At 33.9% G+C, this 144,179-nt stretch overlaps 3 protein-coding genes across 5 annotated transcripts; 1 reads left to right on the top strand and 2 right to left on the bottom strand.

The window, feature by feature from the left end:
• Window positions 1-7,815: 7,815 nt before the first annotated feature.
• LOC143230397 (coiled-coil-helix-coiled-coil-helix domain-containing protein 7) lies at window positions 7,816-24,028 on the top strand. 2 transcript variants are annotated; one of them, XM_076463899.1, is made up of 3 exons: window positions 7,816-8,077; window positions 17,004-17,102; window positions 18,131-24,028. In XM_076463899.1, exons 1-3 carry the CDS (start codon window positions 7,964-7,966, stop codon window positions 18,233-18,235), a joined length of 318 nt encoding a protein of 105 aa, XP_076320014.1. In that variant the 5' UTR covers window positions 7,816-7,963; the 3' UTR covers window positions 18,236-24,028. The 2 variants fall into 2 exon arrangements, with proteins under 2 accessions (XP_076320014.1, XP_076320013.1); XM_076463898.1 differs by having other exon boundaries at window positions 7,843-8,077; window positions 18,125-24,028.
• On the bottom strand, window positions 23,415-92,185 carry LOC143230395 (ethanolaminephosphotransferase 1-like). Of its 2 annotated transcripts, XM_076463897.1 has the most exons (11): window positions 92,060-92,112; window positions 76,790-76,849; window positions 70,887-70,955; window positions 60,513-60,705; window positions 59,332-59,594; window positions 58,746-58,857; window positions 49,415-49,463; window positions 48,648-48,828; window positions 38,648-38,833; window positions 35,825-35,952; window positions 23,415-28,474 (listed from the first exon to the last, which is right to left on the bottom strand). In XM_076463897.1, the coding sequence occupies exons 3-10, from the start codon at window positions 70,914-70,916 to the stop codon at window positions 35,887-35,889; spliced, it is 1,080 nt and encodes a 359-aa protein (XP_076320012.1). In that variant the 5' UTR covers window positions 70,917-70,955; window positions 76,790-76,849; window positions 92,060-92,112; the 3' UTR covers window positions 23,415-28,474; window positions 35,825-35,886. The 2 variants fall into 2 exon arrangements, with proteins under 2 accessions (XP_076320012.1, XP_076320011.1); XM_076463896.1 differs by lacking the exon at window positions 76,790-76,849 and having other exon boundaries at window positions 92,060-92,185.
• Window positions 92,186-116,653: 24,468 nt separating this feature from the next.
• Window positions 116,654-133,240, bottom strand: Pex13 (peroxisomal biogenesis factor 13). The gene is made up of 5 exons (XM_076463900.1): window positions 133,096-133,240; window positions 129,390-129,946; window positions 125,829-126,020; window positions 125,301-125,426; window positions 116,654-120,220 (listed from the first exon to the last, which is right to left on the bottom strand). Exons 1-5 carry the CDS (start codon window positions 133,230-133,232, stop codon window positions 119,829-119,831), a joined length of 1,404 nt encoding a protein of 467 aa, XP_076320015.1. The 5' UTR covers window positions 133,233-133,240; the 3' UTR covers window positions 116,654-119,828.
• Window positions 133,241-144,179: the final 10,939 nt, after the last annotated feature.

Consider the following 144,179-nt stretch of genomic DNA (forward strand, 5'->3'; position numbering starts at 1 on the left):
GTAGTAGTAAATCATTATTTAATATGGCTCCGTAAAACATCAATCGGCCAAAAATGTTAAAATTAGGCACACATCCGATTATATTATTGTGTTTTTGAACACGCAAATAATACAAAGAACTCTAAAATATGCTACCCTATAGGAGTTCTTCAGAGACATAAGTAAGTTAAAGAAGAAACAGAAAACAGAAACCCTGTTAAACAAACTATTACCTTTTGGTATAAACAAACACTCAGGTTCATCCATTTATCTTTTTTTCTCGATTTTTTAGTCCCTAAAGATCTTGCTGTACTAATTTGCTATAATCTATAACTGTAAACGTCATTGCACAAAAGTGTGAATCATTATGTATGTTCCACTTTTTAATTCCTCATTTCAAAATGTTTTAATTCCTTACGATGTGTCTTTTTATACGTCACGAGTTGATTGGAAAGTGTTAGTTTGATCTTGGAAGATCGCCACAATTAGAATAAAACTTTTATGCCTGCTAGGAGATTGTTCGTTTACTTTTAATACATTTTTTATATACATAAATATATATACATTAATCAGAAGGGGAGTATTAGCCCACTTGATTAAACGAGTGGGATGTTTCCTTGTTTTTTTGGTGTGTTTTTTTTTACAAATTAGTTAGCAGGGGCGTATTAGTCCGATTGTGGTGATTTGGTTGTTAAGAGACTGTTAGTTTAATTTTTAAAGCTGATTTCTTTGTTAAATGAGTTTATAGAAGAGTATTTTTCTAATAACTTAGAAAAAAAGTCCTTCTACTACACTTACCTCCTAGAAAGCCATATATTGTTAGCTCTAGATTAGTGTACAGGACAGCATCTCAGTCCTTGCCTGTAAGTTATATCTGGAGCAAGACGACCTTTGTGGACAATAGATACGTTAGCCAAACCTGTTTGTTCTTCAGATGCCATTTTCTACAGAAAAAACGAAACGAATATTCTTTTACATATATCCTTTGAATTTATGTAAATGGTTCCAAGAAACTGAATTATATTCGAATGTCTAAACGAGTCTGCTTTTGACATTTTAATATAACATTTTATAAAAAATATTATGTTTTTTTTTTAAAAGCCACGATTGCAGTTTCGGCTACTATGGCGTCGGAGGCTTACATATCATAGAAGGTATGAGGCGAGGACCACCTTTACCTACAACGTATGAAAATCAAAGTGCATAAAAACCGAAATGTGAATACATAAAAAAACGTATACTAGTAAAGAATGGTTTGTTAGTAGTAAATGGAAAATAAACTGTGAAGACCCATTCTACTTTCTTTTTAATGGAAACCTGCACTGAAAAATAATTAAAGTGATGTAATTCACAGTATTATCATTTTTTCAGATGAGAACCACATTTCTTATAAACTGGCCGTGATTCTACTCATTATTATTTAGAACTTTCTATTGGACAGGCGATTTTGAGTCGATGTGGATTCGACATTTTCTTGTCCTTTTCCCCAGGAGAAAAAAAAAAGTTCTTCGTTGCTGTTTCTTGAGCGTCACACTTTTCAGTATCAAGAGTAATGCTGTCACAACATAATTTTCTTCTAGTATTGCAAACAGGCTCTATGGCGATTACTTCCAAATCTCTTGTCAGTCGTTGAACATGAGATTTTTTGAGCAGCAGTTTCAGTCTACCATCACTTGCTTGTTAAAGTGTAATACAACAAATGGTTTTACTTTTTCTTTCTCCAAGATTGTTTACATGTATCTTTGCCGTCGACGGAGTATACACCCTAATCTCGAGCTCCATCTCAGTAATGTTGTTCTTCTTGTGATCTCTGAAGCATAGTTCTAACCTTTGACTAAAAGATGAATTTTATTCGTCACATGAAGTATCTACGTGTCAAGTATACGAGGGAAATGAACACACTTGGTGTCCTCTCTTCCACCTCTTGGAATGTGGATCGATGTTCTATACTATGAATTTACTGTATCTTCATTTGCTCCTAACTAGACTATGGGTCTCTGGTGTATATAACCCATTTACCATCTGGGACTTTGGCTCTGCATAGGAGCGTTTTGCACTTCTCCAGTCCATAGTTTGTACGCTAAATCCCATGAACCTCCTCTTCACCTCTGCCATTTGCAACTTTCTTTGCAGTATGGCATTAATCTTCGATTTTTTCCCATACACCCTTGTGCAAATTAATTGAAACAAATGGTCATTTTACAATATTTTCAGCATGGCGGCCGGTGTAGGCTCGCTGGACCCGCTGATTTCCTTTAATAATCATTTTTTCACACAGACAGCATCATTAGCTGTGATTTTCAGTACGATCGATCAATTTTTGGGATATATGACCAAAATTTGAGGAATATTACGTCATTCGAAACTGCGTTAGAAGGGCAAGGAGACCAGTCAAAAAACAACTTCTCACCAACTCAATGCAGTAAAAATGGTATCAATGGCGTCTGAAATACAAGACCTGGACGCAAGAACAATGGAGAAAGGTGTTATTCAGTGACGAGACTCATTTCTTCGTTCACGGTCAAAGAAGTTTGCATGTTTACAGATCTCCAGGTGAGAAACTTCGAGAACCTCACATCAATCAGTTCGTAACACATCCCTTGAAGAAGATGTTTTGGGGCTTTTTCAGCTACTATGGCGTCAGAGGCTTACATATCATAGAAGGTAGGAGGCGAGGACCACAGTACATCGAAGTGTTGTAGAGAAGAGTCGTTTCAGAATTGAAAAAGAGATTTCCAGATGGATATGGCATTTTAAAACAAGATCTGGCTCCGTGCCGCACATCGAAACTTGTAAAGAATTTTATGACTACAACGCAAATAAAGGTGCTGGACTGGTCTGGAAACTCTCTGGACTTAAATCTTATTGAAAATCTTTGGGCGATTTGTAAAAAAAGACTTCGGGGAAAAGACTGTACTACGAAAGATAAGCTAATTGACGCCATAATTGAGGTGTGGTACCGCGATCCAAAAATTAGTAAAGATTGCAGTCAACTCGTGGACTCGATGCCAAAGCAGATTAACGATCTTCTGAAAAATAAAGGCGGTCGTATCATGTATTAATTTGTGAGTAATTTTTTGATTCTCAGAAATAAAACGCAAAAATTGAAAAAAAAATCGTAATTTTCCGTTTTGTTTCAATTAATTTGCACAAGGGTGTACATTCCACCTGTGATTGTATTTTACTTTCTTAATAGGCTATGCTCTTTTGCAAAAATGGTCTGTAATTCTTCTCTTTAGCCTTTATATCCAGGCATAACAGGTCATCCCACCAAGGTTTATTACCATCCCGTTTGTGATCTTTCTTTGAGTCACCTCAGGAAGACCGATACTCTTGATTGGAGGTACCGTTTTCTCTTTGCCGAATGTCTTTCAAACCAACCTTCCATTCTCGTTTAGATGGATGGTTTGAAATTATGTAGCTCTGTTAGATTTGCCATGGTTTGTCGTGAGTTGGTGGTTGCTCACAATGTCCCCTCAACAGTTTCTGTGTTCACTACCATGCTATTTCTCTTTTCCTGGATCTTGTCAAAAATATGAAGTACACATATTGTACTATTTACACAGACCTTCTTAGCTCTATACTGACCTTGGAATCGCTTAGCCTTAGTTCTAATCTAATTTTTCTTTATCTTTTATCCATATCCAATTTTTCTGAATACCTGGCTACGTCGGTATTCGTTGGAACAAGCTCACTGAGATCATGGCTAAGTGTGGCTGTTCTGGTGTCGTCACAGGTATGCCTACCCCTTATGTGAGCTACGGTCCCGTGTTGAAGGCTCGTCATCGCGCCAGTTGGCAGTTAACTTAGAGTAAGCATCATCGTAACAAACTTTTTCGGATCAAACCTTTTGTTGTTCTTTGGCTGTCTCGTTTCTGTAACAATCGGAAGGAGTAAGTTGTTCTAAATGGGGTACGAATTGGTCACAGTTTTTGACTCATTATTATCTTTTGTCTGGGATTGATCAATCTTTGTGGCACTCAACTCACATTAGCCCACGTTTCACTGTCTAGCCATCATTACGACAGAGAGCAACTGCATTATTTTCGACATCTCTTTTTTCTGGGTTTACCTTGACGTTGAATAGTGCCAGTGGCGATAATGACACTGTTCAACTTCTTTGTGTTTTAACTTTTTTACTGAACATTGGTCTTTTAAATTCCACTTAAATCTCTTATCCGAATTCTGCACTGATAGCTAGCTGCCTTATCCAACAGGACTGAATGTTACATCAGAAAAAGTATTCAAAACAGAAGAAGCCTCGGTCAAACCGGGAGATTGGTTTGGTTTGAATTTTGCGCAAAGCTATAAAGACTATCTGCGCTAGCCGTTCCTAATTTAGCAATGTAAGACTACAGGAAAAGCAGCTAGTCATCACCACCATCTGCCATCTCTTGGGCTACTCTTTTACCAACGAATAGTGGGAATGACCGTCTCATTATAACGCCCCCACGGCTGTTAGGGCAAGCATGTTTGGTATGACGGGGATTCGAACCTACGACGATTACAAGTCGAATGCCTTAACCACCTGGCCATGCCAAGTCTCAAGTTGGAAGAAAATTTAGAAAGGCCTTCCCAGTTATTTTACCTAGATGTTTATTGTGAAATGTTAGATTCGTTGGCACATGACCAATATATAGACGTCATAACTGATGATGATGTTTGAATCAGTGTACATTCTTAAAAGAAGCTCTGCAGTTAGTAATGGCACTAGAATATATTTAGATTGCAGATAAGCTACTAACGGCTTGTGAGGCAAAGCTCATGAATGAAATAAAAGGTTCGTTATTTAAGGAAAATCGCTCATTGTTCCGTGTGCATATTGATAGAGAGCCTTATAATATGCTGACTGATATCAGTTTCACAGCTACAAGAGTTTGAGCCGATTTGGTAATGAAAGGTGGAAAATTAACTCCAAATATGATGAAAGAAAAGGAATTAATGTGAAAAGCAAGTGGGCATGAAGTTTCATCAAAAGGGAAGTTGAGGTAATCAACTTTTCTGTGTCTCATGATGTGTGGGTAGTTGACATTAAGGATGACTGCATTTTGGAAACGAATTTTATGCAAATGTTGGTGCTTTAGCTTACAAGGTCCCACAAGATCATCATGTTATAATATATTTAATATGTGTTACATACAGATTTTAATTATGATATTTTATAGAATTTGTACAATAATTTCATTCACGAGTATTTATTTTAATGTATTAAAATATATATTTTTATTAGTTCCTCTTTCTTATTGAAATGCTTTCAATGTTGTTTTAAGATTCTTATAAACAGAAATTTAAATATTTCCCTAAAGCTATGGCATAAGACAAAATAGTGAGAGAACTAAAAATAGTAATATATTTTTTCAATATTCCTAGAAATCACGCTAAACTAGCTTCTAAAGCATTTTTTTCTTTTCCTTATATTGCTAATATCTATCAAGTTGACCAACGCCGCCGCTTCCCGTCTCACCTATCACAATTCAGCCAACAGACGAGAAGTATCAGCATTAAATTCAGTCACACAACACTGATCCAGGAAGCAAACAATTACCACAACCCAGACCCAAACCTCACGCATCACTACAGCCGACACGTCGTCCTTTATTAACAACCAACCAACATTCAGACAGTAGACCTAAACACAGGTCGTCAAGAAAGACGAAAAACTCTAGCCCGTTAACGAAAAAGACGCTGACTACCGCGGATAACTGCGTTCAAAACCTGGCCAACAACAGACTCAATAACCATTCACCCGATCGCTTTATCTTTGAAGCACGCCCCAAAAACCTTCTGACTATGATATCGAGAACTTCGACGATGACCCCGACGTATTTTTTGCCAGCTAATACAACTGGACGTTTTTTTTAGTCCTATAAGATATATAAAAAATTTAACATGTTTTATTGTATTATTAACCTTTTTGTTTTCATTCAGCTACAGCCGGGCATTGTCAAGGCATTTTATTCGCTGCCCTGGCCGTGAAAATTGGTTTTCTTGGGATACTCCCGTTTCTAACTCACGATAAAATTATCGCCTCAAACAGTAGGATCCTGTGATCCGTGCCCTGAAAAGTTGCCTTCTCATTTAAAGTTAAAACAAAATTAGAATTATGTTAAAACCAATGTTTAAGCTAATCATAAATTTGAAATCCCGTTCTAATCAATCACAGCCTATCTTTTGAGCTGTAACTCCTTAATCCAGGAACTCGTTACTTCACCACAGCCTTGGTCTCCACCGCCTTTCGAGGACCATCTAGCCAGCCTATAAGGTACCACAACCAATCAGTCATGCGAGTTCTCCTTCTCTACTTTTCATCCATTTTCATAGCTTTCCTCCATCCTCTTTTAATGTTAATGTTAATATAGACTTGCCTTAAATAATTCGGTATCTCTCATACCTTCCAAGTAACACCATTATTGTTTCCCAGTAGAAATTAGCCTTAATTCCAAGTGCGAGTTGAAAAGAAACGAATGTCTTTGAGCACCCTTGCTTGTCTCACAAGATCCTGAAAGGCTTGTGAGATATAAAACCGAAACCACTGCTAAACTATACTGAGAGACTAGCTCGTTTTGCTTAAGTTTATTAGAGATAAGATACACTAAAACACTACCTGTTCATAATACTCCCTCATTTTGAACTGATATAGTGGATGGAGTACGTCTAGTCAAAAGCACTCTCTGTCAGCTCTTGGGCTAGTTTTGTCTGATCGAATAACGGGTGGTGACTCTCACGCTTATAATTATTCATACATCTTATAATTTAACGTTCAGAAGTTATAAAGATGCTGCAATAGGCATCTACACAATAGAAGAAAAGTGTTATATAAAATGTTAACGTAAAAACTATATCATTTCAAAATATTATACAGTGAGCAGCGAGTGGTTGATAATAGCGATTTGAAACGAGAAAAGGGGTGAAAATAACAACTCAAAAGGCAAAAAGATTGGATTTACACTCTTTGAATCAACCAAAATATGTCATTGGTTGAAATATATAGAAAGCAAATTTGATGGAAAATATACATTCATACACTAATTTCAGTTCAAAAATGTACATTCATATACTAATTTCAATTCAAGTATAGCCCGGCATGGCCAGGTGGTTAAGGCACTCGACTCGTAATCTAATGGCTGCGGGTTAGAATTCCCGTCACACCAAACATGCTTGCCCTTTCACACGTAGGGGCGGTATAATGTTACTGTCAATCCCCACTATTCGTTGGTAAAAGAGTATCCCAAGAGTTGGCGGTGGGTGGTGATGACTAGCTACCTTCCCTTTAGTCTTACGCAGCTAAGTTAAGGATGGCTAGCCCAGACAGCCATCGTGTAGCTTTGCGCTAAATTCCAAACAAATCAATTCAGCTGTGTTTTTTTAAGGGTTTAGCATCGTGTTGCATCTTATTAATTGCAACTGAAACGCCCAGCATGGCCAAGCGTGTTAAGGCGTGCGACTCGTAATCTGAGGGTCGCGGGTTCGCATCCCCGTCGCGCCATACTCGCCCTTTCAGCCGTGGAGGTGTTATAATGTTACGATCAATCCGTTGGTAAAAGAATAGCCCAAGAGTTGGCGATGGGTGGTGATGACTAGCTGCCTTCCCTCTAGTCTTACACTGTTAAATTAGGGACTGCTAGCACAGATAGCCCTCGAGTAGCTTTGTGCGAATTTCAAAAACAAACAAACAAATGCAACTGAAACATTTTCACCATCAGACACCGACAGGAGTTATCCACAAAAACAAGACAAACAAAATCCCAAATTTTAATTACGATAATTGATTGTAACTTGCTGCTGACGAATAGCTTTCACTAATACATTAAAATCACATATACTGTAGTGTGAGTTGTGATGGTGTTATGTTTAAATACTTACACTAAATATTTACACATGTTGAACTTTTTATCGTCTCGTAACGATAGGTCGATTAAGGGCGAGAGACGTTGGGTATTCGAAATATTGTGTTGTCGTAAATATTATTATATAAATTATAAATATGTTTTCTTCCAATACGGCTGATTTACCTCGTTCGAAAAGCGAAAAAGAAAGACAAGAAATAATAAGAATGGGCTCCCATCTTTCAAGTGAATACAATAATCCATGCTTGAAGGTAAGTTTAACTAGTTGGCTTGGTATTACTAATTACTATGTTATAAATAACATTTAGTGAAAATATTAAAAGTTTTAGTACTACTACTTAAAGCATTTGCTAATTATTATTTAATAATTAGTTACAGTGTTAGAACTAAATATTATTATTAGAAGTAGTGGTAGTCTATAGGATATTAGAACTCTTAAAGCATTTACTAATTATTATTTAAAATAGTAATTATTAAAACAGCTAGTGAATTACGCAGCAAAACTTTTGGTTTTGGATGTGACACTTATCTGGAGGGGTTTGTTTTGAAGCAGATATTCTCTTCTAAAGAGTTTTTGGTGGGGTAGACTCAATCATTTATAATGTTTTGAATTGTTTGCGTTAATAACTTGATATGTGTGGTAGGTTTTATTTCTCTTAAATACTATTGAATAAGAATATGGATTACCTTACAACTTATGCTACTGTTTATTAAACTTAGCGGCTACTAGTGGTTTTAATAATAAGTGTGAATTTGTATGGTAAAAACTTGGTTTTGATACCTGTTAGCATAGCACAGATAGTCGATATCTACTTCCCCAAATGCGTTTTCTTCTGATGAAACTAAATAGTGTATTCTGAAAGATTTAATTATCACAGTATGAAGAGAAGAAAGTTTAACTTATGAATGACAAAACAAAGAACATTGTGATACAGAGATCTATTACTTGGATACTGCAATGGTATGGAAGGAAAAAACCTTGTGATATTTTACTACAGCTACGAGCTCTGAATTTTTATTGCTGACATGTTATACCAAAACCAAAAGAGAGAAATTTTATTTCCTGACTTTCTTTGCTCCTGATGCAAAAGATTCAGTCTTAGTCCCATCTAACTAGATCTGTCTTAGAGCTGTATGATTAGAGTATACACCATTTTTGTAGCCATCTACTTTACACTAAACATGAAGTATGAAGCATTAATATTATGAGAGTACTTGTAGAGCATTACATCCTTTACTTGTGTGTCTATGGAGAAAGGAAATCCTCCATTCCCTTTATTTTATTTCTGTACACTTAACTTGCTTGTAAATCTTTCTAACTATATATTCTACCAGACAAAACTAGTTTTTATTTTAGAAATTTGTTTTTCCAAAAAATGCTATTTTAAATATCAAGCCTTGTTCTGCCTGTTGCCACATATTTAATATAACATAATGTTTAGGGACAACAACAGTCGACCAACTGATCCATCTAAGTGTCTCATTCTCAAAACTACATGTATTAAACAAAAAAAAGTAATTATCAAGCTTTCTCATAAATTCTCTCAAGTTTACTGCCTCCATAACATCTGCAGGACACTCATTCTAGAATCCAATTACCCTGTTAGAAAAATAAAACTGTATTAGCTGAAGATGACTCTTACCCTGCCAAAATGTATTTGACACAAATATTTGTCCCCTAGTTCTACTCTTCTTGCTGTTAAATATGAAAAAAAATGGTGCATCAACACTTAATTTCCTTCACAATCTTAAACACTTCAGTCAGATCCCCTTTAACTCTTCTTTTTAAAAGAGGAAACAATTTCAAATATCTTACTTATTCAACATATGACAGACCCTGCTTTCCAGGTACTACTCTATCAACCTTTCTTTGAACCCTTTCTAACAATTCAGTGTCCTTTTTAAGGTAAAGAGCCTAAGACTGAATACAGTATTCCAGATGTGCCCTAACCAATGATCTATAACAATGAAATTGTAACATTTTTTAGACTTTCATTTAATATTTTTGTAAATACAACCTAAAATACTATTTGTTCTACTGCTATCTTTAACCAAGTATAAGTTTATTTCAATATAAAAAAAAACTATTTAAAATTTTTATTTTAGAAATGATATTTATTAAAACATGTTATCAAGATGAATTAAATAATTCAAAAGATTAAAATTACATTTTGTGCTATGCTACATTGAGAAAAAAAGTTTTTCTTCTTGAACAAAAGTGTGGAATGCTTGTTTAAGTTGTTAGTGTGGTATGCTTGTGTAGGTTATTAGTCCCAAGATCTGCATGTTTCAGTCTTTGTCTAGTGTCAGCATGACTGATTGATATAAGAAACATTGGTCATAAAGGTTTTCTTATTAGCATATAAATATGAAGTACTGGATTTTAAGATGAATTATTATCAACATTACTATTAGTTAGAGCAAAACATGATCCCTTATGGCTAGTAGTAAGTGGCCTTCAGTCACTTTATTTTTTGTCTCTGTAGGAGACTGGATATGAAAATGTATAATTTTATGTTAATGATCAAGACCTTTGGTCAAACTAAAACTAATTATATAGAGTGGAACAAAAAAATATTGTAATGTATATTGAGATGATCAGTAAAGACAATTCTCTGTAACAAACTTCCTTGAGATACCCTGATGTTATTAATCAGTACAACAGAAAATTAAACCTAATAGTGATTAGGTTGTACTAAATCATTAGTTAAGTGTCCTGACTAATAATAACTTATGAGGTTCAAACAGCTTCTAAGGTTCTAGTTAGTCCTAAATACACAGAGGAAGTTGGCAGTGAAAATAATCTTCACAATGGTAATCATGATTGAACAATGATTTTAAACAATATAACTGAAAAAATGTAACTGTTAAGAAAATGAATTGGTTTGTTACTTACAAAGACAGTTATAAATACAGTAATCAGAACTATTACCAAGAAATGAAAACGTGTATATAGTTATAAGTTCGTACTAAAAAGGGCAAAAAGGATCAAAGGATCCATTTACAGAATTGCTGAGTTCATTACTAAAATTTAAAGGTTATCATTGTGTTGTACACAACTTTGGTAAAGTTTCTGTTAGTGTATTATATTGAGTTTCCTTTTTTATTATAGGAAATATTTGGATTTTTGGATTTACTGTTCAAATGACTCCTAGTCTAATGGAAGATTCAAATATTTAAACTTAGCTCTAAATTTAACAATTAGAATAATTAAGGGCTCACATAAATTGCTTATAGAGGTTTGTTGGTAGTAAATGAAGTTTACTATGAAATTGTGAACATTATAGAAAGTGATATAAACCAAGAAAACCCAGTCAAGGCTGCAGAAATATTGTGTACTTGTTGCAGTGTGTAGCAACAAATCTAATACATAATGGTTTTATTTTAAAATGAAAGTGAATCAAAGAGAGGTGCAAAGTTTTCTCTGAAGCCATAAAATAATCTTATATGACTTAATTTAGATCACTGAAATTGTTAGGAACTTTTCTATTTGTGGTAGGATCGACATACATTCCCAGTTTCTAAGGGCAGTCTTTTTTATCAATAAATTTATAAAGTAGATGCACTCATCAGAGATGCAAATGTCACTGTTACAGAAAACTTCTATAGTACTACCTAGATCTGGAATTATGGTGAGTTCAGTTAAAATATGGTCCACAAAATGCCATCTGTGAGATTGTGGATGGAAAGTTAGTTAGATAAATTTGAATATTAGCTAACATATTGAGACATTTGACAATCAGATGCTGACTTAACAGTCATCAGTAAAATTATTTCTAGTATGATTATTAACTTTTAAAATGGTTTAGCTGATGATACAGTATGTGAAATTAGTTTTCATTTTGTAATTGTTAGACAGGTGCAATATGTTACATTGTTTATGTATCGCTCTAATGAATACTGTCGGTTGTATTAGTTAATATATTAAATGGATTTGGTGGTTTGCTACATGAAAACTCACTATAACAAGTAGATATTAAAAATTCATATACTGGTTTTAAATTTGATGCATGTTGAAGGCTAACATTGTAAAAAACGTTTATCAGGAGTGTATAAAAAAGTGATTTGAGTAAGTTGATTGTTCCAACTGTAATAGTTCAAGAATAGGTATTATTTTATTTTCAGTTATAAAGTTGAAATTAGACTTGAAAATGAAATAATAATTAAAAAATAAAGTCTTATATTCTTGATGATGAGAAACCCACTTTAAGTAAAAATGTATTCTAAAGATGGCTGTTATGGGAATTAAAACTTTTATTAAAATAAAGTACAGAACACTGTTTCGACCTTCTTAGGACATCTTCAGTTTAACAAAGAGAGTTTGCAACTGACTGTTGCTGGGTGCATGTATTTAGGATTGCAAGAGCAGGTACAGCTAACAATGGTGTAATGTTGGTAAACTAGAGCATAATGGAGTTTAAACAGATAACACAGTACACAAAGAAACATTATAGACTTAAACTTTTTGTATAGTCACCATGGTGAAGTAATTCATGGTGGTGAGAAACCCACTTGAAGTAAAAATGTATTATAAAGCTTGTAACTGTTTGTGTGTAAAAGGTACATTAAAGGGAAGATTGGGATAAGTTAATATCTTGGAGACAGTCATTGCATATTTTAATTAGAGTGGCAGAGGAATAAGTGAGACAAGTGAGAAGATAAATGTAATTGTATTATAAGATCTTCCAATAACTGAGGAAATAACTTGATCAAGTTACCAATGAATGGCCAGTACTTGTTGCCCTTTACTTTTGAGAAGGCATGCAATAGGAGTTTCAATGGCAACTACTCCTCGAAGTGGATTCCTGTACATGGTGAGGGGACCTCCTAGAGAAGGTAAACTGTTTGCCATGAGTTGGGACTAGTGAAGGGGAGGAGAGGGTCCTGGTGGTTGAGGGGTCCAACTCCAACATACCACTTTGGCCTTGAATTTCTGTAGATGGGAGGCCTTGGGCTAGTCCACTTGGGCTAAGATCAACTGAGTACCAGTGTTGGATGTTCTCAACAGGTATTGTGATATTGTGTCTGATACTGGCATTTGGATAAAGTGCTCATGAAGCCCTGGTGTTGCTGCAGTGTCCTTGTTTGGCATTGTCGTGCATTCCATCATAGGGCTCCATGGTGGGTGTAGGGTCAGTGGGCACTGAAATGTAGCATCTTTATAATGGATACCTCCATTAATGAAAAAATAAATAAAAATGAAAACAAATTGATAAAAACAGATTATAGGAAAATGCCTGCACATGAACAACTCTGCTGTACGGTCAACATCACAGTCTGATTCGGTACTTTGATTTCTAAGTATCCATTCCTTATGTGAGAAATCCCTAGGGCAGATATACAAAAGGGATCAGAGTGGCTTGCTGGCTCCCCTCAGTCAGTCAAAAAGTTGTGCTGTGGAGACATTTTGGTGGAAGCATCTTCACCACAACATAAATTCCTCTTGAAATCTAAGGCATTGGGGATATAACCACCAAGGTTACTCTCCATGCAACTTTGAATTCTTCCAGAGGGTCATACCATCACTATTTGTTCTCGCTACCTGGTTCCTTAAGAGACCTATGATCAATCAGTACTTGATGTCCTCATTGAGCAGTTACCATTTCCATTTGTAACCTCAGGGAATTTTAATGAACATAATTCTCTTTGGGGTGGTGCTGATATTGCTGGGAGGGGTTGTTCTGTAGAGCATATGCTCTTGGATCACAACCTATCTCTATTCAGTACTGGTTCTGATACTTATTTTCATGCACCTAGTCAGTCTTTTACTGCTATTGATCTTTCTGTCTGTTCCCCTTACTTTTCTTGGAGGGTTGATAGTAACCCATGGAGCAGTGATCATTTTCCTGTCATTTTGAGAGAGACTGGCAGGGGCCGATGCCATCTAATCCATGTGCCTCGATGGAAGTTGGACCAGGTCAACTGGCCTTCTTTCACTGCTCTCTCAGAACTTGATCCTGACATCATCTGTAAGCCATTGATAGATGACTGCATGGCATCAGTAACTGATTGTATTGTCTAGGCAGCTGCTCAGTGTATTTTTAAATCTTGACATGTTTCCTACAGTATCCTCATTCATGGTGAAATCCTGTCTCCAACATGGAAAGGAAAGCTCAAAAAAATTACTTCTTTCCTTTTGGGCTGATTGTCTCTATGACTGTGATCACCCCTTTATGCTGGTGGAACTCGAGCTTGCTCTTTGTTTGTCTGGCAGTACATCACTTAGGCCTGATGATATTCAGTACAAGATGCTGCACCATCTCTCTCCTGCCTTTCTCTCTATTCTTCTGAGAGGAGAATGTTTTTCCTGATGCTTGGCATTTTCCTAAGTTTGGAAAGGATCTCAAGATTCCTTCAAACTACCATCCAACTGCTTTGATGAGCTGTCTCTCTGAGATTTTAGAGAAGATGGTTAATACTCATTTTGTTTGGTTTCTCAAATCAAACAACCTCCTCTCATCCATTCAGTATGAGTTTCAATGACAACACTCTGCCATGGACCACCTGATTTGAAAAGCCAATCAGGGAAGTTTTTCAAGTGACAGCATCTTGTTTCTGTATTTTTTTACATTGAGAAAGCTTTTGATACAATGTAGAGGTATGGCATCTTGCAAGACCTCCACTTTTATGGATTGCATAGCCATTTACCCATTTTTATTAAACATTTTTTAATGAACCAGTGATTTCATGTCTGTGTGGGTTCGACACTTTCCTCTTCTGTCACACAGGAACTTGGAGTCCCTCAGGGCTGTGTCTTGAGTGTTACACTTTTCATTACAAAGATTAATGCCATCAGTGAACAATTTCCCCCTACAGTTGCAAAAGGACTCTATGTCAATGATTTCCACATTTTTGTTAGTCATCGAGCATGAGGTTTATTCAACGGCAGCTACAGACTATCATCAATTGATTACTGAAGTGGACCACAGCAAACAGTTTTAATTTCTCTCTCTCTAAAACCTTTTCTTGCTCCAAAACCATTTGCATGCACTTCTGCTGCCAATGGGGCTTATCTTTGACTGTAAGCTGACCTTTATTCAACACATCAAGCAGCTACATGTTAAGTGTACAAGGGCCCTGAATATCCTCTGTGTCCTCTCTTCCACTTCTTGGGGAGCAAATCGATGTTCTATGGAAAAAACTATCATACCCTTATTTGATCAAAACTAGACGATGGGTCTTTGGCTCTGCAAGGACCTTGGCCTCAAAGATGTTGGATCCTGTTCACCATGAGGGTCTTTTGCACTTCTCTAATCCAAAGTTGTACACTAAGTCTCATGAACCTCCTCTTTAACTTTGCTGTTTGCAACTGTCTTTATTGTACACTTCTAAACTTTGATTCTTACCACAGCATCTCACCTGGGGTTATGTTTTTCTTCCTCATTTGATCATGCTTTTTCAGAATAGACAGTCTGCCATTGTTTTTTTTGGTCTTTGTATCCAGATGCAGTTGGATGAATTGGGCCTGTCCTTGGATAACAGTTGTATCCACTGATCAGCCCATTCTACCCTGGCTAATTACCATCTCCAAAGGTGAACTTTCTTCAAGTCATCTGAAAAAGGCAAATACTCCTGATTGGAAGTGTCACCTTCTATTTGCCAAACACCTTTGAATCATTCTTCCATTTCCATTTATATGGATGGTTCAAACTCAGGTGAGTGTGTGGACACTGCCATAGGTTGTTGCACACAGAATCTCCTCTACAGTTTCTGTGTTTACTGCCAAACTGTATGCCATTTCTCATGCCCTGGATCACATAGAAGCTATGCAGTACACAAACTGTACTATTTATACTGACTCGCTTAGCTCTCTGTTGGCCCTGGAATTGCTTCACATTAGTTCTCACACTGTTCTCCTTATATTCAAAACTGACTGGCTAATTTCTCTCTATAACTTAGTTCTATCCAGTTTTTTTTTGGATACGAGGCCACATTGGTATTTGCAGAAATGAGCTCACTGATATTACAGCTAAGTATGTCTGCTCTGATACTATCACTGTCATGCCTGTCCCATATATGGACTATGGTCCTGCATTTAAGGCTCACCTCTGTACCAGTTGGCAGTTGAATTGGAGTGAGCAATGTGATAACAAGCTTTTCCAGATCTGACCTTCTATTGCTCTCTGGCTGTCTTGCTTTCATAAGGATTGGAAGGAGGAAGTTGTTCTGGCTATGCTATGTGTTGTCCACAATTTTTTTTAACTCACCTCTTTCTTTTATCTGGTACTGATGCACGAATGAGTGGTCTGTGTGACACTCAGATCACAATAGCCCACATTTTACTGTCATGTTATTGTTGCGATGAAGGGTGACAGCACCATTTTAAACATGAGTTCTTCTTTGATGTTGGACAATGTCATTTGCAATGGTGATACTGTCTGCTTCAGTTGTGTTTTTAAATTTTTAAAGGCCATTGGTTTATTTAAGATTTTAATTTGAAAATTGGATTATGTTTTGTTTTAATATGATTCCTTTTTATGTATTTTAATGATTTTACCTTTTTACAAGTTGTTTGGTGCAGATAGTCCAGTTGCTTTGTGCCAATAAATGATAAATAACCAACCAACCAATGGCAACTGTAACTGTTATCGGATACTTCAAACTTTTGTATAATTTACTGTTTAAACATATTTTAACGTAAGACATTTAGGTGACAAATAAAAGGCCAAAGAATAAAGTAAAAAAAGCAAAATTAATTTACTTGTGTAAGTGTGGGAAAAGAGTTATTGAATAAAATGAAACACTGGGAATTCTTGCCTCAAGTCCTTTCAGGCCTTTGCTATAGTGCCCATCACCACTCTTGATGAAGGAGAACAATAAACAGTTTAAAACTTTGTATTCTAAAGATGGTTGTTATGGGTATTAAAAGTTTTATTAAAATAGTAAGAACAACATTTTGATCTTCTTAGGTCATCTTCAGGTTAAAAAAGTGTGTTTGCAACTGACTGTTAAAAGCTTCTATGTATAGTCAAGGAGTTATGAAGAAATAACCTGTAATATTTGACCTAATGTCACTTATTAATAAATTTAGTATTAATTTATAACATGTGAATTTAATTTCATTCGTATATTTAAGAAATTGTGTTAATCTACAAATACATTTATTGCAACTTGAAAGATGTAAACAAATATAATGTAATTGAATGTTCAATTTATTTTACACTCCTTTGTTTCTAGGAGCAGCAATTGTCATATAACTGTCTTAGTGATATGAACTATGATCGTAACAAGTGTGGAGATTTCTTCCAGAATTATCGTAATTGCAGAGATTTTTGGGTAAGTGCTTAACATGCAACAATACAAGTGAAATGTTTTTTATTGATAGTGAACTAACATTAAAATAAGCATGGTATTTAGTTAGGCACTTTAACTAAGAATGTAAACAAACTTATTTCCTTAAGGATTTTGGTAAATATTCAGTAAATAAGAATGCACATTGTAGCTTTTGGTAGATACTTAATAGACATAAGCTAGAAATTTTGATAGGTATTTAATAAACAACAAAGTCACGTCTGTACTTACTTACCTAGTAAACAAATATGTAAACAAAGGGGATTGGAAGTTACCTATTAGCATGGATGGTTCCAGTTCAAATAGACCAAAATGGGGAGAATGTTGGAGCTAGAAACTTGAACTTTTAATTTACAATTCTTTCTATGAGGGTAATTGTATTTTACTTTCTTTCATACTTTTGGAGAGGATTGAGATACCACTATAAACTAGAATACCTGCTAAGTATTTTAAGTATCTTTATAAACAAGAATAAGTTTAGCATTTAATAATTTTGGTAGGTGATTAATTTAAGATTTTGACTGATAGAAACTTAGTAAAAGATATAAGCTAGGAATGGTAGTAAGTACATAGTTTATTAGTTGTTAAGTTGTATAAGTTGATTTGAATTTGACATCTTTCACGTTTTTTCAACGTAGAATATGTTACAATTCCATTTAAATACTTGCATTTATGGTATAAAAAGTGTTTAATAAAATTGTTGTTTAAATATTCATTTTTATTTATCCAACAGAACTTCTGTAATTTAGGTATACATAAATCCAAGTGAACATATTTCATCTGTTAACTTACTTTGTGACAGGATTATGTTAACTAAAGTATATTAATAATGTAAAAGATAAAATATCTTTAGGGAAAAGGACTACAAACTAACAACCCTATCAGAAGTTTGAACATTTTTCATAGCCCAAATGAACTTATAAAGCAAAGAATAACTTAATAGAAACATTTCTAAATAAGTTACCACTTTTTGAAAATATGGTAATAAATTTTATAATATTTGTAAGTTAAAGGTGCGAGCAGACAGAAGAAGAAAAGGAATTAAACCTGAAATGCCATGGCCAGAAGATCGAGAAGAGATAAAAAAGGAATACATGGCAGGAAATAGAAAATCTTGATTTTCTAGAATCAATATTTTGGTGTTGGATGATTGACACTAATATACTGAAAGAGCATGATATTAAACTTGTATATGAGCAAGAATACTATGCATTCAAAGTTTGTATAGTATGGATTCCTGATTTAGGCTAGTTGTAAAAACTTATCACACATCAGCTTTATCACTAATGGTAATAGCCATATACAATTATTTCCAAATAACTAACAAGTATTTACTATGAGATTGTAACATGCAACTGTCAGATCAGATATTTTGTTGATGGGTTTAGAATGTAATTATTAATAAAAGAAGTTAAGAAAAAAAAGTATTATAATTTTAGAAATACTGAAATTGTAGTTTAAAATGAATTATTTTATTATTGAGATAATAGTTTTAAACATACAATTATTTGAGTCTACTGGCTTCATAATTCAACACAAAATGTTACTTTTTCCACATCTTAAATATATTATTTTAATTAACATTAGTTACATTAAGTTTTTGCATATGAAAAATAGAATAAATAAATGTGAATAGAATTGTAAAATGTTTTTTTTACTTTTAGAGATTTTTCTAAAACTTAACATTCATATAAAGTAATAATACCAAACTGAGAACACCTTCCCTCATTTTTTTTTTGAGAATTATAGGAGTTACAAGATTAGCTATTCGCATTCAGTCTTATTCTCTATATTCAAACTTTTTTTCTCCACTCATGCTTCAAGCCTTCAATCCCACTTGGCTGGGTATAGCCACATGGTTAAAGCACTCGACTCATAATCACAGGTTCAAACCTCTGCCACACCAAACATGCTTGCCTTTTCAGCTGTGGAGTCATTGTAATTTGATGGTCAATCACACTATTCATTGGTAAAAGAGTAGTCCAAGAGTTAGCAGTGGGTGGTAATAACTAGCTGCCTTCCCTCTAGTCTTACACTGCTAAATTAGGGATATTTAGCACATATAGCCCTCGTGTAGCTTTGCACGAAATTCAAACACAAACAAACAATCTCCCTCCCTCCATTGGAATTGCAAGGTTCCAACATATCTCTCATGCAAATTATCATGTATCACATCCTCACCAATAGGATTATGGCGTGCTCAAGTGATGAAAGTGACTTCCTTTATACTCCTGTATTGAACTATCACTTCATGGTTTGGCAGATCTCAGCACCAGAGAAAAGTGTGAGACAAGATAATTATCTGTCAAAAATACATTTTCAGTATAGAAAACATGTAACTTCTGATATATTTCCTTCCTCCTCTACCAAACTATCACCTCCAATTTTGCAGTGTTTGAGTTCAGACATGTTCTGTTTGTTTAATGCTTCATGTTCAATTTTATTTTTCTGATGTTGTTCTTTTCCAATTGAATCTACTTCCATTTAACCTGTTTGTTATATTTGTATTTATCAGTTAATTCAGGTTCCTTTACTTCTAAACTTACACACTTTTGGAGGTTGTACCATCCCTGTTTGTTCTCTCTACCTGTCTACTGAAGAGACCTTGATGCTCTCATTGAACAGTTGCCATCTCTTTTTTTTTTTTATTCCTGAGGTTTTAATGAACATAATCCCCTCTGGGGTAGTGCTGCTATTAATGGGAGGGGGGTCGCTCCATAGAGTGTATATAACCCATGAGGCGATAATTGTACTATCATTTTGAGAGAGACCAGCTGTGGTCAATGCCACCCAACCTGTGTGCCCTGGTAGAAGCTGGGTAAAGCCAACTGGCCCTTTTTCACTGCTTTTGCAGATTCTGATCCTGCCATCCTAAAACCTCACTCATGGTGGACTCTTGCTTGCCACATGGCACAAAAGGCTCCAAAACAGGCCTGTGATACCTTTTGGAGGTATACCACCCTCTCAAACCACATTGCTTTCCAGCAGGCCTGTGCATATGTTCAGCAAGTGAGACATCATAGCCGGAAAGAATCTTGGATTAAATTTACAACCAGCATCTCTTCTACCACCAGTTCCAAAATCATATGGGACAAGATTTGAAAGGTCAGTGGGCAGTAGAATTCTGTCCTACTTTTGATCTTGCTCTGTGATAGCCAGGAAGTAGCTGATGCCTGGAGCATTGCTGATACTCTCAGTGAAAGCTTTGGCTAGTTATCTAGCATTTTTGCTTCATCCTTCACTTTCTTAGCCATCAAGACTTGGGCTGAGCGATCACCTCTTTCCTTTAGGCTGATTGTCTGCATGACTGTAATTGCCCCTTTGCACTGGTGGAAACTGACCCTTCATCGGTCTGACAGTACATCAGTTGGACTTGATGATATACACTACAAGATGCTGTGCCATCTATCTCCTGTTTCTCTTGCTATTCTTCTGGTTGTTTCTAACTGGAACTGGCAGAAGAACCTTTTACCTGATCTATGGCACCAGGTTGTTGTCCTACCTTTTGCTAAGCCTGGGAAGGATACCAAGATTCCTTAAAACTACTGCCCAATTGTTTTGACGAGCTGTCTCTGTAAGACCTTGGAAAGGATGTTTAATGTTAATCTTGTTTGGTTCCTCAAATCAAATAACCTCCTCTTGCCCACCCAGTGTAGGTTCTGTCCACAATGGGCCACCTGATTTGACATGCAGCATCGATCAGAGAAACCTTTCTCAAATTACATTTTTGTCAATATTCTTTGACCTTGAGAAGGCTTATGATACCACAAGCAAGTATGGCATTTTGTAAAACCTCACTTGTGTGGGTTATGTGGCTATTTGCCCATTTTTACTGAACATTCTTAATGGGCAGGCAATTCCAAGTTCGTGTGAGTTCGATGCTTTTACATTATTTTCTGTAGGAACATGGAGTCCCTTAGGACTCTGTTTGAGTATCACATTTTTCATTATAAAGATTAATTCCACTACTGAACAACTCCCTATTACTGTTGCAAATGGACTCTATGTCGACAACTTCCACATCTCATGTCTGTCATTGAACATGAGATTTATTGAGCAGCAACTACAGACTGCCCTAAGTTGTTTACTGAAGTGGACTACAGCAAACTATTTTAAGTTCTCTCTCTCTAAAACCATTTGCATGCACTTTTGCCTCCAATGGGGTATTCAACCTAATCCTGAACTCTGTGTTGGTGAAGTTGTGGTTCCTGAGGCAAAGTTCTTGGGGCTTATCTTAGACCATAAACTGACCTTTATTTCACACATTGGGCAGCTATAAGTCAAATGTATGAGAGCACTAAACATCCTCTTTGTCCTTTCTTGGAAAGTGGATCGATATCCCATGCCAAAGTATATCATGCTCTAATTTGATCGAAACTAGACTATGGGGCTCTGCCATGACATCGGCCTTGAAGATGCTGGACTCCATTCATCATCAAGAACTTTGGCTCTGCACCAGGACCTTCTGCACTTCCCCAGTTCAGAGCTTGTACACAGAGTATTATGAACCTCCTCTACACCTCTGCCATTTACAACCATCTTTATTGTATGCTTTAAAACTTTGTTCCTTACCAAAGCATCCCACCTAGGGATGTGTTTTCCTTTCTCAGTGCGACATGCTTTTTCAGAACAGACAATCTGCCATTGTACCTTTTGGCCTTCGTATCCAGGTGCAGTTGGATGACATTACTGTATCCACTGGTTAGCCCATCCCACCATGGCTTATCACCATCCCCAAATGTGACCTTTAAGTCATGTGGAAAAAGCAAGTACTTCCGATTGAAGATACTGTCTTTAATTTGCTGAACATCTTTCAAACCAGCTTTCCATTCCCACTTATACGGATGGTTCAAAATGAGATGACTCTGTGGATTCTGCCATGGTTTGTTGTGGTTCAGTGGTTTTGCACAGAATCCCTCCTACAGTTTCTGTGTTCACTTCCAAACAGTATGCTATTTCTCTTGCCCTGGATCACATGGAAGCTAAGCCATATTTGAATTGTACTGTTTATGCTGACTCGCTCACTTCTCTACTAGCCCTGGAATCACTTCATATTAGTTCTCACTGATATTTAAAACTAACTGGCCTATTTATCTTTAACATCTACTTCTATCCAGTTCTTCTGGATACCAGGCCACGTTGGTATTTGCAAGAATGAGCTTACCGACACTGCAGCTAAGTCTGTCTGCTGTGTCTGTTCCATATATGGACTATGATCCTGTATTCAAGGCTCGGCTCCATACCAGTTAGCAGTCAACTTGGAGTAAGCAATGTGAAAAGCTTTTCCAGATAAAACTTTGGCTGTCTTCTTTAGAAGAGGATCAAAAAGAGGAAATTGTCCTAACTAGACTATGCATTGGTCACAGTTTTCCAACTCATGTTCTTTTATATGTTACTGATGCACTAATGTGTAGTCTGTATAGCTTACATTTTACTGTCATACTGTTGTTACGATTCTTGATGATAGCACCATTTCAGATGTTTTGTTCCTGATATCAGTGCCATTGTCAATGGTGACCCTGTTGATCCTTACAAATGTTTTTTTAAAAATAAACAACCAAAATATTGTGTAATACTTTTTTATTTTTTCTTAATTTAATTTATGCATCTAATGAATTAATGACAATCATTTTATAACTTTTGTTTCCTGCTATTATCTTATCAGTTAGTTTCTTTAATTCATTGATTAATTTTGCACTACTTATTACAAAGTAGTCTGAAGTTATAAAAATATCTTTTTATATAATTTAATGACTCACTGCTTCTTCACTTACATATTTAAATTCTTTTTGTTTCACTTTCTTAAGCTCTAGTATTTGCTCTACCTTTCCAACTGATCAAAGACTTGTTTGAATGGTAATATAAATTCTTGTTGTTCTCCATTTCTAATTAAGCATAAAGCTATATAACAGCCAACTGTACCAAACATAGGTATCAGCCTTTAGACTTAGCACTGGGGTATAATTTGAATTGTGGTGATGTTACAAATAGCATGTTTTAATTCTTTGAAATATCTTTTTGTTTTTCAACTTCTAAGAAATAGAATAGCTTAATCCTTTATTTTTTCTCCTTGAACTACTAGTTTATGAAACTGTTGATTCTTCACATCCTACTTTACCTAAAGCTTGTCTTTCATTCTAATTTCTTTAAGTTTTGATAGTCATTTTAATGAACTTGTATATTTACTGTCTTCTTCACTGATCATTTATTTAGTACTTTAAACATTTAGTGAAACATAGTCTAACTTGTACTTAAATAAATGTTAGAGACTAAAGATTACACAGTACCAGAAGAGTTTGAAGATGTCTAATCAAAATCCTTTATTACACAGACATCATGTAAACATTTAATTGTTGGCCCATCTGGTTATGGAAAAACATTTTTGCTAAACCTGATCTATGATTAAGTAAACTGTAATCATTTACACTTATGTGGAAATGATTTAGAAGTCTTAATATTAAAATTTTCAAGAGAAGTTTACAATCTTTCAGTTAGCAAAGTGATAGAAATTAATAAAGAAGCAATAATCTCTAATAAATTGGAAAATACAATACACTTCAATAGCTTAAATGCATGAAATAAAAATCTGTTTCTCAATGATTGCATAAAAGAAAAAAAAAGATAAATTATTCACTCTTCCTGTGGTAAAAACTGTTTTTATCTATTTCTAGTCTTACTATTTATTTACCTTCCACAAATCTCAAGAGAAAATAAAATAGATTAGAAAAATTGATGGGATTACAAGTTAGTTTATTTTTGATATTTGTTTATTAAAATCACTATCAAAGATGTGATGTTTTTATTATTACATCTCAAATCTCCTGAAATGAGTTAAAGAAAAAGATTAATATATAATGGAGGACAAAATAATTATGTATCAGAAAAGTTAATAAAATTTATTCTGATATTAATATAGATATGATACATATAAAATATTTATTCAGTCTTTCTTGGTTAAGAGTGATTAGTACTGATCTATCAACAGTATTTAATTCAAAAGCCAATGTCACGTCAGTAACTATCAAAACAAATCAGCTGGTTAACTTTAAAATTAAAAACAAAGTCTATTTAAATGTCAAATAATTACTGAAGAATGAAGTAATTTAAAAGAGAAATTTGTCATACACACGTCAAAATACTTTAGAAACTAGAAGTACATTCAACAAATAAATGAGGAAAAACACAAAGGAGATGGCTTAGTGGGCTGGATGCATTAATATTTTACTGAAAATTTTAATAGAAACTGAATAATTTAATTTGTACAAAAAATGAGTTTAGAAATAACATTATTTGTCATTTGTGATAAGGTAATTAAAATCAAATGAGATAAATTAATAGGTTTTGAAAATAAGGTTCACAACCATAATCATTTAACTGAGAAATACAGAAGAACTACATACAGTAATCCTTTCCTAACACTGAATGAACATAAGTGATATATTTATCAAAGAATTAGGTTGGGAAGATAAAGAAATAGATCTAATTCTAAACACCAAAGAAAAATATAAAATGCATCAATAACATGAAATTAAGATTCATAGATTGAGTTCAAGCCATAACTGTAAAAAAAACCTTCAAAATTACAATGCAATATTTCTGAGAACACAAGCTCCATCTCATAATAAGAAAAGCTTATCCCCATGATTATATGTATTTGTTTGGTAAGTGAAATGAAACAATTTATAGTATACTAAATGAATATGATTATTGGATGAAAACTGCTTAAAAGATTTGGAAAACTTAAACAAAAATTCTGATCTTTATGTAAAGACTGATGTTATAATATTATTATATTAGCTTCTCAAAAAATATCAGGTACATTTGTCTGAAAACATAAAACTTTGATCCTGCTTGGTACTACACCACACATGATCCATTGTGGGATTAGAATTATTGAATTATTATATGATATGATCTTAATACTTGAGAAAAGTATTCACAGATGTATACATATACCAGTGTTCTAATAGATATAGCAAAGCAACTAAATACATAAAAGATTTTAATTGTACTAAAGAATTTGTTTACTTAGCTTATCTACATTCTAATAACTTTTATGAATGAACAACAAGTCAATTATTACCTTGTGGGAGATTTAAATGGAGTAATACAAGTGTGGAGTTACTTGTGTAATAAAAGCACCTGATGATTCTGACATAGGTTACATTTTACAACTAAGTTTGGACTATCCAAATGAACTATGCGACTTCTATTCTCTTGTGCAAGAGTATCTGAATGATACAGTGACTAAAGAAATAAAATTATTTACAACTTTATATGATAAAAAAATTACATGTTATAGAAATCTTAAACAATATTTATCATGAGGAATGAAACTGAAGAAAATTAATAGTGTTTGAGTGTAAATAACCTGACTGGCTTTGGAAATGCACTAACCTGAACAAACGAGAACTACAGCCATTACTGACATCAAAAAAGAATTTTTACATTTTTAAAACTAATTTTGAATTTGAAAAGTAACTGAAAATATTAAAAATAAAAAAATTCACATAAATGTTTGTTAAGCAATGGAAAATATGAAAAACAAGTTCACATAAAATTGTTTGATGCAAAGAAAATTGAAAAATTAATAGCTAAACCCAACTTCAAGAGGATAGTAATATTTACAGAAATGCTATCAACTATTCATATGAGTAAAAGAAAAACAATATTCAATAAACAAATTTATTTTAGTATGAGAAATCTAGATATTTTGAAAACATGAATGTATACTTCCAGAACAGATTCATTAAAGTATGTTGATGACTTAAGATTATTATACCAAGAGACTGATTCTTATATTTAAGGTAAAAACAGATAGCCTGTATTGTAAAGATATATAAGAAAACATTTATTTGATACTTCAGACTACTTAAAAGACAATCATTATGGGGTCCTGTTTGTAAACAAAAATGTCTGGGATAAAATGAAAGAAACGAACAATGGGAAAATAATGAGTGAATTCGTAAAGCTTAGGTCTAAAATGTATGCCTTAAAATTTTAAGATAAAATGTACAAGAAAGGTGTTAAAAAGTATCATTAAAAATAAAATTACATTTTGTGATTACAAAGATTGTTTATTTAATAAAAAAACAAAACAAAATTATGATTCTAATAAGAAGTAAATAGCATGAAATATGTTCTGTTCAAGTTAACAAAATAGCATTAAGTTTGAATGACAATAAAAGATATATATTGTCTAATGGTATTAATATTTTTTTAGCAAGGAGTAATTTTTTCTCTTTCATAAATAAAATAATAATAATAAAAGAAAACAACTAATGCTATTGAAATATTGCACCGTACCAAAAGTAAAACTGAATGAACTAAACCTAGGAGATTAATTCCCTGCCACTGAAATAAAAATAATTAAAACTCAGTTTACTGATAGAATGGTAGATGTGGTAATGGATTAGAAACTGAAATGAATTCCAAATGGTTTTTACCTGACTGATTTAACAAAATGTCAATTGAGAAAGATATTAAGGTACTGAATGAAATAAAGATCTTACCCTTGTTTATAGCAGGTCAAAATAGATTTAATATTAACCTGCATGAATACTTTATAATAAATTTTTGATATTTTTAGTTATCTTTTAAAGGGACCCTTTTTTACATTTTTAAGTCTAATTGTACTGGTTTAATTCTAGGATGATCTTAACTATAAGGTGGCTACCATTTTCAGAAATTGTGGGAAAGAAATAATTGAGTGTCATAGCATCCTTTTTTTAATTCTGTAAAATCAATGCTGTAACTAATCAGCTGGCAGCTGGATTAGTTGCAAGAATTAGCAGTGACCTTGTGTAAACATCTGGTGCACACAGGAGCCCCATACTCTTAGTGGGGAGATAAGATTTGGGAACTGGAGAGCAAAGTAATAATCATTTTGATGACTTTTTTTTCCAAGCATCTTTGGTTATTTTATGATGATTTTTTTTAAACACTTGGCTACTTTTGGATTATCTTTAGATATTTATTAACATTTTACACTTTTTAATTCATTGATTTTTAAAAGTATCAAAAACCCCATTACACATTCTAATGGTGATGGTCACTGTAACAAATTTTTCCTGTGAAAAACATTTCATTCCACTGTTAACTTGCATTATGAACTTAAAATTAATTTTCTGTTATGTGCCAACATTAGTTTTTTATTAAAAATACAAAACAAAAACAAAAGTCCATGTTCACAATTTTATAGGACTAAAAGAAGGTGCTGTCATTAAACTGCATTCATACTAAATTTCAGACAATTTGGTCTTTTACCAAGGTCTTATCAAAGTGGAATTTGTTTTTGACTTGTAAAACAAAAGAACTCTTAACACATTTGTGGATTCTCTTTTACTTAACATACTATTTTGTGAACCTGGTAGTTAAAAAAAAACTCAATGTTACTATCTTTTTGCTCTACTGACATTAAATTGATGTAAAATTATCAAAGTAATTTTCTTAGAAGAGCACTGCATCAGTGAATTTTCTATAATGCACATTTATTTTATAGAAAACCTTCAAATTTATTTTTAGGCTGCAAAATTAATACATAATGTATTTTCTTATAGAACACAAACCTGAAATAACACTGTTCTGTGAAGAATACAAAACTTGATTGTTTAACACTTGTTTATATTGTCACTTAATGTTATGTAATATTGCAGTATTAAGTTATAGCAATGATTTAACCTTATTAATCAGTAAACATTGTGAAAAAGTTCATTTATGGCAAAAAATAATCAGTTACAAAATAGTAAGTTTTTCTCTTAAAATATTGGAAAATTCCTTTGTTGGATACTTCTAAAACACAACACACACTATTACTGGCCCATTAAAACATAAAACATTACAAAACTTAGGTGCAAGTCTTACATTTGTTGTGACAAATTTTAAATTCTTTTCCATAGGAGATACTTACTGATCATATTTTTCTCTAACATTCTTTGTAAATAACAGATCTAAATCAATTTCCTGCTACATGCAGCAATCTCTTTCCAGCTATATCTTCATTTCTGAAATTCCAGTTCATATTACACATACAATTTTGCCTATCATGTAATGCTATTCCAGTGCTACCTGAACATTTTAAAAACCTCACAATTAACTACGTGTTCTATTGTTTTCCATGGATGCACAAGCTTCCTTCAGCAACATGACTAATGTCATCTACTTCCTAGACAATGTGTGAAAGTCAAGAACAATATCACAAGTCTTCAGATTTCAATCAGTATGAACAGATCATATTGCCAGGACTGGTTTGATCATTCTATTTTTGTAGGTCTTCTTGGTTTAAGACAAACTACAATTTTTTCTTAAGATAAATACAACTGAGTTCCACAGTTTGCAAACAAGTTTCTTAAATGGTGCTGAAACAGAAATACAGAAATATTATTATAACTAAAAGTATGCCTACTCAATTATGTTATCACACAGCTTATCCTGCATGAAAAATAAAATATTAAAATGCAACAATATAAAGGAAGTTTGTTTTTTTATAGGTATGTAACTAACATTAAGATAGAGGCTTGATATTTATTTTAAGAATAAGTACTTAATAAACTACAATGTAACCTGAAGATAAAACAAAGGATAGAATGGAACCTTGTTCACCATTAGTTTCATTCAGTTTTTTATTTGAAGAAATACAAGAAAGTTTAATTTTCAAGCCAAACTAAACTTGAGAGTAGAAAACAATGTGGATGGTCTAAAAAATGGACTGGATAACTACCAATGAAATTTCCCTGAGGTATAAACTTGCAGAGGAATTTTTCACATTTTAAAACTGTTAGAGGTTCTGGGATGAAGTACTTATCCTGTAATTTTTCTTTCACTTGTTCGTTTTTTCGTGTAAAAAATTTGTTAAAAATCATTGTTTCAGCATTTCTTAACTGTAATGCTAATAAGTAATTTTAACAGGATATTTGTAATTTTATCTTACATTTACTTACCTTGTTTGTTGACAGTTTGAAATATTAGTTATTTTACAGAATAAAATTAAATAACCTTACATTTATTATAAATTATACCATTTAGATACTGAATGTTATTTTTTATTTGGGTTTACTCTTTTTAATTATAAAGAATATTTTACAATATTAGTGTATGTACTTAAAACTAACCTCCTGAACTTGCCAAACATTATGAGATATTACTAGAATTACAGCCAAAATATCATTAATAGGGATGATACTCAAAGAAACAATGCATTATAATCTTTTTAAGTATACTTAATTAGCAATACTGATTGCTGGGTATATTTTTATTTTAACTTTAAGTGCATAGCTTGTTCTAATCACAGAATTAATATTAATCACCAGAAGTTTTTATAAAATGTAGATAAATTTCTAAAAACAACAGAGAAAAGTTCTATTTATTACTGTTTGCAATATTTTCATCATGCATCTTAAAGCTCTCTGTGTAGTTTGAGTTTTTCAAAGGAAATTTGTTTTGAAATGTTTTATTTAAAGTTTGCTTTCCCTTTGTATTTTAACTTGACATTATAATTTGCACTTGTCCAAAGTTATGTTCTTTTATGTGAATATATCCTCTTGCATCATTATCACTTCACAAAGTTGAAACATAAGGGATCTATTTTCTACTTAGCTGCATAATGAGAATGCTAAAAAGGTTGGGACACACAAATAGGTCACTCTTAATCATTTCATTTTCTTAATATAATTAAAAAAGATTAACTAAAAAAAAACAATAACACTATAAAAATTAGTGACAGGAATGCTTTTGACAACCTTAAGTTTGACATGTAGATACTCAAGTTAGAATTAAAGGTTTGGTATTATATTAGTAGAACTCTGGAGAAGAATGTATTGAAGATAATTATATAATACAAAACCAAATTTATTGATTTACTAAATCACTTTTTGTTAAATGCAACTTTCTACTTGGTAGATTTGTAATTGTAGGTAATTTTAAGTTTACTGTTAAATTTAATTACCTGCCAAAATTTTGTATTACTAATAGTAAAAAACTAAGAATTGTGGGATTGAAGTGACATTGTTTACGTCTAGCAAGTTTGTTATATAAAATTGACTTCATTATCTTGTATGTTACTTTCTAACTTTGACTTGTATAGTTAACGTCCATTTGTTGATAGATAATTAATAATCATATAAATAATTGTCTTTACTTGGCATTTTTATTAAGATGTGTCATGTCAGTGAGCTGTAAAATTGGTAGATATTAAAAATAGTAATAATGATAATATTTAATTCCAAGCTGTCACTGGTAGATAACTGTTTGTGTGTGCCAAATTTAAATTATAAGCCTGAGTATTAACTTGATTATTCATTTTTTCCCCATGATAATAATTTTTTTAGAAATTTTTACATTATATAAATTCAAAGATATTCCTATTAACATAAAGTAACATATGTTTCAAATGCCATGAAAACTTACATAGTTTTAAGATACTGTATTTCAGTTGTCAAAAAACGTAGTACCTTAACAGCACTTAATATTACAGTATTGTTCACAGTCAAGAGTTGTTGTTAGTTCACATCCACAATGTGTATAAAGGGAGAAAATAGTACAAATTTAAAGAAAACTTAGTTTGCAGTCAAAAGACAGAAAGAAACAGACGTTAGCCAAAGAATGAAAAATGTTCAACTTTTATTGGAATTTCTTACAAATACATGTAATAACAGAGAATGTTAGTAGGTTAAAGATATAAGGATAAAATGACAGTTGTTCAAGTTTACAGAAAACCACCTTAACAAGAAGATATATAGTGATTACAGACAGGTATTTTTGAAATAAAATTAGCAAGCACATACTTCTTAAAATAGTTTAACAAACTTTATCAAACTTTGTAAAATATGTCAAGAGTTTGTATAACATTTACACAAAGTCGATCATAAATATAGAAAACAAATTATTGTGGTTTATTAATCACTTGAAAAATACCATCATGTTATACAGTTATAAAATATCTAGTTGATAATAGTTAGTACATCGTAAAATAATTCATAACTAGTATTATGAGTTATTTTGTTCTTCTAACAAAGGAGTGATACACCTTTGAAATTGTTCTCCTCTAATACAACTTCCTTCAACATTTTGCAGTTTAGTGAATTTTCTTGTTTTGTGTGAAAAATATATTGGCATCAATTATGAAAATCAGATATCTTTTTTCACAGTACATTTTTATCTGTAGTAGTTTCTTAATTTTGTTTGAACTGAAAATGATGAAAGGCAAGTTTCAAACAAAATAATTAATGCTCATGCACAAAACAATGAAAGAATAATCATTGTTGTATTATGAAAATAATTAGTCATTCAGCTTACACTTTATTTATATTAAATCTCATACAATTTTGTCATAGTTATAAATGTGTAACTGCTTCCAACAAATGGTAGTTGTTTTATACACCTATAAAAAGTTATCAAAACCAGAGCAAACTGATAAACTACAATCTTCGGTTATGAGACTGAATCAGATGTTTAAAACTGGATCCCATCTGAGTGTTCAAACAGTTAAAAACATCTTAAACCTTTTGTATATGCCAGACACAAAACAGCATTCATTACACTCAAAGACATACAGCAGAACACCTGTAATTATGCTAAGGTCATATGCAATGGATAAATATAAGGAATTACTAATTTATATATATATATACACACATACACACACATAGACGAACCATACAGATAGGGATGTACAGTCAAAGTGCTCATGTCACAACTTTTTATACAGTAACATTCAAAATTTAACCATTTTATTATAAATTTTTGTCATTAAAATTGGAATCAAAGCATAGTTTGTACTTCAAATTCTTATATCTTTTAATGTCAAAAAGAAATATTTAAATAAATTCTCAAACTTCATATTTTTGTGTCTTGTGATGCACCTGTGCTCTGATTCACCACTTTAGGTTTTCTTTCTCCCATGGTTAAGCAATTCTATGCACTTACTAATACATACTCTAGATAGTCCCACACTTAAATGTATTCATACAGCTTATAATATTCCTGCTTTTACTGCTTATATCCATAATTCATTGCTTCTAATTCTTCACACAACATAAATTGAGTGATGTTCAGTACCAAAAGTGGACCCCAAAAGAGTAAAACAAAGACATTGCTTGTAAAACATTGAAAATCAACTCATTCTTTTTGTTAAAGAAAGTGACACTGTTATATAGGACTTGAGATTCAAATCATGATAAGACAATTGAACATTGTAAAAGTTTTCATGTTAATAATTTTACCACTTAGACATTTCAATTTGTACATTTTTGGCATCATGCTCGTATATTATCTTTCTGTTATGAAATATGTACACTTTTCTAAAATGTACACTTTTCTAAAAAGTATACTCAGAACCTCAAACTAGGACAGTTATCAAAACCTACACATTACATACACAGATGGATAGTAACAGAACCACTCTGTCCAAATAATAAAAACAGATTTTGACAGAATATTGAAATTCTGTAACTATGAAAATACCTGGTTAAATCTCTTGATAATAACATCATAATACTGAATTTTAAAGTATAAAAACATTAACTTGCTATATTCAAATGTGAAATAAACATACATATATTTGACTTTTACAGTGAAATTACAAACATTTTATTTAACTATTTCCAGAACTTTCTACATTATGCTATTTGAAAATGAGCATTTTTTTGTTTTTTTATGCACTGAAGACAATAATATATAACTTTTACCAGATTCATTATTTCTGCAAATAAAAAATTAATTTTTCACTTGATTTGTTTATAATAATAATAATCATCTGACCTCAGAAAATACTGAACTTCAGCAATGATAAAACCAGCATAAAAATCATACCTATTTAGCAAACACCAACATATAGTTGTATTTAAACATATGGATTCTACAAGTGTTCATTATCTTTAATCATGTTTATATTTTAGTCACTCGTTTGGTTATTTAAAACGAGAACTTTCATATTACAGAATATAATGTTAAAAGTGAAATTTGATAAGCTGATAAAAATATGATTTATTAAGTTAACTTTGGACAATCACGATTTATTTTGCTGAAAAGGTGTGCCTTTTACCTATATTTACTTTACTGCATATAATACGCTTTAAGCTTTTTACTGATTAAAGATAATATAAAAACAGTAAAAAGTCACAATATTTCCTCACTTTGTATCCTTGTTTTTCATTAGAACTTAGAAATCAAGACCATCTTCAAAACAATTTTACATTATTTTCTCACACACATGGTTTTTCAATCCCCCAATTCAAAACTGTTAGAAATAACTCTTGTTCTTGGGAAAAGCTTAGAATAATAATGAATTACCACACACTTATTAGTAAGGATATTTGCTGGATCTTCTCGTACTATTGATACTACATTAACGAAAGTTTAGTAAATGGTAGAAGTTCCATACAATTATCCTAACATTATTATGTGAATCACTAAACAAATATATAGGCAAATATAATATTTATTTACATACACGACATCTGTCATGTTACAATAATAAATCACAATGTTTTATGGTTATCACAACATTACACTTACACAGCATTTTGGCTAGCAAAACATGGCTTTATACACAAACTTTGTATCAACATGTTTTTCACTGCCACAAAATCGCTTTATTCTCACATATATTGTACCAACATATTTCATGGTTACCATAATAAGACTTTATACTCACATTGTATCAACATTTTTTTTTTCTGGCTACCACAGTATGACTTTATACTCACATACATTGTATCAATATGTTTCCTGGCTACCACAATGCTTTACACTCACATACATTGAACCAACATTCTTTGTCACTACTACATCATCACTTTAAACTTACATACATTGTATCAACATTGAGTTTTCTTACTGATTAAGGATACTTGATTATGATCACACTAATGATTTAATGATTATACCCATTCTGAAAATAATCTTCCTTACTGTAAGAGCTGTAAATAGTAACTAAATTGTATTAAACCAACATGACTTTATACATATATTGTATCAGCATTTTGTAGCTACCACATGACATCACACTCAGACACACTAGATCAATATTTTGCTGATATATTATGTTTCCTCACAACATTAGATTGATATCATATATCACGTTCAAAATAGCATAACATGCATACTCACACACTGTACCCAAATATTCTCTGGCTAGCACATGAATTAACACTTAAATATGATGTTCATTACAAGCTATGAGATATTTGACATTACAATAATCACAAAATTAATTTACGGTAATATATCACTAACCATCAGAAAAAAAAAATTTCAGTGTTGTAGCATTATAACTTCTGGCCACCTCAACACAACTGTTGACAATGACATAATAACAGGCAATCTCAGTTACTATACAGTCACCTAACAGCATAAAAGAAAAGAAATACTAAAAATAAAACTATAGGTGAAACAAAATGGCTTTCCACTACAACTAATATTACTGTTCTGTGTTTTACCAAGTTCTGTTTAATTATTAAAGTTGGACTTTTACCACCGATTTCTATAAACAAAAATACTGCATATATAAATTGGAAAATAAGCTGTATCTCATTAAGAGTGGTATCACTGAAACATGAGATTTAAAATTAAAAAAATAAAACAGCCCATCTACAATTCTAGAAATATATTTTGATGATTTATGCAATTCTTATCAAACTAAATGTATAAAGACACAAACTGTTAATAAGTGATGCAGTTGATACTCTCAAAATTACACTCAATCATTAGAGTATTAATTTTGAATCCTATTTTTACAAGAACTTTATAGTAATCGTATAACACTAAGTCTCTTCTATTTACTATATATACTATTTCAGTATTAACATTTTTGGCATTGATGTCTCAACAAAAACTGAAATCATTTTCAATTTTCTGATGGTAAAAATAATAACTAATGCATAATATAAATTTCAATATATATCAAAGTTAAAGTACCTGTTTTTAATGTTTTTTTTATTTATACAAAAATTTTAGAAAATGTAACTTACACTGAGTAGTTGCTTTTTTACATTACTTCAGTTTTGGAAATTTATTAAAACATTGTTGAACATACGTTATGCACATTTTTACCGTGTTCATTTTTATTTGTTTAACTCGCAGTCAACTACCATGGAAATTCACATAAATAATGTATGTATTAAGCAAGGTTTGAGTTTCTGTTATTCTTCAGAAGTCATAACATACACTGGAAAGTAGTGTACAATTTATAATAAACAGGACCAATCACCAGACAAATCTTGTTATTCCCAGTGTTTTAATGTCTCAGCCTTACTAAGGGATAGTTATACCAATGTATTCTAAAACTGGTCATTAATAATTTTTACCAAGTCAAAGTTTTCATTATTTTGCTTAAAAAATCAGCTGCCTCATGACCAGAGCACTTCTGACATAAATATGTTGAATCATCTTATTAAGCATTTAGGACGTGTTTGAAAATAAATGTTTGGTTAATGTTGCTTACAGTTGTTACTGTTTTAAAAGCTGCAGTTATAACAGCTCTTACACTTTTTAATATATTTTTTAATAATTTTGTGCTAGATCACATGCAGCCACTGTGATAGAGACAAATGAAGTTAACATAATAAAAGCATTAACCAGATATACCTCAGCTGGTTGATTAATAGTTTTCCTTTATAAAACACATAGAACCTGATGGGGTGAAATATGTGGCTAGTATTACATACACACAATCAGGGTTTATACTTAATTATAAAAAAGCTGACACTAACTTTGAACCTGAAGACTGGCCACATAATTTGCTTCTTAACTTTCACACATTGTCTGCTAATTGTCAATCTTGAGAGGCTTTTTTCACGGAAAAACAACTGAGACCAAAATGTTGGCACATTTCTTGTACCTGTGAAAATAATTTTGTATTAATGCTTTCAAGTTACAGTAATTAGAACAGAAGGTACAGAAATATATTCTAGACTAACACCAAAACAAGTAGTTCAATGTTGAATCTGTTATAAATCTACAGGTGAGCAAATTTAATTTACAAATAACTTGCAATTTGAGGTGTAAAAGATAAGCTAACCCTTTTAATTCAGTTATTTTATCCTGCTAATTTAATTATGTAACAAAATTCATTTACTATCTTATAAGCTAGATAAGCAAGATGTTTTACAGGCTTTTTTGTTAATATATAGTAAGGTACAAAGCTATTAAAATGCATAACAACATTAGAATGTTGGCATATGTTGTAAAGTCATACCAAAGCCATCTCACAACTTCTATAAACTAGACTATCCAAAAAAAAAAAAACTTTCAGTTACTTAATGCTCTACACTCAACCTGTTAATATTATGTTGAAAAAAAAAAAAAGGTAAGTTCCACTTCTTCCTATATTCAGAGATGCCAACTATTTCAAATGACTGAGCATAATGATTGTAGACAGAGCCCTTTTATCATTTGTGGCTACTAGGCCTGACCAATGTCTCTAAGCTGTTTATTATTATTATTATAACTATTATTATTTATTACTGCTACAGATTGCTCATTTATGACTGTGTTTTGTGTATTTAATAAATAAATTAAAAAAAATTATTTTGAAATTCTTTTTCATATTCTGAATTCTTACTCATAAATGTCGTTATCTGCATCGTTTTTGTCTCCGCCTCAGCCTTTTGTTGGCAAGATGCTGATTTTGTATGTCTGGAACAATTGTTTATCCCGCCATGCGTCACAGAAAAATCGATGTGATAAACTGTACAAAACGCATGACTGTCACTGACTTTTGATGCAATGACCTGATATTTTGCACTATACTTTTTCCTAAATTTTTGATTCACAGTTTTAGTCCTTTTAGATTTGCCAGAAACAAGACAATCTGGTGAACGAGACCTCTTTTTTTTCCATCTTGTGAACGATTGCATTGGCGTTTCTATGCTGCTTAGAAAAAACGAGAAATACCCATCTACACGAGCGTTGATTGGCTGACAAGCACTGCACTCAAACTATTGGTAGATGTCAGAGATACAAATATTTTTTATTATTTCAAGCACAAACATGATTATCACAAGTAGCCATTTGGACTGTGTCTTTTACTTATTATCAAAATTTACTTGTAAGTCACTAGACATTTTCTTTTCACCCCTTTCAAGCCCAGGGGGAACAATTTATCACTTTATTGTATAGGCCTATATAAAATATAATAATTTGGGAGTTGCAACAAGTCGTAATATTTGTCTGTATGAGCGTATAATCGTAACGTATACACCAAAATCGTAATGATTACGTTCAAACCGTAATGGTTGGCATCTCTGTATATATATAAATATCATGCTCATAAAATCTTTAGTGTAACAGTTTGATATTTGTTCAGTCATTCTGCTATTACATAAAAATATTAACACCAGCACTAGTCTAGAACTCGTATTAATTATCCAACTGTATTCACATTCATTAGACATTGGCTGAGATTCATTTACATTAGCCTAAAAATGCATTTTTAGTGTTCTCTTCTAAATAAACTGTATTAAAATAAAATATAATTTTCTTAAATAATTAACATTTATTTATTGACTAGGTGAGGCGAGCTAATTTAAGAGTCTATATAATTAAAAAAAACAAAACAATCTACACAATAAGCTTAATGAGTTTTCCAAGTAGTGACATGAAATGGTTACAATCATGAATTTTAATGTTAGAGGTAAGTAAACCTGTATACAAGCTTGCTCTTCAACAGTTTCTTTTTTATTAAGAGTTATAAAATTACAGAAAAGTTTACCTTTTAGTACAACATGTACTATTAGTTTGAAAATTTTTAAGATTGTGTGTGATTAAGAATATGGACATGAAGTGCTACATATAATCTGGTTGCTTGTTTTTGTCGGTGATGGGTGGCGACAAGTCGTGTCTTCCATCATTTTTTTTTCTTAAGTTCTTAATAGGGAATCCAAGTTTGTTTATCAGTGTCTTGATATCAGTAATTCAAATCACTTATACAATTTTAGTTTTTTTATGCATATTTCACTCTTAAGCCACACATCTGAAAATTACAAATCTCTTTCTACTTTTAGTCACTTTCAAATTAAGTCAGGTTTATTGTATGTTGATTTCATAAAAACATATTCATAAAACATATGATGTAATCTATAACAAACAATAATTATTTTATTGACATACTTTTAATTTATGAGATTTTAAAATTGGACTGGACACATTATTTTATTTACTACACCTATATTTTTATTTTCTTTGTTGCACATGATGAACATGGTTGAATCAATGGTCCAGGGAAAATTTAACTGAACATACAAAACAAACAACTGTAACTGAAATTAAACATACAAACTTGCCAACTAGTGTAACAAAACTGGGATTAAAATCTTACTTAATGAATTTTAGGTTTATAGTTTTCTGGTGAATTTCTTCTTAGAAATATTTATAATATTTAAGCATCACATTTTGCTTGGATTAGTGTTCTCAAGCAGTCAATACAGTAATAAGTACATAAAATGCAATTTCAATGTATATCTTATTACTTATAGTAAAAAACACAAGACAAATTGAGGCTTCTTTGTTTAATATATTCAAAACAGCATACTTACAACACAAACAGCATAGTATATATGGGCCAGGATACAGAAGATAGTTAGAATCCACACCATAAGATTTTCTCTCTGCGTAAACAATGGAACACCAAACACCAATCCCATTGTTAGTCCTACAGGGTACAACATCCAGTTAAATGCTTCACACTGAGTCATAGACATCTGGCTGATGATGAGACGGCACTATAAAATTATTAAACTCTGAACGAAATGATGGTAAATACAAAAACACACATATCCACTGTAATTCTGAAACAGTTATTTATAAACTTTGTATAATTAAAATTTATGAAACAAATAAGTGTTTGATGCCCAACATATTCCAAAATGTTCAAGCTGCTGTAAATATCACACATGAAAATTAACATCATTACTACCTGGAAATGTATTTCAGGTAGATACTCAATTATTTGCATCACCAGATCTATTGTCTTGTGTACACTGCCATGCAATTTTTTGAGTGTGCCATATGTCTTAAACTCCCACTCCTACAAACGTTACATTGCATACTGCACAAGTCTATGATATATTCACCATTACAAACAGGATGTAACACCATTGAATGAAGTAATCCCTGTAAGCACTGGCACATTCATAGGTCCATTCTTGGAAAAGCAAACTAAATGCACTGGAGTTTGGAAAGAAGGATGGGGCATAGGGGTGAGTCTGTTTAAAATACATTTTCAGGTAGTGAAACTGTTAACTTTAGAAATACTACTCACTTTTCTGCTCCATCAAGAGTCAGGATCATACAGTGAAGGAGTTTGTGAAGATAAATTACAAAGGTGATCTCTTTTCATAAAAAGACATTAAAAAGGGAAAAGCCATGGAGTGTGACATCAATGAGGCAAAGGGTAACCAACTCAAGTAGGAAATATCCCTTGCCAACAGAGGTGATAAAGTTATTGTCAGAACAATCTGTACTGAGTTCTAACATATCACCCAGTTTCATGGAATGAAAGACTGTTCAACTGTTCATTATTGCACAGACAGACAGCTGAGTACAAGTGTGTACTGTGCCTAGGGCTATATGTCAGATCATTTCATATGGAAGAAACACTCAAGTAGATAAGAAAATCAGGTGTAGAGAATAGCATTTCAAACTTGTGTTCCAAGCTAACTACAAGATTCATCTAGCTGAATCTAATAATAGGGAATGGTTTACTTCATAATGTAGTGGGATGTCCTGTACTACATTACAAGCTAATGTCCCAGCTGCACTTACAAAACAGTGTGTGCAACCATTCAGTCTTATACCAGTGGGATTGCAACACCTGATGAGAAATTCTCTATGTCAACTTCCACTGCAGCTTGGGACTGGGGAAGAATGGTTCTCTTTTATCCCAGTTGTAGAAATGAGGGAGTGGATAAAATCTAGAGAGGTGTGTGAACCATTTTAACCAGTAACAATTATATGAATTAGGTCTTACACTAAGAGACAGTGCAATTAGTTATCACAACTAAAGATAGCAGATGTAAACCAGGTGTGAGAACACGACACAGACCTGGTGCATTTTTCTGTCATGTGTAAAACTGCCAGGAAAAAATATTACATAAAGACTACACCAAAGCAGTCGTGTGTAAAACTTCTTTTCAACAGCTGAAATGAGTTTAACATTTTCTATACTCCCCTGCTAATTGTAAATTTTGGGTAAGCATTTCCAGTGAGGCAACAGACAACCATTCAGTGGGTTCCATCATCTCTGTAATTATATATAATTATGTAGGTTGAATAAGGTGGATTGGTTACAAAAATAGTGAAAAATTAATAACTTATCACAAGAGTCACTTATATGGAGTGTGCTGGCCTAAGTATTCTTCTACAGTAGACGTCTGTAACCTGTTGGTGATACATTTGGCAATAAACAGCACATACTCCACTTGTTTTTGAAATAATACATGTATTCAAAAACATATGTAAAAAAATTATTTACTCTACAGAGAACACAGTTTTATCTTAAAGACTACACAATTTTCTTCTTCTTGTCAAAAGTCCACTTAGACTAATTCAATTGCTTTAGAATTCAATTGATAAGCCAAACAATTTTTTATATATATATTGCAATAGTATCCATGTATAATTCACTTACATTGTCATCTGAATTACCAGACATATCCTGAACTTCCAACAATGTTGGCTCCTTTGTCAAAGTCCACAAAAGCAGGTTCAATTAGTTTAGAACACACTCTGACAAAACAAATTATTCTCCTATTTCTTTCAAACTGTTAATTTCACTCTAACTTATCAACTGTTAGGCCATTTTCTCCAACAACGGTAAACTTTACATTTTTTATGGCTGAACTTTTACACTGTTTCTGTTCGTCTGGTAGCAGCTATTTAGGGCCTTACAGAAATCGCAATAGCCTTAACATTAATAGATTATGTACAAAACAATGTTCAATAGCTTCAACATCAATGACATACAAACATAAAATAATTACTAATACTACATTAAATATATCTAACAAATTGACAGGCCAGAAATAACTGAAAAGGACATGTTTGAGTACATCTAAAAGGAACAAGAAACTTCAGAGAAGAAAGAGGCATCCCAAAACACTCGTGCAAGAAACAAAAGAAATATGAAAGCCCTGGTATCCAAAGCAAAATATCACAAAAATACAGAAGCAAGCCAAGTCTGCTCCATATACAAAGTGAGAGAGACCTTTAAGTGAAGAAAATACATGGTATGGGTTGATATTAAAATGGAGAGAAGAACTGGCTACCCCAATGAACATGACTCTTAAAAGAAGAGGGAAGTAACAAAAGGTTGGTTGGTTGTTTAGCAATTATTGGCATAAAGCAACTAGGTTACCTGCACAAACAACTAGTAAAAAATTTAAAATAAAGTGTAATTATTAACTTTGAAAAAGGTAATCATATTAAAATAAAACAAAGTTAATTTTTGAATTAAAAACTTAATAGGATTGAAAAGATTAACTGTCCTTAAAATTTAAAAACACAACTGACACTGTCCAATGTTAGGGGTGTATCCATAGTAAAAATAAGTCTAAAATGGTGCCATTCGCTTATGGTTATAATAACATAACTGCATAGCAGTAAAATATGTGCTGTTGTGACTTGAGTGTTACACAGACTGTACATTGGAACATCAGTCCCAGATAAAAGAAAACTGATGAGCTAAGAACCTGTGTACAATGTGCAGGCTAGCCAGGACAACTTCTCCTTTCCAATCCTTACTGAAGCAAGACAGCCAAAGAGCAACAGAATGTTTGATCTAGAAAAACTTATATTATTCACTCCAAGTTGACTGATAACTGGTGTGGAGCCAAGCACTAAATACAGGACTGTAGTCCATGTATGGGGCAGGCATGTTCAGGATAGCACTAGAACAAATGGACTTAGTTGCAGTGTCAGCAAGCTCATTTCCTTAAATATTGACATGGCCTGGTATCTAGAAGAAGTGGACAGAAATGAATGATAGAGACAAATGGGGAGGTCAGTTCTGAATATCAATGAGATTAAGATGTGAACTAATGTGAAGTGATTCCAAGGCCAGAAGAGAGCTAAGAGAATCAGTATAAATAGCTTCTATGTGATCTAGAGCGAGAGAAATGGAATACAATTTGACAGTGAACACAGAAGCTGTAGAGGGGACCCTGCATGCAACCACAACAAACCACAGCAGAGCCCACACAGTCACCTGATTTCAAACCATATGTATAAACTGGAATAGAAGGATAATTCAAAAGATGTTTAGCAAATAGAAAATGGCTAATCGGGAGCATCAGCATTCTTCAGATGACTCAAAGAAACATCACATTTGGAAAGACAGTAACATCATCCTAGAGAAGACCCAATTCAACCAAATGCACCTCAATATGAAGGTGAAAAGGAACAATGGCAGACTGTCTATTCGGAAAAAGCACAGCCCACTGATGAAAGAAAACACAACCCCAGGTGGAATGCTGTGGTAAGGACTGAAATTTTGAAGTGTACAGTAAAAACAGTTGCAAACAGTGAAGGTGTAGCAGAGGTTCATGAGACTTGGTTACAAACTCTGGACTGGAGAAGTGCAGAAAGCCCCTCTCAGGGTCCAACATCTTCAAGGCCAAGGTCTTGGCAGATCCATAGACCAGAAATCTATAGTCCAATTTTGATTGAATCAGGGCATAATAGATCTTTAGCACATAACATTGATCTGCTCTCCATGAGGTGGAAGAAAGGACAGAGAGGATGGTCAGTGTCCTTGTATACTTGGCACATAGCTCCTTTGTGCGTGGAATGAAAGTAAGCTTATGGTCAAATAAAAGCCCCAAGAACATTATCTCAGGGACCACAGGAAGCACAACTTCACCGAAATAGAGTTTGGGACTGAGGTGAATACCCCGTTGGTGGCAGAAGTGCACGCAAATAGTTTTAGAGAAAGAGAAAGTAAAACCATTTGATGTGGTCCACATCAGTAAATAGTCGATGGCAGTCTGTAGCTGCCACTCAATGAACCTCATGCTCAACGACTGATATTAGATGTGAAAGTCATTGACATAAAATCCATTTGCAACTGTACAAAGGAGTTGTCCAATAATTACATTAATTTTTATAGTGAATGGTGTGATATTCAAGACACAGCCCTGAGGTACTCAAGTACCTGTGGGAAAGAACGGGAAAGTGTCAAACCCACACGAACTTGGAATTGCCTGCCCATTAAAAATGTTTAATAAAAATGGGCAAATAGCCACACAACCCACATGAATAGAGGTCTCACAAAATGCCATACCTCTATGCAGTATCGTCAGCCTTCTCAAGGTCAAAGAATACTAACACAAGATGATGTTGCTGAAGAAAGGCTTCCCTGATTGATGTTTCAAGTTTAATCAGGTGGTCCACAGTGGAATACTGTTGTCAGAGCCCAAACTGGGTGAGAGAGAGGAGGTTGTTTGATTTGAGGAACCAAACATGATGAACATTAACGATCCAACAATCTTACAGAGACAGGTCATCAAAGCCACTGGACAGTAAATTTCAAGAAATATTCTGGACACTATTCTTGACAGTAAGTTTGAAGAAATATTCGGATACTTCAAACTTACTGTCCAGAATAGTGTCCAGGGAGGAAAGTAGTATGGTGCCAAGAATCATGACAAACATTCTCCTGCCAAATCCAGTTAAAAACAACCAGAAGAATAGCAAGAGAGGCAGGAGAGAGATGGCACAGTGTCTCATAGTGAATATCATCAGGTCTGACCGATGTACTGCCAGACTGATGAAGAGCAAGCTTGAGTTCCACCAGTGTATAGAGGTAATTACAGTCATAAAGATGATCAGCCCAAAAGGAAAGAGGTGATTGGTGTGCCTGAGTCTTGATGGCTAAGAGGGTAGAGGATGAAGCAGAAGTGCTAGATGCAAGAAAAATACCAAGAGTATTGGTGATGCTCTGAGCATCGGCAACTTCTTGGCAATTGAAGGGCAATATCAAAAATGATGCAGAAGTATACTGCATGAATTGGAACTGGTGGTAAAAGAGATGCTAGTTGTGAACTTAATTTAAGATTCAATCTGGCTTTGACATTTTACCTAACGAGCACGTGCACAGGCCCTCTGAAAATTGATGCAGTTTCAAAGCACATTATCAAAAGGTATTCCAGGCCTGTACTTGAGCCTTCTGTACCATGTGGTAGGCATAATTCCACCATGGATGAGGATACCATGGAAAATGTATCAAGATTTTAGGAATAGATTGAGCAACTGCTTGGACATTACAGTCAGTTACTATTGCCACACAGTTGTCTATTGTTGGCTTACAGACAACAACAGCAGGCTCAATTTCCAAAAAAGCAGTGAAAGAGGGCCAATTGGCCTCATCCAGCTCATCCATTCGACCGAGAAACACAGGTCAGGTGGTACTGACCACTGCCAGTCTTTCTCAAAATGGCAGGAAAATGACCACTGCCCCATAGGTTACTGTCGATCCTCCAAGAAAAGTAAGAGAAAAGTGAAGCAGACAGAGAGATCAATATCAGTAAAAGACTGACTAGATGCACAAAAATAACTATAGGGACCAGTACTGAAGTAAGAACATTTGTAATCTGAAAGCACATGCCACCCATCCATACACTCATCTATCACACAACCTGTCACTTATGTACAGAGGAAAATGTACAGGTTTCAGAAATGTTTTCTGTAAGGAGAAACATGCAGGATGGTAAGAATTAATCAGTTTTGATTGCATCCAAATTAGAATACAAACCTTGACAGTTTCACTGTATCAAAGTGCCCATTTTTACTTATGTGGAGAACCCTTCTGTTTTAAACCACATCATTTCTCTTTATTAAAATGTCTATTGACCTCCAAGGATCCTGCCCTGAGTCAATTGGACAGGTTTCTGTCATTAGATGAAGATTCCAGTGACTGAGAGCATGAATGAAAAATCGTTCTGCATCTTGAGGCCAAAGAAATGCCAGAATCTGGAGCCAAAGGAAGTAGATCTTGGGAGCTACTGGAAGAAATGGTGGAGTAGAAATAGGTGCTGATGTTGTCTCATCAACTGTCTTAACCACAGAAGGCAAAAGATTCTTCACATGATTCAAAAACAATTTTGATGGAAACACGGAGAGATCTGTCTGCACTCCCATTGTAGCAGTGAAACAGAGTGCAGCAGTGTACGTCTGAAATGGAGTGGTGACAGTAACTTTTAAGCCTTGAGATAAAAATTGTTGTGAACCATTTTCAAATGCTGTACCTCTTTTTCCTCCACACACACAGGGCAAGAACAAAAGTAAGAGTGGTGAGAGCCATTACAATTAATACATTGAGAGACCACTTTGCACTTGTAAGAATCACGGTCCTTGCCACCTCAATGAGCACACGTCATGAAACCATGATGTGATGTCTTTGAATGGCTGAATCGCTGACACTGAAAACATCCAAGGGGGTTTGGAATATATAGCCATACCTTGCAATTTAAATAACCTGTCTTGAAGGTGGGAGGTGGACATGTTGATGTAAATATCAAAATTAGAACATTAGTCAGCAGCATAATTCCATCTTTGTGAGTGGAGATATGCCTCACTACAGAAACTCCTTAGGTGGAGAAACCAGTGAGGACCCCTGACTCAGGGATGTTCTTCAAATTCCTTTCAAGAGAAATTCAAAGTAGCATGGGGAGTAACCTCAATGGGTATATCTCCCAATGGCCTTTAAATGCAAGAGGAGTTCACTGTGTTTTGGAGTGGATGTTTCCATCAAGATGTCCCCAGAACGTAGTTTTTGACTGACTTATAAGAGCCAGTAAGCCCCTTTAGTCCCTTCTGAATAAAAAAGGGCAAATCTGTCCTAATGATTTGTCTGATAAAGATTGTAATATCAGAAAATGAGGTACTGGTGTTGAAGTTAAAGGCTGCTTTTCATAATCTTCAAGATATGGTCATTTACCTATGATCTATTTTTTTTACTGTTTTATTTTTATTTTGAGTGGGGGGATCCATAATAAAGAAAGAATATTCCAGTTCCCACTGACCTCACCAAACATGGAGCCCTATGAGGGTGCACACTATGATAAAAACAATCATAGGACCAAGGCACCTTCAGTTCATAGACCCTACCAGCTGTACAAGTTAAACCAAAAGTTAGATAAATTAAAGAAATAAAAATATATATAAAAATGTAAATATTTATGTGTGTATAATGTATACTTGCTGTTTATGTGTGTTAATACACTGTAGTTAAATATCGACCTTTATATTTATGTGAATGTGAGTACACAAAATAATGCGTATATACAAAAATATATTGTACAACTTAAAGATGTAAAAGTGTTTATAATCAAATGTGTATTTCATATTTCTTATGCTTATTATTTGGCCCTCTGAGATTAACGTTTAAGAAAAATTTTTACAAACCCATAGTTTTCATAGGCCCTAGGCACTGTGCCTAATAAATAATCCAGCCTTGACTACAATGCCAAACAAGGGCACTGCAGCAATGCCAGGGTTTTTAAGCAGTATACCTATATACCAGCATCAGACTTAATGTCCACAACACCTGTTGAGATCTTCCAACACTGGAACTCAGTTAACCCTAACCCAAGTAGACTCACCAACTGACCCTGAGGAGGACCACCCAAAGGCTGCCTGTCTACAGGAATTCAAGGCCAAAATGGTATGTTAGGGTTGGTCCCCTCAACCACCAGGATCCTCTCCTTCACAGGTCGCCAAGCACGAAAAACATGTTGGTGGATGTTTAGATCCCAGGCTAGGTGAAATAAAAGTACAAAACAAAAAAAACATGCTAAAAGGGTGCAAGAACTTCATTACTGTTTGTATTGGGAAATGAGGCCTATGTTTATTTACCTGCACAGCAACAAGTGCATACTAACAATAAATTGATATCAACAACGTGATAGTATTGCCTGAAATAATTGCCTTTCCTCCTATCCGAGTCTAAATGTGTGTATTGATTAACTAAATTAAGAGAAAGAAGAAAAACAAAATGACACAAAATCAGTAACAGGCTGTGCAACTGCAGTGCTTCATACCCAAAAAAAATCATGAAGTGCTGAATCTCCCATTAAAATCCTAGAAACAAAGTTTGATTTCAATTTCGAAGAACAATAGAATAGTTCTGAACTTTCAGAGTTCAAAACTGTTCTAGATTTGAGATTTATTTAGCATATCCTTAAGCACAAATAAAATGTAAGAAAATACAAGGTGCCACAATGAAGTTTTTAGCCACCATGGCAACCTAACACTCAGGATTTGTTGAAGCCTTGCCTAAAAAGTAGTGGAATAATAGGCCTCAAAAATGTAATCCTTGAGGAAATAACGACTGAAACCAATAAATAAGATTGGGACCATAACCAACTCAAAGGGAACGACTGAGAACAAAATCTCTGACCAATGTGGATGAGCCAATGAAAACAAAAGGCAAGCAAATTAGGATGTTAAGAAAGTGCTGAGATCAAGAATCAGCTATCAACCACTGAAGAGTGAAAAACTGCCCATTGGAAACTGAAAAAAAAACAACCAAAGTTGGGTCAAGCAGGACAAACTGTTATTTGACCACCATGTTCCAATCTTTGTAGTAGGAACAATAAAAATATAGGACAAGAATAACAGAGTGGGACTGAGAAATTGTTCCGTGACATTTGAAACAGATGAAGTGAAGAGTTGATATATGGCACAATACCTAAGAAAGTGCCTGAAAAGCTCATAATGTTGTAGCAAAGGGAGTCCACCACCAAAGTGAGAAAGTTGAACTCCTACAGAACTGCAGCCTAAGAATGACTCCAGAAATAAATCACATTAAAGGCCTGTGATGGCCAGCCCACAAAGAGGGAGAACTGCAGACAGAAACAAAAGAATAAAGAACTGAAGATGGTGTGACACAACCAGATTATATATATAATATTAAAAACCCCTGAAAAACAGCAGTTCACATGGGAATTACTGCCCATGAAGAATGCATCATTTCCTATTGGTGGAGATCTAGTCTACTGATTACATCATAAACTGGCATAATACTGCCTTGTATGTAGATGTGAAAGATTTCTTTTCATTCATGTGTCATGCATAGAAAGTCATATGGTAGTGTTCTTTTGGTGATGCAAAGAAGTGATTATTGTTTCTGAAGCAGAATTATATTACTTATTCACAGAAGAATGGAGAAATATTTTATATAAACCACATACAACCAAAGCTAATTTGACAAAGTATATGGCTTGTTAAAAATGACACAGAAAAACACCTAATTTATCTGACACAAGCATCCAGCTAGTTAATGCAACTATGAAAAAACACATTTTATACAAGTCACTGTCAAGAAGGTAAAGAAATATAAAAATTGTGCCAGTTTACAATTTCTCCTACATAAATATCTAAGACACCATAAAATAATGGAATTGAGTAAATGATCAAGAATCACTTTAATATTACTATGTTAATAACAGCATACAAACTATTCATATGTGGAACATCCACAAAATGTATCTCATCTTAAACTAAAACTGAGTAAATAAATTATACTTGAACAGTACTTACACAAATGTTGGAAAATACCGTACCGACCATCCAGTAAAAGATTCGTGGATCTTTGTTAATGATGTCACTTGGAGAAAAAACTGCCCACAGAGTTGTCATAATTAAGAAAGTGACAACAGGAAAGAGGGGACGCATACCTTCATAAAATGTTTTCTGTTTAAGTGTGTTAGCTTTATAGCCTCTGAGAAAAAACAGAAACGTGGTATAAACATAAAACTGGAGTACATCTCATTGCCATAAGGCTAATTATAAGATCTAAAAGGAAATAAAAATTTAAATATTTTAAGTAGTTATTATTATTAAAGAGTAACTCAGATTTTTTTTTACTCTCTTTAAATAACATGTCTTATTCATTTTATTTTATTAAAAAATGTTAGTGCATTAAAACAATGAATGTTCAACAAAGTTGTATAAAGTTCAATAAAGGTGTTAGGATAATCTTGCACTTAAACAGTGGTTTGGACAATTTTAAATACAATTCACATTCTGTAGGCATTCTTACTTTGAAAAATTAAGCTCTTCTAAACATGATAGTTATTTGTTAAATATGATACTACTAGTAAATAAGTTGATTTAATTGTTAAATATTTTAATATTTGTAACAATGGTGATTAATATCATACACTGTATGATCTTTTAAAGGTGAAAAGTTACCAAATATGGTAACTGTAAAAATAATTCTAATAAATACAGGTCTTGAAAGTCAAACACTGCTTGTAAATATGATACTTGTAAAAATAATACTGCCTTGAAAATATGATACTTACTTGTAGATATTGTATAAACTCACTGGAAGAGACATTCCAAAGCTTCCAACTAGAAATAAAAAAAGTACAAATTTAGATAAAACCATACATTTCTTTCTACTAACAAGCAGCTTCACATCTTGTCCACTCTTTCAAACTTTTACAATGTAATTATAGTATGGTTTAAATTGACTCTCATAACTGCTTTGATAAAGAAACTTTTAATCTTTAAAGTCATAAAACAACTACTGGCTCATAGGTAGCAATTAACAAAAATATGAATGAAACTTCCAGTAAAATACCAAACAGATCACTGTGTCCATATATACCATACAGACATCTACACTTAACATCCATTATCATAACTCTACACTGTTTTTATACTGCCTATATTGATATCTGAATCAATTTTACTCTACACTTACCATAAAATATATCATTAATAATTGTACACCATATCAATACTTATCAAAAAGACATTTGCATCAAAAAATATACATATAAAAAACAAAAAATGAAATAAGGCACTATGACATGGATGCAAGTATAATAAATTTTCCTCCTCAGGTTGGTATTTCATACCCCATTACACTAGTAAAGTACTAATTTAACTTAATTATTAGTACAGCAGAAAAATTATCTAAACTAACAAGTATAGCTCCCAACCACCATCGAGTCCACTGTAATTACTAATTTTCACATTTTACACAAACTTTTAAATGTAATAAAGTGTTCACCCACATAAAAGTAGTGTCAAGATCCTTAAATAACCTTATTAAAAACTAAAAATACTTATCAGAAACTTTCAGCAAAATCTCCTTAATTTTTACTTCTTTATATTTATTTAACAGATTATGTTTATCACAGAATATTTTGATAATTTTATTTAGTTTCTTTACTAAATCCATTTAATATTAATTATTACATGAATATTTCAACATTAATAATTAAATATTTTACCAAATCTGAATGATTGTGATGCTATAATACTTGTAACAGAAGAGTTATGGCACATTACTGTTAAAAGAGGGTAAGCCGTGCATTGTAAAATAAAAAAATATTTTCTTTTATCAAAAAATACTTGGACAAGATCCAGACACCAATATCAAACTAGCCAGCAACTATGGAAAATCATTTAAGAGTTAAGAACTGAGTGCATAAACACACAATATCTAAACTTCTCCTGCCTTTTGCTGTCTATGGTCATTTCTGAGAAAGCAGATACCCTTAATATTTAAATATAACTTCAAAATAGAAATAAAATCACCCCAAAAAAAATTCTACAATTTAAAACTCCCAATCTCCACACTTTCTTTTCTTTTATGCTACGAGATGTACATAAAGGTAGAAATAGATTACCCTATATTTCTACATGACTGTTAACCTCCACTCATTTATTTACAAAATTATGTTAAACAGAAAAAAAACTCTTATTTAATAGTTCTTAAACTACCATTTTCTTTCCTTTCTCTTGAAAATTTGTTCAAGTATTAAATGAGACTAGTCAAGCCGTCTCAAAGTTGGTCTTTCAGACCCATTATACTGAACAAATACCTAAATATTTTAGTTATTTATAAGCCAAGGGTAATATTGAGTAACTAACAACCTTTAAGTTCTCCATAAGGTAATTTCTGTAATTGAGAATTTAGTTTTTAAAGTATTATCAAATTTATTATTAAAAAAATATAAACAATTTTAATATCCTAGTTCTTATAACCATTACTTTTCAATTTATGACTAACTAAATATTCATAAAATAATTACTACTACTACAAGGTTTTAAAAATCTTTTTAATTGAAAATTAACAACACAACACTATTAGAAGTAGGTAGAACAAGGACAGGAAAATAAAATTCATTTTCTTATCCATAATAGTTAACTGTACTCTGCCTTTCACAAAAAATAATGTCTAAGTAATGTGCATAAATATCACTACTATTACTTATTTGTTTTAAAAGTTCCTTTCATATATTATGCTCTGAATTAAAATTCAAGTTGTTGATGGACATTATTTCTACTTTAAGGTTGTATCTAAATATTAAGGATAATCTCTCTCCCATAACTAGCTACAGATGGTGAAAGGCAGCAGGAGTTGAGATTTTGGGGGTTTAAGCATTCAACTCCTAACCCTTAACTTATTCCCCATAGTTGTTGGCCAGTTTGACATCAGCATCTGGATCTTGTCCAATAAATGTGATACCCATATGCATTTGAGTGTCATGGCTACAGATATTATCCATTATGACTTAGTGATAAAAACAAAGACTCGTAATTGAAAAATAATTGTTGAATTTTTAGTTTTATTGTATTATTTAACTTTGTATGTGTACATACATATACTACTCAGAAATTTTCATTTCCCAAACAATTATTTGTAATTTATTTTTTAAATAATGAATTTCTTATTGAAGTTCCAGCAACTAACATCAAAATGAAATGGAGGAAGTAAATAATGCAACTGTTAGAAACCCATTTAGAAGTGGTATCATATTCACGAGTACTTTATACTTCAAACTACAAGACACAAGCATAATTATAACTGAGTGGTTTATACTATTTTTACTAGGGTGATCATTGTTTTTAGTTGCATTTTTTGACAACTGTAATAAAAATAACAGTTTCGTTAACAATCATTATGCACAAGTTACTGAATTACTACTCTCTCTCTCTCTCTCTGCTACTATTCTTAATCACCTTCTCAATTGGTTTCATTATTACTTGTTTCTTTCCAACTTTCATTGGCTTTAGCCCCACTATCACAACTGGCACATGTTGCTCTTCATTCCGAACCGACTTTGTTGTCCTTTCTTTGTTGCCATTGTCCAGGTCCTCATCTAAAGAATCATAGTGCACCACTACAATTTTAGTTATGTCTATTACAAAACACTTTCATTTATTCATTTCCAAATACTTGCATTCATAAGCAGCTGCAGAAAGTGCAAAGTCTAATCATTGCACATCAACATTAACTGCTGCACTCTATAAACTCTTTCTGTTATCATGAAGATGTAGTAATGCCATCCGACATTCATAAAGCTTTATGTTCCATTACTTATGTACAGCTATGTATTCAACCAAATCACATGAGACTATCACTGAATCCATATTGGGGATATGTTCACCTGCCTTCATAATCATTGTCGTATTCATGCTTCAATCTGGTCATCTTCCTCCAAATTGTGGCCTCTGTACTTTGGGTCCAATAAGTAGGCTACTAATTAGACAGGATAAAAACAAATGTCTGGGTGGCTAGCTATTGTCATCGTGAAGCAGAGTTCTTGAGCTTAGCAAAAAACGTAACTGCACGAGATGTCCTCATAATGCTGTCTCATCTTCTTCTAGATAAGCATCACTTCAACAATGCCTCCTTCACACTTTATATCAAATTGGTTCCAAAAGCCTTAACACTTTGCCTGCTAACACCAACAAACTGGATCATCATGTTTGTGAAAATGTTGACAGAAACAAGGATCTGACCATGAGCCTATTATAGATGCTTACAAATAACATTCCTTGGTTTTAAACTGTATTTTCAAAGCACTTAGGAACTAATCCCCAGTGAATGTCCACAGATAAAAAAGTAGTCTTGAATACGTTTAAGTACTTGTTTATTCCAGTAAAATTTTATAATCTGCTTGATTCTTTCTATAAGTCCACAAATGTCCTTAGAGTAGTTCCATGGCACAAGCTAAATAACAAACTGAGAATATTTCTCTTTAATTAGTTCCTATGGAGTCCTCATATTATTTGTACAATTTATGACAAAAGCATGGATCTTCTCTACTCCTTGATTTAAGCCACTTATTTGCCAGTGTAATATTTAGTTTTATACTCAGTAATGACCTTAAGTCAAATTATTTTGAAGACTGTAAACATCAAATTAACTTAAAAATTTCTCACCACCAACCACCCAACACCAGTGTCAATGAATCTCTTTCAGCTGTTTTCCTTGAAAAAAATTTCACACATATTTTCTACTCCTAAATCCAGCAGAGAATTTCAGAGGCCAAACTTTGAAGGAAATACAAAAGTAGATCTTATATGATAGAACTTTCTTCCAAAATTTATTTTCAGTTTAATAAAGTAGTTGCAACTTGAGTACACAGCTGTTGTAATATGTCTTTGAATTTTCTTCTATCCACACATCATGGAAGTTTGCATTACATTTGACAGTAAGGATAATCATGTGATTGGATGTCACAGTAAAGCCAAAACTGCATAAAATGATTGGATAGAAACACTACTTTTCCTCTAAAGTTCCTTCATCTTTTCTTGCTGCTAACAGAAAGAAAAAAAAGAGAAAGAATATAAACCGTGATTCAGTTGTCAACAGTTAATTAACTTAAAAGTTTCCAAAAATACAGGTATACATTACAAAAGAATATCATATTATCATGTTATTTTTATTTACTACATCAATAAGAAAACATCACTTTATACTAATGAAATGATCTAAATGCACACTCAAAAATAAATCTATCTTAACCCTCTTTTGGACCAGAGAAGTACTACCACATAATCTCTCTTGTTCTTGATGACGAGAAATCCACTTAATGTAAAAATGTATCTCAGAATGGATGGTATGGGTATTAACACTTTTACTAATAAAGAAGAGAACTACATTTTGACCTTCCTAGGTCATCTTCAGGTTAACAAAGAAAAAGTTGCAACTGACAATCCTGTACCCTTTTGTACTCTTGTCCCTAAGATGTTTCCAGCAATGGTCAGTTCCAAACTCTCTCTTTGTTAACCTGAAAACAACCTAGGAAAGTTGAAATGTTCTCTGCTTTATTAGTAAAAGTGTTAATACCAATACCAGCCATTCTGAGATACAGTATCTCTTATTGATTATTATCTTGTACTTTTGCCAATTTTTAAATTTACCATTGTATGTTTTAGTACAAGACATTGTTTTGAAAAAAACATTAAAAATGAGTCATTTTTTCTTAGAATTTTAATTAGTCTTAATCAGAAAGTTTCATTTTATATATTCACCCAGTTTAACTTAATATTTAATACTGTATTTTCTTGGAGACTATTTTTCTTTATTGCAGCTATAAATCATGAAAACACTGCAGACATTAACATTCACCATCAATAACATTGGATCTCACCTTTTAAATTGGTGTTGGTATTTTTTTGTATGATTATATAATTTTATTAATAATATGCTTGATCAAAACCAACTATTATCTAATGAATAATCTCTTTACAACAAACAAAAATTATTTTTGTTAGTCATCTGAGTAATTCTCTGTTTGCAAGCAAGATTCTTCAAAGATTCAAATTCTTCAAAATTTTGAACATTTTTATATTTTTCTGTCCAAATTTCACTAAATAAATATTGCAAAATGACAAATATTAATTCTCAAAATATTTTTGAAATAAAATCTGATGAAATATTTATTGTTATAATTATTATTTGTACTTAAATTTTGCAATCTGATATGCACTTGTATGTTCAACACTTAAAAGGTGCTTACCAGTCACATGAGAGGAATAACATCTACCCATTCATCTCCATTGTGAAAAAAATTCATATTAAACAAAAAAACTAAAGTCATGCTACCCATGAAAAGAATGTGTGCATCTAATATGACTCAAATTCTCAAAAAGGATTAGGAGATATACTGTTCTATGGCTGCCATACTAGCAATAATAAAAAATTACAAAATGTAAGCATTCAAGTTTCATTAAAATAGATGGAATATATTTTCTGTAAATTTGTTATTACACTCATGGGACTTAAAACATTTCAAAATATTCATTGATACAGTGATGTCCTCAAATTTACATAAACTTGACTTGGACTCTTCGAGAACATTTAAGGTTCTACATATCTGTGCTGATCATGCACACACTAAGACAATGAAATAAACAAACTAGACCTACTACTATTAAGGTTATATTTAATGCAAAATTACATAGGAAGGTACCTACCTGAATAATTATGGAAGGTTCCTGTTCTAATGAATTGATGCTTTGCATGTCCAAATGTCCAATACATTTAGTTGTGGGTATTTCTTACATTTTCCCAAATGCTTCCTCCTCTGACTGACACTGTTTGTATCATTGTCCCAAGTGTGGTTAAAAAATGTACACTTGCAAATTATTTTGCATTTGATTTATTTCTTCTTGAAACAATCCCAGATCCATTATTACTTTGGTTTTCAAAATCCTCCATAAAACATACAATAAGTGTCTAGGATTCTAAAGAGAAATTTTAACTGTACAAGTAATTAACAAATAAGTAGCTACACAAGCCAACTAAGTTGTAATGTAAATTGTCTATACTTTTCTAAACCACAAATTACTATCTTTCTCACTGGAATTTTTTAATCAATCCTTATCACATGAGGGGATTACTCATTTTCTAGATCTCTCTTGGCATGTCACTTTCTATGTAATCAGTCACAATTTAAAGTTGACATATTATCCCACTTTCCTACAATGTTTGAAGCACCCAAAATATGTGACAAACAAGAGGAATAACTTACAAATTTCTAAGAAAGAAATACATATAGCTTTGCAATGATTTAAGTTATAATGGAATTTAAACAAATTTCAGAAGCTCACAGTCAAAGTACAAAAAATTAGACCTAAATAAAAAGAAGGTCAAAATTAGACTAATATAAAACTTCTCCAGTCTTTTATACCCACTTATATGCCCTTAGCAATGTCTGTTTTGCAAATGTCTCCACCTTCATCAATGAACCCTCTAGCCTGGTACTGTATATAAGCATTTCAATTAGATAATGTAATCACTTTTTTTTTAGACTTTCACCAGCTCTTAGTGGGGAAATAGGGCAGGAGAGTATCAGTGGAGGTAAGTATTATTGGAATTACATTTTCAGTTTCAGAAAATGTTAACTTCCAAAACACTTATCATTAACTGACAATATAGTTAGAATTCTAAACTGAAAAGGTGGAGGGGCTGGTGCAGGTATGATCCAGAGAGAAAGTGTCTGCATAGAACAATGGTATCAAGATAAAAGTGGAACACAAGAGGAGAAACCACTCTACATCCAGAACATGATAAATTCCTGTATCAAGGGTGGGAAAGTAGATCATCATTATAGGTTAGCCCCTACCAGATAGCTGAGGTTCTACAACTGGGGATTAGAATTAAGGGGTCTTGGTCCTTATATCTCACATTGGTGGTTAGGGCTATTGGACCACAGTATCATAGATGCATATATACTTTTGATTTGATCCCAACATGCAGTCATGGAGTGATATGTTTTGCACCAATGGAATCATGATACGTAAGCAAGCAACACTGAAGTAGACAAATTTTTTCCTCCATCTGAAGAAGAACAAAAAGCAACATTCCAGGTTCAGAAGATGGGATCATTTATGCCATACTCAACCAAAGGAATGGAATTCCTCTGGACAGGAATTATGAACATTCATCCTCATTACCCAACCACATGAGCAAGGAGTATTCCACTTGCCCCTGGAATTAAGAAAATATGGAATTGAGAGGATATAGTAGACCTCCTTTCATGAACAATATACAAAACCAGCTGATCAAAGAAAAGGGCTATGCACACCCCAACCAGATAGTCTAGTGTCAAATTTGAACTGTAATTAACAGCAAACTTCCATGGATGCTGGTGCCAGTCCTACTGACATCTGTGTAAAACATCCAAAGACCTAAGTAGGAGGGTTTTCAATTTTCCCTCTCCTCCAAGAGTAAAAGAACCCCCTATAACACTTTGAAGGAAAAACTTCTGTCCACCACCTGGACACTGACTGGAAACTGGGTGTGGTAAGAACTTCCTAGTTCCACTAGTAGGACCTGGGATGTAGTGTGCACCGAGAAATCCTGAGAGACAATACTTTGTAAACAGTGCAACAAGTGAACAAAATCCCCTAATTTTTGAAGTCACCTTTAGGTTTAGTCATGACAGTCGATGATAATATGGTAATCCCACCTAGATGGTTTTATGAAACACCTAATTTCCACAAAGCATATTGCAACCAGAAGTAAGAATAATCAAATTTGTTGCTAGTGTAGTATTGGATTGTTTATTTGTTTTGCTTTTGAATTTTCATGGAAAACTACATGAAGACTATCATAATTTAGCAGTGCAAAACTAGAGGGAAGACAGTTAGTCATCCCCACCCACTGCCAACTCTTAAGGCTACTCTTTTACCAATGTATAGTGAGATTAGCCATCACATTATGATGCCCTAATGATGCTTGAAAAGGCAAGCAGATTTGGTATGACAAGAATTCAAACCTGCAACCCTCAAACTGTAGGTTCCCTAACCATCTGGTCATGCCTGGCCCAAGAATTGGATTGAGACAAGTACACTTGTCTGGGCAACACTCACCACGAAATGGGATCCACTGAAAGCAAGATGTAAGAGACCCTGGAAAATAGAGGCAAGACTGTGACAAAACTATATTTCCTCCTTATAATCCAGCAGATGTTAAAAATGGCCATGGGGCAGGGGGTAATTTCCAGAAGAAAGCTACTTGGGCAAATAAAGAATGTGAGAAAAAAGCAATGAGAGAAAACTGAATACTGGCCTGTAAATTGTCTCTCTACTGGTTAAATGGCAAGTGCAACAAAAGACAAATGTGCTAAATCTAATGAGATGTAACTCAGAAGATACCACACCTGTAAAGACCAAAATATGCAAATGGATATTTGGGAATCCACCATACACAGTTGGGATAAACACCGAAAGAGGAGTTAAAGTTGGTCATAACACTTCCAAACCTGACAGGCCCAAACAAATCATCAGATTATAATCGACTGCAATGGAGAGAAAAAGATGGAAAAAGAATTACAGAGATGGATGTATCCCCTTCCCTAGTTGCAAGAGACTTAGAAAAACTTATCAAGATACAGCAGGACCTACAGGGAGAGAGAGAGTCCTACAAACATGCCAACAACTCCAACTTATAACATAAACATGTCATCAATCAAAAAAATATACTTTTATCAGAAGATGGAAAACCAAGACAAGCAAACAGACAATGGAGGGTACAAGGTATATCAATCTCATCACATAAGAAAACAGTAAATCTTCCACTTCAACCAGAATGTGTGCTACCAGTTTTATTGGGGGTGGGTATTTTTTACCCCATCAACCCTACTGGGTCATTAGGCCACTTTCAATGTTATCAGTTAGTTATTTGGACCTTATTTACTGCCAAAATCTTTAAAGCTGTCAATGTGTTGAAACTCCTTGCCATTACTAATGATGTGATTAGCTGGAATAAAAAAATGTGCAGCACTTGACTAGTTATTGTGTGGCTACTCAGCTCAGAGGGAACACTGCTCTCAATATTACTATACAGATATATGCATTAAATAACACCAGATCTATACTTACCATACAGTGATATCTCAACAATTTCTCCACTACTGAGATTTATAGCAGGGACTAAAAACTTCCAAAATTTGTAGGACTTGAAGTAGGTGATAAGATAAGCCATCAGCAACACCTATAAAAAGAAATATTAGTTAGAAATACATCCAATATTCTAATATTTTTTGAAATAGCACATACTTTGGATACAAAGTTTGTATATTGCTGACAATTTTAAAGCATTTCAAAGAAATTGAAATTTTACTTTTTCAACAATTTTTATACAAGATTTTTTATTTGTCATTGGAAATGTGTAGCATGGCTCCAAAGACAATAAGCAAAAGAAATGAAAACTCTTACTTAAATCTCAGTCACCAATAAATTAGTTTACTTTTGTTTCCAGATCTTCTACCAGGGATGAAAAAACGTTTGTAGCATTCTACCACTTCCTACATTTACTCCTTAAATCTTTTGAACAAGAATTACTAAAACCTGATAACACAGACTATGCTTACAGAAAGTGATGAATGACCAAAGATTTTAGTTACATTTCAAACATGTCTACAAATCACTATAATACTATGCAAGATAATAAAATCATTAGACTTACAAATTGTGAGATGTCATAGCCCCAAGGTAAATAAAGGATTCCTGTATTGTACTTCTCCCAGTGTGAAAGCAAAAAACAGATGTGAACATTCCACAAGATAAAAAACACATGTAGAGGACTACAGCTGAAATCCCCACAGCCAAAGACAGAATACAAACATGTAGGCATAAAGAGAGAGGCCCAACTGTCCATACCATGATCCATGAGTTCCCCAAGAGGTCCACTGGAATTAGTTCTTCTAGCATGTTTCCCATCTATTCCATCTATTTTTCAAAAATATTTGGGGACTTTCACTTCAATTACACTTAGTATATTGAACATTTCATTCTAAAGCTATATTATTCCAACATTACTTAACATAGAAACTCACCGACTTCCTTCTGGATCAGAGGGGTATCATTCATATTTTTTGCTCTTTCCCTTCTTAAGTAAAACTAATTTACTAAATTGTATTCATTTTAATACATACTTACTAAACAGTTATATTTGGTTAAAAGCATGATATAATTTGATTTAGTTTTTATCTTTCTTTAGTTGTGAAATTTAATGTTGTGAGATACTGTCTTAAAAAGCATTAAAAATACTTAAATCCAATGTCAGAAATAAAAAAATGAAATGTAAGTTATATATATATATATATATATATATATATTTATTTGGTAATCAAAATTTAGAAAATCCTGTCCTAACTGTTCAGACCACATGCTCTGTCATCATGAAAAAGTGGTAAAGAAATGCTGTTGTAAAAAAGACCACTAAATGAAAGAGAGAATCGGATGGAAGGCACAACTTGAATAATTATACTTTCTATAAATATAGAAATATAAACCTACATTTTGGGATGAGCAGATAATTATACAGGAACAGATAAAAGTTTATAAACTAAACTCCTCAAAGCTACAAAGATATAAAAGTTGTAATTTGTTTTTTCTTTACAAATGACATTAAACAAATGTTACTTAATAACAAAATACCAATTCTAAAACATTCTTGAATTACAAATTGTTCAAATAAATGATTTATTATCTTTATTTAATTCTTTAAACTTGATAAACAGGTATGCACTCAACATCTCAAAATTTACTCTTCTGTCCAAGCTGGGTGAAAAAATGAGCTGGATAATTGGGCTACAGCATATACATCGCATACCCAAAGCAAAGCAGAAACATCTACATACTAACCTAAAGTATGGGCTAGGAAATGGTTTACAGCACACACAATCCACACCCAGGAGGGAATTGGGGGGTAACTTGGATAATCATCACTTGAGGCACAGAAACTGTAGTCATAGAATGCCAATAGCAGAGCATTTGTAACCGTCAATAAAAACCCAACTAATGTTAGTAGGTTTGGAGCTATCCATGGTGGAACAAGCTAAAAAAAAAGAAAAAAAGACAAATTAACTATAAATGTGTTCACCAGTCTTAACTACTCTACAACCTTGTTTCCTCTACACTTCAGCTATTAAGCTGTCAATTAAAAATCTCTATTTTAATGGCATTCCACCTTTTTATTAGCATTTTAAACAATATACTATGATAGCAAAATTATTTTTAACCTGTTAAGATATTTTAAAAAGGAACATTTCAATTTTTTATGTTGATGCAAAGTAAACAATAACCATCTTAAATAAAAAATTGTACACATTTTTTTTTTTATTTGCCTTATTCCAAACAGCATACATGGTTATCTAGCATAACATGCTTATATCAATGTATCAACAAATGAATGAATGGCAATAAAAAATTACAATACATAGAAAAGTGTTCATATGTGGTAAAAACTGCACTTTGTAACAAACAGACTGTGAAGAAAGTTTTTGAATCCTGGGTTATGGAATGTTATATAAATATAAACTAATGATGAGTAATGAAAAAATATAGCAGACGTCACTGGAAATATACAAGTAATGCCAACAAGACAAAACAGTAGCATCATAGAACAAAGGTGTGTCACTAGCTTACAATTAAGATATTGAATGATTTTACCAACAATTAATGATGCTTAATTTTCCCTGTATTAACTACTACTTTAAGAACAAAACAATAAAAGTTTGATATAGTTATCTTACTTGTTATGTTTCAAGTTACAAAAGTCTTATATAACAATTAGATCTTCATTACAAAATTCATGTGGCCAATAATTTGAAAATATGTACCATTAAAAGTGCTGTTTATAAAGTAAAAATTAAAATTATGCATTGATTATAGGACAAAATATTTTATTTAGCAACCCTTACCTAAATTTAAAACAGTTTGAAACAATAACATTTAGTGGTATAAGACATAATTTCATCATTAAAAGCAATTTAACGTGCATTTATTTTTAGAAAATAGTATGCAAACCATTGATTAGACTGTTTGATCAACAGGCACTACCTGTTAAGATAAAAAAAAGAAATTACATCAAAAGTTATAAATCTGATAACATGATCTGCACTTAAATTCTAGAAGTTCAGGCTTTGAGTCTGTAATCAACCATTGATTATATGGAGAAATGAAAAATATTATACAAAATGCCATGAGTTATAATCACATTAAACTCAGTGCACTGTAAATTAAATCTTATATATTAAAATCTGTATTTCTGTAGTCAAAACTTTACACTAAATATATCACTAATCAGTTGACCGTACATGTGAGAAAAAAAATGTTCTCATTGTGTGTAAAATTTCACACATAGTAAACTATATAATTTGATTAAAAAGTTTTTTGGAATGTTCCCTAGGTGTGTCATTTATACTGTTTATCACTAACTCAATACAAATTTCATTCCTTAATATAATTTTTGAGAAAGGAAAAGAAATTTTATCATAGTTTGAGCAACACCTGAATATTAAGGTTTGCTTTCACAAATAATTTTCAGTTCATTCTGTACTCAAGGCAACCATAATTACCTACATAAGAATTCATTTTCTCTATGAGACATAATATTTGCTTTCACAAATAATTTTCAGTTCATTCTGTACTCAAGGCAACCATAATTACCTACATAAGAATTCATTTTCTCTATGAGACATAATACTGGTGCAATGATTCAGAAAAGAGAAAACTGTTTGTATTTAGTAAAGTATTGTTTCAGCATTAACAAGCTTGTGAAAACCCAACTGAAGAAACAGATCTACTGCACGATGGAAAACCTGAAAATTTTTGGCTTATTTTTCAACTGACCAAAAAATAAGGGTGACTGGAAAAGTCCATAGAGGATGTAACAAAATTTTTAGTTTTTCTTGTTCCTGGGCAGAAAGTGTTATTTCCCAATTGCTTATGCCTAAAGTAAATGGAAAAGACCTATTTTTCTCTTCAAACTTTGCTTTTGTGACATGGGTAATGAAATTTTCAAATTTACCAATTTTCCAGAACATTCCAGGTAGATTCAGTGCTGAGTAGCTGAGAGAGAATTTTCTTAAACGTACAAGTATTTTCTAGAATTTTGTAGAGCTTACGAGCATTTTCAAAAACCTTTCAGAATTTTCTAGAATTTTCCATAATAATATATATACAGGGGTTCACCACTTCAGTTTAGTTCTAGCTGCCTATGTGAACACATAGACTTATCTGATTTTATCAGAGATGGCATCAAAAAGCTGCAAACATTCTCCAGATGCATTCTGCTCTGTATGTGGCCAATTTATCACAACGGACTGAGTTCTCTGTGGGGAAGCACAATGTCAAGTGTAAGCCACTACTGGACCTCCAGAAGGTGTTGTTTTCACCACTGCACATAAAATTGAGTCTTATGAAACATCTTGTCACAGCTCTTGATAAGGAGTCTGCAGCCTTCAAGTACCTTTGAGACTTATTCCCTAAGTTGTCTGAGGCAAAGGTCAAAGCTGGCATCTTCATAAGACCACATAAAAGGAAGACCTTGGAGTGCACAGAACTCCCCAAGAAGCTCAGTAGCAAGGAAAAAAAATGCTTGGCGCAACTTTGTTCAATGGTTCAGGGCTTCTTGGATAATCACAAGGCCAAAAATTGTGTGGAACTGGTTGAGGCTCTAGTGAAGAACAATGGCAAAATGGGCTACAGGATGTTTCTGAAAGTCCATATTCTTGATACTCATCTTGATAAATTCAAGGAGAACATGGGAGCACACTCGGAGAAGCAAGGCAAGCACTTCCACCAAGATATACTGGACTTTGAATGCCACTAACAAGGAGCGTATAACGAAAACATGATGGGAGACTATATTTGGGGGCTGATATGTGAAAGTGATTTATATTAAAGTAGCAAATCTCAAAAAACTACTCACTTCTAAACATTTTTATATAACTTTAGTATAAATACATGTAAATCTTGATTCATATGTTGTTTTATTCAAACCTTATGTAAATGAAAATAGGTTAATTAATAGGTTAATTTCTAAATTTCATTATCCAGGTCACTAAAACAAAGTTTGAAGGAAATAATGGTCATTTTCTGTACTTTTACAACATAAGCAATTAAGAAATAACACATACTATCCAAGAACAAAATATGTGTTACATAGTGTAATCAATGAGATGTGACACACAATGGATTTAATGTCACATAAAAAATCAATGATTACCACCACTTACATGAAACTGTCTCTGCTTTATACTTACAGCAAACTACAGGTATCAATGGAATGGAAACACTATTGCTGATGAACATGTTTCTTTTGAATATGATAGCATCATCAATCTACATTTCTAGGATTTGTTTTGAAACAATATCTCTGTCACTTTACAAAATCATAAGTTTGCTACTACATTTTGACTATAAATAAAGAGGTCAAACTTATCAAGAAAGAAATGCTGGAAAGGAGTATGAATATGGATTCGATGCATATTTAGGTATATACCAGATAGCATAATTGATTGATTTTACCATTCCTACATATGCAAGACAGGTAACAATCAATCATTAGAGAAAACTACTAGTGAAAAGTTATCAACCTTCCTTTCCTTATAGAACTTCTCAGACAGTTTGAAAGCAGGTTCAGTCTGTTAATAAGACAAGCTCTAAAGAGCTTGTACCTTTTTCTAAGACATAATTGTAAACTGTTTTTACAAAATGAAAATGAAAACCTGTGATTTTAGGTACAACATGGAGACATGATAAATCCTAGCAGTTTTAAGTACAAGCTTAGACCTTAGATTTTCTAATAGAGCATTCCTATCAGTCATGAACTTCAATAAGCATGCTAACCAACTTAGAATAATGTGTGATAATTTAATACATTCCTGCATTTACTCCTTCCTTAATAACTGAGTTCAAGGTATGGCCAAAGCATAGCATTAACTTTTGTTCATAGTACTAACAACTTTCACACAGTTGGAAACATTGCCTGACACAAGTACTTTGATATCATTTAAAATATTCCAAGTTTACAGACAATGAGTAACAGCATGAGTTACAACTTCAGCAGTGTGAGGTGATGGAAGTTCATGCTTTTAAAGAATATAGCTTTGCAAAATCTAGTTTTGATTTATGAAAGAGTCAAACCAAGAAACTGGTCATTTGTTCTAGTAAAAATGTAATGACTGCATCACTTGCCTTAGAGTGAATCTGTTAAAGTTTTCTCAATGCTGGTGAACAGTTTTGGAATGAGATTTCCACACAATTCTTTCATTGATGGCACTTGATATTTTAGATCAAGTGGTTCAAACAACATTACAAAGCCAGGTCCTTCCACAGTCTGTAGTGAATGCATACCCTTAATTATGTATCAGGTCACCTCTTAAGTAATAATGTATGGCTTTAGGTTCAGAAAAAGAGAAAGGATTTCAAATGTTTTTAATGTTCTTTAATCAATAATGTATGTTCCATTATTAATAATTACTTCCTTCCAATAATTCACAGCTTCTGAATGCCACTTCTGTAAAATTATTGGGGTTTGGAGGAAAGAAATGTAGAGAGGGTAGTTTTGACATCTTTATGTGCTCCAAGCTCTTTTTCCAGCAAGGTAGTTCTGCAAACTTTGGAATAGATAATGATCAGATTGGGCAAGGTCTGGAGAATAAGGAGGATGTGGAAGTTTTTCAGTCTAGCTCTTCAATTTCTGTAGATGTGATCCTTGCTGTATGGGGCCATACATTATCCTGGTGTAGCACACTTTTACGATTGCTCAAAGCAGGCCCCTTTTCTTTCAGTGCAATATTCAAGCACTCTAACTGTTGACAATAGAAGTCTGATTGTTACATTGAGTGGCAGCAGCTCAAAGTGGATCACACCAATAATATCCTGCCAAATGCTTAACAAGACTTTCCTAGGGTGGAGGTCCATTTTGGCCTGTGCTTTAGCCAGTTTACCTGTACTGAACCATTGTCTGCAGCACTTAACATTTTTATAATACATCCACTTTTCATCTTCAGTCACTAATCTGTCCAAAAAAGGTGAGTTACTTTCAGCAGAGTGCAGAGAAGTGCTCTAAGGTTAACTTCTGTCAAATCATGGGAGATCCATTTTCCAAGTTTTGACATCTTTCAAAGCTGTTGTAGATAATAATCAACTGTTAGATAGGTTGAATTAAGCTTTATGCTAGTTCTTCAACTGTTACAGCACAATCTTCATCAAGTGCAGCCAGCAGCAAGTCATCATTAAACTCAACAGGATGACCTGAACATGGCACATCATTTAATTTGTAGTTAACTTATCTAAACTTCTGAAACCACCCTCAACATTTTCTTTCATTGAGAGACTCCGCACCACAAACACCATGAATGTTTCATGTAATTTCTACTGCACTATTGCCTTTTTTAAAATCATAAAGCATTACATGCCTAATGTGACCCTTAGGCACATCCATCTCTATAAATACTTATTTGATTAATGATCTGAAATAGTGGAGTTGGGTTAGTTACTTTTATTTGTCTGAACATTTTATACATGTTCTATTACTGTATTTTTATTTTCAAAAAGTTAACATTCTCCTAAATTGAGAATGTATTTCAAAAAATACCTCTTACACGTATAGCTACTGCTTGACTTATAGGGTTGCTACCTTTGCCCCCCCAAGCACTGGTTTGATTTTTTTTCTTATTTGCTACAGGCAATTGCTCTTGGTAATATTTATCATGGTACTCTCCACCTACATGCATTCTCTATCTTTGTACTGTATATAAACAGCTCATTAAGATAGTGTTATCACTTTTTCAGGACTGACTCGATCCCAGTCTCTAACACTGGCTCTTAAAGGAAAGAGAGGAGAGTGTGAAAGGAAGTAGGTATTATTGGAAATACATTTTTGATTTAGAAAACTTTTAACTTCCAAAATACACATACCTCTTATTTAACTTATAGAGTCTCACATTGTTAAGGTGTAGGGGCCAATGAGATTATCCATACAAATAATTGGTACCCTAGTCAGGGAACATACTACATCCAGAACACGTATACCCTTCACCCAAAACTGAATTCTTGTATTATAGGTGGAATTTTAATCACTATAAGTCAGTCCTAACCACTTGGTTGATTGGTTGTTTAGTGTTTATTGGCACAAAGCAATTGGACTATATGCACCAAACAGGTGGTAAAAAGTAAAATTAGTAAAATATGTAAAAAGAAATCATGCTAAAACAGAACATAGTCCAATTTTCACATTAAAACCTTAAATAGAGTTAAAAAGACCAATAGCTCTTAAAAATTTAAAAACACAACTAAGGTGAATATTATCACCCTCATCAATAACACTGACCAATGTCAAGGGCGAACCCACCATAAAAATATATTTAAAATAGTGCCATCGCTCTCGATTGTAAGGATGACATGACAGTAAGGTGTGTGTTTTTGTGACTTAAGTGCCACACAGACCACACATTGATGCATCAGTACAGGAATAACAGAAAGTGGCAAGTTGAAAAACTGTGACCAATGCATAGCCTAGTCAGAACAACTTCCTCCTTACAGAAGCAAGGTGGCCAAAGAACAATAGAAGGTTTGATTTGGAAAAGTTTATTATCACATTGTTTATTCAGAGTTGACTGCCAACTGGCATAAAACCGAGCCTGGAATACAATATGGTAGTCCACGTATGGGACAGGTATGGTGATGATAGTACCACAGCAGACTGACTTAGCTACAATATCAATGAGCTCCTTCCCATGAATGCCAATGTGGCCTGGTATCCAGAAGTAGAAGATAGAGAGAAATGGGTCATTTGGTTTTGAAATGGGAGAGAACTGGTGTGAAGTGATTCCAGGGCTAACAGCGAGCTAAGCAAATCAGTATAAATAGTACAGTTCATGTGCTGCATAGCTTCTATGTGATCCAGGGCAAGAGAAATGGCATATAATTCAGCAGTGAACACAGAAACTGTAGAGGAGATTCTGTGTGCAACAACTGAATCACAGCAACCATGTCAGAGCCCACAGAGTCACCTGATTTCAAACCATCTGTATAAATGGGAATGGAAGGATGGTTCGAAAGATGTTTGGCAAATAGAAGGTGATACTTCCAAGCAGGAGTATCTGCCTTCTTCAAATGACTCGGAGAAAGTTCACATTTGGGGATAGTAATTAGCCATGGCGGAATGGGCTGATCTGTGGATACTGCTATGTCATCGAATGACAGACCCAATTCATCCAACTGCACCTGAATATGAAGGCTAAAAGGAACAATGGCAGACTGTTTATTATGAAAAAGTGTGGCCCACTAAGGAAGGAAAACACAACCTCATGTGGGATGCTGTGATAAAGGATGAAGTTTTGAAGCACACATTAAAGACAGTTGCAAATGACATAGGTATAAAGGGGGTTCAAGGGACTCTGTGTACAAACTATGGACTGGAGAAGTGCAGAAGGCCCCTGTGCAGAGCCAAAGCCCCTGATGGTGAACTGATGACATACTGAAGTGGAGCAAGTATAAATGATTCTACCCTAAAAAGGAAGCATGCCTCAGTTGTTTTCTGAAAGTATAATCACAATACAATACACAAGTAATGGGAAAAATGGTGACAGCAGTAACCACTTGTCCATGGATTGGTGTGGGCACAGTAAGAGGGAATGGAGGAGACAATAAAAATTAAACAAAAAACTTGTACTATATGAAGTCAATGCAAGTCCAAAGGGAGAAACCTGAAATTGCAGTACCTGACCCTTTTACACAACAAATGTTTATACTGGTAAATCACCACCACTATGGCATAATGCTGATAGGAGCTGACTACAATAAATTTGAACATCAACAAACCCAGTGAAGAAAATCAACTCTCCTTGTGGAATGAGTAACTTATAAATCTTGGAAAACCTAGAAATTGATAGAGATGAGAAAGATTGCTGATTGGACACCAATCTCCTGCAACATCAGGCCAAAAACAGACAGGTATGAAACTTCAAAAGAACTAATAAGACTCTTTTCCTACTCCCTGATCAATCAAATTGTGACAGCTCAAGAACTAAATTCCAATTCCTGATGATCTGAAGGAGACAGAAACCTGACAGATTGAATGGCTAATAATGGTAAAGATGTGAATTAAATGGTTAATCTTGACTCAAGGACTAGCAGATCTCCTGGATCAATGGTTAAGGATACCTTATGTCCAGAAAACATTGGAGCCCAGTCCCCATAAACCTTGAAGGTAAACAACAGTCATTAACACCACTGGTAATCTGACCAAGCAACAGAATCCTTGAATATAGACAGAATCTATTTTGAGTATTAATATGTTGAGGGGCTGATGTTGGAGATTAGGACACATGAATAGCGATGGAACTATGATTCTCTGGAGGAACTGATGAAATGAAAGACAACAGGGAGAAATATATAAGCTGAAAATTGAACCAATGTGCACACTTAACAATGGATTTAATTCACCATCAATGAAGCGAAAGGAAACAAAGAGACATGGAACTATTCATGGTAACTATAAATTCCACATTAGCTCTTCGAAATTCGAAGAGCAAAATGTATTTCTTAGTCGGAAAATACTTCTACCTGATGGTGGTAAGCCAAATCATAAGTTCCAACAATACGTTGGATAAGATATAACCATTCCTTCATGTAATTGAGAGGTAACCTTCCAGCATAAACCACAATATCTGTGCATGGAGAAAAAACAAAATTCACTCCCAGACTTTTCAGTCATCAAGTAAGATGCAGGATTGAAGCAATCACAAAAAAAATCAAAACATCCTACACTCAAAACACCAACAAAAGAAAACAAATCAAAGGCAGATTATCCCAAAGTAGCCTCCCTTTCCTTTTTCATAGGCCATTTAAAGACTGTGTTGATTCCCACTGATTGGAACAGCAAGTTGTAAGGAAAATTGTTTGGTATAAAATAACACTGGGCCATCTGCAATGTCCACTATGCATGTCTATAAACCCACCATTGTTCCATAGGGGGATAGAGTAAAATAAGGCACAAGAAAAAACAAATCTAAAGTCCTTCCAGAATGCTCAGAGCTCCCCAGTGAGCCTCCACAGAGATGTTAATACATGTCTCCATCTCTCTAGAAATAAGATCACTGATAGTCTAAGCCTAATGCTAAACACCACAAGCATGTGTAGTGATATATGGGATACTAAACATTTCTAAAGCCTAAACTGCCGAAAGCTCAAACATTCATTTAGAAACAATAAATGATTTAGTCACAATCTGTCACCTACTGCAACAATATTGTGTGTACAAAAACACTGTCCATGACTATACAGTATTATTTTACATGTTTGGAAGTTTATTCATGATAATTTGAGATGTTTCTGTTTTGTACCTATAACTACATAGTTATTTTAATGTTTTATGACCAAGAGTGTGTGTTTTCTTATACCAAAGTCACATCAGGTATCTGCTGAGCCCACCAAGGGGAATCAAACCCTTTTAGCATTGTAAATCTGTAGACTACTTACTGCTGTACTAGCAGGGGGCATGACCAAGAGAAACAAATAACTGTCAATCAACTTTATGAAGCAAATGCATGTTTAGGTAAAGTCAAAACTAATTATTTTAAATAATCTTTTAAAAAGTCAATTTTAAAATAAAACAACAAAATTAAAATAATTTATTTTTTAAAGTAAGACTTCTGATTGTCATAACTTTAAATTATATAGTATGAAAGCCTTTAGGGAATGAACAAGGATGCTTGAAATGCTTTTCATGTTGTCTTGCATAAAATAACTTAATTTAAACCAGTACCTTTTATTATAACTACATTTTAGGAACAAAGTTTTTTTTATTTTTTTGTTTTATTACAATTTTATTTATATATATATATATAATTGGAAATTGTGAAAACATTGGCATGTGAATTCAATACACATACCTCTTACAATATTGAGAGGAATAAATTGTCAAACACATGCTGAGAAATCAATAAGACAAAGAACTTGAATATATTAACACCATTGTTTATTTAGGCTTCTCTGAGCTGTATATGACTATAGCCAATAGCCCTATATTTGTTTTCATTATGCAGTGTACTTGTAGAGGTATTCATAAATATACAGATCAGTGACTTAACAAAAGTTGTCTACATGTATGTATATATACCAAGAAGAACTGAACTGGATGTTTTTGTATGGCTTCTGAATTATTTTTATTATTCTTATCAAATCAGAAAGAATAAAAGTTTGTAGTTACAAAATGTTACTCACCTTAACCACACTATTCCAAAATGGGTGCATAACATAGTTACTGATAGGACTGGTGTCCACTGAGCAGTACTAAAAGGGTAAAAAAGTAACAAATTCAGTTGATTCTTCTTTCAATCATTATAAATTAACCTGTATCATCATGATAAATCACAACTTATATCTTTTCATTTTTATGCAGAGCACAGCCCATGTTATATATCACTACACAATACAGAAGAAAGTTAGAAATTCAAGCTAGAGTTTATCACATATTCCACAAATGTTGACTTCAACATAAACTAAATCACAGCTTCATTGTCACTAAGAAAGCATACAGATCTTTCATTAAGTAAAACATTTTGTAGAAAGTTTTCTTAGCAAAGTTAATGAAAGCTAACATTTTCCAACATGAAAATGTGTTTCCAATAGAAATCTCCTCACACATCTAGCTTTCTCAATTCAGTGCTTCCCTCTTACAGTAATATTTTTTCTTGCCTCTAGCATTGTGATTCCCACCTAATATAATGTGATGTCACCACTGCATTGTTGTATACTCATTTACAATAGGAGTGCAATACTACCTCTATACTGATTGTTCAAGTATCACTTTGAGATTGTAGAAAAAAGTAAGATGCACTGGAAGTGGGAAAAAAAAGGATGAGAAGTGTGAGACAGGTGAGTATCTATCAAAAATACATTTTCATTGTTGGAAAATTTTAACTTTCAATATGATACATGACTATCACTCATATCTAGGTACAATCCCATGTTGAAGCAGTAGATAGACTGATGGAGAATATTTACCTAGATAAGCTCTTTTGGGAAATTCCAAAAGAGACCTCACAAATGGCAACACTCTATACCTTGAAACAGTATTAAGCACATATTCATGGGAGACTGTGCCTCATTTGTACCAGGGTATACTCTTCACCTGGAAAAGGAAAAAGAAATTGTTGCAAAAGTGGATGGAAGATACAAGAAAAGCCCAAAATCTGCATCAAGCTTTTGGAATGGAAATGTGATACATGTAGTGTGGCTACAGCACATCATACCATATATCTTGGATCAACTTCAGTCTGAAACCAAACAGCACTAAGAATTCAGCTTCCAGGCTACAGTACAAGGAGGGTCTCTACAATATTCATCACAAACCCAGTGAGAACTTATGTTGGTTGGTCCTGCAGCAACCCAATATTAAAAAGTCTGAGAATCTGACTTCTGGATAGGGTAGGATGGGGAAGAGACAGAGGGATGAACTGTACAACACATTCAATTATCTAAAATAAACATGTCCTTCAAATCAGGGTTCAACAACTATTTATTAAAGAACAACATTTATAAATAAATTCAACACTTACCAAAACACATTTAATAAACATGCTTGGATAGGACTTAACACTAACGTTAATAGACAATATTTTTTCAATTAATGAAATTAGGGGGGAAAAGAAAACAAAGAAAAAACCTGATTCCAAAAATACCTTTCAATATTAATAATAATATTTAGTGACAAACAGCAATAATTCACAAACTATACTGTTCACTCATTATCCTGTAACTCAGTCTGTTAGTGAAACTTCTGAAAAGGTCTTTATTCAAGTAGGTGACTAGAGTATACTTCATGTTATCATAAATTCACAATCTTCTACTATATTAACATCACCACTATAAAAGCTGGTGTCAGTTTCATCACACACATATATATACTCAAAACACAAATGATTGACTAGAAAGTGAGGTAGCATTTTAACGCAACTAAAAATTCCTGACAAAACTAAAAAATAGAAGGAAATAATAAATGAAAAGTACACACCACAATCATAAAAGAAATAGAATTTGCTACTTTACACATGGAAAAAACACTACTGTCCTACTCTTTATTGAGTGGAATTGGTCACACAAGGTGTCCTCCGTGGTCCACCATCACAGTGGTTAAGAAATGGTGAGTGTCAAGCACTCCTATACTAGACTACAAGAAAAAGAAAGGGGGATAAAATCTACATGGAGAGCCTCAAGATATATATCACCATAAGTGAGTACAACAGGTGATAATAAAAACTTATTTTTAAAAGTATATCAACACTAAGTTTTAAACTAGGTATGAAGGGTGGAAAGAAATCCCTGCCTGTTTTACTCATGCTAGTCCATAAATGGATACAGTATGGATCAGGCTTCAATTAGGAAAACTAGCACTGTGAAGATATCTCGAGTGGTTTTACAGAACACCCCATCTCATGGTTGAGCACTACATTATGCCAAAATGGGCATGAACTTTGTGAAGTTTGGTTAAATATACCCTGAAAGGCAACAATTTCTACTTAGGGGGTTTCTACAAGAAGCTAGAGGGCAGTGTAAAAACATGAGATAATAAAAAATAGATTTACCCAGTCTGAGATGGTATGATATGTGAAGAACAGTGACCAGAGGTAATTAATAGCTTAATGAAAAAAAAATGGCTAGATGATAGAGACAGTATGCAACAGAGGTGTGAGGGATCATCCACATTCCAGCCCAAATAATCTTCTTCAATGGATGATAAAAGTTAGCAGCCAATTTGTGATTCAGACATCATATTTAATCGGAAGACACCTGAAAATGCTGAGATGCTTCTCCATCCAACAAAGAATATGCTTAATGTAGAGTCACTAAAGAAAGGTGATGAGTGGATGAAGGATTCCACAAAAGGAGAAAACAACACTGGGAACCACAAATATGTGAACAAAATAGCAAACACAAGAACAGGAGAGAGGAGGCAATCAGTATCCAAGAGAGAATAAAAATGGTAATTGAAGGTAAAGATGCATTATCATCCTATGTGCCACAGACATTTTGAGGAGAAAAGATGATTCAGATAAAAAAGGATACAGGAGTGACAGAATGGGAGTAGAATCAATGTTATAAATATCAAAACACCAATGAACAAAGGTGCAAAAGAAGAGGAAATACATTTTAAGGTACACATGTTATAAAAAACATTAAAAGAAAGGCAAGGTGAAGGCATAGAAAATAATGTTAAGGACTCATTTGGGTAGGCTAGAAGAATAGGAAGTGCTGGGGAGGAAAACCTTGCCATAACTGAAAAATCGGAAAATAGTCTAAAGCATCTACAAGTAACCATCACGAGTCAAAACAGGCCTGTCCTGATCAAAAAGAAATGTGATGAATGCAGATAAATGTTCAGTGAAAGAACAAAAAGAATCAACACAGAGACCAGTAACAACAAGTGTCACTTCTGCTGATAAACTTTTAAGAGTAATTAGTAAACACAACTGGACAGGAAGAAGGTTACACATCGAGTTCCAACTGTTCTGCAAGAGACCATACACATCATGCACAAAGCCAGAGTTATAATATAGCTGGATGGAAAAGGGATATGAGGCTGAATAAGAAGGGAGCAGAAGAGAAAGAGGACAGGAGGAACTTAGAATACACATCAGAGAACACCATGGTTGGACCAGCCAGTATTGTGTCAAAAGAAGCCTCCAATAGAGAGTATCCTGAATAAGAGGGGGAAAAATAGAGGGGTGAGCAAAAAAGATCAGATCATTCCTCACTGAACACATATACAGTTACTGTCAATGTATACAGAACAAAAGACTTGAACAGAAGCTTAGCATTATCATAAGTGGCAAAGGCATTGAATGAGAGTACCTAGATAAAAGTTATACAAAAACAAGATGACTGAAGGACAATTCTGGAAGATGGATCCTAAGAAGTTCCATTGATCAAAAAAAGTTGAAAATAAAAGATACACGTTAGACCCCAGTAGATAAGGGGTTCCAATAAAAACCCAATATATAGAAAACCTCTTGTGCAGGAAAAGAAGGAGAGCATAAAGCTAAGGAAGCCAAATCCTTCATTGACTGTAAATGCATCAGAGAAGGTTTTGCTCTGCTGAGATGAGAAATGAAGAACACACTAAAATAAACCACAAAAACCTAAACAGGGTAAAAACATTCATCACACCAAACTGAGGAAGGTTGTGAAACTGACAAAGACAAGACAGAAAGGTGACTACATATCAATATCCAGTGTCCTGGGGAATAAAATCACATTGAATGGCAAAACCCCTTTTCACAGTATTCTTGACCAAAAAGCCTGAAACAGCCTCAGAAAGACAACAATGGGTAACAAGATCCCCTGGAGAGAAAAAATGAAGAGTAAAGCCAATAAACAGAACTTGTAGCCTCCAACAGGTGGCCACAAGAGGAACCTATATATTCACAAATTGAGCCAAATGGGCCCCATTGTTCATGATGCAGAAGACAATAACCAATAAGATTGTGGGTACTGAAATCCATGGACAGTGGAAGAATGGGAGAAAAGAAACAGGATGGAAGAACAGGGAGTGGAAAAGAGTCAGGAGGATAAGAGACAGTAACACAAGAATTGGATATTCCACCAGAGCCTCATTAGTGGAGAAAAGAAGCCAAATGTCCCAGCAATAAGATTAAGTCTCCACAATACAGTAACTAAGTTAAAAGGGACAAGGCTAAAAAACAAAAATAAAACCAAGGTAGGAAAAAAAACAGAATGAGTTTCCACAGAAAACCCTTCAGGAAAATGATGGATTAATTCCAAAAGGAGATGGATGGAGAATAGATAATACAAAAAAGTAGTTATGTTATCTAACTACTAAAAATAGGGCAAAATTGTCTCTATCAAGTTGTAAAGAAATGTCAAGGTAAGGGCTATTACAGCATGGCCAACATGAAGATGCATATCAAAGTGTGCAGTTATGAATACTGTGAAAACAACTCAGAACATTTTCCACTACATGTTGCTGTTACTGCTTTAATTTAGTCTTAAGATATTCATCAACAAGAACAGTAACATCTTTTGAAATTCAATAAATATCATTTTCAGCCTCTAAAGCCAGAATGAAAGTTATCATAGAAAATGCATCTATTCTGTCAACCAAACCACTAACAGATACAACATGAGCATATAAAATTGATAGGGTGAAAACAGTTTGTTATTAAATCTTTGATGTATGAAATGCATTCAACTAATAGCTAAAAAAAAAAAAAAATTCAAAGATTAGGAGAAACCCAGTTTTCTGTCAAGTCATGAACAGTTCTTTTAAAACTTTTTACTCAGCTTAGTCATTTGGTATGATCTCTTAGTGCAAGTAACTTGATGCAGAGTCCTAAAATGTACAAAAAACAAATGGACATCATGTCTCATTAATAGAAAGGCTGTGAAAAGAAAGTAACATACACCTAAATGCTAGCCAAAGAGGTGGCAGAAGAAATGGATACACAATTTTACTGTCAAACAGTTTGCATCATAAAAGACAATTTATTTATGAAGGAACAGGTCCCCAATAGCAGATATGCTGAAACTCTTAATTATTTCCTGTAAATGAAAAAAACATAACTAACAAACAGTTAAATTTTACCAGTCTCACAATGAAGTATTGCAAAAATTCAAAATTCTAAAGATTTGGAAAAAATTATCAACTTAAATATTGTCAAGATCTTGAACAAGTCCTTTAAGACACAAATTACTGTGATGCAGATGATCTTAAGTAAAGAACTTCAGATTTTCTCAAATTCTGTTCCAGAATTATTAAATGGTCTTGAATTTATGCACACAAAAAACTGCTATGAATTGTATCTAAGTATAAAATGTCTTTAATATTATTTCCTCTCTTGAAAAGGGAAGGGTCTAATTTAAGTATTGAAGATTATTAAAGGAAATTATAAGATTGACAAACAAGATGTTTTTCATGTTGATTTACAAAGACAGTAAGATAAGAGTTGTGAATTTAAAATATGCAAAATTCACTAACATTTCCACTTGAAGAAATTTCATTCCTGTAATAGAATGGTGGATAGAGCTGGGCAATTACCTCAATCAATTACTTATGTGCATTGATTTCATCAATTAATATAATAAAATAACAGATTAATAAAAATTACCTTTGTCTATTGAATTTAGTTCAAAACTACTTCAGGGTTATCTGCACTAGTTGTCTCTAACTAAGAAATGACAGATTAGAGAGAAAGAAGCTAGTCAATATCACTTATCACCAATTCTTGGGCTATTCTTTTACAAACAAATAGTAGATTTGACTGTAAATTATAAAATCTCCAAAGCTTAAAAGGGTAAGGATACTTGGTTACAAAATTGAAACCTGTGGCTTATAAATTGCAAGTCAAATACCCTAATCATCAGAATATACTAGGCCTTAAAACTTGAAGTTAATTAATATAATGAAAATAATTGGCTAATCAAAATCAGTTTTAATTATTCCAACTGTCTGAATAATCAAAATATTATTATGGTTTATTATTATTACTTTCAGTTAAATCAGCTTTCATCAACTTAATCAATTAATGTCACAACTCATAAATGACCACCTAATTAAAACTAGATTTTTCCAATTATTACTATTTTAGTTACTCCAGTTACCTATATCTCATATTAAAATAATCTATAAGTTTAATGCAATTAGTTTATGAACCCTATGACTAATTAGTTAGAAAATACCAGTAACTATTAATACACATGTAAAACAAATTGCCACCTAGAGTGGGAAAGGCCACAATATTACAGACATTTAAGGGTTAATTTAAAGGATACAGGCTGGATTTAGTAATTTTCTTTTTTAAGAGGGAAATTGGAAATCAAGACACCCTTGATAGACCAAAAAGCTCCTTCATGTTCACAATAAAGAGCAAATTTATCATCCAACATGCATAAAAAGCATTTTGACACATTTTCAATTTGTGTAGAAAATAACAACACTGAATGACAGAAACAGGATGCTTTCTGGCTCTTCTAGGTGCATTAAATTAAATTCAACCCTTAAAATATCTCAAAGCTAGCCTTTATCCTGTTAAGTATGGTAATATTTAATAGTAGGGGTTGACAAAGTTGCCAAATAATTAACACCCTGAAACATTACTCTAAAAAAAAAACAAAAAAAAACTAACCCTTCAAAGTATTAGGCATATATATACTAATAATAGATTAAAAAAATTGATAACATTTCTAGTATAACACTTTCAAAAAAATTTTAATCTACCACCTACCTACTTTATCACATCAGTGGGGATAGCCCCCTAGACAGTTCAAACCATCTCTACAAGATTTCTCCAGCTTATTTTACTGATATGTGGGTATGCACTTTTGATATTTCAATAAAAGTATACTGAATTTCTATAACTGATAAACATATCATGCATGTTAAGTGTCTTTTCAAATCAATTAAACCCAACAGAGAATGCTACATACTGATGGATAGACTTGCAACAGTTTCTGAAGGTAAAATATATATTTTATACATGTATAACAAAAAAGTAAAATTATAAATTTTAAAATGAAGCAGGGATCCTGTGAAGAAAAGTAATGAAATAAAAATTAAAACCATAATCACAAACTTATAAAATTTAATCCCTACTTTGACAGCTTTGTACACTTACTTGTACATCAGAGTAAGGATTACATTTTATAAACTTGTGATTGTCATTTTAATTCTTGTAAAAGTTATAGCTGTCAGGGATTTGGCCATACTGACAGATTATAGATGCTATGTCCATTCCACAGGCATATAAAAACTGAAAATATCAAACAGGGAAAAAAAACAAAAAAAAAAACTGCAATTTTAATGTAAAGCAGGGATCATTGGTCATTCACAGAATTGTTATAATTATCTACAACAAAATAAATGCAATAAAAAGTACACAAACAAATATAAGGTAATAAGTGATCCTAATCAGATAGATTTTAAAAATGATTTTTATTCCCTACTTTATCTGGCATTTTCATCTGTATAGCTAAATGATGCAGTCTAAATATGACAACTGGAGTAGGTATTGAAAATCATTTTAAATCTATGCCATTTGTATCACTTTGTGTACTTTTTACTGCAGTGCTTGTTTTGTTTTGGATACTTTTAATAGTAATTCTATGAATGTGCAACAATCCCTGCATTTCATTAATATTTTTTCCAGTTTATTTGAAATAAAAAAGAATATAAATACCAGTTTCAAATTTGTTAAAATATACCAAATGACTAGAAAAAATAAATAATAGAGGTATATCTTTCATAACTTAAGCTGAGAGAAACAAGCTTCAATATAAAAGAACCTCATGTTTTTATTTTTCTGAGATATGGCTTACGTATTGAATCAAACAGTGGCCCTGTTCAACTCTTTCCTTTTTTTGAAATGGTACCTTATATACTCTTACTATAGTATATGTGAATAACCAATTAACAGTATAGAATATCCCCAAAGTGGTTTTCTTAGTTATTTTATTCTTTGAAATGCCTATGGCATTCTTTCGATCCAAGTTTTCAAGGAGGCAGGTTGTCTTTATTCTTCTCAGTTTCATATTTTTTAACATCTAAACAAATCTTAGTTATAAGCTTAATAAATTATAGTGGAATTCTATGATATCAGAGTACTCATTTATGGTTCTTTTGGCTAAGTTACTGTATCTGATAGCATAAAACTGGCTTTTATAAAATGACCTGTCTTTGGTTTCTTGTTCTAGTGAACCAGTATTTTGTAAAATATAGCCTCATTTCAGTTATACCTTACATATGCATGTATTACCATTTACAAAAACATTTTTAAATTTCCTTTATTTTTCTTAAAGCACAGAAAATAAATAAAATATAGCAAATAATGATTTTTCTAGTTATAAACTTTGTACTTGATTGTCTGACATAATTTGTTAAGCCTTGTCAAATTTTAAATATGGAGAATGGAAAACAAAAATGTGGGAAAATAATGAAATAATGAAAATGTGTTCAAAACTGATAAAATGTCTATCGTAAAACTTTATATTTGTGAAGTTTAGGGCAAAAGCCGTCGTCAGGCAGTTTAAACCATGTTACATAGAAAGATTTAAAATCACTGAAGAATTAGATTATAGGGATTCTAAATTACATATGTATTGCATGAAGCACATTAACAAAAACATTGCTAGAAGGAACAATATTAAAACAATTCTATAAACAATTTTGAAAAGTGGATAACAAGTATAACAGTGATAAAAACTATTTTTGAAATTAAAAGGACAGAAAAAGTAACATACAAATTTTGAAAAAATGATAAAATGTTAATTTAGTAATAATAACAACAACAATCAGGGAAATTTGTGTAGATAGTGTAAAGTTAACAGGAATGTCAAAGAGATATAGAGAACATCTGTAATTACTTAAAAGAATAAATGTTCATATGGTGCAAAGAATTTAGTTTAAATATAAGTTTATGTTCTAGGCTTTCCAATCATATTTGCCTTTGGGAACATGTAATAAAACTAGTGTACAATGTCGTGAATTCTGTTGTGATCCGAGGAGTTTAAGTGCTCATGAACTAAGTGGAAAAGATGCTATTGCATACAAGTCGGAGAGATTTGTGGAATCCATCACCTAATCTGAATATAGCTTCCCCAATGTAATGAAAATACAATAAACAAAGCACATTGATGTACTGGTGAACTGGTCTTTTACATGAAAGGTAAATGACAGGACGAGACCTTGTTTGCATAAAGAAACCCATAATTAAATGAACAATGTCATGTCCATCATAAACACACAAATCCCATGGAGGTAACAGTATCATCAAAGGACAGTAAAAACTGTGATCACATTAGAATTTATAAAGAGCAATCAGGAAATTTTATTCTTGCTTTTTATTAAAAAGAAAAAGTTAAATTGAAATGAAATTCAAGTTCCATAAATGATAGCCAATCTCACGTGATTAATTAATAATTTCAAAACTCATTCATCCAAGATAATGTCAAAGAAAAAGCAAAGTTATTTTAAATGCAAATGCTTTGGGGAATTACTGTGCAAAGAGGTTGTGTCCTCCTTATTGGTAGAAGGCTATCATTACATGACAGTGTCATCATTGCATTAATGTGGTTCATGTGAAACATGATTTTTATGATGGATTTAGCTTAAAGAGCTGTAGTATTTGGCAAAAGGCCTCATCAACACTGGTTATAGCATATATGGTATAGTTGACATTTGACTAACATATTCTCCTTTGCTTTCACTTATGGGTGGGTTCTTACAATTATATTTTTTCTGTATGACAATGAAAAAAATGGTTTCAAAAACTGTTTGGGATTGAGCTCTAAAGTTGGTTTGCTTTTAAAAGTAACTATTAAATTTTCTACATAGTTATTCATTTAAGTCAGTAAGAGTAGAAAATACAAGATGAGAAGCAATCCAACAAATTAATTACTCCCGACAGGTAAACTTTACTTAAGAACAAGTTTCAATTCTGACACCTAAAGCCCACAATTACAGCTCTTAATATAAAGTTTTCTTTGTCAACTTTTTTTATCCCACAGAGCACAGCCACTTTGTAAAGACTAAAGGTCAGTTTCATATCACTGGATATAGTAACATGAATGCATGTATACCACATCAATGCAAGTTATGTAATATTAGCCAGGCACAAATAAAATAGCAAAATAATAAAAATATAACATTATGAGACAAGCTACTTAAACACTTATTCTATTTTTGTGTTATAATTTCTAGTCATTCTAGCACACAAAAAAGCATTATATTTATTTCTTTACTTTTTTTATGACGGTTACAAGATCAGTTATATTAAAAGACCACACATAGGGAAAACAGACAAAATACAGTTTTACTGGAAAAAACCAACAAAAAAACCATATGAAATGCATTTAGGAGGTTTCAGAGACTACACAAATATTTGAGATTTTTATGCAAAAGTGTACACAAACTTGTATATACCAAGCCCACTGCAAAATAGTTAATAGAAAATTGAAACAACAAACATGAAGCTAAGAGCTCTAAAGGTGCATGAGACAATGCACAGTTACAGTTTTGTAACTGAAAAAGTTATTTGAGCAAAGAATACAAAAAAATTTAGTTGACCTAATAGAGCTGGGGATTCAAAAACCTTTCAGTATGTAGAATACCTAAAAAAAGTGGATAAGGAAGCCTCATCTAATGCCACCATAGACAAAGCCAGCCCCTCCTTAAATACCCATTTCAAAAATGGAATATGATAGATCTTTTTACTACACCACAGACAATAAATAATCAATTTCCAATGATAAAGAATCATGGTTAGTCTAAAGAGAGATTTAGATAAGTACAGAGAAACATTAGAATTTAAACCCTTAGGTCAGAAAAAGGACTGCATAGCTTCCAAGCATGAAGAAAGAGTTTCTGAACATCTCAATGGAGAATGTCTGATCAAGGTTGTCTCAAAAGACTTCCAATGTTGATGAGGTAGGAGTGAACATTCCTGTAAACACAAAAGAAGAAGAAACCATAACTGAGTTGACCAACACGGTGCAACCAAAAGAACTCAACAGGAAGTAGAACAAACCATAGTCAGAACCTGGGGCAATAGCCAAATTTGGGTAAAGGCATACAGATGTAATCCTGTCCAGTCCTGACTGAACGTATCTACTTCCAATGCTCAAGGATGAGGTACTGGTAACCAAAACAACAGCAGATGAGAGTCCCAACGAGACCATTGGAGATCCAAACTGTGAGTAAATCCACTGAAAAACCTTGTGATATAGCATCCATTCCATCACAAGAATTCAGCTGGGTCAAGACATAGAATCTACAATTAAATTCATTAGCTGTAGAACATGACATGTGAAAAGACTGATACAATGGGAATGAGCTCACTAGAGAAGACCCAAGGCATAAAAACAAAGGTCTTGAGAATGTGTGCCTCCTTGATGAGAAATCTGAGATACAACTGTGAAATTGTCAAAATGTATCATTACAATTTTTCCCCTCTCAAGAGAGACAGACCTTGAACCATTGCCCATGATACTGCAAAGAACTTTCTGAATGATGATACATAAGGTAGACCCATCTTCTGGCCAAGTATCCAAGTACCCTGGAACTCTGACCTTGAAGATAAGCTCCCAATCCTGAAGAGATGCATCTGTGAACAGATGGATCTTGGGATAAGGTGATGGAATGGGTACTCCAATAGTAATGTTGCTTCAATCCAATTACAACTTTCACAATCAACAACATTACTCCCAAGTAAGGAGGCAGGATATCCAAAGGAATGGAGTACACTATTCACTGGTTGCACAGTGACCACTAAACACTTGTGTGCTCATCCCTAAGGAATGAGACTTGAAGTATGCCCAAATCTCTAAAGGAAAGAGAACCATCTGTGAAGTAGGAGGAGACATAAATAAAAGTTTGACAATTTTTTCATGGCTTGAAGCCTTATAGAGGCTGGTTTAACATGACTACTAACAAGGAAGGAAGAGAAATCCAAAACATCACAAACCTAAGTAACCAACTGAAGAAAAGGAGCTGATAAAAATTATTCCATGTGAAGTTGACTTAGTAAAAGAAGACTGAAAAATTTAGTTTAACTTCTTACTAGTTGTTTCCAGGTGATTTGCAAAAGTCATCTGAGAACCCAGTAAGGCATTTGAATGGAGTATAAAAGACTGGAGCAAGTGTTCTCAATGCTTAGAAGAGCAAAAAAGTAAAATCCTTGGAGATCAAGAAATAACTATGTTATTGGTAGATGGTATGTTTTGGAAATCCAGATGCACCAAATCTACACTTTTACCCTCATCTATCATACATAAGCAGCAACATTTTAAAAGAATGTCAAAAGATTTGTAAGGCAAGATTTTCCCTTAGTGAAAACATGTTAACTACCAATAAAATTCTAAACTTTATTAAATGGTTTTACAAAGCATCTTTTATTACTCTCCAAAACTTTTCCCACAACTGCCATAAGATTAATAGGTTTATAAATAGTGGGTCAAATTTTATCAACTCCCTTGAAAAAGAGGAGTTAAATTAGCTAACTTCCAATTCTCTGATTCCTGCCCACTATTAAAAGGCTGACAAAAAACAGTGGCAAGTGGTTCACATATCCAATCTTTAATCTCCTTTATAACCCTTGGGAAAAACATTATATAGCCAAGAAGCCTTACCATTCTTCTAATTTCCTCATTTTTTTCTTAATAAGTTCAGAATTAATGTTAGTCACCTTTTTCAATCTCATTTCCATCTAGTTACTATTCACAATGTGGAATACTGATTACATATTCATCAGTAAAATCCAAAGAAGCAAAATTTAATAAAAATCCAGCATTCTCATAATTATCAGATATGGGTCTTCATTTATCACCCCTCAAGTGTCCTACCCCCATTCAAACATTGTTTATCCTTAATGTATTTTAAAAAATCCTTAATGTTAATATCTACATATTCAGCCAACCTTTTCTCATACATCTTTGATATCCTAATTACTTGTTTCACCAAATTTCATATTTTATAATCTTCTGTCTTAAAGACAATTTAAATTTCTTAAATTTATTATCTTTTTTTTTAATTTTTATCTTTAACTCTCTTTCTGAGCCAACCTGATATTTACTTGCCAGTGATTTGTAACTTGTACCTTGTACTTTCTCTCTTGAATATTTCAAATATTTAGTATTGGAAATTTTTTTCACATCTGATAACTATCTCCAAATAACCAATCTGCCCAATCCACAGTATATAATTCTTGTCATATTGCTTCAAAATTTGCTTTTTGAAAACTTGTAACCAAATATCATTATCCCTTATCTCCATGTGCAGCAAAACAAATTAATACACCAATGATCACTTATGCCCAAATGCTCCACATCTTCCACCCTCCTCAATCATTTATATATTTGAGGTTAACAATAAATCTTAAAATAGTATTATTTATGGTAGATTCCTTGACATAGGTAAAGAAAGCCATCTGGAACAGTTTCCAAACACGTTTCTCCCTCATAGTTTGACTCTTAAAAATATTTCTCAATTTTATATGCCTGAAATCAAAAATCACTTATAATTGTGCATGGCATAAAAAAAAGCTAGGGTTATACAGACAGGTTTACTTAGTATTCAGATACCACATTTTAATAGATTTGAAGCTTTGGTTGCTTGTAATGAGGTTGGTTGGTTGCTTGATTTAGTGTTTTATGGCACAAAGAAGTTAGGCTATCTGTGCCAAACATCTGGTAAAAAGTTAAATGTAAATTTAGTAAAATTCATAAAGGGAAATTAAGATAAAACAAAATAAAGTTTAAAAACAAACAAACAGAATAAAACCAATGTTTACATCTAGTCTACAATGTCAAGAGAAAAACTACAGTAATTCAAGTTATAAAGGACTTTCTGTAGCGTAACTGTAATAAACATAACTCGCCAGGAAGACTAACAGGTAAGTACAAAAACCACCGTCAGTCACCTGAAATTGGCCTTTCCAGTTCTGGTTTCGAGTTATTAAATGTTACAGCCAGTTTCTAATTTCAAATCAAACAAGATGAATTGTGATTTTTAAAAGGAAGCCACATTAAAAGGTGTAATGTATAAATTAAAAACTTAAATGGTATTAAAAAGATTAGTGGCCTTTAAAAAACTAAAAACCTTTCTAAGGTGGACAGTGTCATCATTACCAATAACACTGTCTAACGTTATGGCCAAACCTTGGGACAGAATATACTTAAAATGGTGCCATCGTTGAGTCATAACAATGACAAAAAAATAAAATGTGGCTTATTGTGATCTGAGTGTTACACAAACAACACACTGGTGCATCAGTTCCAGATAAAAGAAAATGATGAGTTAAAAAACTGAGACCAATGCATAGTCTAGTTGGAACAACTTCCTCTTTCAGATCCTTGTGGAAGCAAGACAGTCAAAGTCCAATGCAGGGTTTTATTTGGAAAAGCTTGTTTTCACGTTGCTCACTCCAAGTTGACTGCCAACTGGCATGGAGCCAAGCCTTGAATACAAGACCATAGGGACAGGCAGAGCAGTGATAGTGCCAGAGCAAATAGACTTAGCTGCAGTGTCGGTGAGCTCGTTCCCACGAATACCAACGTGGCCCAGTATCCAGAAAAACTGAATAGATGTTAAAGAGAAATGGGCCAGTCGGTTTTGAATATCGGCAAGAACAGGGTGTAAACCTACATGAAGCAATTACAGGGCCAGAAGAGAACTAAGCAAGTTAGTATAAGTAGTGCAGTTTGAGTACTGCTTAGCTTCTATGTGATATAGGACAAGAGAAATGGCATACAGTTCAGCAGTTAATACAAAGGAGATTCTGCATGCAACCACCAAACCACAGCAAACCATGGCAGAGCCCACACAGTTACCTGATTTAGAATCATCTGTATAAATAGGAATGGAAGGATGGTTCGAAAGATGTTCAGCAAATAACACAGTATTTCCAATCGGGACTGTCTACTTTTCTCAGATGACTTAAAGATAGGTCACATTTGGGGACTGTAAGAGAAGCCATGTTGGGATGGGCTGACCAGTGGATACAGCAATGTTATCCAAGGACAGACCCAATTCATACAACTGTACCTGAATACGAAGGCCAAAAGAAGCAATGGCAGACCGTCTGGGTCTGAAAAACCATGGCCCATCGAAGAAGGAAAACACAAGCCTAGGTGGGATGCTTTGGTAAGGAATGAAGTTTAGAAGCATATAGTAAATACAGTTGGAAACGGCAGAGATGCAAAGAAGGTTCACGAGACTATGTATAAGCTCTGAACTGGAGAAGTGTGGAAAGCTCCAGTGCAGATCCAAAGTCCTTGATGATGAATAGGGTCTAGCATCTTTAAGGCCGATGGCCTGGCAGAGCCATAGACCAGTGATCCATAGTCAAGTTTTGATCGAATAAGAGCACGATATATCTTTAGCACAGAACGTCGATCTGCTCCCCAAGTGGTGGAAGAGAGGACACAGAGGATGTTCAGTGCTCTTGTACATTTGACCCATATCTGCTCGATGTGTAGTATAAAGGTCTGCTTACGGTCAAAGATAAGCCCCAAGAACTTAGTCTCAGGGACCAAAGGCAGCACAACTTCACCAATACAGTGTTCAGGATCAGGGTAAATACCCTGTTGGTAGTAAAAGTGCATGCAAATGGTTTTAGAGAGAAAGAAGTTAAAGCTATTTCCTGTGGTCCACTTCAGTAAACAATTAAGGACAGTCTGTAGCTGCTGCTCAATATACCTCATGTTCGACAACTGACATGAGATATGAAAGTCATTGACATAGAGTCCGTTTGCAACAGTGAGAGGGAGTTGTTCAGTGATGGCATTGATTTTTATACTGAAAAGTGCGACACTCAGAACACAGCCCTGAGGGATTCCAAGTTCCTGTAGAAAAGAACAGGAAAGTGTCAAACCCACACAAACTAAGAATCTCCTGTCCATTAAAACTTTTTAAATAAAAATAGGAAAATGACCACGTAACCCATACATATGAAGATCTCACAAAATGCCATACCACCATGTTGTATCATAACCTTTTCAATGTCAAAGAATATTGACACAAGATACTGTCATTTGAAAAAGGCTTCTCTGATTGACATTTCAAGTTGAATCAGATGGTCCATGGTGGACTGCTGTCATCAGAACCCACACTGAGTGGGCAAAAGGAGGTTGGTTTGATTCGAGGAACCAAATAAGATGAGCATTAACCATCCTCTCTAAGGTCTTAAAGAGACAGCTCGTCAAAACAATTGGACGGCAGTTTGAATAAATCTTGAGATCCTTCCCAGGCTTTGAGAAAGGTAGGACAATAGCCTGGTACCAGGCATCAGGAAAAATATTCTCCTGCCAGATCTGGTTAAAAACAATCCAAAGAATAGCAAGAGAAGGATGGTGCAGCATGTCATAGTGTATATCATCAGGTCCAACAGATGTACTGCCAGACTGATGAAGGGCCAGTTTGAGTTCCACCAGTGTAAAGGGATGATTATAGTCATAGAGACAATCAGCTTGAAAGGAAAAAGGTGATCACTCTGCCAAAGTCTTGATGGCTAAGATGATGGAAGAAGAAAGAGAAATGCTAAATATCCAGCAAAAGCTTTCACCTAGAGTATCGGCAATGCTCCGGGTATCAGCTACGTCCTGGCCATCAGAGAGCAAGATCGAGAGTGGGACAATTATATCGCCTACTGACGTTTGAATCTTGTCTAATATGACTTTGGAACTGGTGGTAGAAGATATGCTGGTTGTGAACTTAATCCAAGAGTCCTTTTGGCTTTGACGTCTTACCCATCATGCATGTGCATAGGCCCGCTGGAAAGCAATACAGTTCAAGAGTGTGGGATATCTACAGAAAGAATCTCAGCCTCGTTTGTGAGCCTTCTGTGCCAAGTGGCAGGCGGGATTCCACTATGGATGAGGATTAGTGGAAAATGTGTCAAAGTTTTAGGAATACATTAAGCAGCTGCTTGTATAATACAGTCAGTTACTGCTCCCACACAGTCATCTATTGATGGCTTACAGATGATAGCAGAATCACGTTCTGTGAGAGCAGTGAAAGAGGGCCAGTTTACCCGATTCAGCTTCTACCTGGGCATGCAGGTCTGGTGGCATCGACAATGGCCAGTCTCTGACAAAATTATAGGAAAATGATCACTGCCTCGTGGATTATTGTCCACCCTCCATGAAAAATGGGAGAATAGTAAAGGGGAGCAAATTGAGAGGTCAATAGCAGTAAAGACTGAGTAGGTGCATGGAAATACGTAGAAGAACTCATATTGAAAAGAGAAAGGTCGTGATCAGAGAGCATACACTCTACAGAATGACCCCTCCTATCAATATCAGCACTTCCCCAGAGGGAATGATGTCCATTAAAGTCCCTCAGGATGAAAAAGGGAGACGGCAACTGTTCAATGAGAGCATCAAGGTATGATTGATCATATGTCTCTCCAGGTGACAGGTAGAGAGAAAAAAACAGTGATGGTATAACCCAAGGAAACACACATGGCTATGCTCTCCAAGGGTGTGTCAAGTGGCAAAGACAGGGTGGGCACATGCTGATCAACTAACACTGACACCCTTCCATGCACTTGTCCATCACATAGCCTGTCATTTCTGTATAAAGAAAACTGCCAAAAGGTGACTGTATTGGCAAGTTTCAGAATTGTTTTCTGTAAGGAAAGACAAACAGAATGGTTGGAAGCAATCAGTGTTTTAATGTCATTCAGATTAGAACGTAAACCTCGACATTTCCATTGTATCAGGGTGTCCATTTTTATTTATGTGTAGGTGAATTGGGTGGAGAACTCTTCTATTTATGACCATGTCTTTTTTGTTTACTGTCCTTATTTGAGGGAGGTCTATCAACCTCCATGGATCCTGCTCTGGGTCGATTACTGTTGGAAGGGGATTCCAAAGACTGAGGATGTGAACAAATGATTGTTTTGCATCTTGAGGTGGGAGAAGATATATCCGAGGAAATGTCTGTACCTCGAACCAAAGGATGTGAATCTTGGAGTTTGGTGAAATGTGCAGAGATAGAGAAAATGTCTGTACATGGAACCAAAAGATGTGAATCTTGGAGTTTGGTGAAATGTACAGAGATAGGTTTTAAAGTTGATTCATCAACTTCTTTAAATACAGAAGTCAAAAGACTTTTCATTTGTTTGGAGAACGATTCTTTAGGAGAAACAGAGAGATCTGTCTGCACTCCCACTGTAGTTGTGGAACGAAGTGCAACAGCATATGTCCAAGATGAGATGGTGGACAGCAACTTTCCAGCCTCAGGTTAGGCAATGTTAGGAACTGTTTTCATATGCTGCACCACTTTTTTTTTCCAACCATTTAGGGAAAGAGCAAAAGTGTGACAGCTGAGAGCCATTGCAATTGATGCAATGAGAGTCCATTTCACACTTGTAGGTCTCATGGTCCTTGCCATTGCAATGAGCACACATCAAGGAATCACAACATTACGTCTTCCAGTGACTGAACCGTTGACACTGGAAACATCGGAGAGGGTTTGGAATGTATAGCCTTACTCTGCAATTAAAATAACCTGCCTTGATGGTGGCAGGTGGCATGGTGACGTAAATGTGAGAATGAGGATGTTGGTCAGCACCATAAATCCATCTTTGCGAGTTGATATACGCCACACTGCAGAAACTCCTTGGGTGGAGAAACCAGCGAGAATCTCTGACCCTGGGATGTTCTTCAAATCCCTCTCAACAATAACTCCTCATGATGAATTCAAAGTAGCATGAGGTGTAACCTCAATAGGTATATCCCCAGTTGCCTTTGAATGCAAAAGGAGTTCACTGTGTTTAGATGTGGATGTTTCCACCAATATGTCACTATATCAAAGCTTCTTTACTGACTTTGGAGAGCCAGCAAGTCCCTCTAGTCCTTTCTGAATGAAAAAGGGAGACATTTGCTCTAAAAGTTTGTTTGAAAGTGAATTCAATATAAGAAAATTAGGTACAACAGTTGGTACAGATAGTGAGGATTGCTGCTCAGAATCTTCAAGATGAGGTCATTTACCTATGGACTGTTTTTTCACTATTTTATTAAGATTTTTAATTGGAATATCCATAATAAAGAAAGGGAAATTTTGGTGCCCACTGATCCCACCCACCATGGAGCCCTATGAGGGGATGCACTACAATGTCAAACAAGGACACTGTAGCAACGCCAGGGTTTCATGAGCACTATACCCAAGGGATGTAATAAGGAATGAGTTAAGCAACAGTTAATGTAGTGTAGAACTTTTTCATTAAGAATATTGATAAAAGTTATCTGTAGTGAGAAGTACAAAAATATTGGGACAAAAATTTGTTTGCCAGTTGCTACAATACAATACACTATGGAATGTTAACAGTTTAACTGTATTGTGTTTTTATGTTGTATGTAGGAATAAATGATGGCAAAGTACAAATCATAAGAACTACATGAAAAAAGTATAAATAATTATTTCACAGGTGTCTAAAATCAGAAAGATGTGTGTGACCTTTTTTAGAATGATCATTTCAGATAAATTGGAGATGAATTACTTAGCAGGACTAAAGACTGGTTTTGAAACTAACTGACATTATTTGCATGACTTTAACTCCATTTAAACAGACAAGATAGTGTGATATTTAAAGCCCTTAAAATATTCATTAATGATAAGTTAAGCTAAACTTGTATGGTGATGAGAAGTCTTAGAAAAATGTGAATAAAAAATAATGGGAAATCTAGGCCTGCCAGAGGAGGATTGGTAGAAAAAACAGATGTAAAGCTTAAATTCTATAAATTGGTCATACCTTAAAATAAACATGCTAGATTTAAGAATAAACTTAGTTACTATTATTCTAATGTTGGAAGTATCAGAAACAAGATCAATTAATTCAAGCTCTAAAGGATATGGGATATTATATTATAATGGAAGTGAAACTTAATTAGAGAACATTGATACATTTTATTTTAAAATTCCATGTTATACATCATATAATTATGGTATTTTGTCAAAGAGTGGGTGTTGTAGCTTTTTCTATAATGAATAAACTGTATCCTCTTGGGAATGGAGACAAAAAATGTGGTAGTCAAGATTACAGTCAAATCACTATAATCAATAAAGGTTACAATCAGGGTTCTGAAAACAGAACATTTTTATCTGATAATTGTTATAGTTCACCTAATCAGATGGATAATGTTAATGAGAAATTGTATGATGAGATAAGGATAAGTAAAAGCAATAACACTGATGCAATAATTAAGAAATACTTTAATTTTATACACTCACTGGGTTGGTATGGAGTTAAATAATATCTCCATTAACTTGTACAATTATTTTAAAAATTAAACCATCCTAATTTTTCAAACTTTATAATCTGTTTATTGTAATTTTACACAAACACACATTATATTCCCTAAAATACTTTAAAAAGATAGCTATAACCAAGTGCTGAAGAAAAATTACCTTAAATCAAAAACTTAATATGCAAATACGAAACGTATTCTGTATATTTTCATAAGAAAAAATGAAGAATATTAAACAAATTTTGATAATCTGCAAGTATTCTAGCAGTATTTTTCCCCAGTGTAAAAATATTTCAATGCGTAGATATGTTACTACTATCATGTTAAATAAATTATAAAGCTTTAAAAGCTGAAAACTTGTTTTTAATCGTATGAGTTGCAATATAGTAGCCTAAAGTACTATTACGACTAACGGTAATAATAATCTCGAATAGTACTATACTAGTCTCATTGCTCATAATGGCAGTGGGCAGTACCAACACCACCAATATACATTATCAATATCAGTCGGCACGTAAAAAGAACTAACTCGTCAGGTAAAACAATTAATAAATCCTAGTACCTACACACTATCAATGCATTTTTCAAAGATGCTGATAAGTAAGTGCAGATTAAACATGAAAGTAAGAAATACTTACTTTATAATGATCAAATCCCGTCAACTGCTCTTCAGTCAAGTACCTTCCCGGCATTTTGAGCGACATCTCTCAATGACAAATCAGATATATCATCCTCACGAGGATATGATGAAATAATAATATTAATTTTATTAGTGGTACATATTAATATCAAACTAAGGAAAAAAACTCGTGTTTTGCGTTAGAAATATTTTTTGGTTGTGGTATGTTGTAGCTCAATACCCAAAGTTTATAAAATGTAAAGAAACTGCTGTGTTTTAAAGTAATTGAAATAAATACGTGACCTCAGAACGGCTGGTATGGTTATTAGCACTTTTGTTGATGAAGAGAGAACAACGTTTCGACCTTCCTAGGTCATCTTCAGGTTAAGAAAAAGATACAATTTTTATTTCAAGAAATACGTGACCTGCTTAGGCCACTCACATGAGAGGTTAATTGCAAATCCTGGACGAATATGATAGTTGTGTGGGACGTCCAATACTTTTTAGTTCACAAGAAACATCACGTGTAATTAAAACAACCAGGTCATTCTCATTACAACATAAGTAAAGCCATGATTATCTTATAAATATCACCTGAACAACGATTGAAGGACACTGATATCAACATCCTTAATTGATTTTGTTACATCGTGGTATCCCTCTGTTAATTAACTCACTTGAGGTCCTGGTTAACTTGTTTAAATCTGATGCTTCTTACTTAATAAGCGGCCTGACATGGCCTAGCGCGTAAGGCGTGCGACTCGTAATCCGCGGGTCGCGGGTTCGCGCCCGCGTCGCGCCAAACATGCTCGCCCTCCAAGCCGTGGGGGCGTTATAAGTTTCGGTTAATCCCCCCTATTCGTTGGTAAAAGAGTAGCTCAAGAGTTGGCGGTGGGTGGTGATGACTAGCTGCCTTCCCTCTAGTCTTACACTGCTAAATTAGGGACGGCTAGCACAGATAGCCCTCGAGTAGCTTTGTGCGAAATTCCAAAACAAACAAACTTAATAAAAAGTATTGGCTTCCTCATAGAATTTAATGCTACCCATATGAATGGTCATTCTCATTCAACATAGAAGTTGTCATACTCAAGACATATTCTCTTTTATGCAGGGGCGAAATAATGTAGCCTAGGCCTGGGTTACGAAAAGTTTTTTTGTATTAATTTTTTTTTTTAAATGCTTAATCAAATTCATTCAATTGAGGCTACTCATTTTTGAAGAGAGAGAAAGAAATAGACATAGAGAGTTTTTTTGTGTGACATGGTTAGGCAAATTGCTGTCTGGTAAATTATTCATAATTACATATGGGTTTATATCGCCCACTTATGAGCTCTAAAGAACTCACTGACAACTTGATAAGCATCATAAATTGGATGGTATAGAATACAAAACCATTAGGTAGCTTGTTCTGACATCTATCTCACACACATATACTCAAACACACACACGTAAACAAGTACACTCATGCACGCATACATATTATTCATTAAGTGTCGTTTTATTTATTATGCACAAGTAACAAACACAAGAGCAGTTGATAAAAGTTAATGTCAAAGAAAGAGGGGAAAATAAATAAAGCAGTAACTAAAACTAAAAAGTTAACAGAAAGATGGGTTTCTTTCTCTAGTACCAAAACCCAGCCAAGATAATGGAAACAACAACGTAGACACTAAATCTTTGTATGTTAGTGACCATCAGTCTTATCACATCAAATCTCGGCCCTCTTTCAATCATAAAATGTCAAAAACATAACTGATAACTAAAACTTTGAAAACATCACGCAGAGAATACAACTCACAATGATGATGACAGTCAACTCATCAAGCTGAATTGAGACCCTAAAAACAGGAAGAAATCTATTATTGCAATGGTCATGAAAATACTAACCAATTCTTTACAATCAGTATTAGGACATAGACACAAGTTTTTGATGAAATGTGGAATTTTGGTTGTGCATCGGAGATTATTTCTTGCCAGTACATTGATGCAAATTTCAGTACATCTGAAAAATAGACCTTGGGTTACAAATTTAAAAACCAATGCTCAGAGAACTGGAGAACACGTTAAAAGAGACTAGCTTTGCTATTCACAATCAAAGGAGAACTTCTCCTACATTATATATATATAAATTGTCTTCAACAGCAATAGAAACTTCTTTGCCAGCAACAACTGATTACTCTGACCGGAAACATGCTGCTAGGAACTTTAGTTGGTACGAAACAAACTCACTTCGTCAAGGTTATACCACCAAATTTGTTATTTGTAAAACCAAAAGCGAAAAATACCAGTACTGAGTTCTAGAGTACATTCTCATAGTCATAAAGGAAGCGGTTAAGTAGTTGCTTCAGTGCATTATAGCAGTTACTTAGGAATTCTAGAGTATGATACATTTCTTGCTGAACACATTTAAAAATGTGTAAATAAGGGAAAATGTCATGTTTTATTATTACCCTTAACTGTTTATTGATAAATTGATAGAAATCCAACACAAAAAAGTTCTCACCACCATTTCACAATAAATCAAAATATCCAAGCAATACTCGGTGTCTGTTCATTCTACTCCAGACATATCCCACACAGATCAACTGACAATAATCTTTAAGTAAGTTCTATATGATAATTCTCTATAAAAGTTTACTGCATTCTTACCCAGAAGTAATCAACTGAAAGAGTGCTATCAACTTTTCATCTTACCATACTTGCCTCCCAAACAAACAGCTGTAAATGTTTAGACTTATAATGATAAAAATCTGTGATTCAGTTCCTTGCTGTGCATACAACGGATAGTCCAGTGGCTTTGCTCTGAAACAAACAAACAAATAAATTTACCCTGCATTACTAATTTAGCGACAACTAGTGATAGAAGATAATAAATGATATATATGATATAAAATGATACAGAGAAAAATGTAGGAGAGCGTTTCAGAGGCCCTAAATGTTATGCAAATACAGTATTCAAAGTGCATGATAGACAAACGTATTTTTATTCTTATTTTCACATAAACATTGTCCTAAACACAAACTTTTCGGTGTTTGAATCACACTGAGATCATTACTTCACAAACATTTTCATAACGCTTCTGATTTTTATATACAACAGATTTATACATTTTAGTAAAAGCTTTTCACATTTTCATGTAACTACACGCAGAAAATTCGGAATTATAGTTAATATTCCTTTTCCAATGTGAGGCTAGTCCAGTGGACCAACTCTCTGCACATTTGACTAACAAAAAATTTAGCAAATATCATTTACCTCTTTAAAAGAAGAAAGCTAGGCATCATGCACACAAAAACTGAAACTTTTAACGGTAAAAATTTAAACAATATTAAACACTTATCTTATCCTTTTGCAATATGGAAAAGTATAACGTACATTGACATAACTTCTTTCAATACTTATATTAATATAAAAAGCTAGAACATTGATAATATTAAACAAATACAGATTACAAAACATTCAGCTTACTCTGTTGTTTGATTTTTACATAGAATATTCCACTTTTTTGTCTTTTGATAGTACGTTTCACCTATATAACTTTTGGAATGATCTTCTTTCTTTTACACCTCACTTAAAACGTTTTTCATTATCGTAAAACAAAGGACACAAATAATTCAAGCAAATGGATGAACAATTTACACTCGCGCACAATAGACATTAAAAGAGAAAGTGTAAATTTTTGCATCAAACTGAATAAACCTTTATATGAAGAGTTCATGAAACAGCCTATAGACGTAAAGTTGTTTTATATGTCATTATGAGGCACAACAAATATTGATTTGAGTCAGTTTAGCCAGAATTTATAAATTTTGCAAACATACATGCATGACAGTTTGTTTTTCTTTTTTTGTGTTAAACCATCTGACTGAGGGTAATAAGGCAAAATGCACATCTTCATCACATCTAATACTTCACACGGCTCAGAAAATAATTGGAATTTAATCTTTCTCGGCTAGTATTTCTCTAAATTATAAACATCATGCAGCCAAAGAAACCTTCTGTGCAAAACTTTGAAAAATATTGTATTTCTATTATTTTCAGTTTGGATGCAATAAGGAACTTAATTGAGCAACTCAACTTTCTTTTTCACTGGCACACATGACAGACGTGCTCATAATTGACTGTCATCAAGAAAACTTGTGAAGAAGCTAGACGGATAGTTTTTGTTGTTATTAACAAATCTGACAAAAGCTAAATGTTGTCATACTCTTCGCACTCATTATCCTATAAACAAATGAACCAGTTACGAAACATGAAGATGTGTGCAAATTTATCTTTGTATGTATTATTTTGCCGCATATAGGGTAAGGTTTGCCATGGGAGAGTCAGATCTAAGCAAACTTTTAGAATATACGTTTTGGCCGACATCTCAGTTTTATTTTAGACTTTGAACGCTTTGCGAGCTTTAACAGTTTTTCCAGAGTAGATCTAAAGTTTACTTTTAACTAAAGTATTTAAACTTTAATTTGGATTTTACCAGACTCTGGATTTTGAAAGAGATAGAATATTTTCGGCTTAACTTAGGTTAAAATGGGATAAACTATTTTATTTTTAACTTCACTTATCAGGGCTGTTTTACATTTGATTTTAGTTTTTTTTTTTCTATTGAAACTTACTTTATTTTCAAAAGTGACTTTGTTTCAGTGGCTAGAACTTAAAGAAACTAATAAAAGTTTAATCACACATCTCTTGCCAGTTCCACACATTCACAAGACACACTTGGTCCATTGTTCTGTATTGTATTTTATATTTCCGATGTTGAATAAACATTTTTTGTCAATGTGAGTGTTTTTGACACATCTCTCTTTTTGTATAACGGACTTGGTTTGAGTTCAGGAAGAAGCATGCTGTGCAGTTTGTTATTCTGGAGCCTGCAGTTAGTGATCCGTAATGACTACTATGTAAGTGTAAATACCATAAAATATATAAAAAAGTACAAGCATATGGTCTTACAGAGAGTCATTATAAGCCGATGGCAACATATGTTGTTGTTTTTTAAGTTTCATTGAAAGCAGTTACTACATTCAAGGTATCTACTGAGCTATTCTTTCCCTTCCCAGTGAGATATTTGATTTCATTAATATTATTCTCAAATTAATAGGTTCTTTATTGAGATCTACAACACTGATCTTTAAAGAGACATCTGACACAACACCAACTTTTTTCAAGAACAAATCTGCCATTCACGCTGTGAAATGTGCACGTTATTTCTTTTTCTTCTTCAATTCCCGTTGAATCACCCCCCCCGCTAGTACAGTGGTAAGTCTATGGATTTACAACGCTAAAATCAGGGGTTCGATTCCCCTCGGTGGGCTCAGCAGATAGCCTGATGTGGCTTTGCTATAAGAAAACACACAAACACACCCCTTGAATTCACCAGTGTCTTTACAAATACTTTAAAATTACACGACTGATGAAGGATTTCTCTTTTTTTTTGTAGTTGCGGAATAGCTTGATACATGTTAAGATCACTACATTACAGTTGTTTCTTAGCGAGTTTGATCTCAGATAGAAAGTCACGCCATTTCACAAAGACAGGGAGAAATGTGAAATCTAACATCTTAGTAGTGATTGCATTTACTTTGCAATGTAACTTTATTTCACTGGTTCCTTTGAGGATGTCATATTCTGCAGTGGAGACTAAAAATCGTAGACTTTTATTAAATATTATCAAAGTACACAGACAACATCATTTATAGATTCTTGTCAATCAAATATTTAACAGTTAAGTGGAAACAGTTGGTACCAATATTTTTCAAGAACGAGAAGTAGCAGAAAAGAAGATGAAGCAAGTGAAAGTAAGTCATTGCCATTGTGATTTAAGTAAAAGTAAATTACTGTCTCAGTAAAACATATGAGTGTATCCATTCACACAAGATTTAGAGAGGTGAATGATGTGAAACAAAACAAAAACTGTTGTATATAAGCCTTCAATTATTTTGGAAAAACTTTTGTTCTTGCTTTTCAATTTGGCTTCACTGTGAATCATTTGGTGTCGTAATTCTTTTAGAGGCAGTATAGTTGGTTCAGCAAAATTCATGATAGCAAGAAACTCACTTGAAGTGAAATTGTATTCTTAAGACAGCTAGTACAGATATTAAAACTTTAATTAAAATAATATACAGAAAAACGTTTCGACCTTCTTAGGTCAGCTTCAGCTTAACAAAAAGAGTTTGCAACCTGCAGTTGCTGGGCACATGTCTCAGGGGTGACAGAGTAAATGGATACGAGATTGTAGGGAACGCTGCAGTTAGATGCTAGGTTATCAATTAATATCAGTATAAAGGTGTTCCTATGTATTGGTTCAATCTTAGTTCGAGTTCTTGTATATGTAGAGCTTCTTTGATTTTGCGTTTGTTTGTATTTGTTGTACTTAGTATGTTGGTGTTTTCTATGGTTATATTATGTTTATTTTGATTGCGGTGTTCAAAACGCAAGGTGTTTGTTTGTGTGCATATTTCTTTGAACCTGGTTTCCATTTATCTACTTATTTCTCCGAAATAGTGATCGTGGCATTTGTTACATTTTATTTTTTAAATAATATTGGTGATATGTTTGTCAGTGTAGGTTTTATTTAGCAAGGACTTCAGTTTTGTACCTGGTTTTTAAATAATTTTAGTGTTTAGGTTTTCTGAATGTTGGTTATTTTTTCGCCAATGTCGGGAATATATGGTATGCAGCAGTGTAAGGTTTTATAGTTTGTTGTTTCTTTGAATATTATTGTTTATTTCTTGTTGGTCTAGGTGTGTATATAATTTTTAACGATTATTGAAGGAATTTGTTGATGCTGATGAATTGCTGTTTTATTTTGTTGATTTCACCATTAATTTTATATGGTGACCAGAGTTTTGTAGCGGTATTTATTTGGTACCTTAATATGTTGTGTTTTTGTTTTGTTTCATGTGCCGAGTCCCAGGGAATGTGTAGTCCAGTATGTGTGACTTTACTATGGACTTTACTAACATGAGAAAACTAACCAAATAACATTTTTCAACCTCAAGATCACAAGTGAACTTAAGGATGGGATGTATGGAGTTAACGTGACTGAAAAAAAACTACGCGTGTATTCTTTAGATGTGAATCCAGCAATTAAATCGTCAACATATCTGTGCCAGTAAGTGGTTGTTATAACGATCAATTGATGGCTTGAGGTTAAATATCCATCACGAAAATGTTGGCTATAACTGATGACACGAAATTGCTCATACTTAAGCCATGTATTTGTATGTAGTTTTGGTCACTGAACATAAAGTTAGTTTTGGTGGTAGTGAGTTCTATTTGTTGCTGGGAATGTAAATTAATGGGTTGGAATCTTGTATGTAAAGTTCTAAAGCTATCATACAGGTTTCGGTCGTTGGAACTTCTATGAAAATGGAAATCATATCAAACCTGGCCATTAAGGCTTTATGGTTTAATTGGTCAAGAACAGATTTAAAGTTAAAAGAGTCCTTAAAAAAGGAGCCGGCTGATGTTATGTATTTTGAAAATGCCCACGCTATGTATTTACCTGGCCTGGCATGGCCAAGCGCGTAAGGCGTGCGACTCGTAATCCGAGGGTCGCGGGTTCGCGCCCGCGTCGCGCTAAACATGCTCGCCCTCCCAGCCGTGGGGGTGTATAATGTGACGGTCAATCCCACTATTCGTTGGTAAAAGAGTAGCCCCAGAGTTGGCGGTGGGTGGTGATGACTAGCTGCCTTCCCTCTAGTCTTACACTGCTAAATTAGGGACGGCTAGCACAGATAGCCCTCGTGTAGCTTTGTGCGAAATTCCAAAACAAACAAAACAAACAAACAAACAAACATGTATTTACCAAGATTGTAGTTAAATGATTCGTATGCCTACATTATGCGTCGTAGTATACAATCAGGTTTCTGAGTGTCGTATAGTTGTGGTATGCGTGAATCGGTCTTGTGTAGGTAGAAATAAAAGTTTTAAGATACCGTGTTGGTTTTTCATTTGTAGTAGCATTTTTTAGTTACTTTTTACGCGTTTTAGTTGGAATTGTGTGTATTGGCTTAAATTTGTATCTGATAAGGTGTTTTCTTTTTTGGAATGTACTCATTTATGTTCATTATTATTATTGCATTGTTTTTATCTGCTTTTAGTATTTTGAAGTTGTTGTCATGTTTTAGGTTATTATATATCTTTCTGTGTAAGGTTATTTTTTAGCTTTATTTTCTGTTAATTTTAATAGAGGTTGATGGTTTGTCATGTTGGCGTCTTTTTTTTTTTGTTGTTGGCACCTCAGTTACTTCAGTTTTTGTTGTGGCGGGTCTGCTTTTTCTTGGTCTTCTTACTTTTGATTAGATTGACGTTGCATTGTATGAGTCCCTTTCAGGAAGATTATATTTCTTCTAGTTATGAGAAACTATTAACATCAGTTTCGTTAATTCTTCAGCAGAGATATTTCACCGTTGAAATGCCTCCAGATTATCTGTTGGCCTTTCATTCTGACTGAAAACACCGAGAACAGTTTTGAATTTCCTTCTAATAATGAAAAGGAACTGGGCTAAATAACTTGCAGCAAAAACAAGGCACTGATACTTCTCCATTAATAACTCGTAGTTTATAGTAACTTGTTTGGAATTTATCTTCCTTGCCATTTTTTTACAAAAATGAAATGTCTGCCATTGTATTGTCCTTGTTTTACTAACATCTGTTAGATATTTGAATTCACTTTTTACCATTTTGTTGAATCATCCATAAAAGATATATATATAAAATTTCATTTTTGCTTTGTTTCTTTTGTTTAGAATCGTCTTTCTAAGTTACAGCACTGGTCTTTTCACTAACTTCCTTCTAATAGTAGTCTTAACTTTTTAATGTCTATGATTTGTTTTAGAGGATATTTCTTAAGCTGAATGCATTTCTGTTTTCTTTTTTTAATATTGAACGACGGTATCTTCCATCAACCATATTTTCTTTAGGTTCACTGTTTAATCCTCTTTGGCTGCCATTGTTTTAATTGTCACTTCTTTACCTATTTTACACTTTTATAAATGTCTGCAAACTTAAAAATTAATTTTATAAAAGTAGTGTTTGTTTATTTATTTTGTTTAAGCTGATATCTGTACATCACGATAAGACGCGCATACCTTGGAATCGAATCCAATTTCCTGCGCTATAAGCCTAAAGCTTACCAATGAGCAATCAGAAATAAGAGTGCTTTTATTCTGTGATTTAGTTTGTGTTTCGCTTGTATGACACAATGTCCTAATTTACAGACGTTACAGAATTTTATAGTTATAAACACATGGAATGTTTTTCTGCTGTTTCTTTCTTGTGAACTCCCATCATCCCTTCACTATTCCCCCTAGTGGCACAGTGACATGTCTGCAGACTCACACTGCTAAAAACCGGGTTTCGATATCTATGGTGGGCAGATCACAGATATCCCATTGTGTAGTTTTGTGCTTAATTCCAAACAATCATCCCTTCATTATCATCCATTTACCACCTGTAGCAGACTTTTTCACCCATGAAAAACGTTATGCTGCTGTTTATTTTAGCGCAAATCTGCAAAATGGGTTAAGTGTGATAAGTACACACAGAAACCTAACCTCAAATGTTACTGTTATAAAATTTGAAGTTTACATCCAAGTCACTGGGAGAATGATGAAACATAAGAAGATATTTTTGTTTTAGCACAAAGCAACACGTTGGTTTATGCACTCTCTGTCCACTAAGGGAAATAGAATCTTTCACCTTTGGCCCAGTGAGAAATAACAATGAAGATTACATTATAAAAGCACAGGTAATCTTGGCAAATTTTTCATTAATAAAAGTTTCATTTTACCGTTCTGTATAGAATGTTGTCTGTCTTTATGTCGATAACGCTGGCCCTGCTAGTGTTCTATAAACCTTCTCTATTATAATTTATATTTATGAGTAACATTCATAATATTTATATATTACTTTCTTGGCACTTCTGTATGATGTTAAAGATGTAAAATAAAGGATGTTATTCCAAAATGTATACAAGTTAAATATAATATAAAGGACAAAATGTAGAACATTGTGCGCAAATAAATATACTGCACATTACAATTCAACGTAAAAGAAGCGTCATAATCAAACTCCAAAAAAGAAATGTATAAACTACACTTTGAAGTTGTAAAAGAAAAATGTAAAGAGTCTTGAATTGAATATAAAAGGTTTAATTGGAATAGGACGACAAGAGATATTGACAAATATAAACACGAGTTATGTCAGAAATATACTATATGGTCAAAAGTATGTGGACATCCTTTCTAATTCGGAGGTTTGGCTATTTCAGCCACACCCATTGCTAACAGGTGCATAAAATCAAGCATGCAGCCATGCAATCTCCATAGACAAACATTGAGAGTAGAAATGGTCCTACTGAAGAGCTCAATGACTTTCAACCTGGCACTGTCATAGGATGCCACCTTTCAAACAAAGTAGTTCGTCAAATTTCTGCCCTGCTAGAGCTGCTCTGGTCAGCTATAAGTACTGTTATTGCGAAATAGAAACGTCTAGGAGCTACAACAGCTCAGCCACGAAGCAGTAGGCCACACAAGCTTACAGAACGGGACCATCAAGCGCTGAAGTACGTAAAAGTCGTCTGTCCGCAGTTGCAGCACTCACTACAGAGTTCCAAACTGCCTCTGGAAGTAACGTCAGCACAAGAACTGTTCGTCGGGAGCTTCATGAAGTGTGTTTTCATGGCCGAGCAGCCGCACACAAATCTAATATCACCATGCGCAATGCCAAGTGTCGACTAGAATGATGTAAAGCACACCGCCATTGGACTCTGAAGCGATATTTCACGCTTCACTATCTGGCAGTCTGACAGACGAATCTGGGTTTGGCGGATGCCAGGAGAACGCTACCTGCCTAAATGATAGTGTCAACTGTAAAGTTTTGTGGAGGAGTAATAATGGTCTGGGACTGTTTTTCATAGTTTGAGCTCTTTAGTTCCAGTGAAGGGAAATCTTAATGTTACAGCATACAATGACATTCTTGAGAATCTGTACTTCCAGCTTTGTGGTAATAGTTTGGCAAAGGCCCCTTTTTGTTTCTACATGACAATGCCCTCGTACACAAAGCAAGGTCCATAAAGACATGGTTTGCTTAGGTTAGTGTGGAAGAACTTGACTAGCCTGCACAGAGCCTTGACTTCAACCCCATCGAACACCTTTGGGATGAATTGGAACGCCGACTGCGAGCCAGGCCCTCTCACCCGACATCAGTGCCGGACCTTACTAATGCTACATGTAATGCTAAATAGGAGCAAATCCCCGCAGCCATGTTCCAAAATCTAGTGAAAAGCCTTCCCATAAGAGTGGATGTTGTTATAGCAGTAAAGGGGAAACCAACTCCATATTAATGCCCCTGGTTTTGGAATGAGATGTTCAACAATCACATATGGGTGTGATGATCGAGTGTCCACATACTTTTGGCCATTTAGTGTATAAGAAAATGATAAACAAGGAGAAAGACGAAAATCATTTAAACTTGATAATTGACCTGCAGGTTACAATAAGTTCTTGAAGAATCATAAACTAATAAATAAATCAGTTGTAGCTCTTAATAATAATAGCTGGAGTTTTAAATAAAGATTTAGAGTTTGCTTCGCCGCTTATGCTTGATACTTTGGTATTTTATATTTCTACTGTCATACAGTTTAAATGAATCGTTTCAGGTAGCAATATACAAAAAGAACTATCGATCAGCCTTTTTCTTTTCCATATAAACCGACTTCTTGTATGTCATCAACACCTACCAGAAAACAACTTGAAGGCAATTTACATAGAACTTAATATTGTAAGTTTCCCCCACTAGTACATTTTAATCTCGAACAGCTTCAAAATGATATTGTATAGTTAAAACTTATTTAAGTGTATCTATTTGGTTTGCTTGCAAAATAGACACTCAAACTGCAGGGTATAGGTATGTATATATAGAATTGTTCCAACTTTCATTTATACTTAGTTTGAAATGTCTCGCTTGTAAACAAAGCATTTGGTGATTTTTGGTTTTAAATTGTAGCCTATTAGAAAACATTGGTTTACATTAGCTAAAAAATTAATGACCCTTGCAAAAAATATTCTTGTTACTCAAGTTTAAGGGACTTTCGATCAAACCTGCTATTTTACATGTAGCTTCTTATATAACAGTTATAAATAAAAGCATAATTTAAATACTACACAGTATACACTTTCTTTTATGAATAACATTTTTATATGAATGTGTTTAAAGACTTACCTAAGGGGCTAATATTTAATTGTAAATTGGTATGTATTAACTGTATACAATTATTCATAAGTCTAAATTATGGGAGTACTTTGCCAATGTATATAAATAAGTAATTTGTTTAATGTATAAAACTACAAAATATTTAACACATTCTTGCTAACATGACAAACTGACGTTTACTGTATGTGAAGAAAGTGTATATAATGAGATCTACGTATATACATATACATGAATACTACGTATCCATATGAATATATAACTCATGTACTTCTTAATGTTCCTACACAGCATTGTGAGGTAGTATGACAAAGACAAAATTACGTTCGAAGCAGAAAAAAAGTTCTTACATGAAACACTTTGTATCAAAATGTATGAGAACATTAAGTGTCAAAGTAGTAAACAGTGTAAAAAATAACGATTTATAATCCTAATTACACTGACTTAGAAGAACGAGTGTGTTATACACAGAAAGCTGTCGTAACCTCTAATACTTACATTCCACTGTTGTACATTCAGATTATTCCAATGAAGAACATGGTACTTTTTTCTTCCATTTACTGCCGTTTCCTCTTCTTTCTTTCTCCCAGAACAAAACCAGGTTCCCGTATTAGTATGCTGCGAAGGAGTCTTGGAAGATAATTGTTGACAGAATGGCTTAGATATAAAATTAGTCAAGCTGGTAGAGCACTTATCTTAGTCTTATCTCCATCTGATTTCCGAAACAAATTTTAGTACTTCAGTATACATTTTGTAGGCATGTTTTCAATCCAAAGTGCAACTTTCACGTAAGAAACATTTTCCATATAAATCAGAGGATAACATATGTTTCGAACATTTTACAGAGCAGAAACTGTTACACAAATTTATCTATCAAAAATATGTCCTTATCAAACAAAACTGAAATGAAGTTTTGTTCTAAAATTATAAAAAGGGCCGTCATTTATGTCGAGTCCATAGATTTACTTCCAAAATATCGAAAAACCTAAGCTTAAAAGTATTTTTTATAAATATTTCTAATAGTTTTGTTCCTCTGCCCTTACCACAACCACCACTGGTATAAAACAAATTTGATAACCAACTTTACTGGGAAGGATTTACGCTTAACACGTACAATAAAGTGCACAATAACACTAGGAGAAGCCATGGTTTCACTCGATACTATAAGGTACAATTCTGCTTGATTGTACTCCTTATAATAGTTAGCCATCAGCAAGACCTATCGGTAATTTTGCGCTCTCGTATACATAACGTATTCAAACGTGGAATTCGAGAGTAGTTACTGACATTATAGGTATGGGTTTATCTAAAACACCAAAATCTCGTTTTGAATCACGGACTTTCGGGATTAGAGATATGATAATGAAATCTGTATGAAGGGTGTATATGAAAGAGTACAAGATACGTATCCTTCGAACACTTTTGTGGTTCATGTGGCTGCTACAATTTAAATTTAGGTCTTGGAGATATACCTATATCATCAATTAAAGCTATTTCATTTAGGAAATTTGCATAAAATTCACATCATGTTTTTGGTGTCTACATCATATTGGAATATAGTTAAACAAACACGTAGAATACATTTCTCTTAAGCCCATGTCTGAAATAAGGTGGGAATGTTATGTCGAAAGTGTGAAAGTTATATTATTTCAACTCCTTGATTTTCAGGTAGCTCTAAATTATCTTGGCAAAACAATATCTGATACCACGATTAAATGTGAAATCATTCAAGAACAACCGAATTCATTCGAATTTTTAACGAGTTTAGTATGCTGGTACGATTTATTAAGGAGGGTAAATGTTAGTAAATTATTACAGGGTGTACATGGATGTAGCAAGCAGACCTCTTAAAGAACTTATGCTCTATTTTCGAGAATTCAGAAATTTTGGATCTATATCTTCATTTATCATACCAAATACTGACAGATTTTAAAGAAATACTTAGAGTGAGAAACAAGAATGCATTTGACTGTGAAGGTACTGATGAGCCTATAGCATACATCAAAGAAAGTTTTAGAATTAATTATTACAAATTCATCAGCAGAAAACAAAAAAAGTTGCATAAACTTTGCGTTTTCAAGGTGTTACTTTATCGTATTAGTTAGAACTAAAATGACACACTTTGTTTTATTTGATGTTAAGCACAGAGCTACACAATGTGCTATGAGCTCTGTCAACCATGGGCATTGAAAACTGGTTTTTAGCATTATAAGTTCACAGACACAGAACAGTACCACTGCAGGCAGCATATTTTGGCATGAAAATCTTTTATCTTCTGTAGTTATATATGGTTGTAAGGCATACTTTACCATCTACAGCTGTATGTGGCCCTAAGACAAACTGTACCATGTTAATGTATACTATCCTAAGAAATACATTAGCATTTGGAGGTATATGTGGTTCTAAGAGATACTTTACCATCTATAGTTCTATTTATCCCTAAGACATATTTTATAACATGTAGTTGAATGTGTTCTTACTATATTCTTTACCATCTATTTGTATATGATCCTAGGAGATACTTTACCATCTAATTTCCTAAGGTCCAAAGAAATAACTATCTGTTGTTGTGTATGGTTTTCAGAGAAACTACCATCTGTAGTTGTATATGGTTTGTCATAAACTTTATTATATGACTATTTTAAGGTTCTAAGACATAATTTGAAATCTGTGATTGTATATGGTCTTAATACATACATTGCAATCCTATAGGCATGCTTTTAATATATAGTTTAAAAGTTATATGATTCTAATATGTATTTTACTATCTATAGGTTTATAAGGTCCTTAAAGATAATTTGTCATATTTTATTGTATATGGCTGTAATTCATACTTTATCTTCTGTTTTTCATATTGTCCTAAAATCTACTTTACCATCTGGCTTTTCCAGGTCTTAAGACATAATTAACCATCTGTAGTTGTATACTATCCTAAGACATACTTTACTATCCATCTATAGTTGTATGTGGCCTTAAGAATTTCTCTATCATCCATTGTTGCATATGGTTGTAATACATATTTTGTCTTTTATATTTGTATATGGTCCTAAGATATTCGCCATGAAATTTAATATCACCTTCAGAAATACTTTACAATTTGATTTTATATAGCCCTAAAATATAGTTTACCATTTGCAGTTATATATTGTCCAAAGACATACTTTACCATCAGCATTTAGTTATACTTGATTCTAAGACATACTTTACCATCTGAGTCTGCACAAACATAAAAGGTATTTTGCCATCTATAAATATATATGGTCGAAAGAGACATTTTACCATCTGTAATTGTATAGGTTTATAAAACATGCTTTGTCACCTGCATTTGTATTTGGTCCTAACAAATTTTCTCAAAATACTTTACCAGCTATATTTGTATATGGTCATAAAACATAATTTACCATCTCACTGTATAGTCCTAAGACATACTTTATAATCTCATTGTATATCATCCTGAAACATACTTCTATACCTCACTTTTTGTGATCTTAAAATAGAATTTACCACCTGCAGTTGTATATGGTCTTAAGATTTATTTCATTATCCTATTGAAATGATTATAAGATATGCTTTACTATATATAATTGTATATGATCCTAATATATTTTAGCATTTGCAGTTGTATTTGGTCCTAAAACATACTTTACAATCTGCACTTGCATGTGGTTCTAAGACATACTTTACCATCTAATTGTATATAATACTGAGAGACTATCACCTGTAGCTGTATAAGGGTGCAAGACATACTTAACTATCTGACTGTAACTAGTCCATTACTATACTTTACCATCTGTAGTTGTACATGGTTCTGAAACATATTTTTCTATCTATATATACATATGGTACTGAAGAAGGACCATATCTAGAATCCTCAATGGCAGGAAGGGTGGGTGAATTATCTTCATTTCCTTGCCATTGGACTCAATCTGTTGACTGTCATCTATTGCCATGTGATCTAACTAGTTATGCCAATAAACATGTTAAGAAATGAATTATTTCTTTCTTGTTTCTTACAACTTCATTATATAACATTGTGAAAGGCTGGTTAGAATATTTCAGTGGGATTCATAAAATAAAAAACGTATGGATAGAGTATACTTTAAAACATTATAACTCAAAACGTAGGTTGAACACCATCCTGATTTTTTTTTGTAGATCATATTCAGAGATGTAAGAATACATGGTAAAAATCTGAAAAGGCTGAATAACTGGTGACATGGTCAAACTGTGGCCTAAAGTAGGGCTATTTTTAGCTAAATCATAAAAAGTTGCATGCAACTAAATTTTTTTACAGGAGATCTGATAGACTTTTAATTACAACAATTGCTGATTTATCAACTGATATGTTATAGGAAATTAGAAAACAAAATTCAGCTTTGTATTATATTAAGTCTTAGAAGTATGGCTTATTAAATAAACCAATGTTTTTTTATGATTTTGTGTTTTTAGGTGGTTTTGCAGCATCACTATGCAAATGCTAAGGAAAGTAAACTTGGTTTGATACCATTTTTGAATTCTGTGAGATTAAGTCAGTCAGTGTAGTAAATTTCAGCCTTCTACCACCATTACTCTTGCAGCTTTAAGCAGCCAAAGTTACCTGAAAATGAATTTGCCAAAAATAACAAAAAAACTAACTAAATTTTAAAGGGCTGTGAATCAGAAACTATTAGAGATATTGGCAATGTTTCATTATATGGGTAGATGAACACGTGAATTTTTTCAAGACATTCTGTGGGTGTTACTTACCTGCAGCTCCCTGGATGATTTGACATGGAATGACCCATTCCTCTATATGAAAAATATGAAATAGGGTGTGCCAGCTTTAAAAATATGTAAGCCATTGCTTTTTTATAATATTGTGTTATTTTTCCTTTTTCCATCTATTTGCTTTATTCTTTTTAAAGTAATTTTTGGTCAATATTTTTCTTGCTTTTAAGATATATAGTAACCTGCTGCTGATAAAGCTGTTAACAAAATAACTTTGAAAATAAATTTGTCTGATCTGACAACAGTTTGAACTGCTTCTACAAAAATTAATAAATATTTACCTAACTTACTTTCCTGACACATGAAACCAAAATGGAAAACGTTTTCCTAGATATACAGATTTCCAAATCCAAAACAACATTTCTATTGTTGTTCCAATAGAAACAACAAATTACTGTCTGAAACCTTAACTGGAAATTTCAATGTTGATTTGATTGATTGATTGATTGATTTAGTGTTTTATGGCACAAAGCAGCGAGGCTATCTGCGCCAGACAATCGGTAAAAATGTAAAAAATAAATAAATAAATAAATGTAGTAATAGACATAAATGGAAATGAAGGTAAAACAAAAAAGTATAAAACCAATGTTGACACCTAGTCTACAATGTTAAGATAGAAGGCAGAGTATAAGAAGTTGTAAGGTATTTACTCTAGCAAAAAGGTAATGATCATAACCCGCCAGGAATACTAACAGGTAAGTTCAAGAACCACCGTCAGTCACCTGAAGTTGGTCTTTCCAGTCCTAGTTCCGGGTGATGTGTCATAGCAACCAGTATCAAAATGTAAAAGAATAGAAGTTTTAAAAGATACATAGCAAAATTGTAACAATGAGTAGCCAAATTTCCAGTAAAAAGATAAAAGTCAAGTAAATGGAGTAAAATTTGTAAAAGTAATTGAAGATAAAAGCAAAACGGCAATTAAAACAGAAAATGGCGTGAAAACCAATGTTGACATCCAGTCAACAAAGTTGTAAAGAACTACCTGTAGCAGAATGGTAATGATCATAACCCGCCAGGAAGACTAACAGGTAAGTATAAAAACCACCGTCAGTCACCTGAAGTTGGTCTTTCCAGTCCTGGTTCCGGGTTATGAGTCAATATGGCCAGTACTAAAAAGTTAAGTAGTAAAAGTGTGAAATGATATGCAGCAAAAGTACAATAACAACTCACCAGGACGACTAAGGAGTAGTTCAAACAGATAGTTCAAACAGTAGCGTTAGTCACCTGAAGTTGGCCTTTCCAGTCCTGATGTCGAGTTATTTAATGTTCTGGCCATTGTCCAATGTCAAATTGAATGAGAGAGATTAAAACTGTAAAAAAGGAACCACAATTAAAAAGGTGTAATGAATAAATATGCAACACTTAAATGAGATTAAAAAGATTAATGGCCATTAAAAAATAAAAAACATTATCAAGGTGGACAGAGTCACCATCACCAATAACTCTATCCAATGTTACAGACTGAAAATGGGAAAAAATATGTTTAAAATATTGCCGTCGTTGAGAATTGTAACGATGGCAAGAAAGTAAAACGTGGCTGATAGTGATTTGAGTGTTACACAAACTACACATTGGTGCATCAGTTCCAGATAAAAGAAAATGATGAGTTAAAAAACTGTGACCAATGCGTAGCCTAGTGAGAACAACTTCCTCCTTCCGAACTTTACGGAAGCTAGATGGCCAAAGTCCAATTTTGGGTTTGATTTGAAAAAGTTTGTTGTCATGTTGCTCACTCCAAGTGGACTGCTAGCTGGCACGGAGCCGAGCCTTGAAGACAACACCATAGTCCATGTACGGAATAGGCATAGGAGTGATGGTGCTGAAGCAGACATATTTAGCTGCCATGTCTGCAAGCTCGTTCAAGCGAATACCAACATGGCCTGGTATCCAGAAAAACTGGATTGAAGTAGCTGCTAATGAGAAATTGGCCAGTCGGTTTCGAATATCAGCGAGAGAATAGGATGTGAGCTAACGTGTAGCGATTCCAAGACAAGTATAGAACTAAGCGAATCAGTATAAATAGTGCAGTTGGAGTACTGCTCAGTTGCAATATGATCCAGGGCAAGAGATATGGCATACAGTTCAGCAGTGAACACAGAAGCTGTAGAAGGGATTCTGCGCGCAACTACTGACCCATAGCAAACCATAGCAGAGCCCACTGAATTACCTGATTTGGAACCATCTGTATAAATGGGAACTGAATGATTGTTTGAAAGATATTCATTGAATAAAAGACGGTACTTCCAATCTGGAGTATCTGCCTTTTTAGGTGACTGAAAGAAAGGTCACATTTGGGGCTGTAATAAGCCATGGTGGGATGGGCCGACCTGTGGAATCTGCAATGTTATCCAAGGACAGACCCAATTCATCCAATTGCGCCCGGATGCGAAAGCCAAACGGAGCAATGACAGATCGTCTGTTCTGAAAAAGTACTGCCCACAGAGGAAGGAAAACACATTTCCAGGTGGAATGCTTTGGTAAGGAATGAAGTTTCGAAGTATATTGTAAAGATAGTTGCAAACGGCAAAGGTGTAGAGAAGGTTCATGAAATTCAATGTATATACTTTGAACTGGAGAGGTACGGAAAGCCCCAGTGCAGAGTCGAAGTCCTTGGTGATGAATGGGGTCCAGCATCTTTAAGGCCGAGGGTCTGTCAGAGCCATAGACCATTGATCCATAATCGAGTTTCGATCTAATAAGAGCACGATATACCTTTAACATTGAACAGCGATCTGCCCCCCAACTGGTAGAAGAGAGAACACAGAGGATGTTCAGTGCTCTTGTGCATTTGACCCGAAGCTGCTTTAAGTGTGGTATAAAGGTCAGTTTACGATCAAAGATAAGCCCCAAGAACTTGGTCTCCGGGACCACTGGCAGCAAAACTTCACCGATATGAAGTTCAGGATCAGGGTGAATACCCCGTCGACTGCAAAAGTGCATGCATACAGTTTTGGAGAGAGAGAAATTAAAGCCGTTCACCAGAGTCCACTTCCGTACACAATTGAGGGCGGTTTGTAGTTGCCGCTCAATATATCTCATGTTTGACGACAGACATGAGATGTGAAAGTCGTCGACATACAGCCCATTCGCAACAGTGAGAGGGAGTTGTTCAGTGATGGCATTTATCTTTATACTGAATAGTGTAACACTCAATACACAGACTTGAGGGACTCCAAGTTCCTGTACAAAAGAATGGGATAGTGTCGAACCCACACGAACTTGGAATCTCCTGTCCATTAAAAAAATTTTAATAAACATGAGTAGATGGCCACGTAACCCATATGTATGGAGGTCTCACAAAACGCCACACCTCCATGTTGTGTCGTAAGCCTTCTCTATGTCAAAGAATATTGATACAAGATGTTGGCAGTTGAGAAAGGCTTCTCTGATAGATGTTTCAAGACGAATTAGGTGGTCTGTGGTGGAGAGCTGTCGACGTAACCCACACTGGGTGGGCGAGAGGAGGTTGTTTGATTCCAGGAACCAAACAAGACGAGCATTAACCATCCTTTCTAATGTCTTACAGAGACAGCTCGTCAAAGCAATTGGACAGTAGTTTGAAGGAATCTTGGGATCTTTTCCTGGCTTAGAGAAAGGTAAAATAATAGCCTGGTGCCAGGCATTAGGAAAAACATTCTCCTGCCAGATCCGGTTGAAAACAATCAGAAGGACATCAAGAGAAGCAGGAGATAGATGGTGCAGCATGCCATAATGAATATCATCAGGTCCAACAGACGTACTGGCAGACCGATGAAGGGCCATTTTTAGTTCCACCAGGGTAAAGGGACAATTATAGTCAAAGAAACAGTCAGTTGGAAAGGAAAGAGGTGATTGCTCTGCCCGAGTCTTGATGGCCAGGAAGGTGGAGGAACAAGCAGAAGTGCTAGATACCCGGGCAAAAGCTTTCACCTAGAGTGTTAGCGATGTTCCGAACATCAGTCACCTCTTGACCATCAGAGAGTAAGATCAAGAGGGGGACAGAATTGTAGTGCCCGTTAACCTTTCGAATCCTGTCCCATATGATCTTGGAATTGGTGGTAGAAGATATGCTGGTTGTGAACTTAATCCAAGATTCCTTCTGGCTTTGACGTCTTACTCACCTAGCATGTGCACGGGCCCATTGGAAAGCAACCCGGTTTGAAAGTGTGGGATATCTACGAAAAGTATCCCAGGCCCGCTTTTGAGCCTTCCGTGCTAAGTGGCAAGCAGGATTTCACCAGGGACGAGGATATCGTGGAAAATATGTCGAGGTTTTAGGAATACACTGAGCAGCTGCATGTGTAATACAGTCAGTTACCACTGCTACACAGTCATCTATTGATGGCTGATTTACGATGGCGGGATCAAGTTCTGCAAGAGCAGTGAAAGTGGACCAGTCTGTCTGATCCAGCTTCCACCAGGGCACGCGGGTAGGGTGGCATCGACCACGGCCAGTCTCTCTCAAAAGGATCGGAAAATGATCACTGCCTAGTGGATTACTGTCAACCCTCCATGAAAAATGGGAGAATAATGAAGGGGAGCAAACTGAGAGATCAATAGCGGTAAAGGACTGACTAGGTGCATGAAAGTAAGTGGAAGAACCAGTACTGAAAAGAGAAAGATTGTGATCAGAGAGCATCCGCTCTACAGATCGGCCCCTCCCATCAATAATAGCACTTCCCCAGAGGGGATGATGTCCATTAAAATCCCCCTAGGATTAGAAATGGAGATGGCAATTGTTCAACGAGAGCATCAAGATCTGATTGATCATATGTCTCTCCAGGGTACAGGTACAGAGAACAAACAGTGATGGTATGACCCAAGGAAACACGGATGGCTACAGCCTCCAAGGGTGTGTTGAGTGACAAAGACAGGGTGGGCACGTGTTGATCAATCAACAGTGCCACCCCTCCATGTACTCGACCATCACACAACCTGTCATTTCTGTACAGAGAAAACTGCCGAATGGAGACAGTATCAGCAGTTTTGAGAAATGTTTCTTGTAAAGAAAGACAAACAGGATGGTAGGAAGCAATCAGCGTTTTGATCTCATCCAGATTAGAACATAAACCTCGACAGTTCCATTGTATCAAGGTGTCCATTTTTAAGAACGGGTAGGTGAAGTGGCTGGAGAACCCTTCGGTTTACGACCACGTCTTTTTTCTTTATTGTCTTTAGTTGGAGGAAGTCTATCAACCTCCATGGATCCTGCTCTGGGTCGGGTGGGCAGGTTTATGTTATTGGAAGGGGAATCCAGTGACTGAGGACGAGAACGAATAATTGTTTTGTCTCTTGTGGTGGGAGAAAAAGATGTATCAGAAGAAATGCCTGTATTTGAAACTGAAGGACGTGGATCTTGAGGTTTGTTGGAAGGTATGGGAGGAACAGAGATGGGTGTGGAAGTCGATTCATCAACCTTTTTAACCACAGAGGTCAAAAGGCTTTTCATTTGTTTTGAAAACGATTCTCTTGGAGGCACAGAGAGATCTGTCTGCACTCCCACTGTAGTTGTGGAATGAAGTGCAGCAGCATATGTCCGAGATGGAGTTGTGGACAGCAATTTCCGAGCCTCAGGATAACTAATGTTATGTGTCGTTTTCAAACGCTGCACCTCTTTTTCCTCCAACCATTTTGGGCAAGAATGAAAGTAAGAGTGGTGAGAACCATTGCAGTTTACGCAATGTGGGTTCATGTCACAGTCATAGGCATCATGGTCCTTGCCTCCACAACGAGCACGTCAGGGAACCACGACAAGATGTCTTTGAGTGGCCGAATCTCTGACATTGGAAACATCGAAGAGGGTTTGGTATGTATGGCCGAACCCTGCAAATGAGATAACCTGCCTTGATGGTGGCAGGTGCACGTGGTGAAGTAAATGTTAAAACGAGGGTATTTGTTGGCAGTGTAACTCCATCTTTGCGAGTGGAGATGCCTTACTGCAGAAACTCCTTGAGTGGAGAGACCAGCGAGAATCTCTGACTCTGGAACGTTCTTCAAATCCCTTTCAACAATAACTCCTCGTGAAGAATTCAAGGTAGCATGGGGTGTAACCTCAATAGGTATATCCCCAATTGCCTTTGAATTCAAGAGGAGTTCACTGTGTTGGGATGTGTTTGGAGAGCCAGCAATTCCCTCTAGTCCCTTTTGAATAAAAAAAGGGGACATTTGCCCTAAAGGTTTTTCTGAAAGAGAATGTAATACAAGAAAATGAGGTACGTGTGTTACTGATGTTGAAGATTGCTGTCCTGAGTATTCAAGACGTGGTCGCTTACCCATTGATTGTTTTTTTACAATTTTATTTAAATTTTTTAGAGGATCCATAGGAAAAAAAAAATTTCGGTACCCACTGACCCCACCCACCATGGAGCCCTACAAGGGGCGACTACAAAGTCACGCAAAGGACAATGCAGCAACGCCAGGGTTTCGTGAGCACTATACCCAAACACCAGCATCAGGCACAATGTCCACAACACCCGTTGAGAACTTCCAACACTGGTACTTGGTTGACTCTAGCCCAAGTGGACCAGCCGATTGACCCAAGGGGGGCCACCCAAAGGCCGCCCGTCTACAGGAATTCAAGGCCAAAGTGGTGTGTTAGGGTTGGACCCCTCAACCACCAGGATCCTCTCCTCCCCTTCACGGGACGCATACTGCAAACACGTGGGTGGATGTTTAGATCCCAGAGAAGGTAACCAGATAGAACAGAACCTTCCCTGGGAGGTCCCCTCACCACGTACAGGAATCCACACCGAGGGGTTAATGTTGATTTAATAAAACTCAAAAATAGATTTTATTGTAATTAATAGACTAATTACATAAGAACACTGAAAACTAATGATAGTGTAAGGGTATTTTTGGCTGTTTTTTTGTATTAACATAAAAAAAATATGGAGGAATCAGAACTTCTTCCCAAAATCGATACCTTAAATAATACAATAATGTAATTATAACTTCAAAATACAATGCAACATAAAGAAAGAAAATTTACATTTCATGTAAAATATAAGTAGCCAAAGAGAGTTGGTGTTGGGTGCTGCCAATAATTTACCTTCCCTCTAGTCATCAGTTCAAAGTTAATGACAAAAAAATATTGCCCTGACAAAGACAAAATAAGTAAGTGTGGTGGCAATGGAAATCAAACCTTAGACACTTGATTCATAAGTTTCCCACCTATCAATCATCAGTTTTAATACCTGCAATGGGCAGAATATATATATCCCATTATATAGATTTGTACTTAACAACAAACATAATAGCAATACATTTCTGTAATAGTTCGAATAATCAATGATAATAACAATAAATAACCATAACTTTAAATATTTCCATAACAATCAGTTATTAGTTTCTATTAGTTGATTATTTTCAGGACATTAATCAGTTTGACTGTAGTTTCAATTAACTGATTAGTTCATTTGACACTAATCAATATAATGCATGCTCATAGGTAATCATTTACATTGATTAAATTGCCCAATTCTTAAATTGATGTCTTGATTTATGTTTTCTACAAAAAAAATCTACATTAGCACATTTATATCTTAAATCTTTGTCAGTTAGAAAGATTCAGTTTACAAACAGTTGTTATATGAAGCTTTTGTTTAATTATATTCAATATCTAAATAAGCAAATTACTATCTGACACTGATCTTATAATTTTACATTTTTATTCAACATACTGAATTATATACACACTTTTGCTGATTTATAATAAACTTCTAAACACAGTGGCATGTACAGAGCTTTAATGAAATATGTTTAGACACTACTTTCTCATTCTAATATACAGCTTAAGAAATTACATAAAAATATTACTAACCCATATTTATATATATATATATACATATACAAATAGTAAATTTCACAATATCAATCACAAAGGATACATTAGTTTACACACATCTCTTTTTATTTGATAACACTCATTTTTTAACAGATGTGTATGTATAGAACAATAATTGTGCAGTTATTATTCTTTTTCTATATATATAACCACTCCCTTACTTTGATTACAAACTCAATTTTAAGCATGTTAAAATGTAAAAAAAAATGAATATATTACTTCAAATATAGAGAATGAGGGTTATATAAAATATGTTAGTAACAAGGAATCAGTGAGGCTTCACACACCATACCCACAACAACAGGAGCTGTAACACAAGCAGTGCTTAGTGTATCGGAAGGTTTAATACTACAGTTACATATGGGCAGTATTTTTTGATGAAACAAGACTTAAGACAGCAGCCTACATGTATAACACATTTAAACTCCCTGATGATTCAAGATCTTACAAATGTGACTGCAGCTACAGTAGAATAAGAATGTCATGGTCTTACAAGGTGGCTACAGCTACAACAGAATCAAAATGCCATGGTGATACAAGGTCTTACAAAATGGTTACAGCCACAATAGAATGAGAATGCTATGGTACCAAATTCAAGGTCTCACAAGGAGGCTACAGCTACAATAGAATAAAAATGCTATGGTGATTCAAGGTCTTACGAAATGGCTACAGCTACAACAGGATTAGCACTACTAGTCCATGAGCTATACTGTCAAGTTGTGGCATCATAGGGCTAAAAGTTAGGCCATGTTGTTAACATATATAACTATAATACAAAATGCATGATGAACTTTGTAACAGAGTAGCTCAAGCTAGCTGTTTCGGTTTTAAAAACCAAAACAGAAAAACTACATATATGTGTATGAAAAAATGGTGTATTCTGACACAGTATTTTTGCTGAGCCCACAAGCAAAATATGATTGTCAAAATATTTCACTATATATGTTTTTAGTAAATGAATAATTGTCTTGAATTTCAGCATGATATACAATACTTTTTTTTTTCTAATGACAATTATTCATATGGTACTTGTACAAAAAGCAAAACCTTCCCTTATATAAACTGTACCAAAATAGCAACATTTCCAGCTCCAGACATACATTTCTTTTATATTAATGACACTATGTGTATATGTTATTAATACCCACATACTAAGTTAATCAATTAAGTTTTCATACTGATGAACATGTTTTTGCATACACTTGCAAGACTTGACCAAAATTGGACCATATCAGAAGAACTTTCAAATGAACTTCCAAGAATTCATGTGCAGTCTGTATTCACCCATATCAGCCATCAATGATGTTAATGGGTTGAGGTACAACCTCTTCAGAGTAAAGGGAAACATGGAATCTGGAAAACTATCTCCATGCAATCATCTCTGATTGCATGCTGTGAGAGCTAACTATCAGTCAGCTATATGGTATCAAAGTCTTGAACAGCAATACAATGTACTCAGTCCTATGGATTGGCTTGTTGGATTCTGGATGCAGAGGGGCAGCTGCATATTAACTGGATGACAAGATATCCAGCTCCAGATACGGTGACAGAATTTATGCATGCAAATGCTTATGCAAATATCAGCTATCTGAATGTGAATGCATGGTAAATGGACCCAAAACATGCCACATGCAAAACCTGTGAAAATACGAGAAGTGATAAAACAGTATATGATATATTTGAAAACGTAGGCTTGAGAGCAATGAGGAAGAGGAAACTTATGAGGACAGAATATGACAATTTGTTACAATCAATACAATTACACTCAATTTAAAAACAGTAATGTTGTTCATTTCAAGCCTTCAGTGAGATTTGTTTTTGGTTTAAAAACTAAAAAATAGCATATATATTTTATTAAATGTTTTGTCAAGGTCAAACTGTAGTCTTTGCTTGCATGTGCATGTTGTTAAACTTTTAGTCTCTTCCTGGATGGAACTGTTACCTTCATATACATGAATATGAAATATACTGAATTACGATAAAAAACAGTGCAACCCCTACCACAAATGTTTAACTTCTAACAGCAAGCTACTATTGTCAAGTTTCTATCACGCATTTTCGATACCCTCTGATATATATTTATCAAAATACTAGTATAAAGTTTGATATCCTAGAATGGTACCACTGAGCAAAAATTAGTGTTCCAGCTCATGGATTATACTCATGAATGAATCAAGACTGCATGATAGATATAACACAACAGAGCTTTAATGTGAAGCTGGATAAAAAACTGTTATTTGTTACTTGAAGAAAAAAAAATACACAGTTTGTTTTGGTATTCCAATAGTTTCACCACTTGGAAAGTAATGATGTAAAAGTGTAATATATTATTGTGGAATTACGAGATAAACATGATGCCAAAATTATCTCCCATTAAATTCAGCTTTGTTAACATTATTTATAAAATGAATATGAACAAGCAGTTGTCACTAAAAATTACTAATAAGTATGTTATTAATTCTCTGTTTTACTGTTTTCTTCAATTAGCTTAATAAAGGGATAAGTTTGATTTTTCTTAACAAAAACTTTTTACTCTCAGTTTTGATGAAAAAGGAGAATTGTTTGTATGTGTCCAATGACAGATGGAGTCACAGTCAACAGTTTTCATTTATAGTAATAATTTATCTTAGTGCATCTTGCTCAAGGTATCTATGATGGTTCATAATTTAAGTATTAGAAACCCACTTTTTGATCTACATAGCTGATACCATCAACCAGATGTTACCAAATTATAAAGTTTTTGTTAAGAATAAATAACTTAATACTATCATTACAGAAAGTAAAAACTATTGTAAAAGAACTCATTGGAGAAGGAATATTTTAACTTCTAAAGGTATAGAAATGTAATTTACTTACTTATATTGCCCTTGTTTTCACATCATAAGTGCAGGTTTAACAACAATAAAATGTAAAAGGAATATTTCAAACAAGGTTTTTTGGAAGCAGAAAAAAAAAACATGCTTCAAAATGTTGAAATTAACTTTAATGGATAGAGCCACCCATGTTATTAGGTGTCATTGAATTAACCTGAGAAGAGCCAGAAGCTTCAGGTACACATGATAAACTACTGTTAACTGTGGACTGTTTAGGTAAGGAACTGCTTATCACTGTGCTGGATACTGATTTTGATACAAATTTAGAATCGTTGGCCAATGCTGATGCATTACACTGAGAAATATTAGCATCTTTAGATGTCACTGCCACATCTGTATCTAATTGGCTACCCTGTTCTGGTTCAGCAAAACATCTGGAACTAAGATGACTCTTCAATCCTGCCCTCCTTCCTACAATTTTCACATAATTGGCTGGTACTAGTCCAGAAATTTTACAGTCAGCAGTAGCTAAAACCCAGTCACGAGTTCTTGGTTGTAATTCTGAAAAGGAGGAAAAATTTTATTGAAGTCTTAAATATAGCCACAATTAACACACTTCAATCCTAAGATAATTTGTTGGTACAGTCAAAAAAATATTAAGATACTTAACATTAAGTAAAACAACACAAATTATGTTTTCTAACTTTGATTTTCTGAGTATCAATTTTTAATAAGTAGATTCAATTGAAAATGCTTATATTTACCATAAATTAAATCAAAAATATATCTTCAATAATACTTACTCATATTACAGCTATTACTCAACTGCTAGGGTTTCCTTCCTTTGACTATCTAAACATTGGTCTGATTTTTTTCTCACTTTCTCCAGTCTTTTATACATGTAATCACCTTTAATAATATACATCTTGTAACACCCTCTACCTATGTCAATTCAATCTCTATCCTGGTACTGTATATAAGCACTTCACCGAGATAATGTTATCACTTTATCAAAACTGACTCCACCTGCAGTTTTTAACATTGGCTCTTAGAATAGAGGAAGGGCAGGAGAGTTTGAATGGAGTTATCACTGGAAATACATTTTCAATTTAAAGAAATGTTAACTTCCTAAACATACTTCTTTCACTCACACTACAACTGGAATTCCACACTGATAAGGTGAAGGAACTGGTGAGGCATTATCCATACAGAAAACGTCTGCATGTATAATGAGTGTGCCAAAAGAAGACTGGTACCCTAGTAGGTGAATCACACTACATCCAGAACAAGCATGATCTTCACCTGGGACTTAACTGATGTACTGAGGGTGTAATTTCACATGACCTATAATCACTAATGGCTAGACACCAACCAGATAGCTGATGTTCCATTGTTTGGAGTTAGAATTATAGGGCAAGGGTCTTTATATCCCATGTTGGTAGCTAGAACAACTGGAGAGCAATAACACACATACACACACATGAGCACACACACATGTATATACACATACACTTATGAGTGGATTCCTAACCTGTAGCCATACAGTGATGCATCTGAGCAGCTGGAATCATGAAGAAAAGGTAAGAAACAATAAGTGGACAAAACTCCTCAACCTAAAGAAGCCCATACTTAGAATGAAAGAATCTTATATGCCATACTTAACCTGAGGAAACAAGACTCATATAATACAGAACTATGAAAATCCATCTTCACTCCCAAACCAAGTGGGAAATGTAAATCTGAAATGGTATTACAAGTAAGCTCCCATATAGGTTGATGCCTCTCTCACCAATATCTGGGAAAAAGAATCCAAAGACTTAAGTAGAAAGGCTTCAACTTTGTCCTCTTCTTGAAGAGTGGAGGAAATTCACTCTAACACTCAGAAGGAAAAACCTCTGTCCTCAACCCCAATGACTGGAAACTAGGCATTTTAGGACTCCCCTAGCTCCATTAGCAGAATCTGGAAAGTAATGTGCATTGGATAGTCCTAAGAAACAGTGCAATAGGTGAACCAAGTTCCCAAATTTTTAAACCAAACTGACCCAAACTTTTTAATACAATGATTAGCAAAGATGGGCAGGATCTCCTTATGCATTACCCTTGGATAGTCTATGAGTGGCAGTAGAACATAGTACAGTAATACTGCCCAGACAGACTCTAGAAGGTCTTATGGAATACCTCATTTCTACAGAGACTGTTGGATCCTAGACAAAAGATATTGAGTTAGTGTTTGCTAATGCAAAATTGGTTTGATAAAGCATGCTTGCTTGGGCAACACTCATCATAGAGTGGGATCCCATGAAAAAGAGGTAAGGGACAGTGAAAATTAGAGACAAAAGAAGCAATTAAAATATTCATCTCACCTTACAATCTAGCTGATGTGGTCAAGATAGCTACAGAAGGGAGTTGGAAACCCTTAGATAATACTGCCATATCATGCAAATAAAGTGAGATAAAAGTACTGGGAGAGATCCAGCCTACATAAAATCTTCCAGTGGGCAATTCAGCTGAGCTGCTAAGACATAAAAATGTTACAAACTTAATGCGACTTGATTTACAGAAATCTCCTCAACTTTAAATAGAGCCTAGAATAAAAAATATGGATCAATTTTCAAATCAACTTTGTAAATATAACTGAAGATAAACCCTGGGGAACTGAAAGATCCCAATAAATAAAATGTCATTGTCTATCACCTCTGAAGGAGTTAGTATGAGTCACATAAAACTTCAAGGTCTTAAATGGACAGAACAAACAACCAGGATCTGAGCAGTCATAGGGGTGAGAAACAGCAGTCAGATGAATCAGTGAGAAGGCCCTGTCTGGATATAGAAGAATGTAGGTAGAATGATAAAGTCCTTAGCAAATGCAATGCAAACAACTCCAACCAGCAATGTCTGCAGGCAAGTAGCAACAAAAAAAAAAGATAAAACTTAAAGGGAAGGGTAATATATGACATGAGGCTAAGGGCTCAAACAGATATTGAGGCAGAGTATGTAATACCACCTTAATATCCCAGTTAGTAATTGAAATTATATTTTGTGATGCAAGACCAGAAACAATTTGGTGGCCAGAAAACACTAGGGACCCAAATAATATCAGTCTCTTCAAGTGTCTAAAGATAATCAACAAAGCAATCTTACATAAGATGATCATAGAAAATGCTAAACCCTTGTTACAGCATCAGGTCACAAAACCACCAATGGCTGACACATCTGAACAAAATGGGTTCAAACTCTTTGTGAGACAACATTGTTGATATATATACCATTTCCTTTGATAAATGTCCATCATGGACCAAAAGAGATTCATTGAAAAATGTTGTCAATTCATCATCAAATTGATGTGGCATTTACTGAGAGGCTTTCAACAAACATTGAAGGAATGATATTTGAGAACTGTAATTAGGGTCAAATGAATTCTATAAAATTGTATTCCATTCAGGATGATTACAGACTCAGAAGTAGGCCTATTCTTTGAGTGTTTAAGTATGCATTCCTTGGTGGTGATAAGCCAAAGCTATCCTTTCATGTAACTGAATGGTAAACCTCCTTGCATAAACATCATTATCTTGGAATGGATAAGAACTAAGTTTTTGCTCTCAGACTTTTCTGCATTCAAGGAAAGCACAGATTCAAAAGCAACTGGGAAAAGATCCAAAACATCACACATCTTACTGATCAATTGACTAAAGGGAACCAGAGACAGTTGACCGAGACTGACCTCATGAGAAGCAGACCTAGTGAAGGAAGATACTGGAAAAAGTGAATCTAAATTCTCTTCAAAATGACCAGAATTGTCAGAGACCCCTGGAGAAACATCACTGGACTGAATATGTTTCCATCTCACTCTGAATCAGGTCACAGCCTCAACTGAGAGAACTCCCTCTTCAATTGCTAAGCAATGTTATGTACAAGAAGTGGAATAGGGAAAACCTGATCAGCCTCTATCCCTGAAACAGTAATTCAGGAGTTCCTGCTATATGTCACTTTGCTAAATATGTTTTTTTTCTTACAAAAATTAACTAGGTGATGAAAAAAAATCACTAAAAGTGTCTCTAACAGTCACAGTGCAGAGAAACATGTTCCTGAATGCTATGTCAAGATAAAGTGATAATATTATCTGAATGAAGTGCTTACATACAGTACCAGGATTGAAGGTGCATTGATAAAGGTGGAGAGTGTCATGAGACAAATATTGCCAGGGGAAATTAAGTGGGTTATAAAAGACTGGAGCAAGTAAGAAAAAATTAGACCTATGCTTAGATGGGCAAAGGATGGAAATTCTTTAACAGTTGAGAAATAGCCGTAGTGTCAGTGGAGGTAAGTATGCTGTGAAATAAACATTTTCTAAAAATAAAAAAAAATTATTCCCCCTCTCAATTGGTTATAACTTTTGTGCTTCATTACTGTATGATAATTATATTTATTTTTTAAACATTCCAAAGAAAAACCACCAAAGTTTTACATTATATAACCCAGTAATTTGATGAAAGTCACTAGTTTCATCTCAACTTACCCTTGGATTTATAATTGCCACTAAAGTTTCAAGTTAATTATGCCAGTAGGTTTATTAGTCACTAGTTTCAAGCCAGTTCATTCTATAGGTCAATAACCTAGTAAATAAAGTTTGGAGGCAGCTTGAATAAGTAATGAAAGAAAGTTTATTATAAATGTAAAACCTTTCAATAAGACTGTTCCACCATCTGTTACAAGTAGTCCACATAAACACAGCAATACATATACAGTTTGGAACATAGAGGACATGCTTAGTAAAGGTATCTTAGTACCTCAGGGAATGGGTTCAGTGTAGGACTGCTTTTTGTTCAATTAAGTTGGTTTCTTTTATTTTGCATTTGTTCAAGTTTGGTTCTTTGTTAAAAATAACAGTGTTTCATATAGATATACTGTGTTTTTTTTATGTCAACTACCATAGATTGACAATAACCACTGAAACGTCACGTCAACTCATCCAACGGTTTGATAACAGTCACTAGTTTTATCTCAACTCACCTAGGTGTCTGATAAAAAACACTAGTTTTATATTAACTCATCCAATGGTTTGAAAGTAATTAGTTTCTGGTCAATTTAACCAGCAGTCTGATATCTGGTACTAGTTTTATGTTCACCTCCCCAGCAATTTGATAAGAGTCACTAGTTTCATCTCCACTCACCCAAAGATTTGATAAGAGTAACTAAGTTCATCCTGTTGACTGATAATAGTTACTAGTTTGATGTCAACTCAACTAAAGTTTCTTATCAAGTAACCCAGTGATTTGATAAGTTACAAGCTGCATATCAACTCACCTATGGGTCCATAATTTCACATAAAATCTCAAATGTCAAATAAACTAATGATCTTATAAGAGTCACTAATTTCTTATCAACTTACCCAACGGTTTGATAAGAATCACTATTTCACTCACCAAATAATCTTATAATAGCCATTAATTTCAAGTTATCTCACCCTATGTTTGATACCAATTACCAGTTTTATATTAACTCACTTTGTGTGTTGATAATAATCACTAAGTTTCATGCCAATCTAGTGTGTGTTCTGGTACAGTCACTATTGTCATGTACACTTGTCTTGTGTTCTCATACAACCAATCATTAAAAGTTTCATATATGTTATATAACTCACCCTGTGGTGCTAAAATTATCTCCTGTCCAGCCTTCATAGATATTTCTTGGTTAGAACCTGCATTGAAATCATACATTGCTACTCCTACATAATGACTGTTTTCTCCTGTTACCCATTTCTCCTGATCTATATACATAATAATATTACACAATTAATCATTTTACTTGGTAATCCAGTATTAAATTGTGACAGTATGTCCAATGTGAATAATCTTTATCATAACTGTTCAATTTCAAGCATTAGTTAATGATTATATTAATTAGGAATAATGGAATTGCTCAAGATATACATTTTAGAACCTACAACTAGAAATGCAACAAAATATTGTTGCTATTCTAGTAAAATCATTCTTTACTAACTTAGTGAATAATGTAACAACTGTTCAAGTTAAATATTCTATAATAGTTACCACAACTAACAATGCAACAAATTTACATATTAAATTATTCTATAACTGTTAACTGTCAACAAAGCAAAATATATTCATGGTTTATAAAGCATATGTACATATAATCTAGCAAAACACACCTGCTTCTATACCAACAACTGATGACAAAAGCTTCCATATCAACCATGGAGCACCGAACACAACACCAAAAAACATTATGATTGGCCAGGAGGACTTAGTCTGGGCTACATTTTCTCCATTCATTCCAACAGTTGCAGCTTCCGATGCAAGGCTCCACACTTCTTCTGTATCTGGATGTTCTTTGCGTATTCCTATAAAAATGAATTGTTAACTACCAAGCTAAAATACCAGAAAAAAATAACTTTCCTCACCCAGAGTTCTCCAAAAAGATGTGCTATACTGGATATATTTCTGATAGTCCCTTACCTCATCTCACAAGAAGAGCTATTCTCATTCAGTAGAAACTTTTTCTTTACACATGTCACAAGCCTTGAAACTACTCTGTCCCAACATGTCTCTCATGTAAATCATCATGCATTCTCTTTTAAACAATATTAGCATGAAATGCTCACATGATGCACATGACTCTGAAGTTTGGCAGATGTGAGTGCCAAAGAAGTATGTATTGGCAGCATAGAAAAATTATATCAATCAGGATAAAGAAGACAGGTAGGGTGATAAAGGGTACATAAAATGTCATCAGCAAACAAATTGGGACATTGATGTCCACAGACCAAGAGAAAAAGGAAATACACCTTAAGGGATATACAAAACAAGGAACATGAGGAAAGTGGTTCATGTGGAGGTTAAATGAAGGCATAGAGGACCACATTATTTTCCAAATCCAGAAAGGCCTATGAATCTGGAAGGAATGCATGAGCATGGTAAGAGCAGAAGAAGTTTGTTAAGTGTTCATTGAAGGAATACCATATGGACAAAACTGAGAGAAAGCAGTGCAGCCATGGAAGACCACATCCCAAAAAGCAACAGAACCTTGTTAGCAGTTCGTGATGGAGCCGAGAGGGCATGGCGAGCTAAAGGTTCCATGGAACATAGACATAAAGAAAAAAACACAGCATGACTCATATTGGTGTTAAAAAAGACCCCAATATGTACCAGGTATTAGGTGGGTCAAAGGAATGGCTTCTCAAATTACATGAATGAGCCAACTTGAGTTGCCACAGAAAGGAGTACAAGTGGCCAAATCTTGCTCCAAATGAACTAGAAAGAGCCAGTTAACCATGTAATAATGAAATCTAATCTACAGGGCATGAAGATGATAAGCAAAGACCCACATGATTTAACAAAACATACATGGAGTCAAGGCAAATCTGAATGGGAGTACCTAAGTTGGTTAACTACCCAGAGATAGAAAACAGAATATAAAGTTGAGACTGAATTGCTATCAGGATGTGGTGATAAGCATAAGAGACATCCATTTTTGTCATCCACAACCCTTGGGAAAATACTTATCTCAGAGTATGAAAAGGCTACAAGGTAAACTTGGGAAGTGCTATGAAGCAGTTGAGGTGAGATAAATCAATGACCAGCAACCAATACCCAGTTTTCTTGAGAATAACAAAAAGACATGAATTAAAAAAAACCCTACAAATTTGTGAACTGATTCAATTGCTCGCTGCAATAGTAAATCTCAAACCACTTCTGAGAGACACTGCCATGTCATGGAATCTTGTGGAGGAGAAAAGGAAATAAGGTGAGGAGAGACAAATGGTGGGGAAAGAAACTGAATAACAAATCCTTCTGATAGAAACTGTATCACTCATTGATGAAGGGAAGCCAGTATAAAGGTGACTCCAACAGTTGAGCTCCCACCTGACCTAAAGGCACAGGATAGTTACTGGTACTGCCTGCAAGGGGTGTTACATCATTGAGAAAATCAGGGAAAAAAGCATCCCTATTAGAAGGAATGTTAAAGGTTAGAAGGATAAGAAATAGGAATAGCTGGCACATGACTGAGATAAATGGGCTACACAAGTTGTAAGGGGTGATGTCACCCAAAGCTTGATGCTGCCAGCAACTGTATCAAAGACATAACGTCTCATAAAGGAGCAAGATGTATGGATGGTAAATTTATCTGAGCCAAAAGTGAGAAACCACATATATAATGCCAGAGCCAAGAACAAAATGCAAGATAATGTGAAGGAGAAAAGTTGAAGGGTACCTGTGATAAACCTATCAGGATTTCTGTGGAGAGCATCTGATACAAGGTGTATGAAAGAAAGATACCATAAAAAGTTAGTTACAGTAAGATAATGATGACAATATTGGACATGACTGAGACTAACATTAAAATCAGGAGCTGCCCATCCAATTGGTCATGATGAAACCAACAACTGCTGAGCCAAAAATAAATAGTTCAAACAATGGTAAGAAAGGGTGTACTGATAAAAAGTCCTTGAAGGATGTGGGATGCTGATCCTTTCACTTAATTATAAGACAAATTGATCCACATGTACCTGTTGAGGGAGGAAATATCAAAAGTGGTGCAGAAGATCGCTAATGTAATAAGGAAGGGCAAGGAGAGTAAGAGATAGAAAAAAGGTATAAAATGTCACAAATTGAGTCACAAATTCTGTGAAGAACAAGTCAGGCCTAATGATTTCCCAGGCTGGAATTAGGAACAAACAAAAACTCCCGAGAGGAGAAAAATTCTTGTCATTCTGAAAAATTCCAGCAGATTCAAGAGGAGCTTGGGCAATGTCTGGAGACCAAGGTTGACCTAGATAGTGTTCAATCTCCTAACATATAAAAGCAGAAAGATTCACTGTTGGGTTGCCTGCATGTGAGATCTTTGAAAAAACAGTGGTCATTGATGCAACTCCCAAAGTGGTAAAGTGAACTTTGGAATTCATAACTTAATAAATCTGCTCATAATTGCAGAAATATAAAGACAACAATAAACTGGGGCAAATGAAATTAATTGGAAAATAACCACTATAAGAGAAACTGTTACATGGGAAGCATTAAACACAAAAAGTAAGACATCTGTAATGATAAGCTGCAAAACAAGAAGTGAAGGTTCAGTAGAAGAGTTTAGGGAGTCACATGCATCACATGAACATGTCATGCTGCAACTGATTAAGAGATGATGCATGATGATTTACATGAGAGACATGTTGAAATATTGTAATTCCAAAAGGGAGGGAGGAGGCACAAGACTAGTAGCATGCATGAAGAAAAGTTCCCATACAACGGCCAGCACTGGACAAGAATAACTAAGTGAGTGGAGGTAAGTAGCATATTGGAATCTCCTCTGTTTTATAAAATATTATACTTCAAATTTCATCCATTATTCTACAAACACTGTATTAGTCAAAGAATTTACAGTTTTTCTAACTAAGATGATAGTCTTTATCTATTTTAAAAAGTTAATTGGCAACAAATGCTAAAATTAAAATGCACACCAATTCATGAAGTATGATTAGAGTGAGTAGGTTTAAGATACAGCTAATTGTGCTACAAGTATAGAATAATTACATTTTCTAAACCTTGTTCTTCACCAAAGATTTTAATGTTTTAAAATAAATTGCAGTTTTAATGTCTCAAAATTAGATAATTCAAATGTTTAAAATATTGTTTATATGGTGTTCCACACAGAAAAAACGTTTATGTACAATAAAAATGCATACTAATCATGTGGTCACAGGAACTCAACTTACCTAAAAGATAAAGAAATCTTCTGTAAAGCCAAATAAGTTTTCTAAAAAGAGCTAGGGTAGTGAGAACCTGAGCAAGATGGTTACGAAGTCTTGTAAAATGGTCAGCTACTCCAAGAACAGCACGGAAAGAGCTGTACACAGCATGGTATGTTGATTCCAACATCATACTGACTGAAGAAAAAGCTTGGACAATGGATTCAATTGATTGGAAGGCCTGACGGGAGCTTTCTTCAGCTAGACGAATAAAACTGCTACCTACTGCCCCTCCCTGATGATCTGATCCATAGCCATAGCCAAACTGTCCAGGAAAACCATAACCATGGTATCCAGAGTACATGGAACTATAGTAGGGGCTAGAGAGACTGCTGTAAGGTGAATAACTGAAACCTGGAGAATATCTGCGATATGCTGACAGAGACTGTTCTGGACGAGGTGGTATAGGAGGAGGTACCCTTGAAATACCACTTGTAAGATGTGTTACATCAGACCTTCGCTGAAATCCAGCTGATGATTGAAGCCGTGGCTGTGCTGCTATTCCAGAAGCCTGGTTTGAATTCCTGTATTTATAATCCAAGTCTGTTTATATCTTTAAACAGGAAGTTAAAAACTAACATATTCCTTCTTACCAGTCTGTTCTAAAAAATTGAAACAAATAAGGACATAACAGCACCTTAAAATGGTGTTAACAAAAGGGCTATCATAACTGCTCCATCATAGATGGCTTTATACCTCAATCGATATAATGTATATATCTAATAGTTATACTAGCAGAAAAAAACAACCTTTTTTCAGTAACCATGAGCCAATAAAACATAATCATCAAACAATCAAGGGCCAATGACAAAATCATCTATCAACCAAGAGTTAGCATTCACTTACATAGGAATTAAGAGCCAATAATATATATCATTAGAAACGAGAAATTTTTCTCATAATTCCTTTTGAATTTTCTTATTTCTTTCTTTGACCAAATCCCCAGTTTGTCTATATTTTTGTAAGACTTCTAACTTGTATATCTGTTTAAACATTTTAAAGCTATGACAATTATCAATGCTTTTCTCTATTTCGATTTTAGTAAATCAATTAAGTTTTATCTTTCTCCTCTTTTTCTTCTTTATAAGATTGTCTGTTTTGAATTAAAATTAATTTATTTTCTAAAGATTTCCCAAATCTGTGTCATATGACCTCAATATATTAATTTTTTAATTTTATCTAATGGCCTTAAAATTAGCATGCTGGAAGAAAAAAACAGATTAAAATTTAATTTCTTTTTATCTCCACATTTAAAAAATGATCAAATCTAATTATTTGGTGGTAACTTTTCACAAGTTTTGTTTTTTGTCAAATCTTTTAACCATACCCCTCATTAGTGGTTAACAGTAAATCTAAAATTTCATCCCTCCAGTTGGCTTTCTCACCAACTGATACAGAAAATCATCTTGAACCTCTTGTTAAAATCTCTCTTCCTCTTCCTTTGAACCTATAAAAGCTTGGAACCTAAAAATAAATCTCTCATAATCATTCCAACAATATTTTTGTTCAAAACAACCCCAACCTCATCGTACATTTCTTGATGACATGATCACTCTGATCAGGTGGCCTACAACAACTGCCAATTAAATTTTTTTCCCTATTAAACCTTTTGATTATATGCACACAGATTAACCTCTTATCTACTACATTTTTATGTCACTAACCCCAAAACTTTTTAATTCATCCCTTATATAAAAGCCACCCCATCTCATATTAAAATTTCAATGACTGTTAAATAACTTACAACTTGAAAAGTTCCAATAATCCCATTATACACTTCCATTACATCTGGAACACCAAATTCATCTGTGTCTTTTCATAACAGTCTTTAACATTAGAATAATGACATATAAGTTTACCCTTAAATCTGTTATTGTCTTTAAGTCTGACAGACTTGTCTATTATTTAATTTATGTTCTGTCTCCTATTTCTAAACTCCTAATTGCCCTACCTATCCTATCAATTTATTTATTCTCAACTTCCCCAGGCTTCTCTTCAAAATACAAGTTTAGTTTATAATATTTAAAAAAAATACCTTCAGAGGTTCCTTAAACATCCTACTACCTACTTTGCTCAAATGGGGAATATTTCTATTGTATAATTTACCCTTCTACTGTAAGCTACACCATAGTTCAAACAGTCCACTTATTGTTCTAAATACCCCAGATAATCTTCTTTCATTTGATACTTGATCCTCCTAACTAATTCATTCCTACATGAGAGCCATACATATATTTATATCCCTTTCACTTTTTAAGCAGTTCTTCTGGTAAACACAAATGAACTGTAAAAACTGATTGAATAACCATGAGAAAACAATACATACTATTCCAGCAACAATCAGCCAACATTACACACATATGCACTCAGTACTAATAAGCAAATAACACACATTCAGTAATCAAGAATACCATTACCAACCCAATATAGGACCAATAACTATAAACCATTTAGATCTGATTGCCATCAGGTGCAGAATGATTATTAGATATTGGACATAATAATACATATTTTAAAAAATAAAAGATTATACCTCAGGACAGCTGGTATGGGTATTAACACTTTTACTAATAAAGCATAGAACAACATTTCGAACTAAGAAGGTTGAAGCATTGTTGTCTGCTTTATTAGTAAAAGTGTTAAATACCAACTGTCCTAAGATATATTTTTACTTCAAGTGGGTTTCTCATCATTACACAAATATAAGATTATTTCACTATACAGAAACTGATTTAATTCTAATGCTGATCAGGGCATTTGTGGCACCTGTCGTTAGCACTGTGATAAATTCATAAAATATCATTATTCTTATGTAAAATTATTGTTTACACTAAAATTATAAAAATTTATTTTGTCAATTACTAAAAAACTGTGACTGAATAGAATATGGATGTGAAGAGATACATCCAGTTCAACTTTTGTATCATGGTTAAAGCAAATGGATGAGTTTGATTGTAAGTTAATTTCCTTAATGATCTATCACCTTGACCTTTGTTGTGTTCACCTAACTATTCTCATTAAACTCACCTGAAAATTTGACAAAAGTGCCTTAGTGTATTCATGTAATTGGCAATCTACATTCTATCATCTATAGTATAGATCACGTCTATATATATATATATATACTCCAATGAAACTCGATGTTTCAGTTACCTGTGAATATTTTAAATACAATTTAGCATGCAAAGAATGCTGTAAATTTTCTTTAGAAGCAGTTAGGATACCTATATGTGCCTTATGCCGTTATAGTTATATAAACTGTAATAAGTGAATCGAACATGAAATATGAAAATGGAAAAAACAAATCCGTAAAAACAGTACAAAGTTAAATTTAACAAAGAACTACGAAAAATTGGAAGCAAATACTTCTTTCTAAGATAACTCATTAAAGTTTAAACTGAGCTGCATTTAAGCCTTTTTACAAAATTTTCCTGTTAGGTCAATAGATTAAACGTACTTAAAATGCAGTACTACTATTTGCTGGACATGTAGGTTGTAATTAAAAGTGGTTCAGTGAATGTGTAGCCTAAGTGACTTTTAATAATAATTTTATTAACAGTAATAATACTAAAGTTTGTCATGGTATCATTGAATCTTTTAACCTTCAAATCCAGCGGAAACTCTATTCGATTAAACTTGAAGGAATGTACAAAAATACAAATTATTTTCTTACCAATCAGTATATTGTACATTTTGCCTAAGACGAGCTGCTTCCCAAGGTTTTATGGGAGACGCCATATTATCACCTACGAACAAAAACGTCATTTGACACATATTTACTTTTTTTTTTGCTATTTTAAATTTTATCATGATGCTATAACGTATTATTACGCCAAATTGCATTCTTGGAAAATTAAATTTATGCTAGTTTTTATCATTATTGTTTTTCAACTTTCTCTTCTTGAATGCATCCGAGTTTTTTAACAAACAGTTGTGTATCTTTGTTTATTCTGCATGATATGAGCATTATCATTGTGAGAATTTTAAATGTATTAGAATTTAGACTAGGTTATAGAAGAATGAGCAGAAGGCATAAAGATGTCCTTCAGTTGGTCAATGGTAAGTTTTCGGCTTTATCATTCTCGATTTAGGGTTCGATTCTCCTCACTGGATAAAAGCAGATATCCCGTTGAGAAGCTTTGCACTAAAACAACAAGAACAAGGTATTAATAGGATTATGTAATCTGTAGACTAAAAACAGAAAATTTATACTACAGAAAACGTTTGGTTGAGTTTGGATAGAAATTTAAGTGAAAACAAAGTCACTCGTCTTATTAGACTACTCACATAAAAATGTGTAATAGGTGTTATGTCCGAAAGTTCTCCTTTTGACAAATGTTTTGCTTTAATGGTGATTCTATACTTTCTTTACAAGAGTAGATTTTTGGAATATTAGTAAATCAAACAATAACTACAGGAATAATGAAGAAAGTGTTAATCTTAAGGTTCACTAATTTTCCTTCGGATAATTGAGTAAGATCCAAATTGTTGTTGTAACGCAGATTTTTCTTTGTGGGTCCTTTACGATTACAAGTTCAAACTAATTGGACATACATCCACTTAATGAGACGAAATCAGTTTATTTTATCCTTTAAATGTTTATAAACGCTTTTAAATCACTTTTACAGTGTCGTGCTTTGTTAGGCCTACGTTTGGAAATGACATTGTATTTCTAACAATAATACTAGAACTATCGTACAAACAATCCTCTCAGTGGTGTATGAAGGGATCGCAAAGTGGATATACTTGGCTAGACGTGGCGAATATAACTTAAAATTACTATATGAATTAAATATACAACGCCCCAGTTCACCTTAGTGCCGACGATTCTAAATCCATGTACTTACGGGCCAGATTTCTTAAATGTCCATATTTCAACTGGAAAATGTTGAATAAATTTTCTCCTACAAGTATGATTTATACAATTCTTGAAAATATAACTACTGAAAATCCTTGTTTCAAAATTTTAACCCTGGGGCTACATTTTCTCATGATGACTACTGTTTTCTACACGTGTTCTCCTTTACAATATATGTAACGGATTTTCTGCTATATATTTATTTTACTACCTAAGTTTGTTTCAGTTAAATATATATTTAGAAACGTATGTAACGTATATTGTTAATTGTGTATTGCGAAAGTATCTCCTGCTCTCTAAATTTATTCAGAGAAAAAGAATCAACAATGTACAATGTGCGTGTATGTAAAATACTAGTGATTACCAGTATTATTACAAGCTGATTGTTTAGAATCGCGCCTAATTGTAGACATCGAATCACGCAGAAAGACAGTTTAAAAACATTGTTGGTTTGTACAGTCAGTATGCTATAAACCTCGGAAACTGTAATTGTGACAAAGGCTTATTTATTCGGAAAGAGCCCAGCATGGCCACGCGTGTTAAGGCGTGCGACTCGTAATCTGACGGTCGCGGGTTCGCATCCCCGTCGCGCCAAACAAGCTCGCCCTTTTAGCCATGGGGGCGTTAAAAGGTGATGGTCAATCCCAATATTCGTTGGTAAAAGAGTAGCCAAAGAGTTGGCGGTGGGTGGTGATGACTAGCTGCCTTCCCTCTAGTTTTAAACTGCTAAATTAGGGACAGCTAACACAGATAGCCCTCGAGTAGCTTTGTGCGAAATTCAAAACAAACAAAATTATTCGGAAAACTACAGATTTCGCACATTACAAACTTTAATAAATTAACTTTGGACGTTAGAATTTCTATGAGGACATTAGATATTTTCATCGGGAAAAACTTACGTGTGAAGAAGTGACCTTCCTTCCCTTCAAGAAATGTGTACCTCTGTATCAACATTGTTTGTTGTGAATTTCGCACAAAACTACACGAGGGATATCAAAGTTAGTCCAACCTACTTTAATAGTGAAAGACTAGACGGAAGGCAGTTAGTCATCACCACCCATCACCAACTTTCTGGCTACCAACGAATGATGGAACTAACCATACCATAATAACGCTCTCACGGCTGAAAGACAGAGCATGTTTGTTGTGACGGGGATTCGAACACGCGATCTGCAAATTCTGAGTCGAGAGCCCTAGAAACCTGGCCACGCCAGGCCTTATTAACATGGAATTGAAAAAATGTATCTTAGGACGGCTGGTATGGGTATTAACACTTTTACTAATAAAGTCGATAACACATTCAGTTCCTTACCAGATAAAAACACAGTATTATTTGTAGGTTTGTAAAACTTTTGTATATAAATCATTATTTGCAATAATTGTTATTATAAACTGTATTGTTGTTTCTATATTAAAATATGTTTGTGCTAAGAAAGAAAACTGTGTATATCATTCTTACGGCAAATATCATAAATTTGATACATATTGACACTCAATTAACTGCTAAATTTAGATTAAAATTTCCGGCTATTTGTTATAGTAAAGTGCAACATACGTAACAAAATATGTCGAATACTCATCCTAGATAAATTATAATACGTAACACATGTTATATTGTTCCTCTGATAAAAATGCAAAAAAAGCAAACAAATTGTAAGAACGTTTCCTTCCTAGAAAGCTGGTTTTCTTTCTGTGATAATATTTCAGCTGCTGATTTTCGTTACTATCCATTCTTAAAATACAAACATACAAATATGAATCTATCACTGAAATTCATACCATCTCTGTATAAAGCGGGTGATAGAAATTAATGGGATCTTCTTTACATTTCTATAGTAAATTCAGCTATATCAAGCTAATAAGAATAGCTATTTTGCATTAGATTACTTCCAGAAATCGTAAACGCAAGTTTTTACCATAGTGTAGCATTATATTAAGAAGTGTAAAACATATATAAGGAGTTGAATTAAAGTGATGATGCCCCCCCCCAGTGGCACAGCGGTATATTTGCAGACTTATAACGCTAAAAACCGGGTTTCGATACGTGTGGTTGGCAGAGCACAGATAACCCATTGTGTAGTTTAGTGCTTAATTCTTCACAACAACAAAATAAAATGATGATCTCATTTACATGCATCTCACTATGTCCCTAATTATCTAATATAACATCTTAGTCTCCCCATGAAATTATTTCCCAATATACACACTTTCTTGATATCAAGTACACACGTCATAAGGTGTAGAGAAATTTCCTTCTAATTTCCCAACTTTATGCCAACACCTTTTGTATTTACATCTGGAAACAATTTTCCAGCTTTCATTATCAAACTGAACCAAACTATTGTAGCTATATAATCAGTGTTTGCGAAAATACTACAGTTTCCAGTCCATACCAAGCTGAAGGTTGACCCATATTTCCAGTTAATTTCTGTTTCTCGGTGATTAATTCTTTGCTGTTCATTTTATCTGATTGGGCTCAGAGATTTATCCTTAGAGTATTATCTATTTGATGTCTTATTAGCTATTAATTCCTTACAGTCTCATGTGTAACAACCAGGTTTTCTACACACATAATAATTCCCTTTATTGTAATTTTTTTGGAAAGACTTCCCATTCCCAACAAACTTTTGTTTGTAGTTCTTGGTGATACGCCAATCCTTTCATATTACATTTCAAGTAGCTATTGTCTTTCTGTTTATTTCTTATATTTAGAACAACTAGTTATCTAATCAATCATTAAAAGCCGATATTTGGTAGGATATATGGTCAAGCTTTTTAAAATTTTCTACAAGTTTGGCTAAAGTTTCTTATTTTCTCTATACTTTATTCTGGAAGTTTGCTGGCCCGGCATGGCCAAGCATGTTAAGGCGTGCGACTCGTAATCTGAGGGTCGCGGGTTCGCATCCCCATTGTGCCAAACATGCTCGCCCTTTCAGCCGCTGGGGCGTTATAATGTGACGGTCAATCCCACAATTCGTTGGTAAAAGAGTAGCCCAAGAGTTGGCAGTGGGTGGTGATGACTAGCTGCCTTCCCTCTAGTCTTACATTGCTAAATTAGGGACGGCTAGCACAGATAGCCCTCGAGTAGCTTTGTGCGAAATTAAAAAAAACAACAACAAAAAACAAAAAAAAACAAACATTGTAGAAGTTTGTTGACATACTTCTGGTGTGACACTTCGAACTTGTCAGATAATGTGTTTATCAATACTTAATAGTTGTTAAATCTCATCTGAAATGTTACTTAATGCTATCAAGGGTGGTCCTCTTAATTTGGGTAGCAAAGTGGACAGCTTGTTGCTCACTATTCCAACTCTTCACTTTTAAATGACTTCGAATTGAGCCTGACATGTTTAATATGGTATCTTACCACCATAGTATTATTGGTTTCTTGACTGGCTGATGTTGAATTGGCCAGTTCAATTCTGGTACCAGATTTTGTAGTGTCATTAGTGGATCCATACTTGTTACTAGAATATGCTTTTAGTGGAACTCTTGAGCTATTGAAGAAAGAACTGTGGGGCTTAAACTCTTCAAGAGATGTTTTATTCTATTATTGATATTATTTTGTAATTCAGTAACACTCTATTCTCCCTTGTTGATGCCTTTATTTACTTCGCTTTTGACTTTGTTGATATTCTTATGTACTTCACAGTTGATATTGTCAATGCTCTTCAATTTTGTCATTACAACTTTTCCGTAATTCGGCATTCTTGTTATTATAGTCTATTTGTAGGTTATCGATCTATTTTCAATCATATTTAGTTTTTGTTTTAATTCTTCTTTAAATATTACATCTTCTTTTAAATCATCTCTTAAATTCTTGTCGTGTTATTCTTGGTAATATTTTAATTTTCTACACATTCCTTCAAAGTCATATTTTTCAGTGTTCTGTTTCTTTTTTCTAATTTTTTGCGTATTTCTTTCTAAATTTCTTTTATTTTCCTACAGATTTCTTCATTATCTCGTCATTTCAAGTAATGATTCCCTTTAACACTTTGATCTCGTTGTCGTTATTTTTATAGTCGAAGTTCAACTCATATTTATTTAACGCTCTGTCTTCTTTTCTCTCAATGATCTCCGGACACTACTATTGTAATGGAATTTTTTTTTGGGGGAGTGGTTTCTTACAAGATAGCAGTGGAAATAATTCAAAATACAGGCCACAGATTAAATCAGTTTATTTATTCCTTTGAACGTTTCTAAAAACTTAAATCACCTTTCAAAGTGTTGTAATATTTTGGGTCTAACTTTACAAATGCTATTGCCCCCCAGTGGCTCAGCAGCATGTCTGCGGACTTTCAACGCTAAAAACCGGTTTTGATGCCCGTGGTGGACAGAGCACAGATAGCCCATTGTGTAGCTTTATGCTTAATTCAAAACAACAACAACAACTACAAATGACATTATATTTCTGTAAGAACAGTAGGATTAATGTATAATTAATCCACTTATTTGTACAAAGTAGTGCAATTATTTTATTTTCTCCCAATCTTGACCCCCGGTGTGAAAGCGGCAAGTCTTCGGATTTATAAGGTTAAGATGAGAAGTTCGATTCACCTCGATGGACACAGCAGATAGCGTGATATGGCTTTGCTATAAGAAAACACACACACACACTTTCAACATTTCTTTGTATTTCAAATAACTTTCAACTTACATAATGCTGTAATGATATTATATAGGGATACTATTAACTTAATTTCACATTACATCATCGAAAATCCGCATTTCTTTCTATCTAACAAATAAATTACAACATTAAATAAATACATAGTTTGAGCAGTTTTATAACAATAATAACTATCTATTCAACAAAACTTTAATGCAGAGTTAAACTACGTTTTTCAAGTTCGCCTGAATTTCATGAAGTGAGACAGACTAAACAGACTGAAAAAAAATTCTTTATTTAATCTTAGAAACAATCAAATTGAATGTAATGACTGATGGTAGTGTCTTTATTGGAGTTTTCAAAGATCTATCTAAGAAAGAAGTTGATGATTCAGATTAAGAAAACGTGGCATTAAACACACAGAACAATAATTGTATTCTTTCTTAGGCCAGTGATATAGGTATTACTTGACCTGCTAGTGGAAATATCGCTTCCTAGTTTCACATAATACTTTACCGAAATCATTCCTCCGAGAAGACGCGCGAGATATCTTAGGTTATTTGTGAGAAATATCCGTATTTTAAAGTAACTGTTGTATAGATATTAGTCTTATTGGCTAGATTTCGACGTTAACACCATAACATCTTGTAGTTTTTAATTTAGTTTAAGGGAAATTCAAAGGAATAAGTCTCATTCAACTTGTTTTTCACCAACTGTAACATAAAAAGACTTGTATTTATATTTTTGTTTGTTCGTTATTTTCCCCTTACTACTTACTGCCTTCGTGATGGTGAATGACGCATACATACTCCGTCCCGCCATTGACATAAAGCGTATGAAATAAATGTCGCGATTGGTTCGATACTTATCAAACTTTTCAAAATACTGTTATCAAAAGTTAACAAACTTAATTAATTAAAATGTCAACAATTTTGTAAATGATATAAAGCGCTAGGGGTGAAAATTTTTCTGTTTCTTCAGTAATCAATAAATAGATTAACTGTCTGACAAGTTATGCGGTGTCTATTTTTGTCAGGTCTGATTGTGACAAACCAAAGTGGGTTTCTTGATGTATACCCATATATACATTTTTTAAAAAAGAATTTAAACGCATAAATATGTACATTTACTATGTTTCAATGAATCAATCACACTATACTCACTTTATTTGTTTCCCTTATCTATTAGCATGCAGCAAACAAAATTAATATTATTTTATACCAATCATGATTGTAATGGTTTTAACCAGTTCTAATTTAATTTTAGACTTAGACTGAACAAATGCACCCTTCATTTTGAAAACTATAATGTAATTTACAACATGTTTTCCTTTAATTTTTCACAGCTTTATGCTTGTGTTTTTTATGGAGTTATTCTAGTATAGTTGTTGGCATGGCAACATAAACAGAAGATAAAACTTGGCAAGAGACTGGAATGTTAACTGAAGCAATAAACAGGAAAGAAAGATTTTTAAGCTTTGTTTATGTTCTCTTCAGGCTAACCTATATACAAGGCTTATATAATTTTGTAAAATTAAAACTTAAACTGTGCTTTATACATTTAAAAGGAATTATTCAAGATAACAGTTACATTATTTCTACATACTTTTAAATAATTTCTCTTTAAATATGGCCCCCCGCTAATACAGCGGTATGTCTCCGGATTTACAACGCTAGAATCAGGGGTTCGGTTCCCCTCGGTGGGCTGAGGAGATAGCCCGATGTGGCTTTGCTATAAGAAAAACACACACACACACACTTTAAAATACGTGAGTGTTGCAAAACATTTCGGATATATTACGCAAAAAATATTCGTTAAAGCTTGTAGAATCACAATTTATTATATTATTTTAACTCAAAATACAACATTGATCAAATTGCTGAAAGCAAAATATTTACAATTATGTGTTAAATACAAAATGTTAAGGTAGTGTTCAATAATGAAAGAAAAAACAGCTATATTTTTATAACTTGAATGTTTCATAATTTATTTTCGTGAATAAAAGCAAGTTTTCATGTATTTTCATGCCCCCATTAGCATAGCGTTATGTCTGTGGACTTACAACGTTAGAAACCGGGTTTCCTTACTCATGATGGGTAAAGCAACTTTGTGTTTAAGCACGAACAATCAATCCGTGCTTTCATCTATGTAATATTATTTTATTTGAAAATTCCTCAAGATTTTATATTAATGAGAACCAGTACAGTTCATTGAAATTTACATACATTTTGATGAATACCTTGATCCGGCATACTGTATTAAATATTCATCAATATATAGTAGTCTGGAAATGAGTAGATTTTATAAAACAATTATTAGTATTTGGAATATCTGAAAACCAGCATGTTTCATTTAAAAATATCAGTTTACATCGGTTTCACTTCAAAAGAACAACATTCTAGATCCTGTGCTGATTTTGGAACTGCTTCCTCCATTGTTTGTTCATCATGTTAGACTTCACATTAAATTACTACCTATGCTAACCGTTTAAGATTTTGAAGTGAAAGCCAGGGAAAGAAGTAAAGTGTGTACAGTGGGCAGTACTCACCAGTATGAGTCGCTGTAGTAAACATTTCATTTTGATAATACATACTATGAGTCAGCCAGCAGCCTTCTGAACTGGCAAACATGTCGATAATTAACATTTCTCTCTGTGGTTCATGGCAGTATGTTACTGACTGTACGTGAGGTACCATATACACCAGATTATGCAGAGACGGTAATATGTATCAGGATAACTCACCAGTGATTAAAAGAAAACCTGGACTACTTCCTCATACATTTCAAGTGGGATTATTCCATTGGTTAGACTCATGGATAGATGTTTCAACATTTGACACTGTGATTAAATAGTTCAGCACTTGATGCTCAAGAGCACTTGAATGAAGCTCATTTTAATGATTGTGACTCTGCTGAGAACTGAGTTGATCTTCAGATTTAACTCAGTCTAGAACTGAATAATGCACAGGGCCAAATTCAAGACTGGAAAGTGTAATCCATGACAGTTTGACTATTTATTGGACAACCTAAGAATAGTACATAAGAAAACATTCCAAAGTACGCCACATTTTGATTGAGATAAGATTTTTATCAGTAGGTTCAGAGAAAAGTTCTTATGTAAATCCATGTAGTATCACGAGTTTGTTTCTGTGAAAGAACATTTTGAAGGATGCCTTTTGAATAGGATGCAAGAGCTGAATAAAAAAACTGGTAGTTTTTCCTGATTATGTTATGAAGTGTTTTGTGACTGCTCCAAGTTAGATTGAAATATATTGAACTGGTTTATGACAGTAGATTTAAGAATGCCAGTAATGTATGAACTGCTTGCCATCGTATTTGTCAAACATAATGATTAACATGTATACAATAGAAAGTTCATTCTTAGTATGAATCAAGCATTATTAAAATAGTGGATGGATTTTAAAATCCTGAAAGCTATGACTTGGATAATGACGACTCATCAATAGTACCACATTGTTACGGATTCTGTCAGTACAGAATACAGACAGATTATCTTACTAATAAGTAAGAGTTAACTAATTTATTGAAAGTGTAGTAGTGAAATTCATTGAAACAGTGTGACTGATGACAATTCTACTTGTGATAGAAACCACAAATGACCAAGCAAGAGCAAATGGAAGATTCTGATATAGCTTAGATGCTACTCAAAGTACAGAAAAGTGTAATACTTATGCACATGTCATCTGTTTTGCGTGCAGGATAGTATATTGTACAGTCATTAAGAACTGTAGCAGAGACTATGACACAGTTGTTGGTCCTCAGAATCTTAAGGCAGAAGATAATTTTGACCTTGAATAATGTAAGGATTAGAGTACGTAGTGGAATGTTATGCACTAAAGCAAATATACAAAAAAAAAATTTCTGTCTGTATTTGTGAAAATACACTGAAAAATAATTTAGACACTGTACCATGAGTGATTTTTACAAACAAAACTTGCCACATTACGAAAAACTCTGAAAGAATGTTCTATACAGGCTCTGTATTACAGAGTCTTGCCCTGAATATATCTTTTCCTCTGCCTCAAACTGAAAAAGGTGAACAGTGTGCGCTGGTAAATACTGATTACTTCACCAGATGAGGTGAAACACATTCACTGGTAGATACTTTATCACTTAAGTCTTAGCTGAACAGCTTACAGAACATCTCAAATACCCTGAAATAACCTACATGGGTAAAGGATCCAACTTCAACAGTTTGCAAAATTGCGTCAAGTATTGGATGTGGTAAAAACATTATCATCACCATGCCGTCCCCAGTCTGATGATTTGAATGTGGTAAAAACATTATCATCACCATGCCGTCCCCAGTCTGATGATTTGAATGTGGTAAAAACATTATCATCACCATGCCGTCTCCAGTCTGATGATATAATTAAATGGACGATGTAGACTGTCAAAATATTAAATTTGTGAACCTTGAGTGAACCAACAGGAACAAACATGACAGCATACAATGTAAACGAGAGATAATTGATTAGTTTTTGCAAGCCTGCTAGTATCCAAGCAGGAAGTGCCGCTCCAATTGTATCTTATGCATCTATGCAGTGCAAGTGTACCACAATGTCTATAAAACTATGTGGAGTGGCTACATTAGTAAAATAAGGTTTCAGTACATTAAAAAGATGATTGGTAAAAACCATGGTAACTAACATAGATAGTATTAATATAAAAGCATAATGTGCTCACTGTTTCCTTGATTTTGTTTTAAATTAATGTTTAACCGTAAAATGAAATATTCATTGACATGATTTTTTCTCTTGTAGAAAAACAAGATTGCAAAGATAATCTATATCACACTAAGTGAGAAACATGGAGGACCCATTTTTTCTACGGTATAATGGAAAGAATATTTTCCAGTTGATGTGAATGAAATATTTGTATATTTTGCTACTTGTATTGCGTTTATGAGCTACTTAGTAATACGGAGACTTGAGATGTTTGTTATAGTTCATCAATCTATCTAGTGCATTGTAATGGTACTTTTGTAGGTAAAAATTGCATGATACTTTCTAGACGAACACAGAGTAGCTGAGGAAGTGAAGAAGAATCAAGATCAATGATGGCTGCTCTTACAATTGATTGTTACTGAGAATTCTAAAAAAAACATTAGTCTGAAAAGACATTGGAACCCTTGCTTTTCCAGTCTGCTATGACTAAGTAGATAGGGTCGCTAACGAATACCCATCACATCAAACATGCTTTCCCTTTCAGCCAAGGGGCGTTATAGTGTTACAATCAATTCCACTATTTGTTGATGAAAGAGTAGCCC

Source organism: Tachypleus tridentatus, chromosome 10 (assembly GCF_004210375.1).
Source record: "Tachypleus tridentatus isolate NWPU-2018 chromosome 10, ASM421037v1, whole genome shotgun sequence".
Taxonomy (NCBI): Eukaryota; Metazoa; Arthropoda; class Merostomata; order Xiphosura; family Limulidae; genus Tachypleus; species Tachypleus tridentatus.

What these genes read in the sequence shown, in the direction of transcription:
- Pex13 (XM_076463900.1), bottom strand. Translation starts at nt 133,232, where the DNA reads ATGATAAAATTTAAAATAGCAAAAAAAAAAGTAAATATGTGTCAAATG. An exon ending in AGTTGTTGGTATAGAAGCAG is followed by an intron (nt 125,427 to 125,828) that starts GTGTGTTTTGCT and finishes TTATGTATATAG; the next exon opens with ATCAGGAGAAATGGGTAACA. An exon ending in GATAATTTTAGCACCACAGG is followed by an intron (nt 120,221 to 125,300) that starts GTGAGTTATATA and finishes CCTCCTTTTCAG; the next exon opens with AATTACAACCAAGAACTCGT.
- LOC143230395 (XM_076463896.1), bottom strand. Translation starts at nt 92,125, where the DNA reads ATGTCGCTCAAAATGCCGGGAAGGTACTTGACTGAAGAGCAGTTGACG. An exon ending in TTTGGAATAGTGTGGTTAAG is followed by an intron (nt 60,706 to 70,886) that starts GTGAGTAACATT and finishes CTTTTTTTTTAG; the next exon opens with CTTGTTCCACCATGGATAGC. An exon ending in TATACTATGCTGTTTGTGTT is followed by an intron (nt 35,953 to 38,647) that starts GTAAGTATGCTG and finishes TTATTTTCACAG; the next exon opens with GTACAAGAAATGTGCCAACA.
- LOC143230397 (XM_076463898.1), top strand. Translation starts at nt 7,964, where the DNA reads ATGTTTTCTTCCAATACGGCTGATTTACCTCGTTCGAAAAGCGAAAAA. An exon ending in ACAATAATCCATGCTTGAAG is followed by an intron (nt 8,078 to 17,003) that starts GTAAGTTTAACT and finishes CTTTGTTTCTAG; the next exon opens with GAGCAGCAATTGTCATATAA. An exon ending in GTAATTGCAGAGATTTTTGG is followed by an intron (nt 17,103 to 18,124) that starts GTAAGTGCTTAA and finishes AATATTTGTAAG; the next exon opens with TTAAAGGTGCGAGCAGACAG.